The 121896-nt window shown below is 37.7% G+C and overlaps 12 protein-coding genes and 1 pseudogene across 15 annotated transcripts; 8 read left to right on the top strand and 5 right to left on the bottom strand.

Moving 5' to 3' along the window:
• Positions 1-9915: 9915 nt before the first annotated feature.
• On the bottom strand, positions 9916-10974 carry LOC126787569 (AP2/ERF and B3 domain-containing transcription factor At1g50680-like). Its single transcript, XM_050513426.1, has one exon. It carries the CDS (start codon positions 10972-10974, stop codon positions 9916-9918), a length of 1059 nt encoding a protein of 352 aa, XP_050369383.1.
• Positions 10975-12687: 1713 nt separating this feature from the next.
• LOC126786507 (zinc finger CCCH domain-containing protein 14-like) lies at positions 12688-15942 on the top strand. The gene is made up of 3 exons (XM_050512350.1): positions 12688-12902; positions 14168-14228; positions 14923-15942. Exons 1-3 carry the CDS (start codon positions 12818-12820, stop codon positions 15677-15679), a joined length of 903 nt encoding a protein of 300 aa, XP_050368307.1. The 5' UTR covers positions 12688-12817; the 3' UTR covers positions 15680-15942.
• A 1244-nt stretch (positions 15943-17186) lies between these two features.
• LOC126786266 (nucleolar complex-associated protein 2) lies at positions 17187-21973 on the bottom strand. The gene is made up of 11 exons (XM_050512040.1): positions 21825-21973; positions 21603-21715; positions 21261-21332; positions 20602-21174; positions 19719-20021; positions 19203-19532; positions 18913-19119; positions 18659-18745; positions 18133-18227; positions 17916-18047; positions 17187-17762 (listed from the first exon to the last, which is right to left on the bottom strand). The coding sequence occupies exons 1-11, from the start codon at positions 21841-21843 to the stop codon at positions 17486-17488; spliced, it is 2208 nt and encodes a 735-aa protein (XP_050367997.1). The 5' UTR covers positions 21844-21973; the 3' UTR covers positions 17187-17485.
• A 305-nt stretch (positions 21974-22278) lies between these two features.
• LOC126787571 (omega-6 fatty acid desaturase, endoplasmic reticulum isozyme 2-like) lies at positions 22279-29586 on the top strand (annotated as a pseudogene).
• Positions 29587-41856: 12270 nt separating this feature from the next.
• On the bottom strand, positions 41857-48826 carry LOC126789331 (putative E3 ubiquitin-protein ligase LIN-1). 2 transcript variants are annotated; one of them, XM_050515468.1, is made up of 9 exons: positions 48510-48826; positions 45932-47832; positions 45340-45576; positions 45226-45253; positions 44514-45156; positions 44068-44212; positions 43238-43504; positions 42472-42781; positions 41857-42329 (listed from the first exon to the last, which is right to left on the bottom strand). In XM_050515468.1, exons 2-9 carry the CDS (start codon positions 47801-47803, stop codon positions 42211-42213), a joined length of 3621 nt encoding a protein of 1206 aa, XP_050371425.1. In that variant the 5' UTR covers positions 47804-47832; positions 48510-48826; the 3' UTR covers positions 41857-42210. The 2 variants fall into 2 exon arrangements, with proteins under 2 accessions (XP_050371425.1, XP_050371426.1); XM_050515469.1 differs by lacking the exon at positions 45340-45576.
• A 9803-nt stretch (positions 48827-58629) lies between these two features.
• Positions 58630-72858, top strand: LOC126789329 (callose synthase 3-like). 2 transcript variants are annotated; one of them, XM_050515464.1, is made up of 42 exons: positions 58630-58898; positions 59196-59296; positions 59760-59884; positions 59974-60067; positions 60182-60292; positions 60403-60519; positions 60664-60756; positions 60977-61068; positions 61355-61481; positions 62096-62233; positions 62481-62557; positions 62643-62739; positions 62902-63024; positions 63114-63231; positions 63599-63933; positions 64032-64084; positions 64181-64241; positions 64465-64546; positions 64627-64676; positions 64772-64858; positions 65104-65238; positions 65328-65422; positions 65568-65652; positions 65744-65904; positions 66036-66159; positions 66245-66345; positions 66433-66586; positions 66673-66824; positions 67522-67631; positions 67724-67846; positions 67943-68011; positions 68144-68333; positions 68415-68571; positions 68764-68883; positions 69564-69679; positions 69771-69854; positions 70119-70231; positions 70321-70550; positions 70645-71442; positions 71538-71588; positions 72134-72319; positions 72413-72858. In XM_050515464.1, the coding sequence occupies exons 1-42, from the start codon at positions 58703-58705 to the stop codon at positions 72656-72658; spliced, it is 5877 nt and encodes a 1958-aa protein (XP_050371421.1). In that variant the 5' UTR covers positions 58630-58702; the 3' UTR covers positions 72659-72858. The 2 variants fall into 2 exon arrangements, with proteins under 2 accessions (XP_050371421.1, XP_050371423.1); XM_050515466.1 differs by lacking the exons at positions 71538-71588; positions 72134-72319; positions 72413-72858 and having other exon boundaries at positions 70645-71053; positions 71215-71358.
• Positions 72859-76377: 3519 nt separating this feature from the next.
• On the top strand, positions 76378-98123 carry LOC126789330 (callose synthase 9). Its single transcript, XM_050515467.1, has 52 exons — positions 76378-76523; positions 76963-77167; positions 77952-78049; positions 78628-78791; positions 79055-79151; positions 79566-79676; positions 79749-79874; positions 80276-80365; positions 80957-81054; positions 81173-81290; positions 81799-81924; positions 82693-82769; positions 82840-82918; positions 83297-83419; positions 83816-83918; positions 84047-84170; positions 84294-84483; positions 84587-84639; positions 85183-85243; positions 85339-85420; positions 85963-86012; positions 86270-86356; positions 86526-86611; positions 86719-86743; positions 87264-87358; positions 87453-87534; positions 87634-87794; positions 87907-88027; positions 88850-88947; positions 89028-89118; positions 89211-89371; positions 89458-89567; positions 89893-90027; positions 90551-90619; positions 90713-90896; positions 91481-91595; positions 92072-92191; positions 92384-92499; positions 92580-92663; positions 92762-92874; positions 93123-93175; positions 93242-93418; positions 93893-93940; positions 94325-94483; positions 95091-95204; positions 95280-95368; positions 95621-95779; positions 95854-95956; positions 96952-97071; positions 97265-97315; positions 97416-97598; positions 97695-98123. Exons 2-52 carry the CDS (start codon positions 76966-76968, stop codon positions 97929-97931), a joined length of 5718 nt encoding a protein of 1905 aa, XP_050371424.1. The 5' UTR covers positions 76378-76523; positions 76963-76965; the 3' UTR covers positions 97932-98123.
• Positions 98124-99263: 1140 nt separating this feature from the next.
• On the top strand, positions 99264-102775 carry LOC126787572 (putative disease resistance RPP13-like protein 1). Its single transcript, XM_050513427.1, has 3 exons — positions 99264-99676; positions 99753-101421; positions 102492-102775. Exons 1-2 carry the CDS (start codon positions 99264-99266, stop codon positions 101377-101379), a joined length of 2040 nt encoding a protein of 679 aa, XP_050369384.1. The 3' UTR covers positions 101380-101421; positions 102492-102775.
• Positions 102776-104120: 1345 nt separating this feature from the next.
• Positions 104121-107539, top strand: LOC126789338 (uncharacterized). 2 transcript variants are annotated; one of them, XM_050515479.1, is made up of 2 exons: positions 104121-107110; positions 107216-107539. In XM_050515479.1, exon 1 carries the CDS (start codon positions 104388-104390, stop codon positions 106032-106034), a length of 1647 nt encoding a protein of 548 aa, XP_050371436.1. In that variant the 5' UTR covers positions 104121-104387; the 3' UTR covers positions 106035-107110; positions 107216-107539. The 2 variants fall into 2 exon arrangements, with proteins under 2 accessions (XP_050371436.1, XP_050371437.1); XM_050515480.1 differs by having other exon boundaries at positions 107220-107539.
• Positions 107540-107895: 356 nt separating this feature from the next.
• LOC126787573 (FT-interacting protein 3-like) lies at positions 107896-110220 on the bottom strand. The gene has a single exon (XM_050513428.1). The coding sequence runs from the start codon at positions 110218-110220 to the stop codon at positions 107896-107898; it is 2325 nt and encodes a 774-aa protein (XP_050369385.1).
• Positions 110221-111049: 829 nt separating this feature from the next.
• LOC126787574 (probable plastid-lipid-associated protein 12, chloroplastic) lies at positions 111050-117178 on the bottom strand. The gene is made up of 10 exons (XM_050513429.1): positions 117097-117178; positions 116673-116932; positions 116540-116593; positions 116362-116436; positions 116062-116126; positions 115440-115485; positions 111809-111862; positions 111592-111671; positions 111381-111491; positions 111050-111289 (listed from the first exon to the last, which is right to left on the bottom strand). The coding sequence occupies exons 1-10, from the start codon at positions 117176-117178 to the stop codon at positions 111205-111207; spliced, it is 912 nt and encodes a 303-aa protein (XP_050369386.1). The 3' UTR covers positions 111050-111204.
• Positions 112564-115852, top strand: LOC126789336 (uncharacterized). Its single transcript, XM_050515476.1, has 3 exons — positions 112564-113282; positions 113466-115067; positions 115162-115852. Exons 2-3 carry the CDS (start codon positions 113467-113469, stop codon positions 115478-115480), a joined length of 1920 nt encoding a protein of 639 aa, XP_050371433.1. The 5' UTR covers positions 112564-113282; position 113466; the 3' UTR covers positions 115481-115852.
• Positions 117179-118862: 1684 nt separating the features above from the next.
• LOC126789339 (peroxidase N) lies at positions 118863-120578 on the top strand. The gene is made up of 4 exons (XM_050515481.1): positions 118863-119247; positions 119339-119521; positions 119627-119792; positions 119987-120578. The coding sequence occupies exons 1-4, from the start codon at positions 119014-119016 to the stop codon at positions 120409-120411; spliced, it is 1008 nt and encodes a 335-aa protein (XP_050371438.1). The 5' UTR covers positions 118863-119013; the 3' UTR covers positions 120412-120578.
• The last annotated feature ends 1318 nt before the right edge of the window (positions 120579-121896 follow it).

A 121896-nucleotide genomic window follows, 5' to 3' on the forward strand; every position in this document is an offset into this window, starting at 1 on the left:
AGGAGCTCGAGACGCCGACGGTGATTGATTTTGTGGAGGATTGAAATGCGACGTGATTCGGGCCACAAATCGTTTGCAGATGGCACCGGGGGGTGAAGATCGGCAGAGAGAAGCTATCCCCGAGTGCTTGCGTCGCCGGAGATGGAGCTTGGACGACGGTGAGTTGTAGGAGCTTCGAATCTTCGAAGGAGCATCGGCGCGGCGAGCGGCGGCGTGTAGCGTCCAAGGGTGAGAGCTGGAAACCGTGCGGTGCCTTTGGGACCGGCGGTGAGGGCCACAGTGGCCGGTGAGGTGAGATCGCCGAAGGAAATTTTTGTAGAGGGAGGTCGGGGTCGAGAGAGAGAGAGAGAGAGAGAGAGAGCCGGTTTCCAAATTTAGAAACTAGGGTTTCCAAAGTCTTCCCTTTTATACAATTTCCCAATTCGGAAACTAACTTCCGTCGATAATAACTTTTACATACGACATCTGATTAGGACACGTGACATGTCCACGAATTCGTATCGACGAGCTCTACAACTTTCATGAAGGAAGTTTTCGGAAAAGAGCGACGAAAATAGAAGTCAACTCTCAAGTCACAAAAACGTAACGTTTTTCCAATTTAAATTTCCGAAAACGGTTTTGTTTCGTTTGACATCGTTTTGAAAACGAAAAAAATGCGATTTATTCAATTTTTCAAGTTTAATAATTTCTAAGAATTCATACAATTCGAACCCGAAAATTCGGGGTATTACAATCCACGACAGTGCCACTATCTCTTAACCCCAGAAAAAATTCAACAATATCATATCTGGGAAGGAAATTAAAACCCAAAACTTCTACTACATGTCACAGTTCAACAAAGGACCTCTTCACAATAGAAAGCGCCGGGATGATGCGGCTTTACTCTTCAAAATCAGAGGGATTGAGGAGCCTCATACTTTGAAAGTTTAATCGAAAAAAGAATTCATTTGGGCTTTTATCAAGCCCAAGTCAAACAATGTCCATGAAGGCAAAGGATTTCATCTCCTAACCTGATTAGGATAATTATAACTTGATTGGAAAATCATGAAGTGAAATTTAATCCAGATTATAAAGGTTTCAATATAAAAGCACGGCCTAGGGCTTTGGGTTGGCTAAATTCTTGTTCTTATGTCGAACCATAGGTATCCCCACAAGAGATCGAAGATGTCGAACCAGGATTTGTATCCCCATAACAGAAACAAGGTGTCGAACCAGGACTGGTATCTGTATATGCAAAATTCGAATGATGAACTCCATCGTATAAATATCAGTAAACTAGTATACGAGAATTCGAGGCCTCAACTGGAAGGACTGCAGAAAATCAAAGCCAATAGGGGTGAAGGGTCAAAATTGTTCTATGATTCGGTGACCAATACAATTCAAAAGTTGGAATTGCCTGGTCATTCCAGAGATACAAAAGTCTGCTGTGATATTGTAACCACCATTGATGCGAAGTTCTATGTTCTGGTAACATTTACCGATGGTAATTTTTTCCATGGCAGAGATAGAAAAGTGTCCCGGATCGTTTTTCAAGTTTATGATCCTTTTCATGGTTTATGGAAAGTTCTCCCTAATCCGCCGATTTCTGGTACACGCTCTGATTATTACTATGGACATTTTGAATGGGGGCACAGGCTAGGCATATCAATGAGAAGTGGATGCCGATCATCATACGTTTTTGATACTATTGAAGAGAAGTGGATGCCGGCAGTTGCCTTACCGCATCTCGATTGTGCAGTCGAGTATTCGGGATTTCTAATCGGCATAGAATCACGCTATAAGAGTCCACAAAGCATTGTTGCCTACAAGTTGGATGATGAGAATGGTTTGCCGGATTCCAACTCCAAACACACACTAGATGATGAGCTTTGGGAGATATTCTATCCTCCTTTATCTGACAATAATACCTCTTCTCTTACTCGTTTTGGTGACGACCGTGCCATCTTTCTCTCTACAGCTGATTCAATCAACATCGGGTTCATAGTTGTTGCGGTGTTTCGTTTATCAATCTCAACAGTTGGTGGCCTCGAAGTAGTCAGTGCAGTTTTTGAGCATAAACAACTATATGAACGAGACAGGTATCCACTTATCAGCTCAAATTTTCTCATGCAAGATGCCCCTAGCTATGGTACTCATATTCCTATTGGGTCCTTGCCACCCATCATGCTAGATGACCAGTTTTTGCAACAAGAAGAAGAAGACGATGAAGAAGAAGAATTCGTAAGACGAAGAAGAAGAAGAAGCATAAGTGATGATGATGTGGAAGATGAAGAATTCACAAAAAGAAGAAGCCACGATGAAGACGAGGAAGAAGAAGAATTCGCAAGAAGACGACGAAGCAGAAGTGATGATGATGATGACGACGATGTGAAACAAACGTTTGAGAATAAGCTAATGGCAGATGTGGAATGGGATGTTGGAGTTATTGAGAAGTCCCTGTACCTATGTTTCGTGGAGAACCAAACAGATTCTTCAGTATCCTACATTATTAAAGCGATGAAATTCAATGATCTGATATCAAAAGCATCTCAAGATTCAAATTCAAAATTACGTCAAGTGGCTTCTACTTCTGGCTCCAATCTAGCTTCTCTGCCGTGTTGCGGTGTCTTCGGCTCCCAAATTCTTTTTGCTGCTGGGGGTGACGGGGACAAATTTCGAGTACTACAACCCGTGGAAGATGACTCTTATTCGGACGTAGAAGATGAAGTGGAAGTAGCAGTTCAACAAGTTTCTGACTGTAGGGATATACACTGTTATGATGTAAAGTCAAATGATCCAAAGAGTAACAGTAACATTAAGCGCTTCACCAAACTTTTCAAGGGGATGAAACCTCAACCAGTACTAGCCGAGGTGGAAGGAAAACTCTATGCTCTAGCCGGTTCCCCGAAACCCAAGTATATCAATCAGGGTCCATTTTTTGAGGTATTTGACTCGGTAGTGAAGGAGTGGTCGCCGTTGCCTGATCCCCCACCTTATACTAAATTTAAATCCTCCAGCAACTATCATGCAATTGCCGGCACCAACATTCTTGCTTGGGGTAATGAGTCTCCCGGAGTGTTTCGTTTTGACATGGCAGCTGATTCTGTCGACAAAGATTGGAGACTAATCAAAAACTCTGGCGCTCTTGGAGGTGGACGTGGATCTAGATTTGATGACCAAACTCACCAGGGTACTATAGCGGTGGACAGTGACGGTAATGGCGGAGGCGATTTCGTACTTTTCACCTATAATTATGATTTCGGCAGCTACAATGGTTTACAGGTCCATCTCATTTCGCGTGAATTTGACAATGTTGCATGTCTCCCAAGTTTGAAGCTGCCAAAAAGTGTGTCTTCTTTTCTCGAAGAGCAAGGTGGCAACAAGAGTCGACACATTAGATTTGTCGATCTAGGGGATCGAAGAGTCTGTCTTGTATTGTCCTCCCCATTCAGGGGTCCATACAGTAGGAGTGTTTACCAGCTCGCAGAAACTGACAAGATGAGCATTGTCATCGTAGTGTTTGAGTTTGAAGTTGCCACGAACCGGAAATCTGTGGCTGCCAAATTTGTGTTTCAACGCATGCTTGAGTACGATACGAATAGCAATGCCAGAAGAAACTCTAAAACCTCCGATGCACACATGGTGGGTGCATTTTTGGTGTAATATAAGCTTTGTTTGGTTTTCTAGCTATTATGTTTCGTCATTTACGTACAATAGGTGTTTTACCTCCTAATGAAAATTTCCGAGATTCTAAACCATCTTCCAGCTGGTCTTTTTCGAATTTATTTGCGCTTCTTCTCATTTATATGTCTCTCATATGCAGTAGTTTCTAGCAGGATGTATAAAAATCCCAAATAAGCTTATTGGTGAAATTAGAGTTCCATAAAATAGATCATGAATTTTTAATACCTTCAATTATGGGTACAACTAACGCACAGAAGCCCTGTAGAGAGTTCCTGCTGTCCTTCTGCCGTGCTCCAAACTAGAGCATACATACATATATAGATATGCAGACTATTAATATGTTCTTTTTTTTTTCCTTCAAATATTTAAGATGCACAAAATTCACCCATGCTAGTGTGAGTTTGATACTTTGATTGCTACCCTGGCCAGTAAATTTGTAATACCCCGAAAATTCATATCTAATTTCCAATGAGTTCCCGGATATTATTAAGTTGGTCATTGTTCAATTTTATTAGACGAGGATAAAAACGAAAGGGTTCGAAAGATTAATTGTTCGGAAACGTTCAATTTGACGAGTATAAGAGTTGACTTTTGACTCATTGGGTTTCTTAAAAAACTTCTTACATGAAAGTCGTAGAGCTCGTCGATACGAATTCGTGGACATGTGGCACGCCTAAATCGGAGTTCATATAAAGAAGTTACGAATTAAAAAGTATTTGGACATTTTTGGAAAATAGTATAAATAGGGGAATTAAAGAGAAAAAGAGGAGAAAATCGGAAATTCACATCCCGAAAATCCCAGATTTTTCTCTCTCTGAGTGGCTGAATTTGGGCCGCCGGATCTCCACCGTTCGGCCACCATAGAGCGGCGCACCGGTCACGTTTGAAAGGTTGTTGCGTCCCCTGTCGATTGGTGGTAGCGTCACCCGCCATCTCGTCGCCGTTTGAGAGCGGTGAAACCCGGAAGTTCCTCCGAAAATGCATATTTCGTTGAGCTTCAACTGTCGAATCTCCCTCCTCCGGCAACCAATCGGTAAGATTCTTGTCCCATTTTGAAAGTCTCCTTCCATACTACAAACTCTCCAAAAATATTTATCCCAAATCGTTGTGTGCTAGGAAAATCGAAGAAAAGAAATCATAGGTTTTAAATTGGGGCTTTTCGGTTTTTGTTAAATTGAAGTGTTTTAGGCTCAGAATTAGACTTTGTGGTGGACTAGGAAGTTGTTAGGAATGTCATTTAGATTGTGGTAGTGAAATTTGGTGGTCATTGGTGACGGTCAGTGAACAGTGGCGCCGCATGAATAGTAATGTGAATATGGTTTATGAACAGTACTCTGTAAACAGTTTTATGTACACAGTAAATATGAACAGTGTTTATTAAAAACAGTGTTATATGAACATCATTTAGCTGTACTGAAATTGTCACCTGATATTTTACGTATCATTTTGTAAGCATTTTATCATGCTATTAGGTGATCGACAAAACGAATGAGGAAACTACTTTCAGTGTCGTGGAAGTTGCACGCATGCAATAAGGTGAGTAAACCTCACAATGATCATCATGATCGAAGTAGTATTATAATTATGAATTTAGTTTGAGTTGTCACCATAGTCGTTGCATCACTAGTTTATAAAAATTATTTAAAAAATATTTTTTGGTTTAAATTAAATGAACTTGATCATCTACGGTTTATGGGTAAGTAAAACGATATTTTAATAAATGATTTTGAAAATATTTTTGTGATTATGGATTATGGTGAAAGTGAGTAAATCTCACTATGACGAGCCTACCCTTGGTGGTGACTCATATTTACGTTTTCTTAAAAAGATCGAACTATGACATGTATATAATATAGTGGGTTGTGTAAGTATATAAAATGGTATATCAGTTGCTATATTATATACTGTTACGTTCTTATTTCCAAATGAATTATATTGTGGTAACTATATTTATTTTATTTGAGCAAGAGTCGCTTGTTGTAGTACAATAACATGAGTGGATTGTTATTGTACATGGTTTTAACATTGAGTTTTGTTAAAACGTTTTCTTTCTTCTGACGTGTTTTTCTGTCTTCAGACCAGTTGTAATGACCCGATTTTTCGGGATCAGTATATTTGAAGTGGTATGAATTAATAAACTTTGTACGATTAATAAACCGCAATGTTTCGGCTTGGGACATTGTAAATCGAAAACGGAACCGTTATCGGAAATTTTAATTAGAAAAACATTACGTTTCCGCGACGCAAGAATTGACTTTTACTCCGTCGCTCGTTTGCAAAAACTTCATTCACGAAAGTTGTAGAGAAGTTAGTTTCCGATTTTAGAAGTGAGTATAAAAAGGAGATTTTGAGAATTAGGGTTTCCATTTTCGGAAACCCTTCTCTCGCACCCGCCTCCCTCCTTCTCTATCTTCTCTCTCTCTCTCTCTCTCTCTCTCTCTCTCTCTCTCTCTCTCTCTCTCTCTTTCTCTCTCCCCGATCTCTCCCTCCCTTAGAAAAACCTCGTCTCCGATCTCCCTACTCCGGGCGACGTGGCCCTCACCGCCGACCCCTAGGCCCTTGCCGACTCGACCCCTCCCTCCCCCGAGCAAGGCGAGAAGCCACGCCGACCACCTGCGATTCATGCAACAAACTTGCCGCCGTCCAAGCTCTCCTCCGCCGAATGTAGGGCACGAGGCAAGCACTCCTCCACCGCTCTTCGCCTTGATACCACCTGCGATCGGAGGGGGACACGAGATCGCACCGCTCCTCACCAAGAAACCGAGCACAGTCGGTCCAAGCCTCACCGACGAGCTCCGGTGATTCCAAGGCGTGAAATAGGTAAGGGTTTGATTAATTCGATTGTTGAGATGCTTGCTTGCGAATTGTGGTTGAATTGGAGTGATTTTGGAGAAGATCAGAGGATATGGAGGAGGTACCGCCGCCTAGGGCGGCGCGTTTGGGAGCGTGAGGAGGGTAGGAGGCAGCAGGAGTCCGTGGAGGGGAAGAGGAGAGAAAATGGATGGGTTTTGGAGCGGAGGTGGTGAGCTACGCGCCGATTTTAGAAGTGGCGCGTGGTCCCCACGCTCTGCCATAGTGAACGGCGCGTGAACAGTGATTTTCAAACCGTAATTTTGGTAATTATTTTACGTACGGTGAATGTAAAAAAGTAATTTACGTACGGTAAATGTAAATTTATTTTACGTACAGTGAATGTAAAATTATTTTACGTACAGTAATTGTAAAAATAATTTCTGAAGGGTAAATCGGTAATTATTTTTATTGAAACAGTATTTACGATGGAATACTACATGGATGTACAAGAATACGTAAATAGTATGTACTCGTACATGAATACGTAATTAATATGTATTTGTACAATAATACGTGAATAGTAATTACGTGAGCATTAATTTTGTAAAAACTAGAAATTGCTGAACAATAAATATTATTACTGTTTCGGCATTTAAGGTTTTACGTAACGCTTCTAAATTCACTTCTTATCTATTCTAGGTGATCGACAAAACAAATAAAGGATTCACTTGCGGAATTGTGGAATTACGCTCAAGATTATAAGGTGAGTAAAATCTCACAGTGACGAATCTACCCTTGAGGAGATTCATAATTTTGCTTAATTAAAAAGAATGAACTATGATATGTATGTGATATAGTGGATTGTGTATGTGTATAATTTGTAAAATAGGTACATATATATGGTTTCTAATATTATATACTGTTATAATTTCTATTTGCGAATGAGTTCATTATAACGTTGATATTTATTTATTTGAGCATGTCTCTTGGATTTGTACGATATCATGTGATGGTTGTTTGTACGAGGTTTTAACTTGAGTTATGTTAAAACGTTTTTGTGGTCTGTGGACCTGTCTTCGGACGTGTTGGCATGTCGGAACCTAGCCTTGGCCGGGCGACAGTTACAATACAGTTAGAGCTCTAGTCTGTCTGCCGGGGTACTAACATGAGGGTAACAAAGGTGTACCAGCGCTTATGAGTACCCATATTTTGGATATTGGGTAGCAAGTGGTTGCCCAATGTCGGGTGGCGTACTAACATGAGAGGTAACAAAGGTGTACCAACGCTCATGAGTACCCGTATTATAACTGTATTTGGGTAAACAGAGGGGTTGCCTGATTTCTCATGAGCACATATGTTTTCATATATTATTGGACAACTAGATGGGCCGCCCAATGACTCATGAGTACATTTATGATTGATGCTTTATGTATTTTCTTATGCATCTATCTGCAAGTTATATTGTTGTTTTACTCATACGAGCTGCAAAGCTTACCGGATTTGTGTTTACAATCCCGGTGCACCTATTCGATTGTGTATGGGATAGTTCCGCAGGTGTGGATTAGCGGAATCGACGGACAACTCTGAAGACTTTGACGTTGTTTTTATTTTATCTTGTGGTGAGGATTGAGAGGATTTTACATTTTCATTTGATATGATGCTTGAATTATAAATTTGGTTTACAATAATCCATTTAACTGAGTCGTACTATGAACTCAGTAATGATCCGCTGTGACATTAAAATGATTTCGATTTATTGAGATTGCTTTAGAAATTTTCATGACTTCGAATTCGAGTTTCATACTCGAAATTTCAAGGTTGTGACAAGCTTGAAGATTAAGTGGAAACCCTAAAGGTTATCAGAGCTTTAGAGAATGAGAATTGGACTAATTATTGGTTTTTTCGCAATGGTTGCAGCTGGTGTCACAGAGATTGCAAGGCGCCAATATGTGGAGCCGGGCAAGAGAGTAAGCTCTTTGAGCATATTTTGGCAAATTCCACAATATGCTTGTGTTGGTGTTTCAGAAGTATTCATGTATGTTGGTCAACTAGAGTTCTTTAATGGTGAAGCCCCAGATGGGATTAAAAGCTTTGGAAGTTCTTTGTGCATGGCTTCAATTTCTCTTGGGAATTATGTTAGCAGCATGCTAGTTGCTATGGTGATGGGGATTACAGCTAGAGGTTTAGACCCAGGTTGGATTCCTAATAATTTGAATGAAGGTCATATGGAAAGGTTCTACTTCCTAATTGCAGGGCTAGCCGTCATTGATTTTGCAATTTTTTTGTATCTTGCCAAGAGATACAAATACATAAACCTAGAAGGCCCTGAAAAATGAAGAGGAAAGTCAAGATAATCAAGATGATGAAGTACTCAGAAGTGTTTAGATGTCCTTAGTTATTGTGTATGATTCTTACTAATGGTGCCTTAATTATTCGCTCACTACGTGACGATGTTATTAGGATTTAGAATTATTCGATAGCATCTCAGCTGCCATGTTAATTATGGCTTAGATTTCTATAGATTTTTTACTCTCCTTGACATTTTGGAAGTAAATAGTACGTTATTTGATTTCGTTTGCTTATTTGGAAATATATGGACTTTGGACAAACAAATTGTATGATTAGCAGGATAATTACTCAGAAAGAAAGCCATGAGTGATGGAAAAGATCAGTCGCAACAGTGTCACATGGACCTATCCTTATCAAATTAGCTTCCATCGTATATTTCTTTCATACTCATTTCTATAGGATGAGTCATTTTATCCCTTACATATATGATCAGATAATAAGTAATCAAAAAAATTCAAAAATTGAACGAATATGTGCTAATGGGGTTGGTTATTAGTTTAGTGAAAACCTACCGCTAGATGAGGCAAAGTGGCAAAGGTTGCAGGGGATTCTTTTGGTAATTGAATTCCTGGTTCAAACCCAGCATGTGGAAGCCATGTCTTGGGGAGGGGTTCAAGGCATCAAGAGACAATTGGATTTGAGAGAAGTATTGAATATCAGCTTGTGAAAAACATATATTAGGAAGAAATATCGGATTTGAGGAATTCACGTGTCACCATCAGCTTCAAAGGTCAGGTAGATTGGGCAAATTAAGAGATCAGGAGAGGATTCATGTCCCATCCCTAAATATTTCGTATGGAGTTGTAGCTCACTTGACCACAATTTTTCTACTAAGACAATTGTGTGTGTGAAATTTGAGAGAGAGAGAGAGAGAGAGAGAGAGAGAGAGAGTTGGCTCGATCATGAAAGAACAGAAGCAGAGCAACATTAATGAATTTTACATCGATCATGCATTCATGCGCATCTGCTCAATCAGCAAGTTACACTCCAAGAACTGTTGCATTACCAACTGATAACTCAAAATGAAAGCTTAATTCAAGAAAGGATTGAAGAAATCTAAAGGGAAAAAAAATTTGAAGTCCTAGGGAGATCTGATATCTAGCTAGCCACTTAATTAATATTCACGCCAAAGAGCCTAACTTCTTTTTCTTCCACCATGGATGCCTTATAATCTTCACCCTGTTTACGTTTACCTTCTTGCAATCTGTAGCTGCTTGTACCCCCCAGATTTAGTTCCAGTTTCTCCTCTTCCTCAACTAAACATTTCTTGTTTTCTCCCTCACTATGCACTACATCAATTAAGGAAAACGTAGTTGTAACTTCTCCACTTTCAACTCTTACTAACTCAGCAGTCTCACATGAATAGAATGTGATCACATCATTTGCCTTTAAGTTGTTTTCCTTCACAAATCGATTCCAACCCCTTGTGAACACAAAGCTTTGGCTACTCTTCCAATAGCAGTACCTAAACTTCCATGCCCTCTTAGTTTTGTCATAAAAAACTAGCTCAACATCATCAACCCCATTTTCTTCCGCTGTCTCACAGATACAAGGAAAATACTTAACGGCAAATTTCTTCGGTATCACAAGCCTATTAAGCTTACCCACATCGCTTGGTGTCAATTCCTTTTGAAATAGTTGCCTACACAGTACTTGTCCATTCCCGCGTAGCCTGATTTGGTTTGGAGTCCCCTTTCCAACTTCCTCACTTTGAGACTGTGTTTGTGACCTAACGAAGGCACTAAATTTAGATGGATACGAACCGTCCCTAATCATTTTGATAACTTCTTCTGTGGTGAGATGGTTTTGGAAATCAGGCTCTTGAATGGTCAGGTTAGTCCATGGGAAATTTCTATGGGAGTCGTTACCTTTTCGAAGCTTGATTGCAGCACTATCGTAAGCCATAGCCGCTTCGTTCTCCGATTTGAAAGTGCCGAGCCAAATTCTTTGGTGGTTTGCGTATATCTGTGCACCCCAATGACCATTTTGTTGTGGCACCACCCCTTTGAATCTTGCAGATGATGCATCAGTTTCATGCTTCAAACGCTTATTCGGGTGAATTTCAAAGTTGGTGTCGTTTGAATCTGACGTTTCTCCCAGCACTGCAACGCTATTATTGTTTCTAAGGGCACCTGAATTGACCATGCTGCTTGATGTTTCATCTTCCATTGTGAATTTGGGTAAAGATAATAAGCTGTACAATATTATTGGCATGGAAGAGAAACTATATGTTCAATACTACAATTAAACGAAAATGCAAAGAGGGTTTGGGAAAGATTTCAGCATTCTGCAAGTACTTGATTTTGGGAGAGATTGAAGGATCTGGAATCTGCAAAATCTGCAATCAGAGATATGCTGTTTGCATGAAAATGGTAGGTTTTTATTTGGAAGGCGGAGAGTTCAAAAATTTGAACTGAATTAGGTAAAAGCAAACAACCAGAATATGTGTTCAGTTCTAGAACAGTAGAACTAAACAAACGAAATTGTCCCCCTAGTGAAAAATCAAAGTCAATTAGAACAATTTTAAAGCGTTTTTTTCTCTTAATTTAGACAAATTAATTAGGTGCCACATTCTGAAACTAAATGCATAACCCATTTTTTTTAGCACGTGGTTATTTACAATATGCATGGATCGATGTTTCTTCTTGCGAAACTAAATATGTATACATATTTATATAACCCATTTTGCTTAATAGCCTGTCTTAAACTCTCAATCAGTCTTAGAAGTTTCTATTTTCGATTCGTATGTTGTGTATCTTTATCCCCATGTTTGAATTTGTACGAGTTAATTACTGTAATCTGACCTATAACAATAAAAAAAACCTGTCAAAACTATAAATGGGATTAATTTGTTCTCCTAGATAATTATAAAGATAATTAAACCCTCCAAATCAGGGATCACATATGAACGGTTGACATCCACTGTTACTTGTTTCGTTACTGGCTCGTGTGTAAATTTCGCTCTCTGTATTGCTCGGTAATTATTTTGAAAGTTCTGCTATCAACACCTCCTATTTCGTTTTTATTTAATAAATTTTAAACTAAACTTCCGTATTCATATTGTTACCCTTACAATCTACTCTGGTTGGCATCTCCCGATCCCACACAAAATTTACTTTTGAACCTGATCTTCATCTTCACACAATTGATAGATAACTAATTACAAGGTGCAGAACAACTTCCCAAATTACATACCTTATATGTAGACCTAAATGAGACAAAGAGTTTTAGCCAACTTATCATATTTCCTCTAGCTAAACTTTTAATAGTGATTATATATTTTTTACTATCGCGCGCATTATCAAGCTTCTTAACGAATATATGAAGTATATTTGATTCGTGTGATTCATATGTGAACTCGTTTAAGATAGTAATTATATAAATTGGAAAGAAAATAATATTGGATCAGTCAATAATTAAGCCCAAAATAAAGCCCAACAAACCGTGTACTGCTGTGACGCATCTAAACCGACTAAACATCATTTGGATCCAAAACTACAAAACAACAACGACTGAGTCAAATAGGGGCAAAGTTGTCTTTTTACCACCCTTTCGACAGTCTCCGATGCTTTTCCGATTATATCCGGAACTCTTCCGATGGTACTTCAGCGTCTTATATCTTTGCACCAAATAATACGCTCGGCAAAATGTCGAATTTGCGCCGAAAACGATCGAATACGTTCAAGAATGTTACTGAAAAGACAGTTAAACCCCTATGTAGAAATCGGTAAAACGTCACACGGATAGCACGTGAACTCTCGTCACAGTCACAGAGACGACAGTCGTCGTCGTAAGCTAGTGGTCACCCAAAAAAAAAAAGAAGCGCATTTAAATCCCAAATTTAACGAACCCTAAAGCCTTAAAATTTCAATCCCTCTCTCTTCTCCCTCTCCTCTAGGGTTTCCTGCTTCGTCTCTCTCTCTCTCTCTCTCTCTCTCTCTACCATTCAATCCATTTCGCGGTTGCTATTTTCTCCTCCGCCTTACTCGGTTTTGTCTCTATCTGAGCCTTGATGGACTTCGGCGGCGGTCGCAAGCGAGGGAGGCACGAAGCGCCGTCGTATAACGGCAATGGCGGCTTCAAGAAATCCAAGCCAGGTTCGTTTTTCGCATTCCTTCTAAGCTCTGCTCGCGTTTTTCGTTTCGTGTGATATGTATGAAGTGTTAGGGTTTTGAGTTCTTGATGTGATTTTTTTGTGTGCGATTTAATTATGGTCGGAGTAACTTGATTAGTGCTAAGTGTAGAGATGAGTACTGCGAATTTAAGTGTAGAGCTGAAGATTAGTACTAGGGTTCGGTGAGTGAAATTGAATCCAAGAGGAATTTGGATCTTGAGATGAAAAGTTAGAAGTAGGGAATTGAGCTTAGTTTAGTTGTATAAGCAATAGAGAGAGAGAGAGAGAGAGAGAGAGAGAGAGAGAGAGAGAGAGTTTACGTAGCTTTAGTTTGTATAGTTTTGGAAGTATGGTAGGATATGTGTTCCCGAACAATAAATTGAGCGGTAGGAAGGCGCTTTATCATGTTTTTTTTGGTTGTGGGAGCAAGATTTGTGACTATTTTCATTTGCAAGGTTTGTGGATGATTATAAGTATATAGAAAAACTGCGTCGGTTATGGTTTAGTTTATAGAGTTAGGGAATATGTTGCATAAATGGGTATGAAATTGTTTATTCCATGTCCTTGTCTGTCCTCTCTGATTCTATATATATTTTGATACTCTGCGAGGGAATGTACAATACACTGCTTCATACGAAACACATTACCAACAGCTTTTAAAAACATCGAAACCAGTTCTAGATTGTCTTGATCAAAAATTAATTACCAGGACCCTCAAACGTGCATGATTAAGGAAAACGTGTACATACATAATTCAGATGAGATTGAGGCTGCAAAGATACCCAAACATGAACTCTATCCCTTAATCCTTTGATTCCTTCCACTTCCTCCATCCTATGATTAGGCCTCTGGCATTTCCCCTGTTTGTTTCTTAATGGAATGTTTGTAGTATCTACATATGAGTTTTAGTGATTTTAAATTTCAGTCAAACACTACAGTATACAATTTTCAACTTGATTATCATGTTTCTTGAAATCATGTATTGATAACCGTAATCTTTGATAGCATTAAATAAAGTTATGCAAGTTTTAGATTTTTGTTTAAGAACCCAAAATTCAGAGGTTTTCCTATGTTTAATAGGATAATAGTTGTTTGTGTATCTATTGTTCGTGATAAAAATGATAACATGATGTTGGATTCTTTAAAGTTTTGAAGGTGGTAACATGATGTTGGATATCTCTAAAATTCTGAGAATTAATAACTCACTGTAAATACAACTGAGGGTAATTAATTAATGTTGTGCAACAGAAATGGAGTCCTTTTCAACTGGTATAGGAAGCAAATCGAAGCCATGCACAAAGTTTTTCAGGTTCTAATCTTAACTTATCTAAAATCAATAGTCTAATCAATTTTCCATATTGATAATTTATATAAATTCTTAAGAAAATTATGTGATTTTGTGAGCAAAAGTATTGCAATTTGGACTAATGAAATGGACAATTAAAGCTTTGATACAGGTTGAACTCTGTTCTAATCATGTTATCAAAGACTGAACGGACATGGTTGATTGACAACAGTACATTATTCTGAAAACAATTGATGCGGTGTTATGGGGCGCAGAATTGTCCTGTATTATTTGAGTTCTGTTTAATTTGGTTCAAATCAATTTCAAGTAAAATCAATGTCTTGGCTTTATGAGTTGCCTACCAAGTTGTGAAGCAGGTTACTCCTTGTGTTTATACTATGAAACAATAAGTAAACTGAATTGTTTGGTCTCAGACGTGATGCTAAAGGTTGTTCTGGAAAACAGAAATAAAAAGAAAACAGATTTTGTTATCAGTTGTGCCATTAAGTGAAGACATTCACTGCAGAAAATCCAAGCTTAGTATCTAGTCAGCCAATTTGGTGTAAAGAAAACTGTCTCTGTAGAATACTTGGTTAACTAATTCTGATAAATCTTGTAAAATTGTTTCATGTGAACTCTTTAATCCGGAGCTATATGCCAGTTTTAATGTAATTGGGTTTTTCGTCGGCTCATAAATTTTCTTTTCGTTTTTGAACAGTACTTCTGGTTGCCCTTTTGGAGAGGGATGTCACTTCTTGCATTATGTTCCTGGTGGTGTCAAAGCTGTTTCTCAGATGACTGGAAGCAACCCAACTCATCCACCTCCTCCCAGACATTCAGCAGCCCCACCTTCATTTCCAGATGGTTCTTCTCCTCCAGCTGTCAAGACACGGTTATGCAACAAATACAACACAGCTGAAGGTTGCAAGTTTGGAGATAAATGTCATTTTGCCCATGGTGAATATGAACTTGGGAGGCCCACTGCTCAATCTTATGATGATCCTCGTGGTGGGGGAGCAATGCATGGAAGGATGGGAAGTCGGAATGAGCCTCCCCCACCAAGTCATGGAGGTGCAGGTAGATTTGGGGCCATTGCCAATGCTAAGATTAGTGTAGATGCTTCACTCGCAGGGGCCATAATTGGAAAAAATGGTCTGAACTCAAAGCAAATATGTCGCGTGACTGGAGCAAAGCTTTCAATAAGAGAGCACGAGTCAGATCCGAAGCTGAGGAACATTGAGCTTGAGGGTACCTTTGATCAGATTAAAGATGCCAGTGCCATGGTTCAAGATATTATTGTGAACGTGAGCTCTGCCGCTGGACCGCACATGAGAAACCCTTCTATGGGAGCTTCCATAGGAAGTAGTAACTTCAAGACTAAGCTTTGTGAGAACTTTACTAAAGGTCAATGCACATTTGGTGACAGGTGCCACTTTGCACATGGAGCTGAAGAAGTGCGTCGGGGAGGGATGTGATTCTTCAGTACTTATGCTATTCTCTCCCCAATTTCTTGTAGGATACTCTTAAAGCATAATGTGTGTTCCTGGATTTTTTTTTTCCTTTCGTAAGAGTGCAGTTTCCTTAGTTAAATAGGGGTTAATATTCAGGGATTATAGTCGTTATCCATATCTGCTCCTACTCTCCCACTTGTCTTTCCAAATCTTTCCGAGTTTTCTTGGTCGAACCATATGGTATAACCACAGGTTGCCTCATTGCCTGCGGCATGTTCAGTGGTGAATTCTGGTTGGCTGCTTGAAGAATTTAGTTTTGTTTTGATCAAAATGCAGGAAGATAAAAGATGTTTTTATGGTCAGGGGTTCCATTTAAGCTTTTTCATTCTGATAGCATTATGCAAACAATAGATTCGAATAAACGTGCCTAATCTCCCTTTTTGTTGAAGTGTTGGTAATGCAGTGATGGAAGTTAATGTGGATTCACATCCTTCAAAATTTACAATTGATTAAGATGAATGAAGTTATCATACTTTATACCCTATGTCATGTCGAAACTGGGAACCGGGCTGTTTTAGGTAGTTTGCCTTCTCAACTTATGAGTTAACATACTTGAACAAAGTGATCTACTTAAATCTACATCCGATTTGTGCAGAAAAAGGCCTATCATGCTCCCAAACATGAAGTCAGGAAGACATGAACCACAAGTGCATTTCTTATAGAAATTGCGCCGTTTGAATACAACCATGGGGAACAAAATACGTTATTTTATAAAACTAAGCAAAAACAAGAAGAAGAAATATGATGAGAGGACTCTTGAGTCTTTTTACGTTGAGAGGATTTAACTACGAACTTCTTCCACTTCCACTGCCCCTATATATAGATCACCATAAGAAAACCCAACGCAAACCAACCTCGCCGTTGTCGATCTCTTCAATCCACATTTTCTATTCTAATTATATCGTACCATTGCCAGAGATGTCTTTGTGACCATCGATCGAGTCCAACAAAATCAGTTCCTTGGCAAAAAACAACCAGCAATAACGTGCTGAACTCAAGATGCTCCAAAATTTGAAACCTCTAACCTCTAAAGGCTATGGATATCAGCAGTACTGGGTAAAAAGCTCCATGAGAATGCTTAAACTCATGTATGGAGCCAATGTGGAAGTAACTTCAAGTAAGAGTATTCAATCAACAATGACTCCCTTGTATGGTTCTTTCTCGTCCCATAGTTCAAAGAGATCCATTGGAATCCAGCCGTAAAGCCTTCCGATAGAGATAAACAGGTGACTAAAGTCTAAAGGTAGCCCACTCCGGCACAACCATCGCCACACACAAGCCGCCTAACATTAGCCTAGGCGCTTGACTTGTGACCGTTTTGTCCGCATAGAGGTCCGCCTAGCCACCGCCTTTGTAAGGATGTACTTGAGATTCATACATAGATTAACCAATTATCAAAAGTTCAAGACCATAGCATAACAACCAGTATTTATGAGTGAACCCATAATGGAAAATCACTACAAAAACATAAATCGAATTCAAAGTATAAAAAAAAAATACATACAACACTTAGCTTTGCCAATAAATTGTTCATACCCAGAAGTGAAGCAGTTGAAAATTGAATGTTCTTTGTATCTCCACCATTTTTGATGTAAAATGCGATGATAAAAAAACAGCGCAAAATCTGCGAAGTTGTCCAGTTCATCAGCTAGAGCTACAAATATTCTGTTCCTAGTGAACATGGTGAATTTCTTTCCATGCACAGAATTTCTACAAGCAGCTTTGACAAAATCTGGTTCAACCATTACCACAAGTAACAAAATTGTATCTTCACTTGGTGCTCTTTCTCTTCCTTGATTTCTTTGCCTGAAATTTTCCTTTCTTCTTTGATGGATTTGTAAATGGTGCATACTTCTTACTTTCTGATTTTGATGGTGCTGGCTTCATTTCCTCTTCATCCTCATCCGAGAGGGCCTCACCTGAAGGCTCCTCTTCTTCATCAGAGCTGAGTACCAACTCCTCAACAATATCTTCATCGATGGCTACCCGCTCCTCCTGCTCTGTCTTCCTCTTTTTCTTCTGTTTCCCATCTTTGGGTTCTTTATCCCTATACAGATTGAAAAGAAAGTGAGAGAGAGATCCTGATATTTAACTACAGAACTTGAGAAACAGTGTCTGTGTTTGTCGAAACACAGAAGAAATATGCCTTGACTTCCACGTGTGTGTGCGCGTGCAAGAGAGAGAGAGAGAGAGATCATACTTGGAATCAACTCCAGGTAACCAGGATGAATTAAACACAGTACTGGCGTCCTCTTCCCTACTGTCATCTTCTTCATCACTCTCCTGTATTTTCCTCTTTCCAAACACAGCTTTGTGCTCCCCAACAACAACACTTGAACCCATATGCTTGTTAGAATAATGGAATAATAAGCAAGACAATATGGATAGGAACACAAAACAAGCAACTGATCTCAAACCTGGATTCCACCAGCGAATCGTATCTTTGTTGTGCTATTTGGCGTAGATTAATAACATACTGGGATAGAGGGCTAGCCTCTGATGTTTTCTCATCCTATTAGAAGATAAAAAGAATTCAGTTTCTTCATTTTCATATCAAAGACAACTGAAATGAAGAGAAACCATCAGAGATAACCAAGCTATCACATGACTAATATCATTTATATGAGTAACAGCTAAGGTTGATCCAGCTTCTGAAATCTGAACCCGATCAGCCAGCATAGATATCCATATCCCAACCGTATTATTATTGTTATGTCATTATTAAATATTAATAAAAACATTCAGAATACCACAATCATGTTATTAGAGAGAGATCAAAAGCACACAATTACCAACCCTAGCAAACAAAAGCAGGTCTAAGTTGCAACTCATCAATGATCTTTAACATCCAGAAGGGGGACATTTGTGTTAAATGGTATTAAAGTAGAAGCATACAATTAGATTTGAGGCAAAGTGAGAGAAAGAAATTAAGAAAGTGCAGACCTCAAGAAAAGACACAACTGCAGGATCATTAGGCAGAAATGAGATTGTCTTGCGCCTTTCAGTTATAAACTGCAAATTTGCCTCAATCTGGGACATAGAATAGCTGAACATTAGCTATGACGACACTTTTCCCCGGATTTAATATATCAATAATTAGCATACCAAACACTAAACTTAGTTCCATCACCTCAACAGTTGGCATATCTCAAGCTTAAGCACAAGTAAGAAGACATGTGATTACCCTTAGTACATACCTGACGGATAAGCTCCCTTGTTGCTCTCCGGAACCTCTCAACCTTGGTGGATTTGCAAAAGCCACGCAATCGCACACCTGGTATAAAGGACAACTCAGGGAAAGCAATGGAATAGCTCCACTGCGCTAAATGCTCAGCAAGCTCATCAATAACAGACAACACACATGCCTCCTGAAATGCTCGGGTCTTAAGAGTTGGCTTGCTAACCTGCAAACAGAATTCTCCAAATATCATAAACAATAAAAATGTAACAGAAAGAGGTGGAGAACACCGTCAATGTCCAAATATACCTTAAGTACAGTACGCAAATCAACAGCTTTGCCAACACCACCTGTCGCGGGCCTATTCAATTCTTTCATTTCAAGCATGTCCAAAAGCAACATAGAAACTGGTGTGAAAGTACCCGTCAACGCAGCAATTCGGTTAAGCATTCTAACACACCGCAATCTAAGAGGCAAATACCTAGCAGTTGGAACCAGACGGGCTGCCCCGTAAATTATTTGGGCCAAAGGATATACAACTGGCCTAAAGTCGGGTTCTGAGCCGTACGCACAGACGGCTCCCGTCCAGAGCTCAAGGCAGTTCATGAACTTCCACTCGTAAACCTTTTTAAATGCTTCCTGGAAGACATGAAGCAGCATAAGTGAAATGCAATAGATAGAGTACATTGGTAAACTTCTTTTTATATTTTTTAAATTTTACTTTTTTTAGAATGGTACATCGGTAAACTTCTGAATTTAATTTTAAAAGAAAAACATGCAGAGTCAAACAAAGGCTCATTTTAATTTTCTAAAACTGAATAGTACCTTAGTTTTTGAATTGAGTGCCTCTCGCAAGATCATTGCTAGTTGGCGAATAAAAACAAAGGCATGTTGATATGCAGTGGGGAGGTCTACACCATACAGTTCAATTACACAGTTTCCAAGAAATTGGACATGCTGTAATTTTGCTGCATTCATAAACTGGCAGTTCAAGACATAAGCTTTGTAGATCCCCTTGAAACATTCATCTAAGCAATCAGATCCGAGACGAATGCAGAGATCTCTCAAAAATAGAAGGGAAGCAATCGGGAGGGCACCTCCACCTAAACCCCACAAATCAATGGCAGTCTGCACAAAGAACAATGATTAGTTATAAGTTAATAAACAGAGAGAAAAATAAATTATTGTAGGACTAAATACTAGCATACCAACCAAAAAAAAAGGGTAAGTAATCTGATTCTATATCTTCTGTGCACTAGAGATTATATCTAGGTAGGCAATGTCAGAGGAATTAAACACCGGGCCACATGGGAGCAAACTATCAGCATGATACTTCCTAATAACCATTGTTGGCCCAAACATAAAAAAAAATGCTATTGGTAATAATAGGGATGTCTGCCTCTCAAACACGCACCGCGCATTCATGCTCCACACTGGTACACTCTAAACCTCCAAAGATTTATGTTAATACACTCAACCACAATTTCATGTTCATTCAAGTAAAGATATAGATCCAACATTAAAATTTCAAAAGCTCGTAAGAAAAGGTTAGCTAAGGTAACTATTGGAACCAGATACCCAGGTTTATATATCAATTTGAATCTCGATAAACCCAAGCTATGCCCATAAACAGTTAAGTAGTAGAGCCACAACCACAAAGAAACGAAATTCAAACAGAATATTTCATTGGGTTTATCTTTGAACTCACCTTAACATACTTCCTCAGGAGAATCGGAAAAGCAGCCAAAAATATGGAGGAACGTTTAAGTCGTCGTAAAGTAAATGATATCATGTCTGTATCAGTCATTTGACGCAAGACATGTAAAGAATTTCCAAGATACGACTTTACTAAATGGTTGTAGTTCTTCCATCTTTTTGTGGTCATGAGATCTATAATGGTCTCTCTCTTCCCACCTGAGGCAGGTAGCTCCAACAAGTTCCGAATTATTCCATCCATATTAATAAGAACAAACACCATCACTTTATTAAAGACACTACTTGACATAATACTAAAATCTAGCATAGACTCATCCTCCTTATCATCACCATAGTGGCAGGCAGTTCGGAAAGCTTTCATAAGAGAATGAATAGCACTCAATTTCCCAGTTTCCTGAATCATGTTGCACCAAGAATCAACCATTTCAGAAGTTATAACTTTTTTAGGTGTGTCTTTTGATTCCTTTCCCTTCTTTCTGACATCATGATCACTAGTCTCTTCATCCTCTTCTATCTCATCACCTTCTTGCATCTCTTCATCTTCCAAGTCAGCATCTGAATCTCCCTGCATTAAACGAGGACGAACTCAAACTTGGTATCCAGAAACCTTGAGCAATAACAAAACTATAAAGCTAATTCATGCATACTCACTTCGATGTCGTCATCCTCAAACTGTAGAAGTTCCTGGTCATGCTCTTTCAAGAAATCATAGAACTCTGGATCCTGCCAATACAAATGCAACAGCAGAAAGCAACCCATCAAAATGCAGGCTTCTCAAACACATCACACAATCAATATCAAAATCCAACCCGATACTTATTTCGAGACTAAAACACAACATTATCAAACAATTGAACTACAACAACTTCAACGACCTGCTCTACATTCATTACCAATGCAAAATATCAAAACTTAACCCAGTAACCACTTCAGCGAATTGGTTAAAAATACAATCTTTTATACATTTCTACATCAAAAACTAGAATTTCCAACCTTTTCATGGAGTCTTTCAAGCTGTTCCTTATGCTCTTTGGCGTGACCTCCAGACTTGGAGCTTTTCTGGCTTCCCTCATCACTTTTCCTCTTCCCAAGTTTCGATTTTTTCACTGAGATTACAATTCAAGCTTATTGGGTTAGCTTAATGAAAATCAGATTGACTAGTTGCAAAGCAGAACACCATATTAAACAAACAAAGATTCAATTTTGATGAAGAACCTGGATTTTTCGCTTCCATGGCAACAATGGGTAGCTTAATTCAATCTTCTATTATGAACCCAAGAGCAGCAAGAACCGACCAGACACGCCCAATATGAGAATATGAGGAATTGGAGTGGAAAATTTCTACCTCTCTTGCTCTAGTTTGGACTCTGGAGTCACCCACCTAAAACCCTACAATGAAGAGTAAGGTTTTGACCATGTTTTGTCTTGTTTTGGGCCTGCTTTAGTGATTTGGGGCCTTAAAAGTTCGATCGGCCCAATCAAATTTCATTTTCGCTGCGAACTTTCCTTGGAAAATAGTTTCTAAAGAAAGTTCGCTTGAATTTCTTTAGAAAATGATTTTTGTACAACCTATAGCAACTGCAAGTGAATTTGTCTTCTTCTGATCGAAATTCTGCAATTAATTACTTAAATGAACTATAAAATTGTATCAAATTTGTATCTGGAAATAATGGTGAAGTATAGCTTATATCAGTTGGATGAGGGTGCACTGCTAATGATCTCTCTCTCTCCCATTTCGGCTGTGGCTGTTTCTGCTGCTGCCACGTGCTCCCGCGTCTCATGGGTAATCTTCTGTGGTCGTTGTTTTCCATCCGCGATCTTCATTTAGTTCATTGTGTTCTGTTGGGTGGAACCAAGTTTTGAAGACAGAGAGAAAGAGATCGAGAGTTGCTTGAGTTGTAGTCGAGAAGTTGATCGACCCGGTAAGTTCTGTGTAAAAGGTTGGGACCGACGTTGCCCCCTCTTCTACATTAGAAGTGCTGATGCGCTTTCGTTTCTCTCTCGCTCTTTTCGATTTCTATCTGAAATTACTCTGTTTATTCTACGTTACTATTTTATTCTCTTATATGTTTAATTGGTTTTTTATCTGTCTGTTATTTGGGGTTGAAAGAGAGAGGTGGATTTATCTTATGTTGATTATTTGCTCAACTTACACAGTGAGAGTGAGAGGGAAACGAGATTGTGGGTCATCGCACACGAGTGTGACCGTCACGCCTTCAGTGCTTACCAGCTCTCAGACGACATCGTTTGGTCTTGTTCTTCACTTGCCATCGGCTATGTTGGTTCCATACTTCTCGTGAAAATATAGTCACATTCGCCACCACTTCAACACCGGATCGATGGAGAGGGATGAAGTGTTTGTTCCTAAACCTGTTGGCACCCCTAATAGCATAGAGCTAGTATGACATGTCACGACTCCGAAATTTCAAGTGTTAAACTCGAAATCGAAGCCATAAAAAACTCTAAAACAATCTTAATAAATCGAAATCATCTTATAGTTACAGCGTATCATTACTGAGTTCATAGTACATCTCAGTCGAATTGATTATTACAAAACCAATTTATAATTCAAGCATTATATCAAATGGAAATGTAAAATCCTCTCAATCCTCATCACAAAAATAGAATAAAGATTACTTCGAAATCTTCGGTATAGTCCTCTAATTCTGCTAATCTATACATGTAGAACTATCATCTACACCATCGAATAAGTGCACCGGAATTGTAAACACAAACCTGGTAAGCTTTGCAGCTCGTATAAGTAAAACAACAGTAAAACATGCATAGTAATACAAGGGAAGAATTTGAAAACATTTAATTATAAATGTACTCATGAGTCACAGGACGACCCATCTAGTTGTTCAATAATATCTGAAAATATAAGTGTTCATGAGAAATCGGGCAACCCATCTGTTTACCCAAATACAATTATAATACGGGTACTCATTAGACCCAGGTACTCATCTGTTACCCCTCATGCAGTACGCCGTCAGACATTAGGCTACCTATCTGTCACCCAATATCTAAAAATATGGGTACTCATAAGCAAGTAACTCATATGTTACCCCTCATACAGTACACCGGCAGACAGACTAGAGCTCTAACTGAATCGTAACTGTCGCCCAGCCAAGGCTAGGTTCCGACATGCCAACACGTCCGAAGACAAAAAAACGTATTAACATAACTCAAGTTAAAACCACGTATAATACATTTCTCACATGTTATTGCACAAAAAGACAAGCGATTCATGCTTAAATAAAATAAATATCAATGCTATAAATAAACTCATTTGGAACTAGAAATATGACAATATATAATATAGCAACTCATATATATGTATCGATTTTACCATTTATACACATACACAACCCACTATATCATATACATATCATAGTTTGATCTTTTAAAATAAAGCGTAATTATGAATCACCACTAACGGTAGACTCGTCATAGTGAGATTTACTCACCTTATTTTCCTGAGCATAATTCCACAATACCGAAAACAAATCTGTAACTTGTTTAGTCGATCACCTAGATTGGATAAGAAGTGATTAGAAACGTTACCTAAACCTCAAACGTCGATTTAGTACTAATGTTACTGATCAGCAATTTACGGTGTTTACGTAATTATTGTTCACGTATTACTGTTCATGTATTATTGTTCATACATGTACTGTTTGCGTATTACTATTCGTGTATGTATTGTTTACGTATTACTGCTCCAGTAAATACTAATCACCGATTTACTATTTTAAAAAATTACTTTTACAATTAATGTACGTAAACTACTTTTTACATTTACCGTACAGAAATCACTTTTTACAAAAATTTAATGTTCGAAAAATAATGTTCACACTCCGCCGCACATGGCGGCGCGTGGGGTTCACGTGCCACCTTCTGGCAGCCCCGCCGCCCAAAATCTCTCATTTCTTCTCCTCCTCCCTTCCACGACCTAATGCCGCTTCCCTGGACCTCCACAACCACCCACGCGCCGCCACAAACGGCGGCGCGCGCCACCTCCAACAACTCCATCTGTAACGACCCCAAAATTTTGAGTATGAAAACTCAAACTTTCAAAGTCGTGAAACACCAAAACAATCTTAATGAATCGAAATCATTTTAAATGCCACAGCGGATCACTACTGAGTTCACAATACAACTCAGACAAACCAATTATTACAAACCAATTTATAATTCAACATTACATAAAAATAGAAATGTAATAATCCTCACAATCTCTCACAAAACCCACAAATAAATCCTCACAAGTTCTCACACAAATCCACAATAAAAACCTCACCACAAACAGGATAATGAACGACTTCGAGTCTTCAGAGTTGTCCCTCGATTTCTACTAGTCAACCTGCGGAATTATCCTCTACACCATCGAATTGGTGCACTGGGATTGTAAACACAAACCCGGTAAGCTTTACAGCTCGTATGAGTAAAACGAAAATATAACTCGCATATCAATATATACGAAAATCCACAATTCAACAAATATAAATGCACTCATGAGTCAATGAACGGCCCATCTGGTTGTCCCAAAAAATATGAGAATGAAAGTGCTCATGAGAAATTGGGCAACCCATATGTTTACCCAAATACATTTATAATACGGGTACTAATGAACGCTGGTACACATCTGTTACCCCTCACGTAGTACACCGCCAACATTGGGCAACCTCCTGCTACTCAACATCCAAAAATATGAGTACTCATGAACCGATAACCCATTTGTTACCTCACATGTAGTACTTCGGCAGACAGACTAGAGCTCTAACTGTATCGTAACTTTTGCCCGGCCAAAGGCTAGGTTACGACATGCCAAACACGTCCGAAGACTGGTCCGAAGACATAAACACGTCCGAAGACAAAACGTTTTAACAAACTCCATGTTAAAACCACATACAATAATCATCACCTCATATTGTACAAATCAAAACACATGCTCGATATTTAAATCTCGTCATCAAAATGACATAATCACGATAAAATCATAATAGTATATTATATAGCAAACTATATATATGTACCTATTTACCATTTATACAATATATATATATAATCCACTATATCATATACATGTCATATTCCATCCATAAAAATTATGCAAAATCTTGAATCTCCAAAAGGGTATATTCGTAAATATGTGAGATTTTTACTCACCTTGTCAACTCGAGCGTAATTCCACAATTTCCGAAGGTAATTCATTTCCTTGATTTATCAATCACCTTGAAAAGATAAGAAAAGAATTTAGAATCGTTTCGTAAACCTTTAAATGCCAAAACAGTAATAATATTTTACTATTCACGTATTTACTGTACAAATACACATCAATTACGTATTCATGTACGTGTACATACTGTTTACGTATTTCTATACGTATGAATACTATATAAATGTAAATACTATCTCAGTAAATATTAATTACTGATTTATTCTTCTGAAATTACTTTTTTATATTTACTGAAAGTAATTTATATTTACATTTACCGTACGTAAATCACTTTTACATTTACCGCACGTAAAAATAAATTACAATTTTACCCTTCGAAAACACTGTTCACGCGTCGACGCACGTGGCGGCGCGTGGGGTACACGCGCCGAGCCTAAGGCCGGCGCGTAGCATGCCACCGCCGCCCCCAAAATCCCTCTTTTCTTCCCCTCTACCTCTCCACGGCCTCACGCCGCCTCCTACCCCTTCCACGCTTCCCCACGCTCCACCCAAGGCGGCGGCATCTCCCCCAAATCCCTCCTCCTCCGATCTCCTCTAAACCTCCATCAATCCATCCAAAAAAAACCCAAATTCCCACAACATCCAATTAGATAGAAATCTCACCGATTCCCGGCCTTGGGAGCGCCGGAGCTCGTCGGAGAGTACGAACCGACTGGGCTCGGTTCTTGCGAGTCACGTCGAGGCTTCACGGCGGCGCTGGAGACCGTGGCTTGCTTGGAGGAGGACCGCGTCAAGCTTGCGAGGCTGCTGGTGTCGACGGTGAGGGACACGTCCCTCGGAGGAGGGAGATCGGCACCGGAGGGAGAGAGGGAATAGAGAGAGAGAGAGAGAAAAAAAAATGGGAGAGGGAGGCGCGGGGTGTGGGTGTGGGTTTTCAGAAATGGAAACCCTAACTCCAATAATTAACTATTTATACTAGTTTCTAAAATCGGAAACTAACTTCCGACGTTAATAACTTTCATGTACGACTTCCGATTCGAACGCGTGACGCGTCCACGAACTCGTATCGACGAGCTCTACAATTTTCGTGAAGGAATTTTTTTTTGCGACCGAGCGACGGAATAAAAGTTGATATATTCGTTGCGGAACGTAACGTTTTTCTAATTAACGTTCAGAGAACGTTTCCGTTTTTGTTTCGTAAAGTCGCAAACCACCAAATTCATTTTAATTGAATTTCACAACTTATAGAATTCAAATCAAAACCAAATATTGTTCTGAAAAAAATAGGGTTATTACACCATCCAAAACTCAACAAAACGACAAACACTCAACATGAAAGATGAAGAACATGTAGAACTGATCACAACCATACCTTCGTTGCAACCCAGATCGCCGGGGATTGGCTGGAAAGTCTCAGAGTTTCCAAGCTCTCCTCCACTGCTAAAACCTCCGATTTCGTGCTACACTCCACCCAAGGGTCGATTTGTAGGGATCTATGGCTCCATTCACCGGCGGCGAAGCTTGAATCGACGGCAAGATTTTTTCAGAAATTGTCGTTGTCGGCGAGGCTTCACGGCGGCGAGGGAGGACGCGTCTTGCCTGGGGGAGAGAGAGGTCGAGCTTGCGAAGGCTTAGGGACCGGCGGTGAGAGCCACGCCGGCCGGAGGCGGGAGATTCGGCGGAGGATTTTTTTGAGAGGGAGGTCGAGTCGAGAGGGGGAAAGCGGCTGGGGGGAGAGAGAGAGAGTGAGAGAGAAAGAGAGAGAGAGAGAGAGAGAGAGAGAGAGAGAGAGAGAGAGAGAGAGAGAGAGAGAAATTTTTGTTTCTGGAAACTAGGGTTTCCAAAAATTTCATTTTATTCAATTTCCAAAATCGGAAACCAACTTCCATCGACAATAACTTTAATATACAACGTCTGATTAAAGTGCATGACATGTCCACGAGTTCGTATTGACGAGCTCGACAACTTTCATGAATGAAGTTTTTGAAAACGAGCGACGGAGTAAAAGTCGACTCCCGTGTTGCGGAAACGTAACGTTGTTAACTTTTAAGCTTCGGTTTCATTTCGTTTGACATCGTCGATTAAAGCGACAAAATGCGATTTATTCAATTTCCAAGATTTCATACAATTTGAACCCGAAAATTCGGGGTATTACATCGCATGCCACCGAGCATAAGCATCACTCTCTAGGCAAATCTACAAGTCACTATGTGGCTCAACTATCATATCCATAGCGTACCTCGTCATACAAGCTTTGTAATGATAGTCGAAACTTACCAAGCACCACTGGAAAGTCACATTTCAGGCTTCATCAAGATACCACCGGGAAGTCACATTTCCGGCCTCATCAAGATGACTCCATAGTAAGCCTAGATGGGCACTTGTCCCACATTGAAGAATATGTAAATGAGATGGGCTCCCTCACCTATAAAAGAGACCCCTCATCCCACTTAAAAAAGGGGCGAACCACTATTTGTATAACTTAAGGCTATTTGCCTATTTCCAGTGAATTCAAGTGGACGTAGTCTACCCCAAGAGAGGGAGGTGAACCACTATACTTCTTGTGTCAAGCTAACCCTCATTAATAAGCTAACTAAGTGTATTAGCCTACATAGTAATCCTACGTTAACAAAACCCAAATCCAAAATTTCATGGTACTATTTATATTTGAAGAACCTTTACCAAGTGTGGACGTTCACACCATGCGAATTCACCCATTCTGGCGACCAGTAATGCGTAATGAGAGCGTGAATGGTGCCCACTACACTCTTCATCCTAACGCTTTTGTCTGTATCAGCCGGAGCTCTAGCACTGGCCTGGCCAGAATCTGTAAATTTCCATAAAATTGTAGATTCGGACCGGCATTAGAGTTCCAGCCGACACAGACAGGAACGTCAGGAGGGAGGAGTGCGACGGGCACCATCCGCACCGTCGTTGCATGTCGCCGGAATTACTAAATCCGCACCTGAAACGGCAGTGAGTCCTTTATAAACTAGCTTATAATATATGAGTGGAATAGAACATGACGATATATAAGCTATCCAATGTATTGCTTCTAAGTAAGCAACTTCAGGTCTTAGTTTGTTTTCTAAGTAAATTTTATGTTCCTTTGTTTCGTACTTTTCCACCAGTTAGCTGGGTACAACCGTACAACAAGGTTGATCAGTATTATCTTCACCCTCACACTCGGTTGGCCATTTTACTTGGTATTTAACGTGTCAGGTCGACCTTATGATGGTTTCGCTTGCCACTATGACCCTCACGGTCCTATATTCTCCGACCGGGAAACCCTTCAAATATTCTTCTCGGATTTCGGAATTTTGGTCATTGCTTCTGTACTCTACCGTCTTGCTATGACTAAAGGATTGGCTTGGCATGTATGTGTTTATGGGGTGCCATTACTTATAACAAACGGCCGGGTTTCTTATGTTGATCACGTATTTGCAGCACACACGTACCCTTCACTGCCGCACTACGACACGTCGGAATGGGATTGGTTGAGAGGAGCTTAACTTGTCAACCGTGGATAGAGACTATGGCATGGGGTGCTCGATCAATAAGGTTTCCCATAGCATTACAGACCGCGCGCATGCATGTTGTTCGTCATCTCTTCTCTACAATGCCACACTATATATAGCAGTGAAGCCTATATTGGGAGAATAGTCAGAACACTATGGTTTTGATCGGACTCCGATTTACAAGGCTTTGTGGAGGGAGGCTAAGGAGTACTCTTACGTTCAGCCGGATGAAGATGCTCCTAATTGCAAACGTGTTTTTTGGTACTGCAATAAGATCTGACTGATGAAATGTTGCTAGCTAGAGTTGCCATATCCTATGTGGATGCTTTTGGCGTTCATGAAGGTAATGAAGCTGTGACGCTTGTTTAGCGAGTTTAGGAAAGGGTACGCTGTTTTTAATTGATTTTGTGTTTGAAACTCTCGTCTCCTTTCCATTAGAATCGGCTTAACTTGGTTTAATAGAAAATGTTACATGATCGACTCGATGCAATGCACATCTAGCTTTTCCTTCGTTCAAATAGACCATGCATAAATAATTATACCGTGCCTTAATTCCTATATATATATATATATATATATATATCTGAGTATTGATCTGCTGTTGTAAAATTTAATCATATTGAGTTTTAAATTAATTGGAACTCACATCCCTGTATATATGGTAAAACAGCAGTGCACGTCCACTAACTCTGAATTAAGTACGTGGCAATGTGCATGACTAGCTCAACTTCGAATCATGCATGTTCTACTCAGAAATAAACCTAGCTACTAGCTAAACGAGTAATGTACGATTAAATCTATATAATACGACACTCCTTGCATCTTTTGGTGCATCGATTCATGATGGCATGTGTTTTCCATTGGAGAAATAAGTCCCATAAAAGATAAAGAAAATGGGAAAATGACTTTTCTTATGTAAATTATATGAAATAAATGAGGTAGATATATCCTTAGTAAAAGATAAATGTATCATCAAATATCAGGATTAATCTACTATACATCAATGTATGTTATACATTTTACATTCAACGGTTGACAACAGATATTAATTTTTTAACCACACTCACAAAATAATATTAACATTCGGATCACGCATACATTGATGTATACTAAAATTTTCTCAAATATCAAGCAACATGTTCAAACATGAGATTCGGAGTCCCGGACGAGATCTAAAATAGCATGTGCACCTCAGATACTGTAAATTTATGTAGGCATATATGTGTGTGTATATATAATTATCAAAAGAATGACCCAAACAATAACATACCATTTTGTAATACGTTGCCCATGCCAGTATTATACTATTATTTGATATAGCGCCATATTCTTCTTCTAAGTGGAAAGTTACGAGTCCATCCCACTGATGACTAGTTGTAATATTTGAATTATTTTTCCGATTTATGCTTCCATAGTTATATCTCATGAACTAAACATCGGGATTGTGTAAAATATAATATTTATTTACCGATTAATTACATAGTTACTGGTTACCTAAACTGCTGATATTCATTTTTCTTTTCTGTTTTTTAATTGATTTATTTATTTTTATTGTTTACTCTATTAGATGCCTCACCATGGAATATGTATATTTTAGTGAGATTTAAACCTATGACCTCAATGTTACCAGTTAAACTACAGACTCTTCAACAATGTTATTAGTTAAGCTACTCAACCAACTAAATCATAGCTCACCGCATAGACCAAAAACAAATTATAGTCGAATTCCTTCAAAATATTACGGACTCTTAAAAAATTGCAGACTCAAATTAATATAGGTAGTATTTAAAACAATGCAATCGATCAATTCAAGGAGTATGATGGTTTTATTATCAAAACATATATGTGTATATATATATATAGTCCGTCTCTGCTACGGACGTCCGGACGATCCGCAATGTGCAGATTCGGCGATTCCAACGACCGGCGACACGCAACAACGGCGCCGACCAGCACAACCACACTCTCCTCCTCCTAGCACTCATGTTTGTGCCGACTGGAGCTACAACGCTAGCCCACGGTGGCCGGAATCTCGACATTTCAAGTTTCTAGGCACCGTGCAGAGATTTTGAGATTCCGGCCGTCGTAGGCTAATGCTACAGCTCCGGCCGGCACAAACAAGAGCGCCGAGAGGAAGGGAGTGCAGCTGTATTGGTCGGCGCCGTCGTTGCGCGATGCCAGTAGCCGGAATCGCTGAATCCGCATGGTACGGACTGTCCGGACATCCGCATATGAGAATTTCTATATATATATCACAAATGATCATATATAGACCTGTAAATCTCTTCAATATGCATTACAATCCTCGATCAGATGGGTTGAACCCCAAACATATAGACAACAAAAGGGAAAGCCTGCAGTGTGCCTTTTGTTCTAATTGATCGAATATCTCCCATAGACAAAATTCAAAAGATGTATTATTATTATTATTATTATTATTATTATTATTATTATTATTATTATTATTATTATTATTATTATTATTATTATTTTGATATAATGAAAGTTAAAAGATGTATTATGAATTACAAATTACTTAAATGGAGAAAGAAGCAAAAACTTATAGCTCAAATAGTTCTATAACTTCTATCAGCTGAAATCATAGCGGTCATAATAACTCAACATCACTGATCTACAGATCTGCCTTTACTCCAGGTATTCGGGATTCTATTTCGTACTCCTCCATTCTTCGTTTGGTGTGGTGGCTAACATGGCCACCCAACGCCGGGCCGCTTTTGAATGTTCTTCCACATTCAAGGCACTTATGTTCCTCCCTAGTGTTTTCCCTACCAGCAAGCAGCTCATGCATGGGCCTCACTGAAGGTGAAGAATTATCAAGATCAGTAGTAATCTGGACATGAAGGGGTAAGGAAACAAGAGTGCTAGATACAATGTTAAAAAAAATCTATATGGTATTCTTAAATGGCCTAGGGTATAATACACCTTTCTGGATTGTTTTGGGTGGGAAAAAGGAAACTCTTACGATAATGGTAAAATTGAAACTATATTTTTGCTGGCCCTGGCACAAATGCATATATTAAATATAGGGAATATTATATTTAGACAATTAAAGAAAATATCATTAATTATAGGAATTGAAGTAAATTTCTACAGAATGACCATCTCATGCTCTTAGGGTTTGAGCGAGCGCTGCCCTGGGCTAAGTTCATTGTACAGACCCAGGTACCATAAATGGTAATGCCAAACCTCGAGCATGGCTCCAGCTATCCCTCACATGCGAGGTCATATTTCCTGCGGTTTGGTTTATCCTTTTGTGGTCATCTTTTAAGCCGGAGGGCAATGGTTCTAGGAGGTAACGGGGTTGTGAACTGGTGGCCTAGAGTGCATCGTAAGTGTCCGTTTGAATGTGTAGGCGGATGAGATCTGCCAGATGGGCTAGTCGATCATCTTTATCTTGTTTATGGAATAATAGATGGTTGATGTTTCGATTTATATATTTATATATAATGTAAAAAAAAAAGGATATCAGAAAGAGATGAACAATTTATTTTTATTAACTCGTTTCTATTTCCCAAATTATATTGACGCTACTCCATGCATCATTTTGTATGCAAATGTTCTTGTAATTAATCAACTAATTCTTGTATAAAACCAACGACGTCCATGCATGATAATATATATCTTTCATTATTAATGTTTACGGACGTTAGAGTGAAATATCTACGGGCATGTAAACAAGAATCTAGCAACGAGCTATATATAAATGTTGCATTTATATTATTATTACAACCGTACAAATTAAATAAGTCATATAATCAATAACTAATCACAGGTTTATTTGGATAACGAAAGATTTTAAATGTTTTAATGTGATGATTGGCAAGCGGTATGCATGTAGTGTCGTACGTTTTGATTTACGAACATTCTTTTTTCTTGATCATTTAGTAGAATTTACGAAATTTTTGTAAAGAAGCTAGAGTACCTAGTCTACATCTTATTCGTTGTATGTTAAAATCTAAAGAACTAAGCCTGGCTTAATTATGTTCTTTAATACATTATTAGGCAAAAACCGCCATACGTACTTGCCGCTCATGACCAATATATATATATATATTGGATACGTATACAACAACAACTGTATAGGATTTAGTAAAACCAATTTTACAATAATCTAGTGGGGAAATTGTTGTATGAAATGATGTATATATACTATACATTAATTTTATTGTAAAGTTGTAAAATGAGTTATCACATAGTATTATTTTCCTTAAAATTATAATTGAGTCATCAAACTTGTAATTATAACTTTGACAACAACTCAATTACTACTTTCAACATTAATATTATCATTTCAACTTTGAGGACAATATTACTAGTTCGATGACTCATTTTATAACTTTAAGAAAAAGTTGATATGCATACTATGCATCGAGACACCATAGCGTAACTCATTCTGGTGTATCTGTGCGCTGGATTTTACATTAATTAGCTATTAAATCAATTTACATAAGCGGTCAAGGAATTTATTGTCCGACATATGTGCCACTTATAATGTTGTAGTGGCCGGTCATGGCGATGAACTCTATCCAGATTTTGACCTCTGCATCTGGCCTATGTTAGGATTAAATATGCATTTAATTTTTTTGGTATACGTTAGAGCTGTCTATATGTGCTAAAACAACAATAGTAAGCAACACAGTCACGTTCAAATGTCAGTAGCTGATCATGGAATTCATGATCAACCATCATTGGATGTAAATCCAAGGGTTGAAAATAAAATAACTCAATTAAAAAAAATTCTCCTCACCATTAGATTTACATCCAATGGTGGTTGAGCATGAATTACATAGTCAGCCACTGACCATGTGAACGGGATTAGTAAGCAACAACCACATAATGCGTGTGGTCACCACATAGGCAGAGACATGAGTTCTAAAATCATGTGTGCCTTTTCTCCATCGTACCCACAATACCTACAAATGGGTATGTTAGTCGGTTGATGGGGTATGATGCGAAACAACATAACACACGATTTAAAAAACCACATCCCTAAGAATAATTTCACCCATGGTTTAATATTGGTTGACTAATATGGGGATATGCACAAGTGAGTTGCCTTTGGTTGGTGCATCATATCATCTAGCCGGAGGTAATTGCAAATTTTGAATGAACATACCCATTTAGTTGGCAAATCAGTATTTGCCGTCGACCGATTGGTGTATATGCTCTAAAGGCCGTATCATTATGCGGACGTTGCTTACAATTGTTGTTGTGCTATGGAGAAACATTTTTGCACTGATTAACCCAAAGTCCTCGAATCATCCAGAATTCTACCACACCAACTTCGGATTGGTTAATTTGATGTGTTTTTGGCCATGAATAGTTAACCAACACTATCAGTTTTGATCACTAGTGTTTAGTAATCGTTGCTGGACAAATGATAGAATCACCAGTCCTCCCCTAATCTAATGATAAAAAAGAAAAAACTTGCGTACAACCTAATATGTACTTGCGCATCCAAACTATCTCTCATTTGTCTATTTTTCACACACAGTGTAAATTAAAAATATAAGTCATTCAAAAGTTTAAACTAATAAAGATCATGATTGCAAAAAATTGAAGTAAACAAAAACCGTCTTCATAATCGATTGCATCAAACAAATTGACGGCTGATCATGAGACTACTAACTTTCAGCATAACCATTCATTTGTTTGATGCAATCAATAAATCAAACGATTTTTGTTTACGTTGATCTTTAGTAATGAACTAAACTTTTGAACTTTTAATGTAATAACCCTCGTTTTCAAACATTATTTGAATTGAATTAAATTCTATAAAGTTGTGAAGTTTGATTTAAACCGAATATGATTGCTTGCAAACGTTACGAAACGGGAACGGAAACGTTCCGAGAACGTTTAATAAGAAAACGTTACGTTTCCGAACGAATTTATCGACTTTTATTTCGTCGCTCGGTTGTGAAAACTTTCTTCACGGAAGTTGTAGAGCTCGTCGATACGAGTTCGTGGATATGTGACGCGTCCTAATCGGACGACGTACGTAAAAGTTATTAACGACGGAAGTTGGTTTCCGATTTTGGGAGGGGGTATATAAGTAATTGGTTGCAACTAGGGTTCCCATATTTGGAAACCCTTCACCCTCTCAACCCGCCGCTCTCTTCTCTCTCACTCCCTCACTCTCTCGACTTTCTCTTCCTCTCCCTCACTCGGTTCTCTCTCCCCTCACCGATCAATCTCACCTCTCCCTCTCGAACCCGAGTTCCTTCCTTCCCTCTTCTCTCCTCTCTCCCTCGAGGTCCTCTCTCTTCCTCACGAACCCGAGTTCCTCCCTCTCGCCTCTCCCCCGATCCCACGCGACAGATTGAAGCTTGGGGACCTCACCGCCGGCAGCTACGACCTCACCACCACGACGTGACCACCCCACGAGCACGACGCATCACCGGCGACGCTGCGAAGCTCGGCGTGACTCTCGGACGCAAAACGCAGGCGGTCCGAATCTACCAAGGAACTTCAACGATTTCAATTCGTGATTTAGGTAAGGGTTTTGGTTAGATCGATTGTTGGATTGTTGTTGTTGTATTTATGAATGATTTGGGGAAGTTTGAAGTAGATCGGAGAGGGGGAGCGGAGGAGAAGAAGGAGGAGATACCGCCGCCTAGAGGCGGCGCGTGAGAAGGCTAGGGATAGCCTAGGAGTCGGCGGAGGCCGTAGGAGGATAGAGGTGGAGGAGGGGGAGAGTTTAGGCACGGCGGTGGCGTCACACGCTCCGTGGTTAGCCTCGGCGCGTGGGCCCCACGCGCGGCCGGCCGGAGGTGGCGCGTGTGCCACACGCGCCGCCGTGTGAGGCGGTGTAAATAGTTTTGACTGAAAGGGGTATTTTGGTAATTTACTGTGTAACGGTAAATGTAAATGTAAATTTTAATTACTACGGTAAATGTAATTAATTTTTACCTTCGGTAAATGTAATTATAAATTACTTTCAGTAAATGTAAAAAGTAATTTGTAAAAGGGTAATTTAGTAAATTTTATTTACTGAGTTGTATTTACATTTAATCGTACGTATACGTACAAAAATACGTATTAATATTTATACGTACAGAAATACGTATTAATATTTATACGTACAGAAATACGTATTAATATTTATACGTACAGAAATACGTATTAATATTTATACGTACAGAAATACGTATATAATATTTATACGTACAGAAATACGTATTAATCGTATATTTGCACAGTAACCGTGAATAGTGAACAGTAATTTCGTAAAACCGAAAATTGCTGAACAGTAACCGTTTATTACTGTTTTGGCATTTAAAGGTTTACGAAACGTTTATAAATTCTTTTCTTATTCTTTTAAGGTGATCGTTAAATCGAGGAAATGAATTAGCATCGCGAATTGTGGAATTACGCTCAAGTCAATAAGGTGAGTAAAATCTCACTGAATTTACGAATCTACCCTCGTGGTGATTCAACATTTGCAAGTGTGTTTATCAAATGAATTATAACATGTATATAATTTAGTGGACTACATATATATAGTATAATGGTAATAGGTACATAATATATATATAGTTCATTAAACTACGTACTGTTAGTAATTCATTAAAAATAGTCATTTCGATGACGGAAGTGAGAAATGAGCATGTGTAGTGAAATATGACATGTATAAGATATAGTGGATTATATATATATTGTATAAATAAGTACGAATATATATAGTTTGCTATATAATATACTGTTATGATTTTATTGTGATTATATTGAGCATGTGATTTGAATTGTACAATATAATGTGGGATTATTGTACGTGATTTTTAACATTGAGATTGTTAAAATGTGAATTGTCTTCGGACCTGAATTTTTGGTACAATATGATGTGAGATTATTGTACGTGTTTGGCAAGTCGAAACCTAGCCTTTGGCCGGGCGAAAGTTACGATACAGTTAGAGCTCTAGTCTGTCTGCCTTAGTACTGCATGTGAGGTAACGGGTGGTTATCTGCTCATGGGTACTCGGTGTATTTGGATGTTGGGTAGCGGGTGGCTATCCAATATCAACGGTGTATTACGAGAGGGGTAACAGATGTGTACCAGCGTTCTTGGTACCCGTATTATAAATGCATTGGGTAACCAGAAGGGTTACTTAATTTCCTCATGAGCTTTTTATTTCATATTTCTTTGGGTCAACCAGATGGGCTGACCATTGGCTCATGGGGGCATTTATATTTGTTGTTTGTGATCTTTCGTATATTTTGATATGCGAACTGTATTGTGATTTTACTCATACGAGCTATAAGCTTACCGGGTTTGTGTTTACAATCCCGGTGCACCAATTCGATGGTGTAGGGGATCATTCTGCAGGTGCTGATTAGTGGGAGTTGAGTGACGACTACAGAGGCTTGAAGTCGTTCTTATCCTACTTGTGGTGAGGTTTTAGCGTGGGTTTGTGTGTGAGATGTTGTGTAATTTCATTTGTGAGATTTGTGAGTGATTTGTGAGGATTATTACATTTCCATTTTATGTATGGATTATAAATTTGGTTTGTAATAATTGGTTGACTGAGTTGTATTGAGAACTCAGAATTGATCCGCTGTTACACTTTAATGATTTCGAGTTATTTGAGATTATTCGGTGTTTAATGACTTTAGAATTTTGAGTTTTAAAGCTCGAACTTTTGGGGTCGTTACATTTAAAGTCATGTATTTTTATTCCCAAAATGTGCAAATGAGTGAGAGTTTGGACGTATACGTACATACTAGGTTGTACGCAAATTTTTTTCTGATAAAAAATGAAGAAACAAATCCCGAACATTTCTTTGTACAGTGGTGATAGAGAATGAAAACATTTTAGAACTGATAGTGTTCGATCACTAGACCAGCTGATGCGCTTGATTAGAAGTTAGAACTAAATCATCTACTTGTTAATTAGAGGATCGGCTAGGCGTGTGCTGGGGTATATATATCCTCTTCATATATCATACTTTAACATCAACTGGCCGGGAGGAGAGCTAGCTAGATTGATCAAGTCGATCTAGTAAAGATGCACGATTTAAATTAGACATCAGGACCATAATTTTCAGCAGAGAATAACAAGTTCTAGAAGAGGTGGTCGATTGATGAGAAAATATCCACTTATATAAATTCATACATGATTTTCAAAACTACTAAAGTACTAATCGATCAAAATGGAAAAGATGTATGCAGTAGTCTACGCTACGTATGATTCACTTCAAATAACAGAACAAAAATTAAAAGGGTAACACATCGGGATCTTAACAGTCCAGTTTTAATTTCTTTGATTCGAATTCAGTTGCATTTTTCCTCATCTTCTTCATCAGTTGCATCGAATTCATCCTTTCCCTCCGTGCGATCTGCGCGCCTCCGGCAAGCTCCATCAGCAGTACTACCAGTACCAGATGCCATGAAATTCTTTCCAACTTTTGTCTGCTCCCGCTTTCTCTTCTTCTCATGCGAACTCATATGGCCTCCCAGTGCTTTACCGCTCTCAAACTTCTTGTTGCAAAAATGACACTTATGCTCTTCTTCTGGTCGTTCGCTCGGCCTTTTGTCCTGCAAAGTTTGATCTGGTTGGTCAGATTCATCTCTGGGAACCAAAAGATTGGTTCTCTGGGGACTCGATTGAGCAGCACTTGTGGTTTGTGGAGGTGAGTCGTCTGGAATGATAATTATAGAGTTTGTCGCAGTACCAGTAGTGTCAAGATGACCAGTACCAGGCACTTGACCCCTATTCCTGTAAATGTTTACAGGGCTAGATCTTGGCTTGAAGGAAGGGCCATTTCCGAAAAGGTTTTGCTGGTGAGCAATATAATTGAACCCATGCGACGACGCGTTGGGGTTTTCATTGCTTGGATAAGCAAAAGGGAGCGAAGGACGGGTTGTAGGAGGAGTAGGTGGTGGAAGTCCCACAGAGGCAAAGTTTGCAAAACCTTGTTGGGGATTGTGTTGAAGCCAATTAGCAACATTGGTGATACCAAATCCAAAAAAATTAGTACTGCGATTTGCACCATAATTTAGGAAGTGGGGAGCTAAGGAAGGAGCGTACTGGGGTAAGTAGTGATAAGTGACGGCATTGTCCTCGTTGGGTACAACCGGAGGCCGGAAGTTCAAGTGTGGACCTTCCGGCCTCGCACTTACACCGATTGTAAGAGCAGTATTCATGGGCTGATTAACCCTTTGGATTCCAGTGATAGACAGTGGTGGCGTATCAATACTGGAGCTCATTGGGGAAGACATTAGTGACACTTTGAGCTACAAAAATGAAGGGAAGGCTGAATGATATAGCTAGGATTATAGGTGGTTCTGAGAGTGTTCTACCCAATGTCTAGTATGATGTTTATATAGGGTTGTTGGTTACTGAAACTTGACGACGGGTGCTGCGTACAAATGTTAAAAATGGTACTTTTGCTATGACTTAATTAGGTCATTTTTTACCTACCTGAGTTGCCATATATAGCTCGATAAAAACCATATGTGAAATATGCATTTTCCATCTGTGCGTGGAATGCAGGGAATCCAATTTGGTGGTGTTCATATATGTAAACGACCAAATACATGCAATCATATTTATGCAATACCAATTTCCTTAGTTGCATCAAAACACATTTTAATCTGGTGTATATTAGTTCCCTTATATGTCAACATGTAGTTATTGCTGTATATGTGGTTTAAAAGAAAACAGAAAAGCATTTCTAATATTCAGAATTAGAATTAATCAGAAAAGGGGGTTAAAAGGAACTCAGATAGATCAATGATCGATTAATTCGTCGATTTAGACAAAATAATGAACAAAAAGCATAATAACGGTTAAGTATTATTTTTTTCTGGTGATATAACGGTTAAGTATACGTCAGGCATGCATGCATGGTACTAGGGTTGCGGTACGTGATTTTCAAAAGGATGCATAATGCTGCTCGGGAGTTGGAACTCGACAAATCATAAATGGATTTAAATTATGAGATGCGCGAAAGCACAACACGAGAATTTATCATCTAGATGATCTAGCTAGATTGAGAATAGTTTATGAGTCTTTTGGGAATATATCACGAATTCAGCACAAGTCTTCGACCGAAACAAAGAGTGCTCTTTGTTTGTGAGATAAGAACCAAGGCAATCGATCAGAACATATGCATTTGAGGTTCACAATTAGTACGTTCTCTATATATTATCCAACTAGTTATAGAGTTTTGAATGATTGATCGATGCATGGAATATCATGTATCTCCTTGTTCCTAGCTTGTGAGATAGGCATCTAATCACATATGCATCTGATCACAATTCATTGCACGTACTAACTTATGATTAGAGGCTGTATGATGGAATTGCATGTTGCTACGTACAGTATACAACATGATATAGGTTCCATAATCTGAATGAGACGTACATGTTAATTGGAGATTAGTCGATGTCTCGATCAGATATATATCACGTACTGATGAATTATAATTTGGTTACTGTAAAAATAGTAAATATAATTTCAACCACTATCGTGTAAAAGCACCATTAATTATATGTACGTGAAGGTTGTTTTAATGTAATCACTCATAAAACAAAAGTTCCATTTTACTTATTACTTCAAGTTTTTACGATCAAGCATAGTCAAGTTCAATAGACAATACAGATGCAGTCGAGAGAGATATCGAAATAAACAGCGAAAAACATGCTATACATCCAAAATTGAATAAATAACCGGAGTGATACATTTGAAAAGTGAGCGATCGGCTAAAGTGTTGAAAGTTGAATGAATAAAATGTCAGTGTATTTATGAAACTTATTTGAAGTAGCTCATCATTATAGAGACTACAGTCACATCCCGCCAAATTTATCTATTTTTACCTTGAGCATTTTTGAAGCAAGCATGACTTTGCGGAGAACACTTGAGCATTCTAGGCGCATCCGGAACTCTTTAGAACCTTTTGGAAGGTTATGAAAGTTTTCGGAAGAATGAGGAAGCCATGTGACATCTCCGGATTTCTCTAGAACCATAGAGAGACTAAGAGACCAAGACTACTCCGGAAGTCTCTAGAATACTCAAGGTACTCTTAGACTTGTATAGACATGTATAGAGTTATCTAAAAATCTCTACACTTGTACATAGTCCTAGAATTCTCTAGAACTATTGATGTAAGAGGATGATGTCTATAATAGGGAGGCACCCCTCACATTTGAGGCATCAAGCAAGAAGTCTTCAAACATACTTATAAATACTCTTGTAAGCTTTCTTTGTTCAATACAAGTTATATTTAGAGATATTCTCTTTGCTTTTTAATTGTTCTAGTCAGGTGTTGCAGGAGTAAGACTGACTTAACATAAGGGAGTTGCTAAGGCCGCACGAGTCGCATAATAAAATAGTAAGCTCGTGACACTACGCTCACTATAGCTTGCTACTTGGTGTACGTCAAGCTAGCTTGAGTCTTGACTACTAACTATGATGATGCATTATTCAGTTGATATGTAGTTTTTGCATCGAAGACAAAAACACATATCAATCGATCCTTTGCAACCTACCAATTAGATCTTCAAAAATGTGAAGTACATAATTCACAAGCGGTCAAAAATTAAATATTCCTTAAACCAGAAATCCTCTCTACAAGTATACATTATTTACAGATTTGTTACCACAGGACTTACGTTGTTTTCACTATCTAATAACTGATGTAAGTACTCGCGTATGCGCCCAGTATGCCCCGACTAAAACAGACTTGAGAAAATTAATTAATCAAGCAGCAGATCGAGTGCCTCCAAGCTTGAACTAGGATATACTGGTATAGTCATTCTTTCAATTATAAATTTCGTTCTCTAGGAGAGATATGAGTTCTGCCTCTCTTCAAGTAGAATATATAGTAGATGACTGTAAACTGTAATGTACGTTATATATTAAGACCGGCATATCTTTCTTACCAGTCTAAAGACTTTCTCCAGAAATGATGGCATATAACACTTTTGCACTCCATGTTACTTCAGCAAGGTTTTGTAGAGGAATTGAAATATCTTCTGTGCTTTCCATCAAAAGCACCCTGCACTCTGCAAGACACGAGTAAATGCATGTAGTGCATTCGCTAAATTAATAGATATCATATGTTTAAATTTGTTATTAATAATCTGATGTATGTATTATGTAACCGTTTTTGGGGAAATTAAGTTAATGTCAACTGAAGGGGATTACCAGAGATTTTGGTGAAGTTGAGCAGAGACATTGTAGCAAGAACTTGGTGCTCAACGTGATCACTGTTTTTCAGATTTTCTTTCAGTGGATGAATGAGAGCTGAGAAGGCTGAGAGCTGAAACTCGGAATCAGATAGTGAAGAAAGTGCTCGGCTCAACCATTCTGCGGTGATTAGGCACATCCTGACCAAATTTAAGTGTTCTGACCCTAAACACTTTGAAAGGATTTCTAAAATTGATTTTGTTCCATATCCAAGCAGTGTGATAGTCAAGTACCTCAACCAATATTCAGTCAAATTATCTTCGTCATCCTATAATAATCAGCATCAAACAGGTAATTAGAATCTAATTAATTAAATTACTCGAGTCACAGAAGTCAATTTAGGTTCTCACCACTTGAAAAAAGAATAAAATTAAAGCATCCTTGAAGTGTTAGAGAAGAAATATGTGATTATATGTTCTAAGAACTTCTAATGGGGAGAATGTGCAGAAATAGTACAGACGCTACTCCTTAGCAGGTCAGCCTCATACCTATGACCAATTTTCCTTTAAACTCTATAAGAGTGGGGTAAATATACCAGACGTAAATCCTAATTATGCTAAAACTGATGAATATCCTAATAATAAAACTTATAAACACTTGATCTATATCCTTAAGTCTGTAACCCTAGTTACTATAAGGTATGAATGTAGATAGGAAATTCACTGCATGTGTCAATTGCTATTGAAACTGACGAAGGAAATAGAGTATGTGAATTCAAATGTACCGACGGATATGTGTCACTAGCTAGTGAACCGTCTTCTCCATTGTCAACTGAATCCACTTCACCATTATCATTAGGATCTGCTTCCTTTATCATCCACTTTTGTGACAACAATTTTCCAGAGATAGAGAAATGCATTCCCAAGATAAGAAGTGCTTTGCAGCAAGTCTCTCGGACATTCACATTAGTTAAGCTGCAATGAAGACTTTCAGCAATGGCATCAACAGCTTCCGATCTATATATGCTATACTCTTGTGGTTCAACTGATACCTGTAGCATTCGGTTGTACGTGTTAGTAACATATATTGTATCATGCTTAAAGAAGTGAGATACATTATGCTAAACGGTTTCATCAGAACTTGTGTAATAATATCATGAATGAGTTCAGCAGTACTTGATGCCAGTTCCATATTATGCTTTTGCCAAGTAGTATGTGCCAGAAAAACTATTGATTAAGATGTGATCAATTTTGATGTAACATCATATCGCAGCCAGTCTTCAGCTATAGATCTTGTAAATGACATTTTTTACTGACTCAACTGAACATGTTCAGAAAATAAACTGAAAGAGATATACTGAGGGATTTATACTTGAGATCTGAATCAGTTCTGGTTTCTGCAGCATTAAGCATGATTGAAATCTATTCCAATAAATCATATAGCATAACAAATTAACAATACAACTCAAAATGCTAAAAGGTGACTAGAATTTTCAGACAATTGCACTTCCATATTAACTGGGTCAGGATTTGTAGGTAGCACTACTGAGCAATAAAGTGGCATACAATAAATGAAGAAAATGAGGATGAAAAGTTTTAGAAAATTTCTGTATACCATAATATCTAGGTATAACAAGAGCACAGCAGCCAAGGGCCTTTGGTTTGGTACAGAACTTTGGAGATGCTTAAGCAGAATGGCCATTATATTCATCCTCCCTTCATTCTGCAAGCCAGTGAGAAGTAATGACACATCTTTCTTCCTGCAATAACGATAAAATTAACATGGTTTTAGTGGTCAAATTGCTTCAATATAACAATTACCAATAAGAATATATCATTTGACAGCATATCCAATCCTCAGAATCTCATCATAGATACTTACTCATGTCTTTCACATTCAAGTAAAGAAGATTATATGAATAAAGGCATACTGTGTTTTTTATTTTTAAAAAAATTGACCATAAAACAGCATGTCTTTTCAATGTTTCAAATAGGAATGAAGGAAAATGATTTGTACATCATCCTCATACATTTTGCAACCCAAAAGTTGGTATATCTCACCTCTTCAAGCAAATGAGTTCTGTCATCAACAACACCGCATTTGTTCTTATGCTAACGTCATTTCCCTGAAGTAGCTCCAAGAGGCATTGTTTTTTAATGCTACTTGCTATCAGACACCTACAACCTGCATCTGCTTCTATACAACAGGCAAACAGTGCAGCTACACGTGATTTCTCTTCCTCCTTTCCTATTTCGAACCTTTGTAGAAGAAACTGCAAGAATCCAAGAGAGAGAAGGTGTTTGGCATTTGACGTTCTTTCTTTTTTGCTGAAACAAGTGAGAAGCTGCTCTAGCACAAAAATAATTGTTTCGTCGTAGTGTTTGGATTTCACTCTCCCGGATGTCCCAACTACATGAGAGGCATAAGCTAAGAGTTGCCTCGAATGTTCAGACTTCCAACTACGAATCACACGCTTTAAGATTAGGTTGGTAAGAGGTACTGCTAGTGATTCCAGAGCTCTTCCTGTCACAGGACATGTTCTGTTTCCCTCATCAAACCATACCCTGATGGCCGAACGCTCAAAGGTTTGACCAGTCTCTAGAGTGACTGGATCTTCAAACAACTCCCCACTTAAGGGGCAAAGGAAGTCCTGGGGAATACTTGATAAATCAACTCCTTCTTCAACATAATTTCCCTGTGACCCTGTGGAAAGTCAATGTTAATATGAGCATTACAAAATTATACTATTTTAGATATTCCTTTGTGACTCACCTTCAGAAGAAGACATTGCTTTGACTGGCTGCATTTTGAGAGAGATAAGGTTAAATACCATATACAAGAAAATGACATAGTACAAAGATAAAGAATCTAGAGAGAATTCAGTACATTTATAACAGAACTGGTAATTGACGCTTGACTAGAATCCGAAACAGTAGATATTGATTTTGTAATCCCTTTCTGAGTAAGCTCCATTTCTTTAGGATCTAGTTGATGTACAATTTTGGTGCTGTCTGTGTTTTCTCTAGAAATGTTACCAAACTGGTCATTGAGGTCACTTTCTCGTGGATCACTATCTCTAGAGAAACTCCACTGCTGGTCAGGTACCATTGAGAGTTCATTTCCCTACGAAAAAGCTACAGATTATGAGACTCAATAAGTTTTGATGGAGACAGACCATTACGATACTAACTACTGTGGAGGCTAGTACTAATATTATCATTATTATGTACCTCATAGATAGCCAGCTTATAAGCAATCGTCAAAAGTTACCAAGATTCAAATTGGATTCAGCAAAATATATCTTCATGGTATATGTGAAATCAATGCTAGAAAACATGCTTTTCTACGGTAGCACTGCTAACATAGAATAGGCGACCACCTAATGATCAATCAAGTCTTGGTGGATGCACTTAAAAATAAGAACAAATTCATAGAGAAAAAAAGTACGTGCAGCTTTGCAAAAAAAAAAAGTACTTACAGCTAGGGATTCAATTTCTTGTGCAATCTTACTGGGATCTTCTTCAATATCTCGATACCCATACTGTGATGCTTCTCCAAAGTATGGTCTTTTTTGTTCAACAACAGCTGAGCCATCAGGAGTTCTCATACTTTCTTCAAAGCTTTGAATCCCTCCATCCAATTCAACTTCAACTTCATGTAATTCGGTTTTACTTGCGCGGCCAAATACTGCATCATACAGTTTTTTGCTGACCATGGATTGTGGACCACCTGGACTAGCCAGCTCTGAAGAATGACCATGAGAGCTTCCCTGCTGAACTTGCCAAAGAGACAATGAAGGGACAGGGATGGAAGGAATGCAAGGAGATTCAATTCCTTCTGTAAGCCAATCCTTATAATAAAGTGCAAATTGGTATGTCCCGGAGTCTAAAATATCATTGTACACCTTTCCTAACAGCTCCAGTTTCCTTGACCCGTTTTTTGCATCTGCCACAGAATCAGCCTCCTGATCATACCACACCTTTAAATGTGAGAGATGTGGAGAAAATAGATAGTCCCACAATTCAGGCAACAATATCGTTCTTGCAGTAAATGGTGAATCACAGAACACTTGCAGAAGGTGCTTTGCTGATACCCTGTCTTTCTTCAGGATCTTATACACCACACTGAGGTAGAGATGAGCACAAGCTGACAACCTGCAATTAGAAACCCCCGATGTAAATCCATACTGCAAATCATCAGAGGTCAAGCCTGTGATAACACTAAGCTGCAAAGAGGCTCTTCTTAAATCTGTGTCATTTGCAGACTCCTCAGCAGCCATTGATATTGTTTCTATTGCTTCTTCCAGGTTTTCTATGACTTTGGTCTCAGCATGCTCTTTTTCCTGATCATTAAATACCAAAGAACTCATGCAATTATCTCTAAGTGCACTCCGGAACTCCTCCTCTTTTATAAAACGCTTAATATAGCCACTCAATATGGAAACTATGGCTTTGATAGCAATTTCATCAAGAGCAGGTTTGGAATCAGGATGTAAAACTTTGTCACGCTTTCGGCTGCGGCTATCTTCAGAATTTTTGCTGATTGATGAACCTCTATTTAACCGGTCATGAGAGCTTGCACGCTGTTTCCTGCTTTTTCTGTTAACCTCACTGAAACTCACACGTCCAGACACATTGGTAGTTGAACTGTTGCTGTTCCTCCTACCCGCCTCTGTCAGCTTCGTCAACCGCTCCTCAAATCCTTCCTTTTCCACACTTCCATTAGAATATCTATGGTTCCTTCCCTCTGAGCGATACAACTCGTTTGAATATACGTCCTTGTATTGTTCATCTTCAACCTCAACTATCTCAGTTCTAGGCAGATGTGCTGATACATTGCTCTTTGAACTTCCAGCTTCCCACAAACTGGCATGACCTCTGTCTGAAAAATTGCTTCTCACACTTCTAGCTTCCCACACATTGGCATGATCTCTATCCGATAAATTGCTTTTTAAACTTCTAGCTTCCCATACACTAGCATGGCCTCTCTCTCCTACATTGCTATTTAAACTCCTAGCTTCCTGCCTGCTAGTAGAACCTAGTCCTCCAAGTCTACTGACCCTAAATTCTTTCTTTGATCCTCCATCTACTTCATTTCTTTTAAGAAGGTCATCTCTTAGTCCCCTCCTACCTCTGATATCATCGCCTGTTGGTAAATCATCTACTGCACCATTACGATTTACAGCATACCTTGTCCTCGCTGTATCTCCTGACACTGAATGTCTCTTTGGTTGGTCTGGACTAATGTATTGAGAGATCCTTTCGGTCCGCAAGGAAGTCCTCGACCTTGCCCATAATTTTTTTCCTTTGAAACCATCTTTTGCTAGAAGGTCCTCCAGAGATGATGCCATATATGGTGATACCAACACCCTCTAAAACACTGAAAGCAGAATAAGAAAGCAAATATAAATCACTTTAAAGTAGACCTCATCCTTCAGGTACCAAAACATGCTAAACTGCAAAAGCAAATGAAAAGTACTGCAATTTATTGGTGATGGACCTCGAAAACAAGATACTACTTATTGTATCATGAGAAAATAGAGGATTCGATCAAACACTTGATTCTAAATTGTCCTTGCAAAGTGCCTCGTAAGGACAATGGAGCTCAAGAGTCTGAGTTCATACACTAGACTTTCGATGTTGAAAAACATTTTGCATATGATTAGATTATTTAGTCATGCAAAATTTAACTTCTAATGAAATGGTGAAAAACTGAAAATCCAACAGATAAGTCATAAGAGGCTGGCTAATCAGCTAGTGTGATCAAATTCAATTAGTAAGAAAAGCACAACAAGAGAGAAAAGCTTATATAAGCTTCTGTCCCTGATTCTTGAACATGTGAAGCGAACAATAAACCATTATAAGAACAGGAGAAGAACCACAGAGATATAAAAAAAAAACAACTATGCCAATGCTAAATTCTATCTTGTAAACAGTAAAATTTCTTACGCAGCTGAGCTAAAGCCGAAAACTTGGTGTCACAGTCATAAACCACAAAAACAAAGTAACTCCAATCACCAATAATACAGAGTCTCACAAATACATCATTTTGCTCACCTTGAAGGGTTGAAACTCTTTATAACACAACTGTGCCCCCTTCTGGAAACTTCACGCAAAACCCAGTTGCCAACATGTCAGAGGAATTTGATTAAACACCTTGAGGCAAATCAAACAGGGTCGAAAGTCAAAACAAGAATCCAAAGAATGAAAAGATTTGAGTTTGATCAAAAAACAAAGAATAGGGTGGGGATAACGAAGGAATAAGAAAGAACTGGGCTTTGTCTATATAGGAGCTGAAGGCATATAGAAAAGGAACCAATACCAAAATAGTTAGAAAACGATGGAGAATGGCTACAATAGGCAAGGAGGCAATGTATGAGTGAGGAAAAGTGACAAGAGAAAGCTGACAAATGAAAAGAGAGAGAGAGAGAGAGAGAGAGAGAGAGAGAGAGAGAGAGAGACTGTGAAATGCATCATATCGTATATAAATATACAGATTTACAGTAGTAGTGAGACTGTTTCAAACTATGAAGGCGTGTTTCTTTCTATTTGCAGGCTTACTGGTGTTTTCAAACTGTTTCAACTGCCGCCCCTTCTAACACTAGCTTAGGATAGCATAGTTTATTGGTTGAATGGTTGATCATATCATTGGAGGATCACAATTTCTAAATACAAAAAATTTCATATGATGACTATTGGCACATCCAATGTTTTTTTTTCTTTTTAATTATAGAAAATAAGTCGACAGATCGTTGCAAAAGGAACAATTTCAGAAAAGATTCAGAAAATTATTCTGTTGTGGTCTTATGTTCTCGTCGCAACTTAACAGTATGTTATCTTTGATATAGTCAGCGAAAATATTGTCTTTTTTTTTTGGTCAATAGCGAAAATATTGTCATTACGTATTTCTGAGGAAATCACTAGTGGTTGTACCACAAAATTGAAGGGCTAATTTCATGCTTGATACAGTTAAAAGAAAAACCAAGAGCACTGCTCGTGGTCTTGACAGTAGTGATAAGAGGCAAAAGTTTGAGTGGACATATCTTATATTCAAGGTTTAGTCCTATTTGACTTGAAGGAAGATGATTACTTTTAAAGTGTTTTGATACCAACTAAGACCACATTATATGAATGCATAAGTGAAAATGCATAAGTGTTTTGATATCATGATATTGTCAATACTAACTATGTTGTGAATAAATTTTAGATTGATGGTAGCTGGAATATGATCATGTTTGGTGAAAATCTTCCTCAAGAAATAATTGCTCAAGTGTTATCTGTTCATATTGCTGAATGTGATATTCCTGATCAAGTTATATGAGGCAGACTTCTTCTGGAATTTTCTCCGTAAAATCTGCTTACAATGTGCTATATGATGAACAGGGCTTCCAAAAGTATGTTTGGATGAAGATTTGGTCTCTTCCTATACCTCCAAAAATTAAAATATTCTAATGCACCTTTGTTTCAAATAAATTGTTAACTAATGAGCAGAGGTTTCGAATGAAGCTTGCCTCCAATCCTCACTGCAAATTATGCACTAATACTCCAAAAACAATGATTCACCTCTTCAGGGACTGTTCTAAGTCTAAACAGGTTCGGCAAATTTTAAGATTCACCCGAATATCCTTGCTACCTTTGTTCTGAGTTGGGAAAATTGGATCTATGCTAATTTGCTTCAGAAATGGTACTATATGAATACTATCAGTTGGGATATCTTCTTCATCTATTGTTGTTGGTTTATATGGAAATGGAGGTGCAAATCCATTTTTGACAGCTCCTTCAAGTATCCTTTCAATATTTCTGAAGTTGTTTTTTTAGTTATGCTGATGAATGGGCTAAAGCTAATACTAAGCTTGGTACACATTTGCCTAAACATGTGGAGATGTTATATTGTATTAAATCAGCTGTTGAAAAATTTAAACTGAATGTTGATGGCTCCATGATGAATAATGGAAATATTAGAGCATGAGTTGTGCTTAGGGATGAGGTTGGCTATTGGCAGGGTGGGTTTATGGTGAACATTGGGACTGCGGAGGTCCTACAAGTTGAGGCTTAGGGCTTGTTTCATGATCTACACCTAGCTCGTAGCTTAAAGATTTCAAGACTGGAATTTGAGTATGATTCTTTAGTGGTTAACAATCTTCTTCAACATGATAATATTGATTTGCATCCTCTTGGGACCTTGATAATGAATTGCAAAAGCCTGATGTGTACCTTTGATTTTATTGATGTGAACCATGTCTACAGAGAGAGGAATATGGTAGCTGATATCCTTGCTAAACATAATACATCTAATGATAGAGCAATATGTATCTTACATGACCCTCCGACACTGGTTTTTGATGCTCTACTGGATGACATTGTTGGTTTTTCTAGAGCTATGGAGTTTTATGACTTGTAGCTCTTGCTAGTTTCATTTTTTGCTTTCTTTTGCTTGGGCTAATTGCCCATTTGTACCAAAACAAATAAGTGAAAATGTGCCAAAATATAAAACAAATCTATGAGTTAGACATCTATCCTACAAATTGACTTTTATTTTTGCATGAATACTGTTAGAAAATCAGTGATATATTGAATATATAATTTAATAAACTGAATTATAAAATAATTATAAAACATAAATAGAACATGAAATTCTAAAAACGAAGAGTACGAAAGAAATTCAATATGAACTTAACCAAAATACCGAATGATAGATGATGGAAAAACTAGTTGAGACATGTGTGATACCACATTGTGCTTAAGACATTTATGCCTCATTTACCGGTGCATGGATGCTTGGCGTTTGTCTCCCAAGATATAACGATTAAATAATTATAGAAAGTTGCACTACTAACTAGAACTTTCAACGAACTCGAAAAGTACATCTTTCTATCACTATAAAAAAGCTAAGACAGTTTGAGAAAGGGAGAGATGATGTGTTTGGAATGATTTTACAATGAAATGATGATGGTTATTTATATAGTGATGATTTGCAATCAGCAATGAATAAGATGGTTGTTGGAATTCAAAGAGAATGTGACATACATAAGTTACAGTCAATGAATACAAAAATGTTTTATGTTACAAATCTCCCCATAACATTCATGTTGTTACATAATTTGAATATTTAAGAGAAGGTGAAACATCCAAAAGGAATTTTCGGAAATGCAAAAAGATTATACGTTCCGACCCCCAATTCGATGTTGCATTCGTCTAGGTTCAACCTCAGCCTCCGACTCAGATTTGAACTCTAACTCTGATTCTTTATCCTGAACATCATCAGTTTCATCTTGGTTGGCTTCACGTGCCCATTTAGAAGAATTATATTACTCTCTAGACTTTCGTGGAAATACATTTTCAAATAAAGATGCATTTTTCGATTCTATTATCATATCCTTATGGATTTCTGGAATTTTCAAATCGTGTACTAGGAATCGATAAGCCGAACTTTTATGTGCATATCCAATAAAGATGCAATTAACCGTTTTAGGCCCATTCTTCACCTTTTTAGGTTTATAATTTTTTACTTTTGCCAAATATCCCCATATTCTTAAGTATTTGTAGAATGGCTTTCTCCATTTCCATAGCTCATATGGAGTTTTCTCTTCTTTCTTTTTGAGAACCTTATTTAAAAAGTAATTTGTTGTGAGTATTGCGTCTCCCCATATGTTGGGTGACATCCCAGAGTTGAGTAGTATAGCATTTATCATATCCTTTAAAGTATGATTTTTGTGTTCTGCTACACCATTAGATTATGGTGAATATGGAGCAGTCATTTGATGTATAATCTCATTCTGAGCATAAATCTCAGCAAATGCCAATTCATACTCACCTCCTCAGTCACTTCTTAGTGCCCTAATTTTCCTGTTGAGTTGGTTTTCATTTTTGAACCTCAGTTTTATAGAAAACGAATTTCTCTATAGCCTCACTTTTGCTTTTAACAAATACACATAGCAATATTTCGTGCTATCATCTATGAAGGTAATAAAGTATTTATTATTCCCTCTAGATAATGTTGATTTTAAATCACACACATCTGTATGAATCAGATCAAGGGGTTCACTGTTTCTTTCAACACTTTGGAAAGATGATCTAGTCAATTTTGCCACTACACAAGTTTCACACTTATGTTTTGAATCAATTTAGAATTTTGGTAAGTGTTCCATGTTAATTAACTTTAGCAAAGTATCATAATCAACATGTCTTAGTCTACCGTGCCATAAATTGGAAAACTCAATCATATAGGTGGAAGCAGAAGCTTCATTCATTTTCTTGATCATAGTCATAATCATCTCACCCAATACATAGCCCTTACCCACAAACATTCCATTCTTGGATAAAACAAGCTTATCAGACTCTATTACTATGTGAAACCCATGAGTGTTCAGCAGTGCACCAGAAATCAGATTCTTGCGGATCTCCGGAACATACATGACATTGTTCAGAATCAGCTCATTTCCAGAGGTCATCTTTAGAATCACTTTTGATTTCCCCTTGATGGCAGAGGTAGCATAGTTCCCCATGTACAGAATCTCCCCTTCCTCAGATGTTTAAAGGTGGAGAACATCTTGTCAACACATACATGCTTGGTGGCTCCAGTGTCCATCCACCATTCCTTGGGGTTTGAATCCACCATGTTCATCTCAGATATCATGCAACATGGGTTCATGTCTGCAACTTCTTGAGTGACAGCTTCAATCAGGTTTGCCTCATTCTTCTTGTTTCTCTTTGATTTGTTGCAATCAACATACTTGTGACTAGTTTTGTCACAGTTGTAGCACTTGTCTTCAAACCTTGGCTTTTTAGAGATGACTCCTTTGGCCCCAGCTTGGACCCTTGATACTTGCCTTTTTTGTTTTTGGAACTTTGACCATGTTCCACCAGATTTGCCTTGGTAGAGGCGCCATTGATCCATGTCTTCTTCTCAGATCCTCGGTTGTCTTCCTCAATGCGAAGCCTAACCTCCAGATCCTCCATAGTCATTTTCTTTCGCTTGTGCTTCAAATAATTCTCAAAGCCCTTCCAAGCATGTGGTAACTTTTCAATAGCATATGCCACTTGAAAACTTTCACCTAGCTACATTCATTCAACGTGAATCTCATGCAGAATTAGTTGAATCTCAGATAATTGACTCATCACGGTCTTAGAATCCACCATCTTATAATCAAGGAAGCGGCCCACGATAAACTTCTTGGCGCCGGCATCCTCGGTCTTATATTTTTTCTCCAAGGATTCTCATAGCTCATTTGTCGTTCCCATGCTAATGTACACATTGTACAATGAGTCGGCCATACCATTCATGATATAATTCATACATAAGTAGTTAGAATTATTCCATGCATTCACAACATCAATCTTAGCTTGATCGCCTTGGTCATCTTCCTTGAACTCAAGAGCATTCTCCGACAGAATCCTTGCCCGATTTAGAGTGGTCAGATAAAACATCATCTTTTGTTGCCACCTCTTGAAGTGCAACCCGTTGAACTTCTCAGGCTTCTCTCCATGAGATACTGAGACAGGTACAACATGCACAGTCGGCACCAAAGGTCCTTTGCCATTTCCATAATTATCTCTGTTAGTCATTTTTTCGAAAATTGAAACACACACAAGGTGCAAGGATGATTGGCGTTTGTCTCCCAAGATATAACAGTTAAGAGAAGGTGAAACATCTAAAATAAATTTTCGGAAATGCAAAAAAAATAACGTTATGATCCCCAATTCGATGTTGCATTCGTGTCCGCAAGCATACATGAGTTTCTTGTAACCTGAGATTTGCACCCCCTAGAGTGCGAGAGAGGGTATAAAAAAACTTATACACTTTACAACCCATAAACAATGGATTCTATATAAAACTTTTTCAACACTTCGTTTTTTCAATGTGGGACAAACATTTTTCCTCATTCTAAGTAGCAATCTTTGATGACAATTTCTTATTCACCAAATTATACAAACAAACATATGATCTTGTAGCTCTCATTATGGACAACTCAAATCTATGTTCATCTTTGATTAATTTTAAGTTTAACTTAATTTAATTAATCAATTAAAATTTGATTTAAAATGGTTTATCAAAACAATTTTTCCAACAAATACGACTTGGTCTAACACGGTGGAGAGAAAAACTTAGTAGTCCGAACGTTGATACCTACAAACTCCACTCATTTGTCTGCTCTTGTAAATTGTTGGCACTAGATTCCATTACCACACAACAAGGAATTGATCACTCAGAAAAGTGATGTGCTTTGTAAAATCTATCCCACAAATGCATATAAAAGGCAACTAGACACTCAATATCACTGCCGTAAGTATATAATGTGTTCTGCAAACTCCAAATGCAAAGGCCTGTTTACAATTGTATAATTGAATTTGACGAGGGGTGCTTGAAAAAGACATCTACTGTTCTTCCTATTGCCAAAGCAATAGTGTTCTCTGAGGTTTCTAAGGTATCTGTAGGTGAAACTTGATAAAAATCTTTGAACTTTTCTAAATTAATAAAGCTGTACTTGTACTTAATTTTACTTTACCATTTTCCTCCTGTACACTAATTTGTGTGATTGTTGATGTTTTGGATTTTAGGTGCTAGACTTCTGTTCACCTTCCAAGGCATTGAACAATGCATTTGATGCTGGTGGACTTTGAGTGAAGTGCGAGGAGCTAGAGTAAGTTTTAAGGGCAAATCTCATGCCTGTACTCAACCTGTGTAAGAGTTGAATATTTTTATCCTGCACAGACGCGTTCAAAATGTTTGGTTGATGAGGTTGTCAAGGAAAACAAAAACGACTAGGATCGAATCAATTGACAATAGTTAGAGATTAAACCCAAAATCTTATAATCTATACTCATAATGTAATACATATGATTAAGTTATCAATATTCCTAGTTTGGGTAGGTATAGTTTGACTTGGCTTGTTTGAAGTTCAAAACTACAGTTAGATACCAGCTCGGACTACGTTCAGAGGCCATAAGTGAAAGGAGAAATGGTGAATTTTCAAATCAAGTGCAGCAGCCCTCGTCAGGAGTCGTGCTTCTAAATTTGCTCGCACTCGTCGGCTGCCGGCGGTGTTGGAAACCAGAACTTCTCCATGCATATAAGAAGCAGAGATATCTCAAACAACTCGCACAACAGACTCAATCTGCTCTGAACTAGAACGGGTCTTGTAATATGAATATCAGAAGATGACTGCCCAGCCGGTTCTGGGTAGTGGACCCGCCGCCCAATTTGCCGGAGTGTCTCGGAAGAGCCGATGGCAGTTCAACTGATTTGGTACCATAATTTTTTTTTAAGGTGGACTTCTGGCCCCGATGAGGCCCATTTCGGCAAATTTGGTATAAAGGGCAGTGAGTTTTGTATGAATAAGATCATCAATTACCGTTGATTTATTATAGTTTCATCACTGTCATGTAAATATCTATCATCTTTCTGTAAGTAATCTTTCTCGTTACTCATATAGAAATACGTTTTTGACTCTTGTGGGATGCCTTAGTTAAACCCTCATTAGTTTTTTTTTTCTGGACGTGTCTTCTTGGTGGGGAGATATTCGCATCATTCAGGGTGTAAGACGTGCTGACCCCGTCGTTCTTAAGATTACTATCACCGTGATTAGACGCAAGCTCATGTTAATCAGTCTAGTTTTAAATCTTTTAATACTAATAGAATTATTGCTGAACAGTAGAATTTAATTAATATTTAACCCATGTGTTCTTACTATTCTTCTTGTTTAGATTGTTTTGCTTCCCTCTTGAGTGGGTTAGATTCGCAACGTTGTAAGTTTCTTGCCTTTGACATTAGTTCTACTAAGCATTGACCTCCCCCTCATTGGTTTGATATAGGCGTTTATTTTCCAATAAAAATGACTATAGTATAATCTCATTAAATTAATATCCGATTAATTAATAATTCCACTAAAATATTATTTTTTAATGGTCCCAGTTCGGGGGTAACATGCTAAATTAATAATTCATTAAATTTGTAAGATCATAGAAATTTGAGAATTCATATAGATCTCATTGAATGTATAAATTAATAATGACATAATTTATATAATAAATTTTATATTATGAGGATTTTATTGAATAATTTTGTTGATTTAATTATCATAAAATAAAATAATATAATACATCGAACAACATAATATTTTGAACAACGGTATCCGTGATAAATCAAACAGTATAGTGCATGAACAAAGTAAAACTTGTGTTTTCTTAGGAAAAAATGAAAGAAAATATTTATTATACCTTGATAAATTGATAAGTTATTAGTTAATCGATAAATTAATAGATTATTAATTAATTAATATATTAATATCTTACTAAAATAATAAATTTCGCTAGTCCCGAGTTTATTAATTTATAAAGATTTTACTATATTGAGTTTGTGTGTAAAAGTTAAAAGTAATAGATTTATACGTTTTATCTCGAAATGTTAATTTACACCTTTGCAAATGATGGACATGATTGTATACTCGATAGATATGTTATTTATAGATTCGTCATATGTTAATCTAGTTCGACAATTTGATAAGCAAAACATATGTATTGCTTTAATTCAAGAGACTTTAACCGACATCCCATGCTAAATTAATGACTATCAAAGTATATATATAACATCGGGCGTTGATATTGTTGTAGGCTTTAACCGACAATTTGATCAATATATGTTTAGCGACGAAATAATGAACTTCATTTATAAATGAATATCGAAAGTGACAGTGTAATGTAGAAATTAAACATCAAATTTGTGTATATAAGGAATCCGTTTTTAAAACATTTAAAAGTAATAAACACCGAAGAACGGTGGAAGTGTTGAACGCACAATTGATTGGTCGTTTTGATGTCGACGCGGAGACTGGAGTCCATTCCTTTCCTCTTAAAAGAATCGCGCTTTTTCTGTGCGTCTGCGACGCACATGTGAGCCCTACGCCCCTCTCTCCACCATGATTAATTGATTATAGATATAACAAACCGACAATTGTCTCTTATCCTAGGAGCTAGAGTCCAAAAGTGAGCTGCGACAACATATTTATCATTCTCTCCTTTCCGATTCCCATTCTAGTAAGGCAGAAATAAGCATTTACTGCGGGGCATAACCGTCTATTGGAAGAATACAAAACGGCTAACTTTTTAATCCGACTTTTTAGCTAATGGATCTTAAGAATCTTACCTTTTTGAATTTCAAATTGCATGACCAAGCTACCCCAGGGTTTATCCAGTGCTAATTACAACTTTAACCCAGCACAAATTTAGGCCTAAAATATCCAGTTCACTAACAAAAATAAGAAAATGAAATCAGCAACATTGATATGGTTACTCATAGTCAATAAGCTCATGTTTAACTCGAATTTTATCTAATTTTTCTCCAACTTATATGTCCAAATGTTGGGTTTGATTTTTTCTTCTTAAACCATGAATCAATATTGAGAAATAAATGATATACCGTATATTTTGGCCTATTAGTATTAACATATGCACGACATAAATATTATATGTTAAATGTTGCTATAAGCTAGGCTTCGCATAGCAAAAAGATATCCGAAAATATTTTCACTAGAATGCTTTGAAAGTGTTTGCTAACACAATATCGTAGTTGTTTGACGAATTTTAAAACTATTTACGACCGGCTTTAAGTGAATTATTTGTTTTTTTTAATAATTAAGTGAATTATTTATTTAGTTGTAAGGTCGTTACAGATTTATCATTTATAGTCGCAAGAAGGTACGAGACGGAAGGGCAGTATGGGAAAACAACCTTCGAATCTGACCCCACACAAGTGACAGCAGTGGTTAAATTTCTCTCTTTCTTTGATGAGCGTACTGTAGCAAGTAGTAGAGTAGCTTAAACTTGCAGCACTCTTCTAGTCTTCTTCTTCTTCTTCTTCTCTCTCTCAGGCGCGGCCTTGGTAAGTAGGTTTTCTCTCCCAGGGTTTCTAATCTCCTCTGCAAAGAGCTCTTTTCTCACCTCGCTTTTTCTTCATTCACATTCCCCCTCTTCTTTTTCGTATCTCCACTTTTTCTATTATACTGTTAAATCTCTCTCTCTCTCTCTCTCTCTCTCTCTCTCTCTCTCTCGCATGTTCAGATGTGCTTCGCCTGGTGAGCTTTCATCTCTAATTTCTGCAGCTCTTGATTTTTCCGATTCCAGCTTTCTCTGTTTGAAATTTGAATTTGAATTTGAATTTGATTTGATTTTTTTGAAGTTCATTTTGTCAGCGAAGGTTGAGGCTTGAGTGAGGAGTGATTGAGGTGTGAGGTTTTGATTGGTTGCGACGAGAAATGTCGTCGTCGTCGAGAGCGGGGGCGGATCAGCCGCCGCAGCCGCAGCGGCGTCTCCAGCGGACGCAGACAGCTGGAAACCTAGGGGAGACGGCTTTTGACAGTGAGGTGGTGCCGTCGTCGCTCGTCAAAATCGCTCCGATTCTTCGTGTGGCCAACGAGGTCGAACCGCACAATCCCAGGGTTGCTTATCTATGTGAGTTTTTCCATGTCCTCTGAGATTGTTGTGTACTTGGATCAAACGCCATGTCGTTTTGTGTATGTTTACCTGGCTATGCTGTTTGTGCACCGGAGCTTAGATTGTGCTTGGCCTCGGTGATTCCGAGTTGAATATGGTCCAGTGTTTAGTTTGTTTGCATTATCTGTTCTCATTTGATGTGTATATGTGCTAAGTCTGATGTTCATTTTGTTTTAGGTTTCTGGAGGTAGTTTGTTGGTTTCTATTTTCTTTGATGACTATTGGAAATGAGTGTACGCTTGATTGTTTATGTAGGTCGATTTTATGCCTTTGAGCAAGCACATAACTTGGATCCCACTTCTAGTGGGCGTGGTGTTCGTCAGTTTAAAACTTCTCTTCTTCAACGTCTGGAAAGGGTATGTACTATTTTGCTTCATCTAAAGCATGTTAACTGTTTGTATTGCAGAATGAGAGCTGTTAATGTAAGATATACTGTCTTAAAATATGTTTATTCCTATTAAGAAATGAGCATTCCTTTTGTAGCCTTGTTAAACTCTTTTATACTCACAACGATAATTCCATATAGTTGCTCTCATCTGCCTTTGACAAAGGGTAGAAAGGAAAACTAGTATGATATATACTGTCTTAAAATATGTTTATTCCTATTAAGAAATGAGCATTCCTTTTGTAGCCTTGTTAAACTCTTTTATACTCACAACGATAATTCCATATAGTTGCTCTCATCTGCCTTTGACAAAGGGTAGAAAGGAAAACTAGTATGATATATATGCCACACGACTCTTTCTTGCTTTAGACGTTCATAAAAGTAAGTTCTTTGGTTCTAGTTTGTTCGCTAAGCCAAGTTGTACTCTATTTCAGGAGAATGATCCGACCCTTATGGGAAGGGTGAAAAAAAGTGATGCACGTGAAATGCAAAGCTTTTATCAACACTATTACAAAAAATATATTCAAGCTTTGCAAAATGTGGCCGATAAAGCTGACCGGTGGGTTCTGGAGATAATTAGTTTCGTTGTAGTAAGTTTGAAATGGTTATTAAGGCCGAATAAAGCTGACCATTTTATTTTATATACAGTGCACAACTTACCAAGGCCTACCAGACTGCCAATGTTCTATTTGAGGTTTTAAGGGCTGTTAATATGACACAATCTATCGAAGTCTCTCATGAGGTGAGAGTTCATGTGATTGTTTAACTACTGTCAAGATTTTACTGCTACCTAATTTTGTCTGTTGTCTGTTTCATGTCTGTTTGGCAATGATTACTTCACTTTTTATGCTTGTAGATATTGGAAGCTCATGGTAAAGTTGCGGAAAAGACAGAGCTATTGGTTGCTTACAATATCCTTCCACTTGATCGCGACAGTGCAAATCAAGCCATTATGAGATACCCTGAGGTATGTTAATATGTTTTGGATATAAAGAAGGTACCACCAGACCCACCAGTTTCTATTTGAGGGAAGGTTATTTCTGCTTCAATTTTCCTTATCCTTCTAGTGTTCTCCAGATTCAAGCTGCTGTTTTTGCTCTTCGTAACACCAGAGGTCTTCCTTGGCCGAAGGAATACAAAAAGAAAAAAGACGAGGATGTTCTTGATTGGCTGCAGTCTATGTTTGGGTTTCAGGTGATGTAATTGGATATATATTATTTACTTTGAAAGTGCGGTTGGCTTTTTGTGGCTGCATGTATTAATTGATTATTTTTGAATCAAAGTACAAGATATTTGCTCTCTTAATTATTGCTCATGAACTACTGTAATAAATTTCAGAAGGACAGCGTGGCAAATCAACGGGAACACCTGATATTATTACTTGCAAACGTGCACATAAGACAGTTTCCAAAGCCTGATCAACAGCCTAAGGTTTGTACTTGTCTTGTACACTTGGTGCTGCTATGATTTTACATCCTCTAAAAGAATACCCAAAAAAACAAAACAAAATCTTTGATTACTTTTAAAGCTTATTTTTCACCTAGTCTGAATGGACCTGAACTAGTGTTATTTATTTTGTGATCCAACTAGTTTAAGAGAATTTTTGTTGCTATATTTTTGCAATGCCATAATCATGAACATTTTTTGTTAGTTGGATGACCGTGCTCTGACAGAAGTGATGAAGAAGCTTTTCAAGAATTACAAAAAATGGTGCAAGTACCTGGGCCGGAAAAGTAGCCTTTGGTAAGATGCCTATTGCAAATGTCATTGTCTGACAAGCTAGTTGCATGTTTACCTTCTTGAGTTTGTGGTTTGATTGAAAATTTGAATGTCTATTCCAGTTGGCATGAGACAGATTAATTATGCGTATCTTTTACTATCAACTTAGATTCAAGTATAAAAATAGAGCTCTATTTGATTTAGATAATGAGATCAAAAGATTGAGGTCAATGTATCTAAACTTATTGTTTTTAAATTTCGGGAAGAAAAGAATATACTTTTCATAATGTGTTTGTGGTTTTTATCTTAGGTTACCGACCATACAGCAAGAGGTGCAACAGCGTAAGCTACTATACATGGGTCTATATCTTTTGATTTGGGGCGAAGCAGCGAATTTGAGATTCATGCCGGAATGCCTTTGTTACATTTATCATCATGTATGTGTAGTAATGATTTTATCTACTTTACATTACATATGCAACTATGCTATATCAAAGATAGCTCAGCCTCGGGTACTTAACTAACTATTGATATCCAAATCTAGATGTCAACTTGATATAATAGGATAGGTTGTGGTTCATCATATTGATCTATCCGCTTGGTATACAGCTGTGGAATCTATGACATTAGAAAATAAGGTTGCCACTTCATTTGTTATCTTAATAGTACGGCACCATTATTATATTGCTACTGGTGTATTGTCGTAAGCTTGATAAGTCCCTTTCATGATGCGAATCTGGTTAGCGGTACCGTTTGAATATTTTGTAGTAATAATCTGTCCTTTTTCCTAACAACAGATATGTTTATTTTTTATCCAAAAGGTATAAACTTTTATGATGGTAATAAAAATCCCATAAAGCCCCCTCCACATTATTATGTCAGTATGATACCAAGTGTTTTGTTATCCTTTTTTGTGTTGTCGAGTAACAACCCCAATTTTTTTTTATGGAAAGTGGTAGCAATTCTATTTTCTTTTAAACATGTGATTGTTAGCGTTATAATTAGTAGAAAAATTGGATGTTTACTTTCTTCATTGTTTTTTTTTTTGTAGATGGCATTCGAATTGTATGGTATGTTAGCTGGGAATGTCAGTCCAATGACAGGAGAAAATGTGAAGCCAGCCTATGGAGGTGAAGAAGAGGCTTTCTTGAAGAAAGTTGTGACTCCTATTTACAAAGTGATTGCTGAGGTATTTATATGTTCTGTTTTTCTTTCTCTGTATTGTCAATTAATTACAGAGTGGTGCCTTGGTCCTAAGATAGGGCCTTCAAGTGTCATATCTTAAGACATGCATAGACATGTATAGCCTCCCCCAGCTACACATGGGGGAGGGCATGGGAACCTCCTCGGCTTTATTTGAAAGTATGTATGTTGAATGCCCTTTTAAGTTTTAAATTATATCTTATCGTTGCACTGGGTTCTTTTTCTCTTAACAGGAAGCTGATAGAAGCAAACGAGGGAAATCAAAGCATTCACAGTGGAGGAACTATGACGACATAAATGAATACTTTTGGTATGAATATATAATTTTTTCCTTATCCTCCTTTGCTGTTTTGTATGTATTTCTTTCTTAATTTCTGTGGTGTACTGTACTGAAGGTCGGTGGATTGTTTCCGCTTGGGTTGGCCAATGCGTGCGGATGCTGATTTCTTTTGCATGCCTAGTGAAAGACGTTTTTTTGATAAAAGCAGTGAGGTAGGCAATACCTCTTTTATTTCATAAAGTTGTACTTATTCTTTCTTGAAAAGAAAACAAGAACTTGTACTTATTCTGCTAGAGCTATTTAGTGTTGTGACTACTGTCCTATGTGCGGGACATAGCAACTGATGTATAACTATGGGAGATTATGTTGTTCAGGATAACAAAACAGCTACTGGAGATCGATGGGTTGGGAAAGTTAACTTCGTAGAGATACGGTCATTTTGGCATATCTTTAGAAGCTTTGATCGCATGTGGAGTTTCTTTATTCTATGTTTACAGGTTCAGTCTCTCCCTTGTGATATTCATTGCATCTTTAATTCTTAATACAGTTTAAATTTGTTTTTTTACTGTCTCTTTTGTCCAATAAGGTCATGATTATTGTTGCTTGGAATGGCTCTGGCCAACCCACATCAATCTTTTCTGCCGATGTATTCAAGAAAGCTTTGAGCGTCTTCATAACTGCCGCAATATTGAAGCTTGGGCAAGGTAGTTAAAAATTGCCAACAATGATATTGTTTAATTTTCCAATTTCAGGTACTTCTGTTTCCTGTCCTAACAGTTATGTTGGGTACAGTACCAAATTATTATGCTTTATAGAACTATTGTTGGCAGGCTCTTGAGGAGGTTCCTTTCTGTATCCTGTCTATCCAAGTTTGGGTATTGAGAAACTCCATTTATAATATAGAACCTGCCCACACCCGTAATATTAATATCTAACATCGATAAGTTTTTTTCCTGGGTCAATACTGGTCCAACTTCTGAATTCTGTTTATGTTTTCAAGTTGCACCCAGGTTGCTATCTGGCAATTTAAATTGTACAATTGCAGATTACTAATTCTTCTTACGTTTGCAGCTGTTCTAGATGTAATACTTAGCTGGAAGTCTAGGCGTAGTATGTCATTCCATGTGAAGTTGAGATACATTGCTAAGGTCATTTCAGCTGCTGCATGGGTCATAATTCTACCGGTTACATATGCGTATACTTGGGAAAACCCTCCTGGGTTTGCTCAAACCATTAAAGGATGGTTTGGCAATAATTCAAATTCCCCCTCCTTATTCATCTTGGCTGTTGTTATCTACTTGTCACCAAATATGCTGGCTGGGGTGTTGTTTCTTTTCCCATTTATTCGTCGATTCCTTGAGCGATCGAACTATAGAATTGTGATGCTTATGATGTGGTGGTCACAGGTATATGGAACCTGTTTTTCTATATTTATACTTTTATTTGAATTTTCTGTATTTTTTCTAATTACACAACTTGTTGCTAAATTGTTGAATATTTGCAGCCTCGGCTCTATGTTGGGAGGGGAATGCATGAGGGTACATTTTCCCTTTTCAAGTAAGAATCCACTGTTCTAAAGATAATTTGGGTTACTGATTTAAAAGTTGTCATTGTTCTTTATATACCCCCGTTTCTCATTGTTGATATCTTAAGGTACACAATGTTTTGGGTTCTTCTTATAGTCACAAAGTTGGCATTCAGTTACTATATAGAGGTATTTCTTCTAACCACACTGTTTTCTTGTTATGTTACCTGCTATCTCTTTGTACAACACTATAAAATAGGGATATGCACAAAGTTGAGGCGAAGCTTGAAACACTGATAACCCTCTGATTTGGAACAAGCATATTGTGTAGGGTCTACTGTTTTAATATAACTTTAATTTCTGGTATTGCTTTCCAGTCCATTTAATTTTTCTAACAGTATGTTTCTCTCAGATAAAGCCTTTAGTAGGTCCCACAAAAGCCATCATGAGCGTACGTATAACTAGCTTCCAGTGGCACGAGTTCTTTCCCCGTGGTAATGCTGTCAACTTTTTCTATGTGGTTTGTGTTAACTTGCTCAATATGTTATTTACTATGCCATGATTTTCTTTGCAGCAAAGAACAATATTGGTGTTGTGATTGCACTCTGGGCTCCAATTATCCTTGTATGGTTTTTTCTCATTTTCTTTACCTAATGTTTTCTCTTGTTCCAGCCCAACAACCCAACTTAGTGTTAATTCTTATACATGAAATTTTGTAGGTCTATTTTATGGACACCCAGATTTGGTATGCAATATACTCAACGATATTTGGAGGTATATATGGTGCATTCCGTCGCCTTGGAGAGGTAAATTGGTCTAGCCCATCTTCTACTCTATTAATTTGATTACCAGTTTTTGTATGAGAAATCGAACATAAAAATTAGCCAAGTGCCATCCTCTAAAATCTGTATCATTTGAACTTCATAAATTCTTGTTTCACTATGCAAAATAAGAATACAACAAATAATGAGTTGGCTTATCTCTGTTGATATTTTGAAGCTTTATCTTTATAGCAATTTGGTAATTATTCTTCATTTTGAATCGGTTTCAGATTCGGACCCTAGGAATGCTAAGATCTCGATTTGAATCATTGCCTGGTGCTTTTAATGCCAAGTTGATCCCGGTGGACAAGAGTGGGCCAAAGAAGAAAGGACTGAAGGCTACGTTGTCCCGCACCTTTGGTCAGGTAGAAGTATTAATTTATTATGTGGAATTTGTTACATATCTTTTAATTATCCTTATTCAGGGTTAAATTTTATGTGTCTATCGTTGCAGGTAGAAGGTAGCAAAGAAAAACAGGCTGCAAGGTTTGCGCAATTGTGGAACAAAATAATAAGTAGTTTCAGAGAGGAAGATCTTATTGACAATAGGTACCTTGGCCGGCCACTGTTTTGGAGTTTATATTCTTACTTCTATTTTCAGAAATAGTTGAATGATGAGGCGTGAGATCATTCTTCTGTACTTCTATTGTGCACTTTGTTTTTGTATTTTGTGGTAAGTATTTTCAATTTTCAGGGAAATGGACCTTTTGCTTGTTCCTTATTGGGCTGATCGTGATTTGGACCTTATACAGTGGCCTCCATTTTTACTTGCTAGCAAGGTATGTTTTAGACTTTTACTGTACTTGCCATTATGAAGTTTTGACATTGAAATCCTTATGTGCATATACTGATTATGTAATTGTTCATCAGATTCCTATAGCACTAGACATGGCCAAGGACAGCAATGGCAAGGATAAAGAGCTAACAAAAAGGATCTTGGCTGATGAATACATGCATTGTGCTGTTCTTGAATGCTATGCTTCTTTTAGGAACATAATTAAGTTCCTGGTTCAGGGGAACCGTGAGAAAGAGTATGTTTCTGTTAACTGTTATCTCAGAAATAGACAAACAAAGTTGTGTCTAAGTTTCGTGCAACATCTTTCAACTAGTAAGGATTACTTCAAGTTCATAATTCGTTAATTTAAAGTGATTTGGGTTTCAGTGTTATAGATTACATATTTTCTGAGGTCGACAAGCACATAGCAGAGGGTAAACTGATCCGTGAATTCAAGATGAGTGCTCTTCCTAGCCTCTATGACCACTTTGTTAGGCTTATTGATTTCTTGGTAAGATTTTAATTATTGGCTGGCACAAGGTATATCTCTGTCGGTTTGATTTATGGTCCTAATGAAGTTTGCTTGAGTTTTTCAGTCTAAGAATAACCAGGAAGACAGGGATCAGGTTGTGATTTTATTCCAGGACATGCTGGAGGTAGTGACAAGAGACATAATGATGGAGGACCATATATTCAGGTGATTTATCATGACATGATTGTTTCTGCATGTTCATTAACATTTGAGACGATATTTAGTTGTGACCTTTTTTTCTTTATCTTGTAGCATGGTAGATTCAGTCCACGGTGGGTTGGGCCATGAGGGGATGATACCGCTTGATCAACATCAACAGCATCAGTTGTTTGCATCTGCGGGAGCTATTAAATTTCCTCTAACACATGTGACAGAGGCTTGGAATGAGAAGGCATGGAAGGAGAAGGTGTGCTACTGGTGCTGATGTGATTGAAAAAAGTCATTGATCAGTCTGTAGATCATATAATGCTTATTGGTTACCTATGTCTGCAGATTAATCGTCTTTATCTGTTACTTACAACAAAGGAGTCTGCCATGGACGTGCCATCCAACTTAGAAGCTAGAAGGCGAATTTCTTTCTTTTCGAATTCATTGTTTATGGATATGCCTCCAGCACCAAAAGTTCGCAATATGCTCTCTTTCTCGTAAGCTTTAAACTTTTCATATGTCTCTCCAATCTAAAACATTTTCTTGGGCAATCTACAGTGATGTGTTTTGTACATAATGCAACGTATGTCCTTAAGGCACATAATTATTATCCTGTTTTTTTTTGTGGTTGATAATTATATATTGTTATATGGCTGTGGTTAAGCTTGTTTAAAATGCTGTAATCAGATAACAGAATTCTTATAAAACTTATCTGTGGCTTTTGTTTCCCTTTTCTCTTCCTCTATCAAAGAAGGTATTTGATTGAGTAAAAACCTTAAATTTTGTTAATAAATGTACTGCAATAGAGAATAAGATTATGACACAGAATATACAGAGCCTAAGAGAACATAACAGTTCTTGGGCAAACAAACTTCCAAGACAATAAGATCAATACGAACATGTTCAAACTTCACAGTGCTACCATTTTCATAATGACTGATAATGATTGGTACTTAAGATTCTCAAATTGTCCAGTGAATTGGTAATTGTTGCTGGCAGAAGATTATTTCGGCCTTGGGGTCAGTAAAAATGCAATTATCTTGTGGCAATGACTCTTTTTGCTTAAATTGGTCTGTCTGTTTACTTTGGGGTAGCATGTAGTCATCTTTACTAAAGTAATAAGTCTCTTGCATTGCCCTTCATCTTGATTGTGTAATACTTGTTTCTGAAATAATAACTCCTTTTTGTTTGTAGTGTGTTAACTCCTTACTACACTGAGGAGGTTCTCTTTTCCATTGAAGGGCTGAAGCTTCCGAATGAAGATGGTGTCTCAATTTTGTTCTACTTGCAAAAGATTTTCCCAGGTTATTGTTTCTACCTCTGAATTATTATGTTTGACAGTGTCCCTTTTCAAGTAAAAGTTTGTACTGATCCTTATTGGCTGGTAAAAAAATAGATGAATGGAACAACTTTCTTGAGCGCGTAAAATGCACCAGCGAGGAACTTAAATGGTCTGATGAATTGGAAGAAGATCTTCGCCTATGGGCATCATATAGAGGCCAAACTTTGACTCGTACTGGTACATATCTACCAATGTACCTAATATAATGATTTAGGATAATACTTGTCAGCATTGCTCTACTCAGGTATTTATTAATTTTATTCATAATGCTAGTTAGAGGAATGATGTACTACCGGAAAGCTTTGGAGCTTCAGGCTTTTCTCGATATGGCCAAAGATGAAGGTACAATATTCTTGAAATATTGGTGTGAGCTATAGATGTTGATTTTATATTTTGCACTTCTGCTAATTTACATGTAATGTGAGCTATAGATGTTGATCGTTTTTGCTACTTGGCTTTATATCATCTTCCCAGATCTAATGGAAGGATATAAGGCCATAGAATTGGATTCAGAAGATCAATCAAAGGAGGGAAGGTCACTATGGGCACAATGTCAAGCAGTAGCTGATATGAAATTCACATATGTGGTTTCATGCCAACTGTATGGGATTCAGAAGCGATCTGGTGATTATCGTGCAAAGGACATTCTGAGGCTCATGACAACGTAAGTTATTAAGAAATGTTACTGAGATGCCGATGACTATAATCTACAAATAGTCACACTGATGGACTAACTTTAATACAGATACCCATCATTACGAGTGGCATATATTGATGAGGTTGAAGAACCTAGCCAAGATAGGGCTCAGAAGATAAACCAAAAAGCTTATTATTCTACTTTAGTAAAGGCTGCTATGCCAAAGTCCATTGATTCTTCAGAGCCGGTACAAAATCTTGACGAGGTAATTTGCTACACATGCTCCTATTTTCACTTGTGTTGCATAAACTTTCATGTTTATATGTTCTATGGATTGTAGAGGGTGTTTCGAGTACATGTTTGACCCTCAATATCCACACCTTTTTTTTAAAGTCCATACAGTGTTGAGGTCCCTTGTTTAGTTTTGCTAAGAAACTGACAATCGGTGTCCATGCAGATTATTTATCGCATAAAGCTTCCAGGGCCTGCTATCTTGGGAGAGGGAAAGCCAGAAAATCAAAATCATGCCATTATTTTTACACGTGGAGAAGGTTTGCAGACAATTGACATGAACCAGGTATGGTGGTTGTTAACTGTAAGGCTGTTGAATCTGCAGTATTCCCTGCATGGGTGTTATGTTTAAGTGAATGATCATTGATTTGAAACTCATTTTATGCAAGTATAGAAAAGAAAACAAAATTTTAAAAACAAATAAAAAACCAACAAAAGAGAAGGTGATGCTAGCTTTTGGATCAAATGTACAGACATGTTTTCATTCTTTGTAATCTATGTGTATTACCTTCATGGATGGTATGTTTAAGTGAATGATCATTGATTTGAAACTCATTTTATGCAAGTATAGAAAAGAAAACAAAAATTAAAAACAAATAAAAACCGAACAAAAAAGAAGGTGATGCTAGCTTTTGGATTGAATATATACAGACATATTTTTATTCTTTGAAATCTGATGTGTATGGCCACCACATGATAAATATTTAAGATATGCAAGTCAACCATTCAATTTGCATATTGCGTTGTTTCCATCCCCTTATAGATGTATATGAATGTGTATATGTATGTATATGTATATGTATATGTATATCTGGTGATAATGTTCCCTTGGGTTTAATTAAATGAGTTTCCTTTTGAAATGTATAAATGGAAGGTGTAATAAATGAAATATACATGTAATAACCACTAGCTGGCACAGCCTGTGCCCCCGTTGTACAATGTTAGTTAATATGACTGATGTTGTAGGATAACTACATGGAAGAAGCTTTGAAAATGAGGAATTTGCTACAAGAATTTCTCAAGCATGATGGCGTGAGGCTTCCTACAATTCTTGGACTGAGGGAGCATATATTTACAGGAAGGTAAATTTGCTCTGTCAACTAAGGGCCTGTTGTTTTTTGATGAACTGATTATAAGTTAGTATCACTAATTTTCTTTCATGTTCCAATTCAGTGTTTCGTCTCTAGCTTGGTTCATGTCAAATCAGGAGAACAGTTTTGTGACTATTGGTCAAAGACTTTTGGCCAACCCTCTCAAGTAAGTTATTACCTATTGAATATCTGGGAAAATATCTTGCAATTCTCTCAGTTTTGTGACTATGGGTCATCAATGTAGTCGTATTGTATGATGGGCTATTCATTTATTTGTTTGTGCCCAAATTGTTACAAGAAAAGAAAAACTGTGTCAAGAATGTGCTTCCATTTATTTACGTTTTTTTTCCTTTTAATATATATTTTGAATTAAAGTCTTTTTTTTTTCTCTATACTGAAGTTGTGCCAATTTCTTGTTTTGCTCATCCAGGGTTCGATTTCATTATGGCCATCCCGATGTGTTTGACAGGCTCTTTCACCTTAGTAGAGGGGGTGTCAGTAAAGCATCCAAGGTTATCAATTTGAGTGAAGACATTTTTGCTGGTATGATTTAGGCTCTTGAGTGAACATTCTTTTATTAGTACAACATACAACTGGGCTATGGTAAATTTAACATTTGATTGGGATTGCAGGCTTCAATTCCACTCTTCGTGAAGGCAATGTAACTCATCACGAATACATCCAAGTGGGGAAAGGGAGAGATGTCGGTCTTAATCAAATCTCCATGTTTGAGGCAAAAATTGCTAATGGCAATGGAGAGCAGACACTCAGTCGAGATATATACCGCCTTGGACATCGTTTTGACTTTTTCCGTATGTTGTCATGCTATTTCACCACAATTGGTTTCTACTACAGTACTCTGGTATGTTTTATGCTCTTTAGTGTTTTTTTTTTCTTTTTCAAATATGATGTAGTTAGTTTAAGGTTCTGACCATGGTTATGTACTGTTCTGGCAGATCACTGTGCTTACAGTTTATGTGTTCCTATACGGTCGCCTCTACCTGGTTCTTAGTGGACTTGAAGAAGGTTTGAGCACTCAAGCAGCAATTCGAGATAATAAGCCTCTTCAAGTTGCTCTTGCTTCTCAATCATTTGTCCAAATAGGATTCTTGATGGCTTTGCCTATGTTGATGGAAATTGGGTTGGAAAAGGGTTTCCGAACTGCACTGAGTGAATTTGTATTGATGCAATTGCAACTGGCGCCAGTATTTTTCACATTCTCACTTGGGACAAAGACCCACTATTATGGACGAACTTTACTGCATGGTGGTGCCAAATATAGATCTACAGGACGTGGGTTTGTAGTGTTCCATGCCAAGTTTGCCGACAACTATAGGCTCTACTCCCGCAGCCACTTTGTTAAAGGTATTGAGCTCTTGATTTTACTTGTGGTGTACCAGATCTTTGGTCATACATATAAAAGCGTAGTTGCCTACATTTTGATCACCGTATCTATGTGGTTTATGGTGGTTACCTGGCTTTTTGCTCCCTTTCTGTTCAATCCTTCTGGTTTTGAGTGGCAAAAGATCGTTGATGATTGGACTGATTGGAATAAGTGGATAAGCAACCGTGGTGGTATAGGTGTTCCACCTGAAAAAAGTTGGGAATCATGGTGGGAAGAGGAACAAGAACATCTTCACTACTCTGGCAAACGTGGTATTATAGCTGAGATACTGCTGTCTACACGATTCTTTATCTATCAATATGGGCTTGTATACCACTTAAACATTGCAAAGAACAACAAGAGTGTCCTGGTAAGTAGTAGATTCTTGCTTTCTCACTTTCCTGCCTCTCACTTTTACAAAATATGACAAATGATGATTATTTTATAATATTCATGTTGTTACAGGTCTATGGTGTCTCATGGCTGGTGATTGTTCTTATCTTGTTTGTCATGAAGGTGAGTTTTAGTTATTATCTTTATCCTGCTTATTTATATCAATAGAAAATGTTGATTGTCCACAATATATGTGAGCTGCGTATCCTTGGAATTGCTTCATATTATTGTTGAAAGGAATATTGGTTTATCAAAGGCAACACTTTGTTGCTGCTGTTGTTTTATTGCCTGAAGGAGTCAATTTGGGTGGAAATCTAGTGCATAGATCTGCTTTCAAACAGATTGTTTTATGAGAAATAATTTCAATCACCCTTGGTGTGAATTATACCACAGAAGCGAGAATTCAGAAGAAAACAAGTATTTATCCATCTGTTCTGGAACTAATTGTGACTATGGGTTGATGTGTCCTACTAATTGCTTGCACACATTATGTTACATTTTAAAACTTCTGTTTGTCTTGGTTTGAGTTTTGTTTAGACCTGTGGTTGCGCTGTATTCTTCTTTTGGATTATCATCTCATGTACATAGTATATGCCACTGCACTCTGTTTTTTTCTTTCTAAATGCTGTTCAACAGATTCACTAATCAATATACTTTATTCCTTGCAGACTGTATCTGTTGGTAGGAGAAAGTTCAGTGCTGAGTACCAACTTGTATTCCGGCTGATCAAGGGATTAATATTCGTGACTTTCGTGTCCATTTTGATCACCTTGATTGTGCTACCTCATATGACCCTGCAGGACATCATTGTTTGCATTCTTGCTTTCATGCCAACTGGTTGGGGGATGCTTATGGTAAGTCGAGTCATCATTCCATTTCATCCTCTTGCAATTCTGTGCCCTCAGATTTCCTAATTTGTTCACATGTGCTATCATTTCCATTATTAGATTGCCCAAGCTTGCAAGCCTCTTGTTCACAAAGCCGGTCTATGGCCATCCGTGCGGACTCTCGCTCGCGGCTATGAGATAGTGATGGGCTTGCTCCTGTTCACCCCAATTGCATTCTTGGCCTGGTTTCCTTTTGTTTCGGAATTTCAAACTCGTATGCTCTTCAACCAAGCATTCAGTAGAGGTCTGCAGATTTCTCGTATTCTTGGTGGACAACGCAAGGATCGTTCATCCCAGAACGAGTGACCTTTCTCCTAACAAGATCAGCACTGAAGCTAATTTTTGTATTGCTACGGTCAGAGGACTCGTGAAACAAGAGCCGCTTTCTGTTGTAATTATGAATATTCCGGCTGCATTTTTGTTAGTTCAGTTCGACAGACTGCAACCCTGTTCATATTCAGATCTTAGTAAAACAATGCATATATATCTAGGTTTTTATAAATCTTCGTCGGGTAATTCATTGACCACGTCAGTATGCAACGTACTACATAGCGTTTGGCTGGCTGGTCCGGCGGCAAAGTGGGGCATAAACATAAAGGAATTTTAGGAGTTCAACGTTCAATGAAGTTGAGAGTTTTAGTTCTGTAACATACTAACTACCTTCTGTTCAGCTAACCACTTCACTTGATACCTCCTTCAATTAACAATTTAATCCAGCAATGAAACCGAGCTAGCTAAGACGTTAAGTATGAAATCCAGAAAGCAAATGTGGGTTTACCAGTTAAGAAGGTGATCCTTAACTGCAGACCCATCTTATCTACTTTTGCTGGAGATCGACTTCGCCGGCATGGACGCCTGCTACTGCCTAGACGCATCATCAAAGTTGGAGTTAAAATATTTCACGGTCACGTACAATGGTGAGACGAATGTTCGTTTTTGGGCCTAAGTGACCTACAGTAGAAGGCTCAGTCAACCATAGTATTTTGTTTGGACGTAATAGATTTGGAATTAGAGGACTGGACCATTTATCTCCTTTACCACTAGAAATGGGCTAAACCCTAGTTGTTTGAATCGGCAGCTTTTTCCGGACACTGTGACACTTTAAAGAATGGCTTATTATAAAAAAAAAGTCACATTTCATACATTAAATTAAAAAATAGTCAAATAAGGTTTGGAAATTAGAATTTAATCACCTAATAGGACTTCTTAAACCATTACCCCTGATTTTTATAAAAACTACAACGTTGCCACCCTCTCTCTCCTGAGAATTCTCCCCATAAAACTTAACTTTCCTTTTCTCCGCTTTTTGATTTCAAAGCATTAATCTCGTCGATCATCCGGTCTCTCCTTGATCAACGAGGCCTTTCGATGGACCTTGACTCTGATGAACAAGCCCAGATGATATCAATGGCGTTGCTCTTCAACGACCGTCGTCATATTCCCTAGATGTTCCGATGAAGATCAAGAAGAGCCATATCAGCCACGTAGCGGTGGAGGTTGACGTTGGAATCGGTTGTGGGCTAATATTGAGGACATGTGGAGGTTGGTAAGGGGAGAGGTTTGAAGCTGATTTGCGTTACAGAAGATGCGCTGGGTTTTTGGGAATTTCAGTGTCGGCGCGTGAGTCGATTTCTGGCGTCGATGGCTTGCGTTACATAAGATGCACTTGCTTGCGCTCCAGTCGATTTGGGTGGTCTTCTTCTCGAATATGGCGAGCATGTTGTTGGTGGCGATATAGCATAACGTCATCGACGTGATTCTGGGTTTAACATGGGTGCCCATATCATTTTTTTTGTGCCCAATAAGATATTTTTTAAGGCTCAATGGTTGAAGAACAAGGAATCTAGCAAGGAGGAAGCTATGGGCATAGTCAATGATGGCGACGCAAAAAACTACTGTTAAGTTACCTGTCACAGTACCTATCACAATACCCGTCACAAAACAAGGTTAGTGTGGTTGGTAGTGTGAGTATCAGTTTACCTGTCACATTACCCGTCACAGTACCTGTCACAGTACCTGTCACAGCACAAAGTTTAGCAAATACTGTGATAGGTAGTGTGATAGGCAATGTGATAGCTAGTGTGATCTGATTGGCGGTGTCTGTACTACTACATAAAGTGTCAATATGTATTAGTTCAAGATCACAAAAGTTTGTTATTTATAGTCATTTTCTTCTTCTTCATCATCATCTAATTTTTCTTTTTTCTTTTCACAACATAGTTACACAAAAAGGTGTGATAGTTAGTGTGATAGGTATTGTGACAAGAGTTGTGACAGGTAGTGTGACATCGGTTGTGATATGTAGTGTGACATGGGGTGTGACAGCGAGTGTGATAGGTAGTGTGACAAAGGTTGTGAAAATGAGTGTGACAGGGAGTGTGATAGGTAGTATAACAGTGTGTGATAGCTAGTGTGACATCGGGTGTGACTGGGGTTGTGACATATAGTGTGACATGTAATGTGACATATGTTGTGACAGTGAGTGTGACAGTTAGTGTAAATAGATAGTGTGACAGTGAGTGTGATAGCGGTTGTGACAGTATGTGTGACAGTTAGTGTAAGAAGTAGTGTGACGAATGTATGTGACAGTAGTTGTGACAGTATGTGTGAAAGTATGTGTGACATGCCGAGTGAAAAATGTGGAAATATGCGAAAGTTTGTTAAAATTCAAATGAGATTGGTATAAATATGCTCATAATGAAGAGAATAGCTAGAATTAAGGAACCTTGAGCTTCGGTTTCGCCGGGATTGCTTGGAGCACCGCCATCGATGACGACAACCCTTTGCGATGTTGCGCCTTGTACGGTTGGTCGATTTAGAGTGAGTAGTATATGAAATGAAAAAAAGGGAGCAAGATCTTTCTAACGGTACCAATTTCGTCAAAATCTTTTGCCGGACGGGAAAATTATGGCCGAAATTAGAAAAAAAGAAGGAAAAAAAAGAAAAATAGTGAGAAATGACAAAATAATCCAGAAAATATTTTGAAAGTGACTTTTTTTTAAAATTTTGTTAATATTTTTCTAATTTTCACTTAAATGTGATGAAAATTTTATAATTAATTTATAAATAATTACCTTTTCATAGGAGAGAAAGATGATACATTTTTATAATTTGCCATTTAAAAAAATGTTACACTAGACCCTACTTTTTTACTTGGATGGAGTCGAATCACACTTTCGAGTATTACTTTCATTCCTTTTTTAACTTCAATTGAGTCAGATCACATTGATGTGAGTCACTATTGTCATAGAGAAGGATCTTTATCAACTCAAGTCAGTTCCAAAAGAAAGTGACTAAACCTTTCCACGGGTGTGGCTTCCTTAGTTAACAAGATTTCCGTACTAAACAAAGAAAGAAAGAGCCGAGAATGAGAAATGTTCCGTGTGTTTGGATCAAGAAATTATAAAATTTATATAGTTTATAAATGATGACATCTTAAAATCCATCAATTTTAAATTTGTTAATTTTGAATTATACTGTTTGATTATATTTAGGTGGAATTTGAAATTTGTTATATAGATTATAAAAGTAATACTGGAAATGAATAAATTAAAGAGACAAAATATAAAAAAATATATTTTTGAAAATATAATTAAACAATGGAAATGAATTTACAAATGATACATATTTTGTTTTTGTGGAGAATTTAAGGATGAATCTATTAATTTTCATTATTATTATTTTTTGAAGACTGTGCGGCCAACCTCAAGCATTTTTTTTCATAAGAATTATAGAATTTTCAATTCATAATTGCCAAATCAGGAAATTATCTTTTTGAATTATAAAATCTCCACTTTTTAACACTATTTCTTTAAGAGAAGACAAAGGAATGGGTCACACGCAGCTCACGTGCGACGAGTTTTCTTCGCCGCGTGAAACTGAGCCAATCCCCGTTGGACCGGTGAAGACCCAGACCCAAAAATCCCAACTACTCCTCCAACCGGCTATACCCGGTTTCCCCATTTTTCTTACATTCAGATTCGTCCTTTTTCTTTCCCCTTCCCCTTTTTCCTTCAGTTTTCAAATTCTTCTTCTTCTTCTCCTCGTTCTTCTTCTTCTCTCTCTATAAAATGAAATCAAAAACCCACAGCACCGATATCGGATACTGATTCAACTCGTCGTCAACTCGCCCCGCTAGGGTTGCGCATTCACTCCTCGTTTCTCCAATCCGGTACGTCTTTTCTCTCTGCGCTCCACTTTTCGATTTCCGCTGAGAAATGAGTAGTAAGCTTAGGGATACCGATCTCGTTTGTTCGTCGCCGGTGTTAGGGTTTCACATTTCAGAGGCTTAGCTCGGATTAGCTTATACTGTTTCTATTAGCGATCAATTTAGCTTGGATTAAACTTTCTGTTTTAGATATAGTTGTTGTATATTGTTATAGTGAGTATTCAGTTAATCTAGCTGTAGATAGAGCCTTTGTGAAGTTGAAATTTCGATTATTTTGGTAGCTGTTTATGTTTCATTATCGAAAATTGAGTCAGTAAATGGCTGTGATGTTAGAACCTGTGCCATTGGGCTTTGGAACTATTGGATTGTTATGGTCTGACCATCGGCATGTGAGTTTGTTGAGATTGTGTTGTTTTTTTTTGTTTTTTGTTTTTTTTTGCAGAAAATGGCTCGAGTGGAGGAGCGATGGGAGCGGTTAGTCCGTGCAGTGTTGAGGAGGGAGAGGATGGGGCCGGATTTATACGAGAGGCATGGTACAGGCATTGCCGGAAATGTACCGTCTTCTCTTGCGAATAATAGGGATATTGATGAGATTCTCCGAGCTGCTGATGAAATCCAAGATGAAGATCCCAATATCTCTAGAATATGTATGTTACTCTTTGCTCTTCTTCTTCTTCTTCTTCTTCCGTGTTGTTTTATTTCAAATTTTCTCCAGTAGTTGTGATAAGCTGTGATTTACGCCTGCAAGTTCCTAGCCATATACATTATATTGTATGTACAAAAAATCTGAATCGAAGATAAATGCATATTTCTGTCCTGTGTGAAGTCTAAGTCCACCCTCACGTTTTCATGAACAAATTTCTGTGTCGTTTCAATGAGACACTCCATGTACGTTTCTAAATTGCAAAGCACCAAGGTGTAGTAAACTTTTAAGGTTAGATAACTGAAAATATGCACCTGTCAATAAGGATCAGTTACCTTGCTGAACCAAAATACTTCTAATAAGTAGCAGTTTAAGTATAAAACCTATGACGGGATGGACTGGAATATGATTTTCTTTCTTGGGACTTGGGGAGCATACTGTGTAAACTCATAAGCTCAATTAGGTTGGCAGTGGAGAATCGGCAATCAAGTTGTAATTGGTCTTCTTTCTGGGCATCTGGATCAGTTGCCTGTAGGGTTGAAAGTGTTATTAATTCATATTTCTCTTTGAGTGAAAATCTTCTTATCTTCACCAGAAGCTATATTTGTTTAGATAAAAATATAATCTGATCGTTTTAAAAGGGAAGTGAAAAAGAAATTGTTGAAATTCAGTTTTTCCTGTATATTTAGGTGTTGAGATATGAGTGAATCTTGTGGATTATATCAATTCCATGGACACATTCCAATTCCATGTTTCAATGGTAACTTTGCACAATGGTTTGCCTGCAGTATGTGAGCATGGTTATTCGCTGGCCCAAAATCTAGACCCAAACAGTGAAGGAAGGGGAGTACTACAGTTCAAAACTGGATTGATGTCTGTAATTAAGGTACATTCTTATGTACAATACTTCAATAATAATTCAGATTGTCCATGCTGCATCATATATGCATTTATTTATCTATTTTTGTAGTTTGTACCGGTCTCGTATAGGTATCGTCACTGCTCTTTGGTTACTTGATTGCTTAATATGAGGGACTATTGTTCAAACATGTTCACTCGGGGGTCTGAAGCTTGAACACTTGAAAAGCTTCTTTGTTACCACATACCACATCTGTGGCAAGAGATGCACTAATAACTCATTATGTTTAAATAATTATATGATTCCCATGTTAAGTTGTTTGTTTGAATCCAACTTCATAATTTGTCATTTGTGAATAAATTATGAATTAGTTAGGATGGGGAAAATATTGGTAGTTATATTGTTTGCTTGATTACAAATTAGATTGTATATTGTTCAAATTGCTTTATTGCTGTTCTCTCTCTCTCTCTCTCTCTCTCTCTCTCCAAAGATTCTTTTATTTTACTTTTACATGCTTATTTTTTGTAATTTAGCTGGTGTGGGAGGTATCATATTTCCATTTGGATTTGACTTGATTTGTTGTGTCCATTTGAGCAAATGTCCAGCAAAAGTTAGCAAGGAGGGATGGAGCAACCATAGATAGAAGCCAGGACATTGTTCGCTTACAAGAGTTCTATAAACTGTATAGACAGAAGAATAATGTTGAACAGTTGCGTGAGGAAGAAACAAAGTTGAGGGAGTCTGGCGTTTTCAGTGGAAACCTGGGCGAGTAAGTTCCTCCAGTTATAGCTTTTCTTTTTGCTCGGTACAGTGTAATGTCTTACTATTACATTAGATTTTGGATTTTTAATGCTTTTGACACAATTTTCTCCTACCTTGTAATGTCCCCATTGTTGGTTGATGAGGTTTTGGTGTTTTACAGACTCTGGGTTTTTCCTGTCAGATTTTATTATCTCTCAGATGTTGAAAGAATAATTTTGTTTCATAAAGTTTCAAATGTTCTTATTGTTTTTCGTTTTACTTTTAAATCAGGCTGGAAAGGAAAACAGTAAAGAGGAAAAGAGTATTTGCGACTCTGAGAATTCTGGGCACAGTTTTGGCGCAGCTGACAGAGGACATTCCGGAAGAGGTTGGTTGTATAGCACTGTTAATTCTATCATGCAAAGAACCATCCTCTGTGTAAATAAGAATTGAATATTCTATACCTGATCTCTGGATTCATGTGTGAAGCCTAGTTGTCTCACTTGATCTATTAAAGACCTGAGATCACACTTTTGCTGAACTCTAATGTATCATATAAGCACAGTTGGCCAAATTTTCATGCTCTTCTTAAGTTTGGCTAAATTCGAACTTAGGACTTATATGTCTAGCTTCTTGTCTAGTTTTTGATTAGTATGCTTTCCTTCTTTTAAGAAATTGCAAAAGATGTTCTGGTACAATATATGATATAATAACTCCTGTCTGTGATCAACCTTGTTTTGCTAAATGGTATAACTACACACATTGGTATCTTTTGCTATAATATAGTCTATCTTCATCACAGCTCAAGCGGGTGATGGAGTCAGATGCTGCAATGACTGAGGACCTGATTGCATACAATATTATTCCGCTGGATGCTCCTAGCATTACAAATGTTATCATGTCCTTGACTGAGGTTTGTTATTTCCTTTGGGTCAGTTAAAGGCTTGGTATTTATGCACACTCTAATTCAAGAATTCATGATTAGGTTCAAGCAGCAGTTTCTGCGTTGAAGTACTTCAGGGGACTACCAAAGTTACCCACAGATTTTCCAATTCCTGCTACACGAGAGCCTGACATGCTTGATTTCCTGCATTATGTATTTGGATTTCAGGTATATACCGATCACACTTTCCTCGAGTTTGTATGTTTTTTGTGACTGTAAGTTTCAATTTTCTACCAAGCTTTCAAGTTGGGTTTTGCATCATCTGTACTCTTCTATAAGACTACCATGACGTTTGATAATTATATTTTATGTTGTCTGAGTTGTCTAAATTATTCAATTCTTAGGAAGATGTTAGATTTGTCAGCTCTGTACTCTTTTGCCTGCTTTTCGGTGATATTAATTTGGATGTTTGATAAGGACAGGCCTCACTAGTTTTCTTATGAAAAAGTTAGTGCATTTTCTTCAAAGATTGTGTCAAATTAATTATTAGTTCATCGGAGAGTACTATGCTTTACAATCTCTTTGATGTCATTAATTTTTAGTGGTTTTATGATCCTTGTTCTATGCAGAAAGACAATGTTTCTAACCAGCGTGAGCATATTGTTCATCTCCTTGCAAATGAGCAATCACGGTTTCGTATTTCTGAAGAAACTGTACCTGTATGTCTCTCATTAATATTCCATGTTTATTGATATAGTTAACTGAGAAGTACATGATGGAGTGCATCGTTGTATTCTACCATTGAACATATGTTTTTTCATATATTTAGTGGCAGTGGAAGTAACAGATGGGGAAGGATGGTGGGTATCATTTGTGAATCTTATTTTTGTTATCAAATATCCATGATTTTAATGCTGGCCTAGACACTATTTCAACCAAATTATAGTATAAGAGCTACCTAGTTGTCTATTACCTATGCTAAAATGATAGATATAAGTTCTTCATGTTTTTCAGTCACATGACATGATTATACTGCACATCATAATTTTGAAAACAAGATATTTTGTGGACAAGTTTTTCTTTGATGTTTTGCGGACAGTTACGCTGAATGAAATTTACAACACATATGATTCACGATGCTTAAACAAAAAGTTGCACATCATATATTTAGTCTGAAGTCTATAAGAACTTATTGCACTTATTCACAAGGAATCCAGTTATTTCATTACAAGGGCCACATGTTATTGAAGATTTGTTGTAATGTTTTGGTTTTCTGTTACAATTGTGACTTTTTTCCTTGTATTTTGCAGATATTGGATGAGGCTGCGGTGCAAAATGTATTTTTAAAGTCTCTAGACAACTATATCAAGTGGTGTAGCTACTTGTGCATCCAGCCAGTTTGGAGCAAGTAGGGACCTCTAGATCTTATTTCATTTCCTTTGTAACAATGATATTTTGATATCTTATATCTATTAAATGTTGGGAGTTGACGGTAGTGACTAATGGATACAGTCAATTTTGTGCAGTTTGGAGTCAGTTAGCAAAGAAAAAAAGCTGCTGTTTGCTTCCATGTACTGTTTGATCTGGGGTGAAGCAGCCAATGTTAGATTTCTTCCAGAATGCTTGTGCTACATATTTCATCATGTAAGTGAACCTTCTATTGGATAACTGGAATTGATCTATTATTTTTGATTTACTGCTCCCTAGTAGTGTTTCCTTCTGCAGAGTTTGTGGTTTTACATGGTGAAGTCAATGAATCACTATGATTGTTTGATATTCAAAGAACATGAGTTTCAATATATTGTCACTATGTTTCCTGGTGAATTTGCAGCAACTGTGATGGAATGGAACAATTAAAAAGTAGGGCTTCCACGTGTTGTGTGACTGAAATTTACGTTTTCTCCTCGATTTTGAAGTAATATAGGGATTTATGTATTCATGAGACTTCTGTTGATTGTGAAACAATTGTTTGTCCTTTTGATCTTAAATGCTTCCCTCATACCTCTGATGTTGTCCGGTTGGTTGTTTTGTCCAACCTATAATGTCTCTTCTTATTCTTATGATCATTAATATGATCAGTTAACAACCATTATTATACTATCCATGCGACTATTTTGCAGTACTTCCTTTTAACTTTGTATATAATATGCAGATGGCAAGGGAAATGGATGAAATTTTGAGGCAGCAGATTGCACAGCCAGCCAACAGTTGTAACTCTGAAAATGGAGTTTCTTTCCTGGATCAAGTTATATATCCTCTGTTTGAGATTGTGTCTGCGGTATGTATTGGTTGCCTTTTATTATTTTAACAGTAATAAGCTATAGCTGCCTTTTATTATTTTACCTGAAAATGCGATACGGATGTTCAATGGCATGTACTGCTATAGGTTATTACTGTTTGTTCCTTTTCTGCTTGCTGGTTAGTTTGGATTGTTGCCGAGACGATACATGTCTCTTCTTCCTACTGGTGTAGGAAGTAGATCTTTATAATTCTGACAAGTACACACCTAATTTTTCCTCCAAATAAATATGAGCTTTTATGCTTCGACTATCATGTTGTTTACTTTTCTGTGTCCTGATTATTGCCACATACGCCTTTTATTATTTTAGTGCATCCAAGTTATGCTTCTTGTTCATGTTTTCCTTGTTGTCATATCCATTCTCTTACTACATATTTCTTTCTTTTTTCATGGATGATATTCTAAGAATGTCAATCAAATGGACTCCTCCCCCCCCTGAGTTTGCGATGCTGCTTCTGTATAATTTATACTTGCTAATAGATAGTTTCTTGCAGTTAATTTCTTTTCTTAGTTATATTTATATGAAACATAAGTTCCTTTCTTCGCATGGCCCACTTAAAAAATAATATATGATTTGCCTCCTGGAACTCTAAGAGCTGCCCTTATTTTTCCTGAGTAAGCAGGTCTTAGTTATGAATTATTAATAGTGAATCATGAAGAAGGGGGGGGGGGTCATGTCTTTTCGTGGATGTTTTAGCTACAAAATGGTATTGTGAAAGCTGCTTCTAATATAAGATGGGTGCACAGGAAGCTGGAAATAATGAAAATGGACGAGCACCACATTCTGCTTGGCGGAATTATGATGATTTCAACGAGTACTTCTGGTAATATATCTGTAAGAGTGATGTGTAAATGTAAATTTAGATCTTAAAGCTGATCACCTATTCTTTTCAGGTCACTCCGTTGTTTTGAACTCAGTTGGCCCTGGCGGAAAGGTTCATCATTTTTTCAGAAGCCAACACCAAGGTCAAAGGTTGTCTTCTTTCAAAGCAAAGATGTAAACTTAGTTGCGTCTTATTGCTTTCTGCATTATTAGTTCCAGGTTGTATATTTTTTCCTACACAATAGTGTTACCAACTGTTGTCTACAGTACATATGTTCTGTATCAAACATTATTTTTGTCAATCTATAGTTCTATACCGTGGTGAAGCTGGATATCTATTGGGCATGTTACAAGATCTTTCAAAATTTGGTTTTAATTTTATTGTCAAAAGGCTAAACTATAAATTGTTTTATACTTAATTGAGTAATTTTTTAAAGAATAGATTTTGTATCGCCACGTGAAACCAAGATTTTTACATGGATGAAAATATTGACACGTAATCAATATACTTCATGTTATTTGTTGCAGAATATTCTTATATCAGGCAGAAGTCAACATCGAGGAAAAACTTCATTTGTTGAGCACAGAACATTTTTCCATCTGTATCATAGTTTCCACCGTCTGTGGATATTCCTTGTGGTGATGTTTCAGGTTTGGATTTCTAATATAATGCTCAGTTTTGATGAGGTTTATTTCTTGTTTAATATATTGTCTGTTTTGGTTGCCTTCCTATTCTTTTTTCTGCTTCCTATCCAGAGAAAAGGATAGTAAAGTACAGAACCTTTGAAGAATAGTTCCTGTTTCTCCTCTCCGAAATTAACTTTTGTCTATGTCTAGTAACTGCAATTTCCCTTTTGGTTCTCGGCTATGGTCTTCATGCTCTAGAGTTCTTCTTTTCTTTGTTCAATCTTTCCTTTGCCTACAATATTGGGTTTATTTATATATTTTGTGATATTATAATCCCAATAGATATTGAAGTTTATATTCCTTGACCTCCACGACCCATATATCTTTTTATTAAGATATTCTATACCTGTTAACTTTCAGGGACTTACGATCATTGCATTCAATAATGAAAGTTTTGATGCAAAATGTATTAGAGAAGTTCTCAGTCTTGGTCCGACATTTCTTGGAATGAAATTTCTCGAGAGTATGTTTCTTTACTGCTTAAAAACTTGCTATGTATGTTTTATTTATCATATAAGAATCTGTTATTTGTTTAGTTGTCTGCCACTACTGTAATTTATTTACTAGCTGAGAAAATGCATCTTTATGTAGGTGTTCTTGATGTTCTTATGATGTATGGCGCATATTCTACAACACGGAGCCTAGCAGTTTCTCGAATTTTTCTCCGATTCATTTGGTTTGGCAGTGCATCAGTGGTCATATCTTTTCTTTATGTGTAATTTCCTGATTACTCTTTTACATTTTTGAGATAACTTTATCATCTGCGTGTTTAGTTTATTATTTCTGTTTTCTGATGCTGCTAAACAGAGGTAACATATCTGTCTGTGCCATAATGCAGGAAAGCTCTCCAGGAAGAGAGTAAACAAAATGGAAACCCTATTATGTACAGATTGTATCTGATGATTGTCGGCATATATGCTGGTATCCAGTTCTTCATTAGTTTTTTCATGCGGATACCAGCTTGCCATAGTCTGACTAATCAATGCGATCACTTGTCTCTTATTCGCTTTGTCAAGTGGATGCGCCAGGTTTTATTCCAATTAGTTTCCATTCTAGTTAATCATTATATCATTGTTTCCTATCTCTGCTTTATTGAACAATTTAAAATTGTTGCTTATGTGCATTTTCAAGGAACGGTACTATGTTGGACGGGGCATGTATGAGAGGACTACTGATTTCATCAAGTATTCGCTAAACTCTGTTTTATATTTTGTTTCTTTTTGTCAGTTTCTGCAACTATATACATACTGAACACTAGCAGATTGTTTCTGTATCTCTACTGTTATTTTTTTTTCTTGTGCTATTGGAAATGACACCCATATTTTTGATAAGAAATCATAGGTTGTGGCAATACCACCGTAGTAGTTACTCAATCTAATCATCTATCTAGCCATGATCTCTTGTATCATTTAAATCTATGGACAATTTAAGGTAGGAAAATGTTAATATAATGATCATTTACCTGCTGATGTCCATGTGACGGGCCATTTTTGAAGAGAGACACCTCGTTAAAAAAGTAGATTACGTGAACAATTTTTCAGCTGATGTCTATTATGTGTTCACTTCTTTATTTTTCGTATTAATGAAAAATACTGTGGCTAGTCAGCTGTCATTTCTAGTTTTACATATTTTAATTAAGGATTGGAAATTGATGCTTAAAAATTAACCAACTTGAAGTTGCTCTAGTTCCTTTTATTTACTTTTGTGGGTATTTTATTTTGTTGCAGGTACATGTTTTTCTGGCTTGTGATTTTGAGTGGAAAGTTTGCATTTGCATACTTCCTACAGGTTTGTCATGTGGATTTATTCATCGTGAATGTTCTTTAGTTGATTTATTCACCGTAAATGTAATCTCATTCTCTCCATCTTGTATATTTTCTTAGATCAAGCCGTTGGTGGCACCAACCAAGATTATAGTGACCACTAATGCCATAACATACACTTGGCATGATTTGGTTTCTGGGAGTAAGTAACCATCCTATCATCACCCGAAATACTTTCAATATGGGTGAGGGGGGGGGGGGGGGACTAGGCTAGATGACGGATTTGATTCCCCTCTAATGTACCACAAAAAACCTTCACTAACAGAGATGTTTATACAAGTGCTCATCTATTTTAGGGATATTCATAGGTAAATTCGTATAAACCCTTATATTGCTATAGCTGTTTGAAACGGGAAAGAAGACCAGTTTTGAGGGTTATTTCTTTTAGTTTATAATTTTTTGTTTATTTAGTGGCAAGCAAGGGGGCATGGTCAATGAACTATAATTATGCGTAACCATGCCTATTTTTCTCAATTGTTTATCATAATGATGATATATATTTTTTTATGCGATTGTCTGAAGTTCCTTTGACTCTTGCATTCAAATGTAAAGTTAGGAAAATAATAGGGTTTATAAATTCCCAAATCCTTTGGGTTGTCCTGTGTGTGTAATTTTATTCATAATTAAAGAACACAATTCTTCCTGAATGCTGCTTTTAACTGTTGAATTGTTTCGTGCTTGCAGACAACTATAATGCTCTGACAATTGCTGCTTTATGGGCTCCTGTGGTAGTTGTAAGTTGAATATTCTTTGTTGTTTGTATACTTATAGTTAGTATCTACAATGATTCTTTTTCCTTGGTTGGAACAAGGTCGTTGGATATAAATTATTATTCTTGCTTCAGTTTAAAACTAAAATGTTATCACTCATGCTGGGAATTAGAAGTGGAATACATATCTCTTTTGCGGGTCCATGTTTCCTTCCTTTCTATTTCCTTTATTCTCGTTCATTCTGATTTATTTATTTATTTATTTATTTATTCTCTTTTCAGATTTATCTTTTAGATCTCCATGTATTTTACACCCTTGTATCTGCTGTGTGGGGATTCTTGCTTGGTGCAAGAGATCGACTTGGAGAGGTCAGTTAAAATTATTGCTTGTCTTTGTCCATTAATTTTACTTGAAGGTTTTCACTAGCTCAATAATAGCACCAGTCACTTGATTATGTGTGTATTTTTTTGTATATATTTTTCTGTTCTTTAGATACATCTAACTGTTTTGTTCGTACTTATTTATTATTATTTCCAGATTAGATCATTGGAAGCACTTCATAAACTATTTGAGCAGTTTCCTGGCGCTTTTATGGACACTCTTCATATCCGCATGCCTAACAGGTTATATGAACACATTTTCATTCATATGATTGTCTATCATAGTATCATATAATACCATGAGTAAATCACTCTATTAAATCTCGTCTGACTGTTTGTATTTTTGGCAGGGCTTACCATCAGTCTTCCAGCGAGGTGAGTCGGTAAAAGGGATTGCATCTTTTAATAAATTGAAAATATCGAGTTCCTTGCTTAGCTGAAATAAAGTATTTATATTCAACAAAAGAAATTAAACTATTTAAGTCTCCTGTGATATTGCTTACTTTTAATTTGAATGTTTTATTTGGCTGTAATTTCCTACATTTGTTACTACACTTAATAATTGATTTGGTCTTGTTCGAGTCATGCTCATTGTAGTTTGTCTCTTCTAATGTTATTTTACCTCATTTTTCTTTCTTATCTTCGTAAGTTTTGTTCTGTTATAGATAGTTCTTTGGTAAAATTAAGCATCTATTGCTGATACTGGTCTGGTGCTATGTGTATACATACATATATATATATTTATTTATTTATTCTTACATGATTGATTTGCATGTGGTGAAATCTGGTTCTGAGTGAAGCTCTTATTTTTATGCTCATTTGTTTTCTTTACTTATTGTTTAGTTCTGGTACATTTCTTTTTGGTACATTTCTTTAATTTGCCGTGCGTTTTCAGGATATTGAGAAGAACAAGGTTGATGCTAGTCGATTTTCTCCCTTTTGGAATGAGATCATAAATAATCTAAGGGAAGAAGATTACATCACCGACCTGTGAGTGTTGAAATCATTCCATCTAATTTTGTTTTTTTTTTGTCTATGTTTCCGCAACCAGTCAATCAATTGTTTCCTTTTTCTATGTTCCCAGAGAAATGGAGCTGCTTGTAATGCCTAAAAACTCTGGAAGTCTTCCTTTAGTTCAGTGGCCTCTTTTCCTTCTTGCTAGCAAGGTTAGTTTTCTATCAATTACTCGAGCAATTTTATATTCTCAAATTAAATTTTGTTAATCTTATAAATCGGATCATCACTAATTAAAATTAATTTTGTAGATATTTATTGCCAAAGATATTGCTCTCGAGAGCAGGGATTCACAAGATGACCTTTGGGAAAGAATTTCTAGAGATGACTATATGAAGTATGCTGTACAGGATTGCTTCCATACCATTAAGCTTATCCTAAGTGAAATATTGGAGGGTGAAGGAAAGTTGTGGTAAGTTTGCGTTCGAAGATACAAATGCAATGTAGCCTCCCATATGCATAAGGAGCTGACGTTGAAGTCGGTGAAAACAAATCTTACTGTTGCTATCTTCCTGTGTTGTCAGGGTTGAAAGGTTATATGACGATGTTCAAGCAAGCATAACAAAGAAAAGTATCCAGATTGACTTTCAATTGGACAAGCTACCTCTTGTGATATCAAGAATTACTGCATTAATGGGCATTCTGGTTTGTATTTATTGGATCCTTAATTTTCTTGTGTTTTTCATTATTGGGTATGTATTGTCTCTTGTTGATGCCTTTACCTACTGCTTTCTTTGTATTTGCTCGTTTTTGGTCAATTAATACAATTTATTTGGTTGAATTTTATGACATCTTTGTCCGAGTCCACTTCTTTCATATTTGTGAGGAATACCACTTTTCCATATTTTAAGGTCAACATAAACAATTTTTTAATGGTTTTGGAGTTAAATGGTATGCTTTATAATCTTTTTTTTTACTGAATATATGGAATTGAATATGTAGCCTCATAGCACTAATCCACGTGTTAATGTCAACATAAAATTTTTTTTCTTAATGGTGTTGGAGTTAGATGATATACTTTATATAATCTTTTTTACTGAATATATGGAATTCAATACTGAAGCTGGCTGCAGCTTAGTTATCTGGCTCTGTGTCTCCATAGGCTAGTTTTGTCCTGCTGATGTTTTATTGTTCCCTGTTCTTTATCTGTTGTGTACTTCTTTCCCTCAAAGCCATGAAAAAAATAAAGGAAACAATCTGTGTCCTCAGACTGCTACCTTTTTGTCTAGTGCCTTTTATCTATCAATTAATGATGTTTCTTTTCCTTCAAATATCTATATGTATATATAATTAATAATGATAGTGATGATAATTTTAGTAATGGTAATAGTAATAATTACATTTTTGTCATGTGTTCTGATGTATATTGTTTTGAAGGTTTTTTATGTCTTACTAGACCATTTAATGTAGCACAGTCAAACATACCCGCTTTTTGTTCACTTTCTGATGTTCTATTTTTGTGTACAGAAAAAAGGGGAATCATCTGAACTGGTGAACGGTGCTGTTAAGGCTGTTCAAGATCTTTATGACATTGTGCGCCATGATGTCCTTTCTATTAACATGAGGTCAGTTATACTTTTCTTAATGTGCCAGTATTTGCAAAGAGAAGTCGTAGGACAAAGCTTTAATTAATGGCAACTTTTAGGGAACACTATGAAACATGGAATTTGTTATCAAAAGCAAGGACAGAAGGTCGGTTGTTTGCGAAGTTGAAGTGGCCTAAGGATCCTTCTTTGGTATGTTTGAGAAGTCTCTTTTCTTGTTCCTTTATATCTTTGGTTCAGACATATTTCTTTGTACGAGGTTATAAATTACGGATGACATGCAGATAGCACAAATCAAAAGAGTGTATTCACTGTTGACCATTCAAGAATCGGCAGCCAATGTCCCTCGGAATCTGGAGGCCAGACGTAGGCTGCAGTTCTTTACAAACTCTCTTTTCATGGAGATGCCCGAAGCAAAGCCAGTCCGTGAAATGTTGTCCTTCAGGTAATATATTATCATTTTTTTTGTTTGTTAAATTTATTTGCATTTGGCATACCTGTCTGCCTCATCTATTTTTTTCGTGTATGCAGTGTTTTTACTCCATATTATGCTGAGACTGTCCTCTATAGTATTGCTGAACTCCAGAAGAAGAATGAAGATGGGATATCATTATTGTTTTACCTTCAAAAGATTTACCCAGGTATATTTTCTTCTTTCTCTAATTAGGTGCCAACATGGTCGGTAACACAAAGATGATAAAGTGATCTGGGGTTCACATCCAAAACCAATTGGCAATGGATGGAATGGCCCAAACCCTTATAAACCCATAGACTAGGTCCCAATTCCCAATGTGGGATGTATATTCTCAACAAAAGAATAACAAATCAGCGGAGCCCAGAAATCAATCCAATAAAATTTGAATTTTGGTTATACTGTTTTTACCCCCAAAACATTGCATTTCTTTTCTTTTAATAATTATTCTTGCCTATAGTATTCACATTGTTCATTTTTCATGGCTGTGGCAGATGAGTGGAAGAACTTCCTTTCACGGATTGGCCGTGACGAAAATGCGCATGACTCTGAACTTTTTGATAATCCCTCTGATATCCTTGAGCTTCGGTTTTGGGCATCCTACCGAGGGCAAACATTGGCCAGAACTGGTAAGCACTATTCCCATGACAATATGTTTTCTGTGCACACATTCTTTTTACTTGGTTAATTTGCTTATTTTGTACTTCATATCTTAACAGTTCCTTGCTTGTATTAGCTGTGTAATGGACTTATTCTCCTTTTTATCATAAGTAGTATTTTCCATGATACTGGTGGCTTGTATTGACAATTTGACATGGATTATGTTGTTTATCAGATACCTTTGCCTTATAATTCCATATGTAATGTTACTATGATACTTATTAGTACAGTACCATAATTGATTGAACTTTCTAGAACTTGACATCTTTTGTGGTGGAGTAGGATATTTGGTACCAGGGAAAAATAAGTGCTTGTACTTGCATTCTTGTTTGTTTAATTCTTCCCCTTTATCCTCTGAAAATTCTAGGGCTAATGATTTCCACACTAATTACATAATATGCTGGTAAAGTTAAGAATTCCAAACGCTTTTCAAATGTTCATGTTATTAAAATAAGGCCGCCCCCTTAAAAATTTTATGTTTGAGACATGCAGTTCGTGGGATGATGTATTATAGGAAGGCTCTTATGCTTCAGACCTATTTGGAAAGATTGAAATCTGGAGGTAGGCAACTCTTTACTCTTATGTCTGATGACAATTGCCAATTATCAATTCACTCTAAATCGTGAAATATTGGGAATCCAATTGTGTCTACAGTATCAGATGTCGAGGCTGCAATTCCTAGTGGTGATGCGGCTGAAACTCGAGCATTTGAGTTATCTCCTGAAGCACGAGCACAAGCAGACCTGAAGTTTACATATGTTGTTACATGTCAAATATATGGAAAACAGAAAGAAGGGCAAAAACCTGAGGCCGCTGATATAGCACTGCTTATGCAAAGGTGAGTTTTTGCACAGAACTAATTCTTCATCGTTAAAAGGGATATTCTTGTTTGGTGGTCATATTGTAGTTATGCATATGTGGTCACTGGCTATCTACAGTACGTGGTTTGTGAATTTAACCCCATGCTTAGTTTTTTTTTCCTGTAAAATCTAATAACATAGATTACTAGGTATGAAACATTAAAGTACCTATGGTTTTAGAGACATCACCACCAGATGCTCAAATCCATTGGTCACATCAAGATGTGTTGATCACTCTCAGATTGGAGAAGTTTTCTCTGCTATGTGTTTGAGAGGTTTCTCTATCATTAGATACAACACATTAGGTAGAATATTGTCCTACCATTTTCTTTTTCCCTTTTGTGGCTAAAGCATGAATTTTTGTTTGCTTCGGGGGCTGAGTTTACACGAAAGACAAGACAGAACTCTTTTTAAAATGAAAGTATAAGTGGGAATCTGATTTATATAAAAGTTTAATGGGTGGACTGATATTAATTCATACTTTTATTCTCCTCAACATCAACATATAACATCTATACCTCGCTTGTCCCACATCTAATTGTTTTGTTTGCTTTATTATTAGAAATGAGGCTCTTCGAGTTGCTTATATCGATGAGGTTGAGACTTTGAAGGATGGTAAAGTGAACAGAGAGTTCTATTCAAAACTTGTAAAAGCGGATATCAATGGCAAGGACAAGGTATAACTTCGTTCTTGTTCACAAAGTTGTATGCAGTTGTTTTTTAGTTCAATCATATCTAGAATAATTTTTCAAGGAGATTGTTTATGATCACTCGGTCTGTAGTTTCTATGCATGTGTTTTAGCTAGGTTCTGTTTTCTTGTTCATGGTGAAGTAAAACTTTTTTCAAAACTTTTGTATCTCTTAAGTGAAACATAATTCGCTGCATGTATATATTTTTGTCCAGCTTTTGTTAAATTTATCTTTGTTCGTTGGTGGACTTCTCATGTAGTCTTTTTTATTATTAAAGTAAATTCTCTCAACCTAAAAAGAAGCGCCAAGAACGTTCTTATTTTTATTTTCATTACTATTTTATGGTACATTTTGTGGTATGCTTTATGTTGTTAATTATTGATATTAGTGCTTTTATAGTGCATCACCTCTCTACTGTTGTTATTCTAATTGTTTCTGGCGCTTATTAACTTCTGTTGTACAGGAAATCTACTCTATAAAGCTGCCTGGAAATCCAAAAATAGGGGAAGGGAAACCGGAAAATCAGAATCATGCAATTGTATTTACTCGTGGAAATGCTATCCAAACTATTGACATGAATCAGGTGATTGATTATATAATTTTATTGTGTCTACTATAGATTGTGACTGACCAAAGTTTACATGCATGTCTCATTGGGAGCTCGCATCGAGCTTCCTGAAATAATTTCATTATTGTTACACCATATCTTCTTACTTCCGTAAATGTTATATTTCCACCTTCCGACCTTTTACAGTGTCATTATTCTTTTGGACAGGATAACTATTTTGAGGAAGCTTTGAAAATGAGAAATTTACTGGAGGAATTCCACCGTGATCATGGTATTCGTCGTCCTACGATTCTCGGTGTCAGGGAACATGTCTTCACGGGCAGGTACATTTGTATGTATAGTTGCATATATCTTGAAGGATGATTGCAGGTATTGTTCAAGTTACAATGTGGAAATTTTGCAGTGTTTCTTCTCTTGCGTCATTCATGTGCAATCAGGAAACAAGCTTTGTAACTTTAGCTCAGCGGGTTCTTGCAAATCCTTTGAAGTAAGTCCATTTTAGTGATGCCAAGTTACAGATTAGTATCTTATTATTTTTATGTTATTAAGGTCCAGTTACTTGAAACTGATCCAGAGCAATTACAGGGTCCGCATGCATTATGGTCATCCTGATGTGTTTGATAGAGTTTTCCACATAACACGAGGTGGTATCAGCAAGGCTTCTCGTGTGATTAACATTAGTGAAGATATTTTTGCAGGTTTGGTTCTTTTTCGATAAAAGGTGCCATCGATTTTGTAATTAATTTCTTTTAATAATGTCTTTGGGCTGCTCATAGAATTCTGAATTCTGGAAACTTTTTTCTCCTTGAGTCTGGGTCTAGTTTGTTGATACTTCTGGAGGAGTGTTTAAGATTGGAAGAAATCTTGAAAAAACATAGGTGTCAATAGGATTATTAATCTTGCTTTCAAAGGATTCAACTCAATTTTAGTTGGTATTATTATGCAGGCTTCAACTCAACTTTACGACAAGGAAATGTGACTCACCATGAGTATATTCAGGTAACTTGTCACTTTCTTTATATATGACATAAATCGGTATTGGGACTATCTAATAGCGCTTTACAGGTTGGCAAAGGGCGGGATGTTGGGCTCAACCAAATTGCTGTATTTGAGGGGAAAGTTTCTGGTGGCAATGGAGAACAGGTTCTGAGTCGTGATGTATACAGGCTTGGGCAGCAGTTTGATTTCTTCCGCATGCTGTCATTTTATTTTACCACTGTTGGCTACTACTTCTGTACAATGGTAAAGTTTCATCTTTGTGGTTGGAACATCTCAAATTTAGTCTAATTCAGTCGGAGCATGCTATCAGATATGTTCCTAACCACAAGTCAATAGTCATTGTTTTAAAATGCGAAAGCTAAAACGATTATGGACAAGATGAGGCACAAGCCTCCACTCATTGAGAGTACCGTTATGGATGTGGATCTATTGCAATTAAATTGATATTAAGATGAGTAAAAGAAAGAGGAACACCCTTTAAAAAAAGAGAAGAATATAAAGCTTGAGAAAAAGCAAACTCGAAAGTCCGTCAAGCTGAAGTTTCAGCTCATTCTAAAAAAGAATTACTTGCCTACTCTTCCGAATGTGGTTGGGATATTTTTTTTGGTCTTACTGCTTAGTGTATCACAAGGGTTTAGTAAGGCAAAGTAGCTATAGAACTGGTCTCATTGACATGAATTTTATTTAACAAATCTTCGTTCTTTTTGTATTATGCAGTTAACGGTTCTGATGGTTTACATTTTCCTCTATGGGAAAACATATTTGGTAAGGTCATTTTATGTTGATCTTGTTTTATGCCATGCATTTACAATTGCTAAACTGCTAGCACTAAGTATGGTGCAAAAATGTTATCTTTACTCTTGTGAATATGATTGAGAATTTGTATTTATATGTACCTATCATCAGTAGTGAGGTAATGCATTCAGGATTAGGTTTATGTGGATTAATGTATCGTTTTTTGTCACATATATGTATATTACTTGGGTTAATTGTACAATCTCTTAGCTTCAGTTGTTAAGGTAGATAAGGGGCTGCGTGTGTGGTTATGCTTTGATTAACCTATGTGCTTTCGTGTGTGCGTCTGTGAGTGTGATGATGCTCATATAAATTATTCTCAATCTCACATGGATTGACACGTTTATATCTCAGGCATTATCTGGGGTTGGTGAGTCCTTGCAAAATGTAGCTGAGGTAACCAAGAATACCGCACTAACTGCTGCTCTGAATACACAATTTCTCCTTCAAATTGGTATATTTACTGCGGTCCCAATGATTTTAGGCTTCATCTTGGAACAGGGTTTCCTCCGGGTAATTATGCGTTTCTCTTTTTAACTTTTACTCATTATCTTTGATGAATTTTGATTCTGAACGAAAACAATTGTTTAGCATTACATGATCCATACACCTAGCTATAGTACTCAAAGTACTTCTAAAAACATAATAGCAAATACTGTTTATTTACTTAGTTTAGACTTTAGAACCTCCTGGTTTTTATCTGGGTCTTGAAAACTTTTCTTTCATTCGTTTGAGACTTTTCCTAGTTTTGTCAGTTCAGGCATATGTTCTTGAGTGGTATGCTCATGGATATATTCTTTACCGGAGTCTTGGGCAGCTTGTTTTAATTTCTCATAGATGTTGAGCGTTTAATTATTTCATACTCTAGTATTGTACATAACACACATCATAGATGTTGAGCGTTTAATTATTTCATACTCTAGTATTGTACATAACACATAATTCAGCTTCTTCCAAGGTAGCTGGAGCCTTCCATGGAGCAATGCTCTTCCTTGGTTGAACGCCACAATTTCCCTTCTTTATCTTACTCTGTATTTTGGGTTCTTACTAACTAGTCAAAGGAAGATCTTTGTCTCATCATTACTTTTTAAGTCTAATTTTTCCATTGATTTTTCTGCAGGCCATAGTAACTTTCCTCACAATGCAGTTGCAACTCTGTTCTGTGTTCTTCACATTCTCTTTGGGAACCAAAACACATTATTTTGGCCGGACAATTCTCCATGGTGGTGCAAAGGTAAGTTTTTAACTTTTGTTCTGGTTTGAAATCAATTGATCTATACCATATTCAATTGTGCTTATTTTTCATTAGTATCAAGCAACGGGAAGGGGATTTGTAGTCCGTCATATCAAGTTCACAGAGAATTACAGGCTTTACTCCCGCAGTCATTTTATCAAAGGGTATCATATCTGTTCCCGCTCTTCACTCTTTTCTTTTTGACTAGTTGCACTATAAATTGGTGATAGATGAAAATTTATATTGCTAAAGCATCTAGAAAGGCTTGGGGCTGAGCCTTCCAGCTAGGCTTCGTCCCAAAAAGCATTTGGGGAGTTCTAGTTTGGATGTAATAAAATTTGGGAGAGCTGTTAGGATATTTTCGATATGTTACTTTCAGGTTTGGTATGTACTGATCATTTATCTTCCTTTTGCAGGTTGGAAGTAGTTCTTTTGTTGGTTGTTTACCTTGCTTATGGATATGATGATGGTGGTGCTCTATCATACATACTTCTTACAATGACGAGTTGGTTTATGGCTCTTTCTTGGCTTTTTGCTCCCTATTTATTCAACCCATCTGGGTTTGAGTGGCAGAAGTAAGTCTTTCCGTTTCTTCTTTTGACCAAAACAAAAATTGATCCACTGAAGTGACAATATTATTTCCTTTCAGGGTAGTGGAGGATTTCCGAGATTGGACAAATTGGCTTCTTTATAGAGGTGGAATTGGAGTTAAGGGTGAAGAAAGCTGGGAGGCTTGGTGGGAGGAAGAACTGGTAATACTTCTGATTACTTCAAATTGCTTTACTGGACCAAATGAAAATAACTGTTTTAGGAAACTTTTTGGATGTCGGTTTTTAACATAAATCTGTGTGTAGTGTTGTATAGTATGATATTCTGAGTTATATGTGAAAGGAAATAGCTTGCCTGACACACCAGCAGTTGGCATATACTTGATGGTGGGAATTGGGTTATAGTCCGTAATGAGTTGTAACTACCTGATTGTATAATATGATATTCTGAGTTATATGTGAAAGGAAATAGCTTGCCTGACACACCAGCAGTTGGCATATACTTGATGGTGGGAATTGGGTTATAGTCCGCAATGAGTTGAAACTACCTGATTTAAACAGATGCCCAGTTTTCTAATATTGAGTGGGATTGTTAGGGTGAAATTAGTGCACATCTATTGGATGAGATTGATCTATAACTTCCTTTGCTTACACCGTTACAAAAGCATATGCAATGGTTAACTGTTTTCCGAAAGCATATGCAAAATAACTAATTATCCTTTAAAATATTAAAATCTTGGGGTTGCGGTGCATTTTCTATCTCTAATTTTTCAAATGTGTTATGACGCTGTAATTTTGTGTTGGGAGGCTGCTGTAATATTGTGTTCTTTCTATCCTGTTTTGCTGGTATATCAATGCATCTACTTTCTATATAGAAAGGATAAATACAGGGACATACACTCTCTAGTGTATATGTCAGATCATTATGAAGCTCTCAGGGAGGCTTATGGTCTTTTTTATGTCTTATATGCATGAATACATCATATTCTGATTATAATTTAAGATTTGAGGATTTCTCTTCTTTCTTTTTTGTCTTAGATATTGTCCATGTTTCAGTCACGTGCCATTGAAATCTAATGCGTTTGTACCAACATACAATACGCACTCACACAAACAGACACACAACAAACACATTTTCTTCTTTCTACATCCAAGCTATATCTGATCCTGTGTTTATATTCGTGGGTGTCTGTCTGCAGTCGCATATTAGAACCTTTGGAGGAAGGATTGCAGAGACAATTTTGAGTCTAAGATTCTTTATCTTCCAGTATGGAATTGTCTACCGACTAGATGTGAAGGGATCCGATACATCACTGACGGTAATCCTTCTTTCTTATGTGTGTTAACCTTGGCTACCATTGGGAAATTATGAACTGGTGAAGCGCATATTTTAGCTTTTTCTTTTGTTATCTCTGTAGAGTTCAGCAATTTTTAGGTCTTGTTCAATTTCTCTATTTTGTCTTTGCCAAATTTTGTTATGTAATTTTGACCGAACATGTTGTGTTACTGTAGGTGTATGGCCTCTCATGGATTGTATTTGCAGTGCTTATTATTCTTTTCAAGGTGAAAAATATGAAATAAATAGTACTATATACTTCAGCTGATAGTATGGGATGTTACTCTAGTATATTTTATTAAACGTAAACTTTCTATGGTTTGACAGGTATTCACCTTCAGCCAGAAGATATCCGTCAACTTCCAGCTTCTGTTGCGCTTCATTCAAGGTGTCTCCTTCATGTTGGCACTAGCGGGTGTAGCAGTTGCAATCAAATTTACAGATCTGACAATTGCAGACGTTTTTGCTTCCATTTTAGCGTTTGTACCCACTGGGTGGGGAATTCTTTCTGTAAGTCTTCACTTCAATTTTCTCCTGTTTCTTATTCTACCATCACTATTTGGTTACGTGTTTGTTACATATACTCTCCCCCTTTTGTGCCCCCAGATTTGCATAGCTTGGAAACCGTTGATGAAGAAACTGGGCTTGTGGAAATCCATCCGTTCCATTGCCCTTCTTTATGATGCTGGGATGGGTATGGTTATATTCATTCCCGTTGCACTGTCGTCATGGTTCCCATTTGTATCAACGTTTCAAACTCGGCTCATGTTCAACCAGGCTTTCAGTCGAGGGTTGGAAATCTCTGTACTACTCGCTGGAAACAACCCCAATTCTGGATTATAGTCTCAGTGCTTTCCTAGCTTAGGTTAGGGCTAGAGTGCCATTTATTTTTTTTTTTCAAATTGCTTACTAATCAATGAATGTAGTTGGAATCAAGAGCTCTGAACCATTGTAAATAGTCATGTATATCGTTTATGTTATCTCCGTTGGTGTAGTTCCTGTATTTCCATGCTGAATAAACCTTTGTTGCTGCCTAGTTTTCATTTCTGCAGTTATCATAACAAGATGTTGAAGTTGAGTTTCTCGTGATGGATGATATTGATGGGGTTGGAAAAGTAGGACCGAACACCTGATATGCCACATAAAAACCAGTGGCCACTGAAGCTTTATATATTTGAATTTTTCTGGATAGATTGCCACACAAGTAAGTATTCAGTCCTAGATCGTCAAGTTAGATTGCCATGTTCATAAATCAGTGCTTGCCATAAGTTTATAGTGCACTGCGTTTTATCTCGTCGTAGTATGGCAGCTTTGGTTCGCAAACAACTATACGAATTGAGTATATTTACGGGGTAACCTGAAGATCTATTGATCCGGTTTTGGCCACTGATGAAATCAAGAAGTCTAATTCTCAAATTGAACATTATTCGAATCGTATTCCAGAAATGCTTTGGTGCTTCATCGGTTCCTCCCTCTTATTTCTTGCAACAAAAAATAACTCAACAAAATTACGTGTAATAAGTTTCAACAACAAACAGAGATAGAAGGGTGGGCACCTTAGAGATCGGAGACAAGACCACAAGAAGAAGAAGAAGCGGCAACGGCGCGGTAGTAAAGACTAAAAATGAGAGCGTGCGTCATATAAATAGTCCGTTTAATGGGGAAATGTCAAAATGAGTTGGGTTCGGACCCCAGCCCGCCCCGCCCCGCCCATATAGTTGTCTTGTGAAAAGCTAAAAGGAAAAGAAATATTTATTATACAATGCCCAAGTACCAACATTTATTATACAATCTTAACTATTAATATCTATAAATATTTTTTTAATGATAAAAATATATATTTAATTAAATATCACGGTTCATTTAAATTGGTATAATTGCATTTCGATATTCTAATAAACTCTACTATAAAACAGCATGAGAGTACCACCAAATTACGAGCTAATAAATTTACTTAAAAAAACCTGAATTATAAGGTAAAAATCAAAACAAATAAAATTAAGAGATAATTAGAAAAAAAAAACCTGAATAGAGATATTAGTTACGATCAAAATTAAGTTGGTCAAAATAGTCACGGTGAAGGTGCCTTTTTATTTGGAAACGAAGAAATAGTTGGAGAAAGTAATATATAGGGATCGAGGGATGAAAAGGGGGGAGAGTTGGGAAGCATGAAGGATGTGTTGGTCAGTTCCGGAGGCAATAGCAAAGCTGCAGCGAATCTGTACACGGCTCTGGTCGGAAAAGGAATATCAACAAGCCGAGATGATGGTTTATGGATTGGGGCTCAAGTCAATACCACAACTCTGCGCATCAATTGAAGAATCCAAAATTGTGGTTGTCGTCCTTTCAACCAATTATTTCAGCTCAAGGTGGTGCTTGGACCAGCTTGTCAAGGCCTTTGAGTGCAACAAACTAATAGTCCCGGTTTTCGATGGCATCGACTCGATTGCTCTCCGGTCTGAAAACGGACCCGTTGCGGATACTTTTTCTAACCATCAACTTATCTTTTCCGAGAACCCAGAAAAGGTGCGAATTTGGAGACGAGCTATTGATGAAGTAGCCAACTTGGGTGGTTGGCATTTACACAGGTATAACTCCTCTCCGAAGTTTGTTTTAGATGGTTGGCATTACGTTTTGCTTATTGTTTATTCACTTGTAATTCAGCGATGAATCCCAAATCATTGAAGATATTGTACAAAGCGTGTGCATTAAATTAAAGCCTGGCGAACCTGAACCTCTGCGAGGATTATTTCTGTACTGCTGCCTTCTCTTCCCAGAGGGTTATGAGTTCAGGAGACACGAGGTGGTTCAATTGTGGATAGCTCAAGGTTTCGATATGGGAGAGAGCCCCGGAGAGACCATGGAAGATGCTGGCATCAAACATTTTAACTTCATGGAGAGCCTAGGCTTGTTTGAGCGCTTCCCCAGAAAACCTATACCGGAATTTGATGATGTGATCACTGAAGTCTATTATTGCACTCCCACCTTCTACTACAAAGTTAATCTCTCTAAGCTTTCACTTCTGGAAGACAAAAGCTCCGGTGCTAAATATTTTAGAGTCGTGGATGGCAAGTTTGATCAAGCCTCAGAATCAACTACTCAACATATGTGTTTGATGTATAAGGATGTTGATGACATGGCTTTTGGTGTTATTCAGAAATTTAAGAATCTGCGCACATTACTCGTTCTCCCTGGTTATGGATCTTCCGTCAAACGTATTCCTGCTGATTTGTTTCGCAGCTTAAATTTTCTGACAACGTTGAATTTGAGTGGAACTCTCATTTTTACATTGCCTGGTTCTATCGGAGATGTCCAGAGTTTACGATATATTGATCTCTCACGTACACCGATCTTCATGTTGCCTGAATCTATATGTTCTCTTGACAAGTTACAAACTTTGAAACTCCGAGGTTGTCGTGACTTGCTTGATTTACCTAAAAGCATGCACAAGCTAGCTGCTCTGCGACATCTTGATTTCAATATTCAGCAGTTGCATTGCATGCCTCCTCACTTTGGAAGACTGCATTTTATTCAAACCTTGTCAGCATTCATTGTTGGTACTCTGGATGGGCACCGAATCCAAGAACTGAAGAACTTAAATGATCTTACAGGAGCACTTTGCATTTTTCAACTCGAAAATGTGTTGATGACGACAGATGCTAAGGAAGCAAATCTGGCTAGCAAGAAACGCCTGCAGAGGTTGGATCTCCTTTGGAATTCTCTATTGCTTGAGAACACAAAGCTGCAAGAAGACATTATTGAGTCTCTTCTACCCCCTTTTGACCTTAAAGAATTAAACATAACATCTTACGGTGGGACAAAACTTCCATCTTGGTTGAGTCATCCGTCATTTACTGACCTTATAGTGATTACCCTCGACAATTGTGCGTACTGTGAACATCTTCCCTCTATTGGTCAGTTACCAGCGCTGAAGTTACTTTCTATTGTAAATATGGATGCGCTCAAAGAGATCGATCACATATTTTTAAGTACTGCCACTGAGCCGGTTCATCAAGTATTCCAAGCGTTTCCAAAACTGGAAATACTAGAGTTTGAGAACATGGCTAATTTGATAGAGTGGAAGAAAGTCAAAAGAGGTGATTTCCCATCACTACTTCAACTCAGAGTAAAGCATTGTCCAGAACTTGTCATTCTTCCGTCATTTTCACACCTTAAATCCTTGAAGTGTGTGCAACTTTATCAATGCCCAAAGCTTGTGCCACCAGAACTACCAATAACACTGAAGTCCATAGATGGCTGCAAGGAGGGAGATAAAGAATTTTGGCTGTAAAAATAAGTTATTTGCTAGTAATCTGGTTTTCTGCAGTAAGATGTGAGTAATACTACTTCTGAAATGCTTTTCATTTACTTGGAAAATCGTTCATATTTCGTTTTTCTGCATTAGGATTTTTTTTTTGTTCTGAATTTACTTAGAAAGAAGCTTAGTTTTGCTAAGCTTATATGTTCTAAAGCTAGGCTAATGGCCCCATTTGTACCAAAAAAAAAATACTAGGCTCATTTTAACTGTACATGCAGCCTAGTTTTTTCTCTGTAGATTTCTTTTTTTAATGTTCATTGTATTGAAATACACGCATTGTAGGATGCATTTTTTCTGCCCAGTTGTGTTTGTTACTTAGATAAATGGTACTTTCTATGCTATTGACTGATTTTCCATTTGATTTAGTTTTCTTTTTTAGTCAGCTGGTCTTTCATTGTCTTTACTCAATGCTTATCATTAACTTTCATTTTTCACTATCTGGATGTAATACTGACGCACAATGGCTAAAAGAAATTGCAAATATTTACATTCTCAATTGGTGTATTAGATATTCTAGCATATCCTTTGTTAGATATTAGGAAAGAAGATACAGGACAAAGAGGGGAAGAAAGAGAAATGCATGAAATTATATTGCTTGATCTGAGCTACTGGTTGAACATAAGTTCGAGTGAAGATTAACTATTAAAGTTTGTGTGTATCTGTGTCTGTGTGTTTTGATTACTATAATCTTCTTAAAGAAATGCATGGATATCTGTATTAGTTGGCATATGGGAGAAGTACAAATTTTTGTCTGCAGAGAATTTCAAGGTATTCGCATCATTCCAAGTTCTGGATGTTTTTTTTTAGATTTCTGTAACTGATTCTGGATGTTGCTTTATTCGTTAGTTGTTTGGTCACTTTGTTGAACTATTGTTTATTGTTATGTGATATGCTAAGTGGTGAGGAACCAATTGGTTCCAGTCATGGTTTCTTGTATGAGTAATGAGCTTCAATTGGTATGTCTGATAATTTGTATAACTTACTTGTGAAACTAGTTCTCATAACAGTACTGGTAGCTCATGTCATACCAATTGTGGTCAAAAGTCGTGCTTCTGTTTTAATTATTCTTGCGAAAAATGTTGCAGGTATTTTCTGAGTCTCCTTTGGGAACTGTTGCAAGAGTTGGAATACAGTGAAACGCTTAGCTGCTGCTCTTTTAACGGTGCATGATTGCAAACTTACATTGGTCATAGCTTTAGTAACATGCCAATTGCCAAGTGGAAACTCTGGTGTTCAATGATTTATGCATTATCAATGTTGTTTGATGGTTGCATTATACATACAATGAATCCATCAATTGTACTTCCTCCAGACTTGTACAAGTCATATCGATCTACTTTGTGAACAAAAATTGGTTTTTTAGATTGAATCGATATGTGAGATCAATTGAAAGTGTTTCATCTTTCTGGTAACATGGATGATGGATCCGTTCTCATTTGAATCGGGCAAGGGATTTGGGTAGATATCAAACTGTCTGCTCACCTTTGAATCATACAAAAAATCAAATTGAAACTTGAAGGGTAAATTTAGCTTGGATCCCTGCCTTTTTTAGACCCAACTTTGATTTGGTAAAATGTGTTTTATTGATAACTAGAAGAGGTTACATCCATTGCTAGAGCATTCATATATTCCAATCAGGTGGGAATGCCAAGACTTTCAAATCGAACAGAGGCATCAGCTTCCACCCTGCTTCAGGTTTTTTTTTCAATGCCATGACCAGCCATTTCAATCAAGGACAAAGACATTCCGCATATTGAATTCCAAATCTCCTGAGCTTTAGGGCACTCTCAGAACCAAATGTAGTTTCAGGAACTCCATTGCAGTGCTTACATGAAGACTTGTTAGCGAGTCTTATGAGATATCTCTGGACATTTACCAAGAGCTTGCTGGATACAAAAGTACGTCCACATAAATAAAATTTTGGGAAGAATATACCTTGCCTTTCCCCAAGAATGATTTTGAAACTAATGTTTATCACACAATAGATCATATGCATATTAAGATTCATATCGCCAATCTCGTTCACACGGTCAGCTACTCACCGTGAAATTCATACTCAACCACCATTGGATGTAAATCTAATGGTGAAGAGAATCTTTTTAAAATTGAGTTATTTTGTTTTCAACCATTGAATTTATCTATCTAATAGTAGTTGAACATGAATTCCGCAGTCAATAGTTGACCGTATGAACGAGATTGTCCATATCGCTACAGAATTAAAACTACTCACTTGCAGGAAACAAATCTTTTATCGTCACCTTAATTTCCCTCGGTCGCCGAGCTTTCTCTTCATTGTTAAGCTTTCCTCGTTGCTGCAAAGTTTTAATTAGAGCCTAGATTTTGAGCTCTGGTGTAGAGATGAAAATGAAGGATTATCATGTAGGGGTACTTTCGTCATCATGTTTTGGACAGGTTTAAAGGCCCGTTACTGTTAGTTCGTGGCATGGGCAATAAAAATTGGGTCTTGCTATCGGTAATTAGAGTGACAATTGTGTAGTTAGTGGTAAAAATCCCTTTAGATACAATAAAACCTTTTAAAAATAAAATCGCAATTTACGTGGCCATCTGACCGACACGTAACACTCGATCTCGTCCGTCAATTCACCAAGTCCCAAATCCAACCGCCCTCAATCCCCAATCTGCCGCTATATATTGAACACCCTGCGGACCACCCGGCGTCTCATAACGGCTTCAGAAGCACACAAAAAAAAAAAACTCATCATAAAACAAAAACAAAAACAAAAACAAAAATCGAAATCCAAAACCCTCTTTCTCTCTCTCTCAAATTTAAATTTCATTTCTCTTTTAAATCGGAAATCTCGATTTGAAACCTAACGAATTCCTAGGGCTCGACCTAGGGGAATTTTTTTTCTAGGGCTTTTTCTTAATTTTTCCGGCCATCCGATCGGCGATTGGTCGGAATCTGATCGGAAAACGACGTGGTTTTGACGGTTTTCTGTGCCTCCGAGTTCCTCTAAACGATGAACGATAAGTCACAGTTGATGAATCAGCCCCCGCCGCCGATGATGAGCCTCAGCCAAGCTCAAGCCATGAGCCAGCAGCCTCCGCCGCCGCAGATGATGGCTCCGTCGTCTCAAGCCATGGCTGCTCAGCAGCAGATGATGATGAACAGTCAGTCTCAACCGCCGTTGATGATGAACCGGAGCTACAAGGCTTGGCCGCCGCAGCATCCACAGTTCGCCGCGCAGAAGCCGCCGCAGTCGAATCTCGGCAGGAACAACAATTGGAAGGGCAAGAAGGGAAATGACAAGAGAAGAATGGACAAGATTGTCCCCAATCTCCCCCTCAGTGGCGGTCAGAGCAGTACCGGTGGTTATAATGTTCCCAATATGCCCCTGAGTGGCGGCCAGAGCAACACCGGAGGTTATAATGTTCCGAATTTGCCCCTGAGTGGTGGCCAGAGCAGCGGAGGTTACATACCTCCGACGCTTAACGAGTTACAGTCTCAGAATCGAATGAAAGCTCGGAAATTTTACCCCAAAAAGAAGTATAACAATAGGTTTGCGCCTTACGCCCCAAGGAACACGACGTCGTTTATCATTAGAGCTAAGAAGTCCGGCGGCATCGCCTCGCTGGTTTCGCCGTGCCCGGTGACCCCTGCCGTGCTGCCCACGCCCATTTTCTCGCCGTCCAGGGAGGTCTTGGGGGACACTGCCAAGGAGGAGTGGGGTGTTGATGGCTATGGCTCGATGAAGGGGCTGATCCGGCTGCGGTCGCCGGGGAATGATGATGAGGAGGAGGAAGGAGGGGGCGGTTCGAGTGAGAGTGATGTGGAGGAGCATGTGGAGGTGGAGAGGAGGTTGGACCATGATTTGAGTAGGTTCGAGATGATATACCCGAATTATAGTGGGGTTGAGTACAACAATCTGTTGGAGAATAGAGTGGATGATCAGGATACGCACATTGCGCAGTTGGAGGAGGAGAATTTGACTCTGAAGGAGAGGCTGTTCTTGATGGAGAGGGAGTTGGGGGATTTGCGGAGGAGGATGTTGTTTCTTGAGAGGAGGCACCATGTGATGGAGGACGTGAATGAGGAGGTTGTGGAGAATGGATCGGAGAATGATAGTGATGGAGGTTCGGATGTGCCCCATATGGGCGTTGGGGGTGAGAGCAATATCGAGGTCGTAGACTATGTGTCGAGAGATGGTGGTGTGAGGGATGTCTCGATGGAAGAATATGTGCATGATGAAATGAAATTTAAGGAAAATGAGGGCAAAGATGAAGTGAGAAATGAGGTTGTGGGTACTGAAGAGATTGAACATAAGAATGAGGGAGGGAGGAATGATCTTGATGGTGATGGAGTAGTTTCAGAGAGGGTTGGGGAAGCAAGGGATGAGTTTATAATGAACAAAGTAATTGCGAACAAAAATGAGCTGGTGAGTAGTGAAGTCGAGACAAAGAATGAGAATGAGTTTATGCAGGGACACGCGAACACAGAGAAGGCTGAAGACAGTCGCAATGAGAAGAATGAAACTGATGTTATGAAGAATGAAGTTGGGACCAAGATTGAAGATGAGTTGATGCAGGGTCAGACGAATGCGGAGAAAGATGAAGAAATGGGAACATCATGCACAGAGAATAATGAGGGGGGTGAAGAATCAAGTTGAGACCAACAGCGAGAGTGAGTTGATGCAGGGTCAGATGAATGCAGAGAGGGATGAAGATATGGGAATTGCCAGCACAGAGAAGATCATTGGCGTCGGTGACCAATCTGTCCCGCGTTAATGTAAGTTGCTCTTCTGAACAGATAAACATTTCCCATGGTGTATTCATCGTTATACCTTTGGATATATGCAATATGTAGAATCAGATTATATTTGGATTTTTATAATTTCTGTTTGTTTCATTAAAATAGTCTGTCAGGCTGATGGAGAAGGATAAGATGAACTGGTATTGTTCCGAAATTCTTATCTATTCTGACCTAATAATGTCCGTAGGGATCAGGAATGTAGGTTTTATATTTTCGTTTCGGATAAGGGTTGTATTAGAGAGTCCAGGTTCATTCTATTAAACGGATATATCTGTATGTCTGCAAGTTTTGAAGTTTGAAATGGACCTGTGAATTTACTAGGGTATGATGTACTAAATTTTCATATGCTTATGTCATGCAAACCTTTCTAAATATTCTTTTGCAATTCTATGAACATCTGTTTTCTGAAAGTGATCGTATAGAACTTACAATTTGCATAAACATTTCGGCATATTTATGATAATGTAAAATTGATATTGATACTGTTACTATTGCCTCTGCTAGAAGTATAAATGTGCTTGCATCGATATCTCTTTAAAGAGTACTTTTCTCCCTTCAAGGGTTTGGGAAGGTTGGTGGTGATTATGCAATTGTAAACATTCAATTCTGTAATTTTATGAATATATGAGAACTTTGTCCCTGGAAAGCTATATCTACTTTTGCTCCCTCTAGTTGACTGGTGCCCTATCTTTCATGGAAGTGGCTTACACCCTTGCAAATCTTTTGTATTTCATTTGAGGAATTGAGGGTATCTTCAAAGTCGCTATTTGAGGCAGCAGAAGTTGGACTGTGAGAAGGTCCAAAGGTTGAAAGGAGACCAATACTTGTTCTAGAGTTTAGCACTTGGCAGTGAGCAGACATGTTTATATGAAGAAGCTGATTCATTCACTTATGTGATCTTCCACTCTTTGTTTTGCTGCATGGGTTCCTTTGGTAAGAACGACGATAATGCTGCATTTAGGTTTCTCCTTTTTGACTTGATTTTTTCTTGAACAGACTGCCTCCACATGACTTGCTCACTGTAACATGCTTCCCCAGTCAGGTTCCAAGATGTGATTAGATGGCTGTTTCGATGAAAAACTGAGAAGCCTGTGGTATGCTGAATTTCCAGGACAAACGTGACGTGAGTGGCTTTGTGAAAATTGATTGATAATGCTGCATTCCTGAAACTGTTGTTGAAATGAGCAGAATATTGGACATACGTTTGCAATGGACGGATCAAAGCAGCACTGAATTGCTTTTGAGCATATGCTTGTTTTGCTTTAAGATTCTTGCAGTTGCTCAAATCATATGCGTCCTTGAGCATTTTGTTTACAACTTCACATATCATTACATCATTTTTTTTGTTCTAATACAACTTATCATTACATCATTTTTTTTGTTCTAATACAACTTTATTGCTGATATCAATTCCTTAAGAGCGATATTTTTTCATAACAGCTGAACTCGTATCATAATGTCGTTGAACTGAACATGCAAAAAGGTAATTAAAACATTCACTCACGCACATAAATAACTTCAAAATTGCACTGTGCACATACCAAATTCACCAGATTGTGATCATAGAAGAACTGAAGAACAAGGCAATACATCCACAAAATTAAGCTTTTCTCTTGGACTTGCATATATGGAAACGTCCGCCTCTCTCTCTCTCTCTCTCTCTCTCTCTCTCTCAAAACGCATATAATATTCAGACACTATATGAAGTCTTTCGCTCCTCATAGCATGCTGTCCATCTTTGATGGCATTCTCCTAATGAAGTTCTCAAAACATGAAGGGAGGCCAATACGAAACATTGGTGGCCTGATCACATGCAATATAGTCACGATAACTATAAGTTCCACGCCACAAGGGTTAAAGTAAAAGAAAACCCCAGCAGTGAAAAAGAAGATCAGTACAAGAAGAGTAGCTCTTCTATCTCTCCAACTCAACAAAGACTGCACCTTCTCCCCTGTAGTTGCAATGTCACCAAACAATGTCTGAAAATCCAACACATTGCTTGTAAGTCGATTATATCTCCTCATCATCACAACCTCCGCAGGTACACCTGTTGGGAGTAACTTCAACTCTTCGGCGATTTCGTCAGGTTCGACACTATAAACCTGAGACAACTCGGTGTCTATGTGACCAAGTTGTCTAGGCCTCTTCCTGTAACCCCAAGCCCCTAGACCGCAGAGCATGAAAAACATGGAGGACAGTGCCAGACTGGGGTAGAAATAGACCACAATGAGGCAAGTTATAAAGATACAATTATGCACCGTATTAGTCCAATTCCGCAGCCGATCAAACCACTGTTTGCAAAATAAGAAACTCTCCATAAGTTTCGCACACCGTTGGAAATTAGCTCTAGCTCTCCGGAGACTATACTGATATTTGTTGTCCTCCAACACATAATGCACAACCTCTTCGCTTAGTGGTGGCTCAGCTTTCTGCATCTTTGATACTGTAAGCTTGACAGCTTGATCCTTTAGTTTGGAAATCTGACGTACCGATAGTGGGAGTTCATAATGTAGTTTAGGCCAAAGGGGCCTTGAATAATTACCATACACATGAAACACAGATACGGGACTAAATCGATAAGACAATTGAAGTTCACCTGTCTTCTTCACCCCATAAGGTTCTAGCTTCACAAGCGGATGTGAATTCGTGTAAACTTTATTAAGTTCAAGATCAGACAATCGAATCCTTACTTTTCCAATGGCAAAATCAGGAAGACGTTCACCACCTTTGTGCAAATACTTGTTTTCAAAAACTGCAATAGTTATGAATGTACAATGATCATAGACATCCCAGCTGCACTGTTCATTCCACTTCGGAGAACAATTATCAATAATTGTCTTCGTCTTCACCCACTTAGTCCCATATTTGGCGACGCAGAAAGTGTCTACAGTAGTCTTAGGATTCAGTGGGGATAATCCAGAGGCACTCATTATTCCAAGTTCAAAAACCCCAAGCGTAGGTTTCCACAGTATCTTTGCCGATGGCCTTTGATCACTAGAAAACTCAGTAGGCTCATCAATAACATGATATCCACCATCCAAACTGATCCTCATATTAATCTTACTAGAAAATCTCTCATTGGTCCCCTGACCCTCCATTAGCTTAAGATCCTTCCACTGAATAGCAGCCGGTGATCTATCATTCCTCTTCCCCACATTCTTTACAGGAATCTCACAACGCCCTATACATTTCATCTCTTGCCCCTGATCAGTAGAAAGTGACGCATCTCTCCTTAGCAGCTGAAAGACTCCCACAAACAAAGTTACATCATCCGGATCCGCAACCACAAACATCAAGTCCTCATCCCACTTCGCGTTCCGGGTTTTAGTTAAACAAGTTTTAGTAGTCAAGGCACATTCCAGAACATCAGCTCTTACGAAAATCTGTGCTGGCTGTTCCCTGTTGTTGAAGTCATGAATCATTAGATCCTGAGCTGCGATTACATGAACTCTGAGGTACCAAAACATCGACCAATTATGCACTTTCGGACGAATACTCAATAAACCCTCAGGGCTTAAAGGTGCTTCTATATCAGAATGTGAAGCATCATGATAGGCGTGATCGGCTTGAGTCCCAGTCCAAAATGCCATCATCAACTCTCCTACAGAATTATCCCCTTTTGGATCTACTAGTTTGTACCACTGAGCTGCTAATGGAGGATCAGGTGGTACTCTCATTAGTGCTTCTGATACAGCAAAGCTACGTTTACTAATGACAATTCCATCTACACCCTTCAGTAGAACATGCACAGTTGTGTCTTGAAGTTTGCTCTTGGTGAAAGCAAACTTCCGGCTCCACATGAACTCCCCCTTTGAACTTCTCGCCGCGTAACTTGTGTTTCCTCTGTAGTTCCCTATCTTGAGCTCAACTTGGAGGAGACTATGAACTGGTGCAGGAAGTCTGGCTCCCTCAATTGCAACATACAGATATAACATCTCCTCCACAAGATCAAAGGAGGAGGTGGGACCGTTCAATGGTTTCTTGGCGCGGATGGAGGGGTGGATCTCCTTGACAGAGAAATCTTCTTTCTTTTTATTAGCCATTGCAGCTTGATTACGTACACTGCAAGAAAGATGACAGTGTGTTTTAACAGTGCTGCAAATCACAACTGCTAAAAGATTGGTATGAGAAACGAAAAGATTTCATGGATGTTCTAATTGAACAGATAAAATAAAAGTATTTCCGACATGAAAGCCATGTATAGAAAATCAGAAAACTGAGAAACTGATGCACCCTAAACAAAACCACAGATTATAATGAATATACATACAACACTTGGAACCAATAAAAGACGAAGATAAAACAGAGTATTAAGTTTTGAAGGCACCTTGGCACCTCCTTCAAAATGCAGCAAAGAACAAGGTGATTATCTTGGATGATATTTGTATATAAACAGAGCATGCGATTATATAATCACGACCCCATCAACAACCCCTGGCACTAGACACCCTAAACTAGAAAGAATGTAGTGTGGATTTTTATGCATGTCTGAAGATTATGCGATTTTCATGAAGATTCTTGAGAACAGAAAAGGAAATTACTTTCTTACTCTCGGAAAGCCCGAAAAATTAAGCAATTAATCTTCCTGGAGATTCACTTTATTCCGTAAGGTGATTCAACTCTTCTATGATAATTGGGAATATATCAAATTGTCTTCTTCTTTTTTTTGGTCAATAAGGTCATGTGAGTTGTGATTGCTATATACGTTGGCTGCAATATACAAACCACGTACATCAACTTCATTCATCGCAGATTATGCACATAAAAGATTATGGCGACAGTAACTGTCAGTAAGAGAGTAATATTCATTTGATATACCAGGTATCAATTGCAACTCCAACTTTCCAATATCAACAAGAAAATTATGTCCGAGTGATGTTACCATATTAACAAACACATCAATTGATGTTTCCATTCTCGATCGAGTTGCTAATCTGCTTGCGTTTGTTTTTGACAAGTACAAAGTAGCCACCAAAAAGAAAATTTTGTATCACAATGCAATCTGGCACATTTGGTTGCCCATGCTATTACTTTTTCAAACCATCAGTTCGTACATGCAAAAAGAGTAATTTATTATACCCCCGGCTGATTCTGATCTTGTCATCACTATACCTGCAACAAAACTTTAGCATGTTAAAGCGCTTGTGCAGAAAAATCAAAATCTTGTGTCTATTCTTGTATGTAGAGTACTTAAAAATCTTACAGCAGTTCTAGTTCAAATTTACTTCCTAATTCCTCTAGGGGATATTCAAAGCCACCCCCAATGATGGCTGCATCATCCATTGTAACATCATAAGTGCGAGAGCCAGTTTTTCTGTCAGGTTGTCTCATTGTAAGTCTCCTATTTCAGCAAGGTGACATATGTACTAATGACATTACAGAATACTACTATTCAAGTAACAAAATAAGCTTACACTAGTGTTCCAGAAATGGAGAACTTGAGCCCAAGGAGAGCGTCGACCACAAACTTTATTTGTTCATTTCCCTTGATAATCTATAGTCACAGCATTAATAAATTTTGGGAAATTATCCAACCAGAAGAACTCAGTTCGATCAAATTCTAGATATACAAAAAAGAAAGATGAACACAAAATCTATTGAAAACCGTGGCAGCTAGTAATTATTGCTTACTTGTGTGCCCATAAGACCATTGGCAGCATTCTCGAGCCAACTGTCTGTCTCTTCCTGCCACATACAAAGGAACAAGTTAACGTTAATTGACATGGATGGGAGAAAACAATTAAAATTTTAACAAAAGAAAAAGAAACAAATTCTATATGTAACACAGCTTTGCATTCTTATATAAGCCAATGTTGTTGCTTGGACAAAAGGAAAGTCATTCGGAAGAAAACCCCGATTTCCTATAAACCCATAAGCAAAAAACTTAAGGACAGCAAAGTCATACATCCACTTTCAGCTCACCTATTGCATCAGACAATTTCACAATATTAGACACGCGCTGATTTATAAAGCATGGATACGGCAAAATATAGTTATGTCCGTATCATATCCGTACCGGATACGGGTACGGTCTGAATACGTCATATACACGTATCTATTGATGAAAAAACGTATCATAATTATGTGCTGCACAGTCAACTCATCGGATACGGTCCGGATACGATTTGGATACGTTCAAGGTTAAAATTGTCATTTAAAGGTTGATAAAACCTATCTCTATTCTATTTCCACCCTTCAGCCGTTTCATTGTTTTAAAGATAGAAATATGATACCAAGAGTCCAAGACTTCAATCACTTCATCCCGTAAAGGATTCCCTTCCCCTTCAATTGAACCTCATAGTCTCTCTCTCTCTCTCTCTCTCTGGAAAAAGGTATTGTGTTTCTTGAAATGTTGTTATAGCTGCATATGAATCATAGTATGTGGTATAGATTGGTTCATGAGATCTCATACATTCATGTTAGGATTGAGTACATAAATTTCTTAGGCCTCTCTGTAACTGGTAAGTGCCAATTTATTGGGAGGTCTTTAATTAGCTCTGCACCTTATTTTGCCTATGGCCTGAGTTATAGCCGGAACACTAATATAATTTATCAAGGCTTAAGAGTCACATTTGAATTTTGAAGTAAGCTTCTTGTCTTTGGCTGGGTAAATTGACTTACGAATATTGTTAGACTCAGTCCATCCCATTCTGCTTATGATTAGAGATGTTTAACTCAAAGGCTATTTATGAAAATCAACTTTGAGCATCACCTCTCCAATGGAATCTTATGGTTGCCTTTGCTGATGAATTGTATGGGGTCTTAAGTGACAGTTAAGAGAACACATAGTGGTGATTTGAGCATTGTGAGCCTTTATTTTGTTGTTGTGTATGAAATTCAGATACTGCACACACTAGACAAAGTCCTAAGACTGAGGCATTTTCTAATGTATTCCCTTTCATGCAACGTACGGGTGCAAGTGAATAATTTTGTGATTGAGACTTGATGACTGTTTTGAAGATGGATGTTTGGGAAAACCACTATGGCACTATGCATATGTTCTGTCTTTTTTCTCACAAGTTCGGGTAGGTGATGCCGAGTTGAAACTGAAAATTGGAAAGACAGGAACACAATCAGATTTTAGGCTATTGTACGATATAGAACTGTAAGTTCAAATGCTCATAGTATGTGATTTAGATGTATATGCAATGTGAGGTTTTTAGGAGTATATACTGGAAAATGATTCTTACTTATCGTTATGTTCATGTCTTTTAGAATAATCTTTCATCGTTTATATAATTAATAGTTCAATACAAAATGAGTGATTCATATATTCAATTGAATACAGAATGAGTAGTCCGTCGTCAGCTAACTCACATGTGGGTGAGGATGAAGGTGGTGTTGGAGATAATAACAAGGGTTCTCCTTTGTGGCAATATGTAACAATTATCAGTGAAGCTAAGAAGGGACAAGGTGGGAATTGTGAGTGGAAGTGTAGTTTTTGTGGGATAAAGTTTCATGGGTCACATTATAGAGTGAAACAACATCCACTTAAGATAAGTGGCAAATGGATTAGAATATGTCAAAAGATCGGTGATGCTAAGCATATGGAGCTTACTACTTTGATGGAATCACATGAGTTAAGTAAGAAAATGGCCGGACCTAAATTAGTTCCTCTCCCTTCATCAAGCAAGGAAGGTTCTTCGTGTGGAAGTACATTTAGAGTTGGGCTAGATCTGCTTGATGATATAGTGGTAGACACTTCTAAGAAGAGGAAAGGAGTGAGTGGACCGCTTGAAAAAGCATTCAATAATGGTGCTAGAGAGCAATTAGATGGTGAAATAGCAAGGATGTTTTATACCGGTGGCTTGTCTTTTAATCTCGCCAAGAATCCTCACTACATCCGTGCATTCAATCGAGCATGTGCTTGTCCAATTGCCGGTTACCGTCCACCCGGTTACAATGCATTGCAGACAACTCTTCTAGAGAAAGAAAGAAACCACATTGAGAGGTTGTTAGAACCGATTAAGCTCACATGGAAGGCAAAGGGGGTTAGTGTGTGTAGTGATGGGTGGTCTGACACTCAAAGAAGACCACTTATTAATGTCATGGCAGCTTGTGAGAGTGGACCTATGTTCTTGAGGGCTGAAAATTGTGAAGGAGAATCCAAAGACAAGCACTTCATTTCAGACTTGCTCATTGATACTATCTTGGAGATCGGTCCACAACATGTAGTCCAGGTAATCACTGATAATGCAAGCAATTGTAAGGCTGCAGGAGCTATTATTAATGCTAGATTCCCACATATATTTTGGACTCCATGTGTGGTGCATACACTTAACCTTGCTTTAAAGAACATATGCACACCTAGCTCAATTGTGTCTAATAGGGCAGCTTATGATGAATGTAATTGGATTAGCCAAATAGTCGATGATGTGTATTTTGTAAAGAATTTCATCATGAACCATGGTATGAGGTTGGCTATGTTCAATCAACATTCTTCATTGAAGATGTTATCGGTTGCCGAGACACGTTTTGCATCCGTTGTTGTAATGCTTAAGAGGTTTAAAAAGATTAAGCAAAATCTACAACGCATGGTGATTAGTGATGAATGGGATAATTATAAGGATGATGATGTGGGAAAAGCAACGGCGGTGAGTGATTACATTATAAGTAATGAATGGTGGAAGAAAATTGACTATATCTTTTCCTTTACATTACCTATATATGTGATGCTTAGAAGATGTGACACGGATGAGCCATGTCTTCACAAGGTATATGAGTGGTGGGATACCATGATTGAAGAAGTGAAGGTGGCTATCTATAAGGAAGAATGCAAGGAATATGTAGAGGAGTCTCCATTTTACAATGTGGTGTATTCCATTTTGCTTGCAAGATGGACCAAGAGCTCCACACCTCTTCATTGCATGGCACACTCATTGAACCCAAGGTACATTTGAATTATATATTTGAGTTTTAGTTTTCATTTCCAATTACAACTTTCAAATGTTAATTGTGTTGTGATTTATATGAAATTTTTATAGATATTATAGTATGGAATATCTTAATGGAGCTCATAATCGTATTCCTCCACATCAAGATAGTGAGATTGGAAAAGAGAGAAAAGAATGTCTCAAGAAGTACTTTGCTAATGAAGATGAGAGGAGGATGGTTAATGAGGAGTTTGCCTCTTTTTCGGCATGCTTGGATGAGTTTGCAAGTAGTGATTCCATGAATGATAGAGGTAAAATGGACCCTATAAAATGGTGGATTGTTCATGGTTCTACCACACCAAATATCCAAAAGCTAGCCTTAAAATTACTAGGGCAACCTTGCTCCTCTTCATGTTGTGAGAGGAATTAGAGCACCTACAAGTTTATACACTCATTGAGAAAGAATAGGATTACACCTCAAAGAGCCGAAGACTTGGTTTTTGTTCATAACAATCTTAGGCTCCTTTCAAGAAGAACCCCACAATACAAAAATGGGGATATGTGGGATATTTGAGGAGATGATTATGATACAATGGTTAATGTGAATGGTGGTATGCTTGAGATTGCAAACCTCTCTCTTGATGAACCGGACTTGGAAGGTGTAATATTTGACAATGAGGATGAAGATGATTGAAGAGAGGAAGACATCACATTCTATATATCATGGTTACTACTTCTTATTTTTTATTTTGCTTGAACTTATTTAGTTAATTAATGGACTTATGTAGTTATGTTTATTGTAAAATTGATGGAATTTATGTGTTATAAATTTTTAATTGCTTGTTTTATCAAATTTTAGAATTTATTATATATATATATATATATATATTATATATATTATTTTACAAAGTGTAACCAAAACACTACATATTAGAAAAAACGTGTCCCCGTATCATGTCATACCCGTACCCGTATCCCGTACCCGTATCCGTACTGGTGCATCATAGGCGCTGATCCTTCGCCTGTAGATAAACCTCTTGAAATACACTAAAGAAATCCACTCCAACAAATGTTCTCTGCAAATTACTTAAGCATCAAGTAAACATCACCGGAAGTGAAACCACGTATTGTACTAAAACAAAATCCAAATTCCCAACACATTCATAGATCAGTTCACACGAAAATGTTCTTCTTTTCAATTTCGGTGTCCATTACAAACATCTATATCTTTACACACACATAGCACATTACACATTAAATTTTCGATAAAATATTCGCAAGAACATGAAAACATTTGAAAAAAGATCATACTTGGATCGGAGAGGCGGTTCCAGGCCTTGTAGTAAACATCAATTGCCACCTCCCTTCGATCAAACTCGAGCTTGTCTGCACATTATTACACCTAACATATTAGTATATTACATTACACACCAAACCCAAAAACGGCGTCGTTTCAACATAATTCGAAACCGAAAATGACAAACCTAACCGGCTCAGGAACTCCTGGCAGAGCTTCGAGAACCTTCACAGCTTTCTCAACCTCCTGCAATTCAATTCCAAGACTTCAAAAGTTTAATTTTTTACAAAGGTTAAGAGAAGATGAAAATGTCACCCAAAACGACGTCGTTTCGGTCGTTATATTTAGCTTGCTGAGGAGAGGCGGAGCGGCCGTGACCTTGGATTCCGATGAGGGCTTCGACGACGGAGTTCGCTCGGGTCGACGACGAGTTTCGGAAGCGGAGATTTTTTGGCGGGAATATGGGCCTCTGGAATTGGCGGGAATGGAAGGTCGGCGCTGACGTCACCGTGTGAGCTCTGAGAGCCCATTGAAGAAGAGAAAGAAGAGAAAGAAGAGAGAGGTTTGAAGGTTCCCACAGACGCTCTGTAATTGTTTTTATTTTAATATCTTTATTATTGCACTGTTGCCAGGTGGAGCGTTTGGGATCGGACACGTGGCGATGAGATTTCACCCCATTGACGCCAGAAATTATTGGAGATGGAGTTTTGGGTTTGGGTCTAGAATTTCAGGGTAAAGGACCCAAGTACCAGAGGCACTTGAAGCAAAGTCACTTGTGCTTTCAAGAGTTGGGGGCAATTCATTAATATTAGCAAATGTTATATTAAACATAGCTCACCCTAAAATGGCTACGATATTATTTCATTGGAAGCTGGCAACATCATACATGTTGAGAGTATCGGTAGTCAAAAGTGTTGTAATATAATGATTATAGCTATCATCAAAAATTAAATTTAACGGTTGAGATTAATGTCAATATAATTGAGTATCAAAACTCTAATCCTGAAAGAACTTTTAATATGGAGTTCTAAATAACCTATAATAGTCTAACATATAACATGCAACAGATGCTGAATTCAAACAAGAAAATTACCCTAGCACGATTTCTTGAATATTTTTATTCTATTAAAGTGTTTAATGTGTGAAGGTGAAAAAAAAATATGGAAAAAAAATATAAAATAAAAGACTCATAGCTGATGGATCCCATTGTAGATGGGCTATTAAATCAGAGATTTGCACTGAGAAGTGGGTTCATCTGCTGTACATAGCTGTATAACATACATCAGGGTGTTGCAGTTAAAAGAAGGAGAGCATGTGAGATGCACGATGAGGTGTGTGTGAAGTTTTGGTAGGGTTTTGCTGTATGCATGACATACAGCTGCGCACAACAGATTTTTCTCTAAGCGATGTATTATGAGCCACAAAGTAGGACCCATACAGAATAAGAAAACACGATCGATATATCTCTACTACTATAAAGTCAACACATAAAAGCTTCACTAATTGTGAACTGTCCAATCTACCTCTCTATAATTTTATCATCACATATAAACAGAAGGAAAATTATGTAAAATACAAATATTTTACTAATACGTTTTACAAAAACTATCCTTCATAAAAAACAAAATTACATAAAATTATTGTCATTCAAAATATACTTCAAATAAAATTTTACGAACCCGTGCAATCAAAACATGTGCATCGCACGGGTACGACACTCGTTATACTAAAACGGATGTAATTATCGGTGACAAATTGTCATTGTAATTATTTACATGATAGGTCTAAGTTAAACAGATTTGATTCCTTCGTTGATTCTTCAGCCCGTTAAACGTGTTGGTCACAAATTTGTATATGTGTCAGTTACATCCGTCGATGATTTAGATATTCACTTTCTAGTACGTAATATTTTATTATTCCTTGAAGTTATTGAGAGATTTTATTATAACAAATGCAAATAAAGGACATATATACAGCACCATTCAAGCTTGGGATAATGATCTCCGGCCGTTTGTTGTAATTTTACAATTGTTAAATTAATCTTTCTCCTCGGTACAATTATAGAAAGTTTAGAAACAAAACCTTGATTTGAGCTTTGCCTACGTACGTCACTTGAAAAATGTACCTTGAAGAAAATTAAGGAAAGACAAAACTATATAAAAATCTGAAGTTGTTGGATTACATACATGATTATCGACTCATCGTTTCGACTTAATGCGTCGAACTACATACTTGGTATCAAGAAAAGCATCGCCTTTTTTTTTGTCTTATTTTGAACGCATTATAGCGAGCTAGCTTGCTACCTTATTTATATATGGTTAATGGAATTGCATGTCATGCCGCCTCCCAATTGATAAGAATTAGGCCACTATTCTTTTGAACTGTGGCTCCAATGTCGGTAATTAAAAACACTAATCTTTTGTCACATTGCTGAATAAGATTACTACGATCTCTCGCTCAGTGCATGCATTTCAAAATCTCTTAGTTCCGGCAAGCACTATGTGCAGCCGCCATACATCATTGGCATGCAGTTTGGCACTATCGATCGATCATTTTGTACTAAACAATTGCTGTTTCTGGCATGCTCTTCTCTATAAATAGATCACACCTTAAGCAGATATATTAACGTACACTAACTGCAGTGTGTCGTACCTTTGATTGTAGCCATGAAAAGTTCTTTCACCAGCAGTTTTAATCGTCTTCGTCGTTGTTTTTTGTTAGTTATCATCTTATTTGCATTGAGTTCGGATGTGAAAGCCCAATTGAGTACGGATTTCTACCAGCAATCTTGTCCAAATCTTCTCAAAATAGTCCGGAAAGAGATTCAGAATGCTATCAAATCCGAAATGAGAATGGCTGCTTCTTTACTTCGGCTTCACTTCCACGACTGCTTTGTCAACGTGAGTACTTAACTTCAATTTAAAGTTTGAAACGCAATATTATGAAACTCGATATATGTATACTAGTCTCTTGTGAACTTGTTTGAATTAGGGTTGTGACGCGTCAATACTACTCGATTTAACTGATGGCGAGAAGTCTGCCTTTCCGAACGTGAACTCGGCAAGAGGGTTTGAAGTTATCGACGCAATCAAAAGCTCCGTGGAGAATTCTTGTAGTGGCGTTGTTTCTTGCGCTGATATACTTGCCATTGCTGCCCGGGATTCTGTGGTGTTAGTAAGTAAATTAATTAAGCTTAATCAATTCTTTATGAGCTCCGTAGTGCTGTGACTGTTATTAATTCCCATGAACGTACGTAAATGCATGTACATGTAACTACAGAGTGGAGGAAATTCATGGAAAGTTTTACTGGGAAGAAGAGACGGGTTTGTGGCAAACCAGACGGGGGCAAATGTTGGGCTTCCTTCACCATTTGACGCACTTGATGTGATCATTTCAAAGTTCACCAATGTAGGCCTAAACGTTACAGACGTGGTGTCTTTATCAGGTAATAATATGCGCGCGCACACACACATATACGTGAGTGCATATGCTTGCCGAGTAGTTTAAGGGCTTAGCTTCTAGACGAGATTGATATCTAATGGGAAAATGGCCACTATCGACTAGGGCTAGGACAAAATTAGCATGCGTTCCTAAATTGGCCACTAAGTTTTGTCACTTAATGGCTTTACTGATTCGCAGGAGCTCATACAATTGGGTTAGCAACGTGTCGAACTTTCAGCAACAGATTATTCAACTTCTCAGGAACTGGCGGTCCAGACAGCACATTAGATTCAACTATGGCAACTGATCTACAGAATCTATGCCCTGTGACGAGCGACGGATTCAACACGGCAGCTCTTGATCGGAACTCGAAAGATCTATTCGACAACCATTACTTTCAGAACTTGATCAACGGAAAGGGTCTTCTCGGTTCTGATCAGATTTTATTTTCTAGTGATGGAGCCGAAACAACAAGTACGAAAAGCTTGGTTCAAAGCTATAGCACTAATTCCAACCTTTTCCTGACAGATTTTGCTAATTCTATGATCAAAATGGGGAGTATAGCCCCACTTACTGGGTCTGCTGGAGAAGTAAGAAAGAACTGCAGGGTTGTTAATTCTTGAATAATTAGCAGATAGAGTCAAAAAGTTGCTTATTGTAATCAGAACTAGTAAGTAGTTTTTATTAGTTTCCGCATATAACTTTCAGTTAATAATGCCTCGAGAAAGAAATTAAGTTAATTTTGTGACTTTTAATCAATTAAGCAACATGTGTGAGCGCGTTTTCTTTGCTTTCGATCTTTTTTACTTTAATTTCTGTTCTTTCATTTCAATATACGTATATTCCATAATTTCTAACATATTATGCAACGAGAACCAAATGAAAATATGTATGTAATAACCCTAAATTTCAAATACATTATTTGATTTAACTTGAATTCTATAAAGTTATGAATTTCAGTTTAAATGAATATAATTGTTTGCAACTTTACGGAACGGAAACAGAAACGTTCTCGGAACGTTTAATAAGAAAAACGTTACGTTTCCGAACGAAATTATCGACTTTTATTCCGTCGCTCGGTTACGAAAACTTTCTTCACGAAAGTTGTAGAGCTCGTCGATACGAGTTCGTGGGTATGTGACGCGTTCGAAACGGACATCTTACGTAAAAGTTATTAATGTCGGAAGTTAGTTTCCGATTTGGAAACTGGTATAAATAGAGCATTTATGAGATTAGGATTTCCATAATTGGAAACCCTCTCTCTCCCTTTCGGCCCGCCTCCCTCTTTCCTCTCGACTCTCTCTCCCCGAAACCTTCCCTCTCTCTCTCTCAAGTCACTCTCCCTCCCCGATCTCCGTCCTCAGCCCTCCGTGGCCTGCACCGCCATGCCCAGAAGGATCGCGTGACCTTCCTCTCCAACCCCCAAGCTTGCGACGTGCTAGCTCGCCACCGAGACCTCCTTCTCTCTCCCCGAGCCTCCCTCTGCATCGCACCGTGATCTCCGCCTCCAAGCTGCCTTGCCCCGCACCGCCTGACCCTGGAAGCACCGCGAGACCTCCGCAGCAACCCTCAAGCTCACCGCTGCTTGAATCGACGTCGCCGGCTTCTCACGCATCACCGACGACAAATCGAGTTTCCATCGTTCGAACTAGGTAAAAATTAATGTAATTGATTTGTGGTTTGTGATTGTTGGATGTTTGGATTTGATTTGGGAGATTTATGGATCAATTGGAGAAGGATTGAGGAGAATCAGAGGTGTGGATATGAGGGTTGAGCACCGCTGCCTTAGGCGGCGCGTGTGAGAGGGTGAGGTAGTCTAGGGGCGGCGTGAGGCCATGGGGAGGAAGAGAGAAGGAGGAGGGAGAGATTGGGCGCGGCGGTGGCGTGCTACGCGCCGGTTTTGGGCTCTGCGCGTGAGCCCCACGCGCTGCCAAAGTGAGCCCCACGCGCTGCCACAGTGAGTGGCGCGTGAGCGCCACGCGCGGCCTGCCGAAGGTGGCGCGTGCACCCCACGCGCCGCCACATGCGGCGGAGGTGTGAACAGTATTCCGAGAAGGGTATTTTGGTAATTTACTACGTATGGTAAATGTAAATGTAAATGTAAATTT

The sequence above is a fragment of the Argentina anserina genome, chromosome 3 (genome assembly GCF_933775445.1).
Source record: "Argentina anserina chromosome 3, drPotAnse1.1, whole genome shotgun sequence".
NCBI lineage: Eukaryota > Viridiplantae > Streptophyta > Magnoliopsida > Rosales > Rosaceae > Argentina > Argentina anserina.

Coding starts and splice junctions, on each gene's coding strand:
- LOC126787569 (XM_050513426.1), bottom strand. CDS start 10,974: ATGGAAGATGAAACATCAAGCAGCATGGTCAATTCAGGTGCCCTTAGA.
- LOC126786507 (XM_050512350.1), top strand. CDS start 12,818: ATGGACTTCGGCGGCGGTCGCAAGCGAGGGAGGCACGAAGCGCCGTCG. Junction 12,903..14,167: donor CTTCAAGAAATCCAAGCCAG/GTTCGTTTTTCG, acceptor GTTGTGCAACAG/AAATGGAGTCCTTTTCAACT. Junction 14,229..14,922: donor CCATGCACAAAGTTTTTCAG/GTTCTAATCTTA, acceptor GTTTTTGAACAG/TACTTCTGGTTGCCCTTTTG.
- LOC126786266 (XM_050512040.1), bottom strand. Junction 19,120..19,202: donor ATTTGCGTACTGTACTTAAG/GTATATTTGGAC, acceptor TTCTGTTTGCAG/GTTAGCAAGCCAACTCTTAA. Junction 17,763..17,915: donor TTACCTGGAGTTGATTCCAA/GTATGATCTCTC, acceptor CAATCTGTATAG/GGATAAAGAACCCAAAGATG.
- LOC126789331 (XM_050515468.1), bottom strand. CDS start 47,803: ATGGCATCATCTCTGGAGGACCTTCTAGCAAAAGATGGTTTCAAAGGA. Junction 45,577..45,931: donor AAGAAATTGAATCCCTAGCT/GTAAGTACTTTT, acceptor GCTTTTTCGTAG/GGAAATGAACTCTCAATGGT. Junction 43,505..44,067: donor TGTTATACCTAGATATTATG/GTATACAGAAAT, acceptor CGAATGCTACAG/GTATCAGTTGAACCACAAGA.
- LOC126789329 (XM_050515464.1), top strand. CDS start 58,703: ATGTCGTCGTCGTCGAGAGCGGGGGCGGATCAGCCGCCGCAGCCGCAG. Junction 64,242..64,464: donor CATTCAGTTACTATATAGAG/GTATTTCTTCTA, acceptor TGTTTCTCTCAG/ATAAAGCCTTTAGTAGGTCC. Junction 69,855..70,118: donor CTTTTGGCCAACCCTCTCAA/GTAAGTTATTAC, acceptor TTGCTCATCCAG/GGTTCGATTTCATTATGGCC.
- LOC126789330 (XM_050515467.1), top strand. CDS start 76,966: ATGGCTCGAGTGGAGGAGCGATGGGAGCGGTTAGTCCGTGCAGTGTTG. Junction 81,055..81,172: donor ATCCAGCCAGTTTGGAGCAA/GTAGGGACCTCT, acceptor AATTTTGTGCAG/TTTGGAGTCAGTTAGCAAAG. Junction 81,291..81,798: donor TGTGCTACATATTTCATCAT/GTAAGTGAACCT, acceptor TATAATATGCAG/ATGGCAAGGGAAATGGATGA.
- LOC126787572 (XM_050513427.1), top strand. CDS start 99,264: ATGTGTTGGTCAGTTCCGGAGGCAATAGCAAAGCTGCAGCGAATCTGT. Junction 99,677..99,752: donor GGTGGTTGGCATTTACACAG/GTATAACTCCTC, acceptor CTTGTAATTCAG/CGATGAATCCCAAATCATTG.
- LOC126789338 (XM_050515479.1), top strand. CDS start 104,388: ATGAACGATAAGTCACAGTTGATGAATCAGCCCCCGCCGCCGATGATG.
- LOC126787573 (XM_050513428.1), bottom strand. CDS start 110,220: ATGGCTAATAAAAAGAAAGAAGATTTCTCTGTCAAGGAGATCCACCCC.
- LOC126789336 (XM_050515476.1), top strand. CDS start 113,467: ATGAGTAGTCCGTCGTCAGCTAACTCACATGTGGGTGAGGATGAAGGT. Junction 115,068..115,161: donor GCACACTCATTGAACCCAAG/GTACATTTGAAT, acceptor AAATTTTTATAG/ATATTATAGTATGGAATATC.
- LOC126787574 (XM_050513429.1), bottom strand. CDS start 117,178: ATGTTTAATATAACATTTGCTAATATTAATGAATTGCCCCCAACTCTT. Junction 111,863..115,439: donor AGAGGAGCAAGGTTGCCCTA/GTAATTTTAAGG, acceptor TGTATGTGGCAG/GAAGAGACAGACAGTTGGCT. Junction 111,290..111,380: donor AAATTTGAACTAGAACTGCT/GTAAGATTTTTA, acceptor GTTTTGTTGCAG/GTATAGTGATGACAAGATCA.
- LOC126789339 (XM_050515481.1), top strand. CDS start 119,014: ATGAAAAGTTCTTTCACCAGCAGTTTTAATCGTCTTCGTCGTTGTTTT. Junction 119,522..119,626: donor CCCGGGATTCTGTGGTGTTA/GTAAGTAAATTA, acceptor ATGTAACTACAG/AGTGGAGGAAATTCATGGAA. Junction 119,793..119,986: donor AGACGTGGTGTCTTTATCAG/GTAATAATATGC, acceptor ACTGATTCGCAG/GAGCTCATACAATTGGGTTA.